The sequence below is a fragment of the Cyprinus carpio genome, chromosome B9 (assembly GCF_018340385.1).
Source record: "Cyprinus carpio isolate SPL01 chromosome B9, ASM1834038v1, whole genome shotgun sequence".
NCBI classification, from domain to species: Eukaryota; Metazoa; Chordata; class Actinopteri; order Cypriniformes; family Cyprinidae; genus Cyprinus; species Cyprinus carpio.
In genome coordinates this window covers 31,315,594-31,443,093 of record NC_056605.1, presented here as the reverse complement: position 1 = coordinate 31,443,093, position 127,500 = coordinate 31,315,594, and the positions used below count along the sequence as shown (strand labels likewise).

General features: G+C 34.2%; 5 protein-coding genes across 5 annotated transcripts in view; 1 reads left to right on the top strand and 4 right to left on the bottom strand.

Annotated features, from left to right (window-relative positions):
- Window positions 1-15,711: 15,711 nt before the first annotated feature.
- LOC109113719 (thymosin beta 4 X-linked) lies at window positions 15,712-16,963 on the bottom strand. Its single transcript, XM_019126538.2, has 3 exons — window positions 16,807-16,963; window positions 15,948-16,060; window positions 15,712-15,860 (listed from the first exon to the last, which is right to left on the bottom strand). The coding sequence occupies exons 2-3, from the start codon at window positions 16,045-16,047 to the stop codon at window positions 15,826-15,828; spliced, it is 135 nt and encodes a 44-aa protein (XP_018982083.1). The 5' UTR covers window positions 16,048-16,060; window positions 16,807-16,963; the 3' UTR covers window positions 15,712-15,825.
- Window positions 16,964-18,572: 1,609 nt separating this feature from the next.
- Window positions 18,573-24,945, bottom strand: LOC109045015 (toll-like receptor 8). The gene is made up of 3 exons (XM_042731920.1): window positions 24,032-24,945; window positions 20,996-23,590; window positions 18,573-19,338 (listed from the first exon to the last, which is right to left on the bottom strand). Exons 1-3 carry the CDS (start codon window positions 24,032-24,034, stop codon window positions 18,889-18,891), a joined length of 3,048 nt encoding a protein of 1,015 aa, XP_042587854.1. The 5' UTR covers window positions 24,035-24,945; the 3' UTR covers window positions 18,573-18,888.
- Window positions 24,946-27,607: 2,662 nt separating this feature from the next.
- tlr7 (toll-like receptor 7) lies at window positions 27,608-32,296 on the bottom strand. Its single transcript, XM_019126535.2, has 2 exons — window positions 31,637-32,296; window positions 27,608-30,900 (listed from the first exon to the last, which is right to left on the bottom strand). Exons 1-2 carry the CDS (start codon window positions 31,643-31,645, stop codon window positions 27,760-27,762), a joined length of 3,150 nt encoding a protein of 1,049 aa, XP_018982080.2. The 5' UTR covers window positions 31,646-32,296; the 3' UTR covers window positions 27,608-27,759.
- A 112-nt stretch (window positions 32,297-32,408) lies between these two features.
- Window positions 32,409-83,018, bottom strand: LOC109045016 (FERM and PDZ domain-containing protein 4-like). Its single transcript, XM_042731919.1, is given in 18 exon segments — window positions 32,409-33,916; window positions 36,610-37,680; window positions 37,988-38,959; window positions 39,308-39,428; window positions 41,225-41,407; window positions 42,342-42,431; window positions 43,404-43,530; window positions 44,659-44,795; window positions 47,093-47,212; window positions 47,297-47,428; window positions 47,987-48,094; window positions 48,661-48,765; window positions 49,995-50,040; window positions 50,292-50,394; window positions 50,920-50,958; window positions 50,961-51,070; window positions 64,909-65,028; window positions 82,620-83,018. Coding segments are annotated over 18 exon segments (3,630 nt in total). The 5' UTR covers window positions 82,661-83,018; the 3' UTR covers window positions 32,409-33,911.
- Window positions 83,019-106,858: 23,840 nt separating this feature from the next.
- The window catches only part of LOC109113712 (rho GTPase-activating protein 6-like), a 30,561-nt gene continuing 9,919 nt past the window's right edge, over window positions 106,859-127,500 (top strand). Inside the window, exons 1-5 of the mRNA XM_042731918.1 lie at window positions 106,859-107,559; window positions 122,311-122,470; window positions 122,602-122,670; window positions 125,575-125,831; window positions 127,163-127,358. Of these exons, the coding sequence (XP_042587852.1) occupies window positions 107,131-107,559; window positions 122,311-122,470; window positions 122,602-122,670; window positions 125,575-125,831; window positions 127,163-127,358 (1,111 nt within the window). The 5' untranslated portion in view covers window positions 106,859-107,130. The remainder of the gene's footprint in view (window positions 107,560-122,310; window positions 122,471-122,601; window positions 122,671-125,574; window positions 125,832-127,162; window positions 127,359-127,500) is intronic.

Below are 127,500 nucleotides of genomic sequence, written 5' to 3'. Positions count from 1 at the left end.
CTCGGGCTCCTCCACCACCTGCTCTGCTGCCGTTGGTGGGCCCCCGGGAGTTGTCAGCCCTTCCTCCACCATGGCTCCTCCCTCCATCAGCCCCACCGTGGGTCATCATCTTGGATGTGGCCTGGGTCCCATCTGGGGCCGCATGCTCCAAGTCAGCTCCTGTCGTCACCCTGGCTCCTCCCTATTTCTGATCCACCCTGGCTCCTTCCGTTTCCCCCTTGGGTCCTCCATCCGTCATAACCTCCCTGGACTCTGTCTGCTGGCCCCCTCCCAGGTGTCTGTCCTCCTCCTGAGCCTCCTTCCAGTTCCCACCCGTCTTTCCCTCTGTTGGTTCTACAGTGCAAGGACGCACTTTGCATTTTCGGTGGGGGTGTTTGATGTGTTTGGAATTTTGTGTTTTATTTTTTGGTTTTTGTTTTCTATGTTTTATCCTTTTTCTAGTTTATGTGTCATTTTTTGGTTTTTGGTTTTTATTTTTTATTTTTCTCTTAATTAGTCATTCTGTTGACCTGGGTTCCTTGCAATTCCCTTGTTATCCTGTGCATTTAACTTCCAGTCTGTGCGTTCCTCCTTTGTCGGGTCTACCAGTTGTGTATGTGTGGATTTACCCTGTGTGTTGGATTTATTAAATGACAGTTTTGTTTATCCAAGGCTCCTTCGTTCCTTCCGGCAGCATATTGTGACACAAGCATTGTATTATGGGCATAGAATATGCATTATATTATGGGTGTATATATTATGCTTATTACATGCATTATATTATAGGCATATAATATGCATTATATTGTTAGCATATAACATGTATTACATTGTGTATGCATAACATGCAATATATTATGGGCATATATTTTGCAAATATATTATGAGTGTATATATTATGCATATAACAAGCATTATATTATGGGCACATAAGATGCATTGTATTATGATCGTATAATATGCATTATATTATGGGTGTACATATGCATATAACAAGCCTTATATTATGGGCACATAACATGCATTATATTATGAGCGTATAATATGCATTTTATTATGGGTGTATATATTATGCATATAACATGCATAATATCATGGGCATATAACATGCATTACATTATGAGCATGCTAGAGCTCGTAATATATGCTCATAATATAATATACATTGTAAAAATATAATTTTAAATGGAAAAAGTAACCATTTCATGTCCAAATGTGTAAAAAAATATAAGTAATAGAGCACATGCATTACTGAAATTGGTTAAAATGTGTTGCTGTTAATGCATGATAATATCATCCATATTCATATGAAAGAGATCATAAGGGAGGTGTTGATGATTACATGAAAGTGTGTTTATTGGCATATAATTCACAGATCTCAAGGTTCCCGTCACCCCACTAGCAGATTTAAATGTAAGACACATAACACTTGATTATGTGTTCAGCCATGAATAAAAGGTCACATCAAGAATGATAACTATAATGAAAACTATATTAGCATCCGCATCACTGGACCTTAATGATTTGTTAATTATAAGTGTGCACTTCAGTTTTGTTGTCTGTTGCTTTAAATAATCGTGCTCTCTAATGTCGGATGGATGTTTTAATTCTTCATCAGCTGGAAAAAAAATTCTGCTGCATCATGCTATTCTCTTATCGCTATCGATAATTAATATTTTATTATTTCTTTTTTTCTGATATCATATTAATTTTAGTTAAGTTTTAGGCATTTTAGTTTTTTGTTGTTGTTTTTTTAATAATTCCATTATTATTTTTAGTAATTGTTATTGTATGATTTTTGTTTGTTAGTTATTTTAATACATCTCATTAAACTAAATAAAAATAAGATATGTTGCCTTGGCAACTAGATGAATAAAAATAAGTTTCATTTTTATTTTTTTACATTTAAATTAACAAAAATGAATGGGCCTCAGAATTTCAGAATTCATCTGATTTTTGGGGAATATAAAGTCTCTTCATCTTAATCAGCTCCTGATGTTCAATAGATCAACAAGAACTCAGACTAAAGCCTTCAAACAACCTTTAAACTTTAAGTCTTTCTAAACCTTGAGGAAATTCTTTAGTAACGTCAGTGCTGATGTGTGGCTAAAGCTAAAGCAGAACTGCGTCTGTTTGCACAAACTAAAGTTCCTCTTTGTCTTCAGCCTGTTTTTTTTTTTTTTCTCACATAATGTGATAAATCTAAGTGCTCTTCACATACTTTAATTCTGTCTCTGTCTTTCCACGTGAGAATATTCAATCCTCCAGAACTCTTGGAGCAAGAGATGATTGTGTGTGCGACTCTGGTACGAGAGCAACATTCCTCAGCTGGAAAAAAAAAAAAAGAAAGAAAAAAACGATAATGCTAGCCGACTTTTTTTTTTTTCATCCCCTAATATGGTGAAAGGCCCACACTGCAGTGAGATCATCAGCGTCAGCGCTCTGGAGTGAGGAATTCTGGGGGGAAATGTGTGACGTTTCTCTGAAAACAAACCCATTTCAGTCTTTTACCAAAGATAAATATGACAAAAGCCGCAGCACCTCCCTTATTTATGCCCTTATAGGGGACTGATTTTCACGTTTTAGCACTAATTGAATGGGAATGTTATGGATTTCTGTGGAATAAATTTAAATCAATGGTGCTGAGAGGATCAGGCTTTTATTGGCATTAGATGGAAGCAAGACCAGATTCAATCACACAAATATGTTTGTGTTTGTCTCATTGCACTGCATCCGCATTAGGCCTATTGTTCTGTATAAAACATGTTTCATGCACTTGAATGCATTCACAGAGCCATAAAATGAATATCTATCGATTGATCTACACACACACACACACACACACACACACACACACACACACAGGTTAACTTGAACTGAAATAAAAATTAATAAAAATAACAACTACAAAGATATATTAAATAAAAAACAGCAACTAATGAACATGGCAAAACCACACAACTTAATTACTAAAACTTTAACTAAAATTAAAATATCATAAAACAGACAGAACTTTGTTTATGTATGTATGTATATATATACAAAGACGTTAGATAAATAAAAAAAAAATGAATAAACATGGCAAAACCACATTAATTAATTACTAAAATGTTAATTAAACATTTAAAAAAAATTGAAAACTAAAGATCAAAATCTAACAAAGGTATAATAACACTGATTTACATATCAGGATTTGTAGTCTGACATATTCAACAAGAAAAAGGTTATTTGACAAGAAAAAAAAGTAGGGAATCATTAACATGTCAATAAAACAGTGTTTAACATACCAGAATGGAGCAATTTGATTGGATGAGAGGATCTAAAAATAATTGGAATTCATGACATCAGCTGAAAGCAAAAGCTATTTCAGAGTCAGATATCATGGTGAAAGATTGTGTAGACAAACTATGTTTAATTTGGAATACCGTGCACCAATGAGACACGCAAACTAAGACTGTGAATATGGGTTGATTTTGTTTTCTTGTTGACTTTAAAAGCAGCTCCATTAGTCTTTGTCAGATCTGCACAGAACCAGCGGCCAACAATTGAGCCACTCATCATTCATAACACTCTACATGACCCTTGTGTGTTCATTTATTCAATATTTTGATAATGATTTAAGTTTCCAATAAAAAGTGAAGTACTATATGTTAAATTTTACACATTTTGCATCGTTAAAAATCTTTGAAACCAGTGCAAGAAATGCGACAAAAGTCTGCAGGTTCTGTGTTTTTTTTTTTGTTTTTGTGAAAGTGGAGAATTAAATGACGTGTTACTGAACACCGCCCTTCAGTCCCTTCACAATTCTCTGGTAAACATGTTGTTCTTAAAGCCGTCAATTCATGCTTCACTGGCATGAACGAATCCTTTCCCTCTCTTCAGTGTTATGAATGGGTTTTGATTTCAGAATAAATCCAGGCGTCATTTGACTCTGCCATTTCTGTTTACAACCAAAATATTAGATCAATAATACGGTGACCAGTTTCACAAGGTGTGTCTTTTCTCATGTGAACCAATATTTATAAGGTATATATTTATACAGATCTATTTATGAAGAGTTTAGATGCAAAAGGCTCCAAGTGCTGTCTGAAATTTTCTTCTAAAGTGAGCAATTTTATCAGGCTCCTATATTTGTGTTCAGTTATTTCACTTTAATTGCATAGAAAAGGACATATACATTGACCATAAAGTGAACTTGCATATGTGTGTGTGTGTGTGTTGCAGATACAAGATGATTGCAGATTATTTGCAGTGTACTTAATTGTATAGAAGCACATTTGTAGAGCACTTTAAATCTTAAGTTTTTTTAAAACTATATAATGTAATGTAACATTAAGAATATACAAGGCCACTTAAGAGCACTTAAAGAGAGACACTTTTCTTAAAACACAAGTGCACTTTGTAAAAAGAAGAAGTGCTTTGAAGTATTTTGTCTCGTTTTAAAGAAGTACATTTATTTTTGATGTGCTGACTAACATACTAAAGCACATGTTCTTGATTATAATTTATCTTGATCATGTTATTTAATATTGCATGCAAAATTAATATTTTTAAAGTCCTGAATTGCAACTTCATTACGAATTACAATTGCAATTACAAATAGATTTAAATACATGACATACACATTTTAATAGAATTTAATAAAATATTTTAGTTAATGATAGATGTTTGCTAATATTCAGCAGTATGCTTGTTTCAAAGACAATACAGAGGTTAATTATGAATTTACATATAATAATGTGCTTAAGTCCTACTTAAGTGTCTCAAGAAAGCACTCAAAACTAATTGCATTTAATATAAATTTAAACTATGATGCATTTTAATATATTGTAAATAACATACAGTAAACTGTGCAAAAACATTACATTCAATTTACACTTAAGTATATTCTTTTAAATTATATTATAAGTACTATTTTTTAAAAGTATGTTAATTTCTTGCAGGTACTTGCTCTCTGTCTTTCAGCAAATTAGCTTTCAAATCACTTTGAATGTGGCTCATCCAAACAGAATTTAGATTCAGTTTATAAAGTTATTTTTATCTGCTGTGATCAGACTGGAAAATATCACAGTGAGCTTAAAGTATGCATATGATAAGCCAAAGCTTTCATCTCATAATGTGAACTCTGACACACACATCCCTTTTGAGTAACTCATAGTGTCATACAATAGCATTGAACAGTCATTTGATTTCTTAATTGTTTTTGCTTCATTATACCATAACACTAGCTGAACATTATGTATTATGGTATGAAAAGGTCTCTTTAAAACTGCAAAAGGTTGCAATGATTTTCCAAGGAATGGCATTGCTGTGGAATGATGATTGAATTTTAATCTGGAGAATATGGACACGACTGTTTGGCTGGAAAGATAAAAAAAAGTGGTCTATTGCATAAGCAACAACTTGACCGGCTGCTGTTGTGAAATGCCCAGAGATTTAGGTCAGTACCTCAGAACAAGGTACTTTTGTGGTCTGAATGCAAGCGTTATTCATTCAGCTGTCATGAGGCTAAAACAAAACATTACAAACAAAGAAATAGCTTTCTAAGGATATTTTGGCCTTTGGCCTGTATGAGGGGTGTGGATGCTAACAGACAAGGGTGTAGGTTTGATTTTGGTCTTTGGATTGTTTGACTACTCAAAAGAGAATATAGCAAAATATAACTTAATTTTTTTTCCTGCTACCTAAATTTCACAATCATAAACAAAAATCTGTCTCTAAACCTCTCTTTTCTTAATTGAAAGTTGATCTAGACAAGTACAAAGAAACTATCCAAAGCTCTGTTAATCCTAAAGCAGTGCAAAACTGCATCTCTATATTCATGCATGTCCTCTTAAGGTGAAAAAACAAAAAACATGGTAGGTAAGGTAACCACATGATTTTGCTACATTAACCACAATGTAACCATGGTATTTGTATTAGAACTATGATTATAAAAAAAAAAAAAAAAAAAAAAAAAAAAAAAAACCCTTACTACACTGGTTAATTTTCTTAAGGGATTTGTATTTGTGTATTCTTTATTTATGTTTTTTTTCTTTGTTTTGTCTTTATAACTGTAGGCCTACTGCCTTAATGGTTTGATGTTTTACTGTTTAATACAACAAATAAATCAGAAAAAAAAAAGATTTTTTTGCGTTACATGCTCCGAAGTTCCGATCTGAATCAAATGATTTGTGATCCAATTGGAGCGCTTCGAAACAGTGACTCATTTAGCAATGCAATGATTTAACTGATTCAGAGTTTCCAAAAACTCCATTTCACCCATCAGTACACATGCTTTTTAAATTCATTACAAGCGATGCTCAAATTCAAAAACGAAAGTGAATCGCTGGAACTGAATAATCGCATAAATGACTCAAAACACTGCATTAATATGACGAGCTGCAGCTCAAAATACATGTTAGATAGAAACAACGTGTGTTATGATGTGTTATGAAATTTTATATTTTTTGGGTGAACTATTCCATTAAAGGAAGATTTTCAAGAATGCGATCTTTAGAATGTTAGAATGTAGCAATGACAATGTAACCAGCAGTGATGACATCATCATAAAATTTGCAACATGATTCTTTTTTCCTTGCATATACAGCTGTCATGACACTTTGTTGATTCTTGTGTGCAATCATAGATTTAAATTAAAAAAAGACACGATATCACGTTTTATTCTTATCCCAAACAAGATGTGATATGAGTGTGATTCATATGCTACATACTTTACATACACTACCAGTCCAAAAATTGTGAACAGTAAGAACGATCCAATAGAAAGATCCAAAGATCAGCATTTATCTGAAAAAAAAAACTTTGTAACATTATACATATAATGGGGGGGTGGCATTTATCTGAATTTTTTTTTTTTTTCAGATAAATGCTGTTCTTCTGAACTTTCTATCCACCAAAGAAACCTGAACAAATTCTACTCAGCTGTTTTCAACATAATAATAATAATAAATGTTTTTTGAGCAGAAAATATTTGAATGACTTTCTGAAGGATCATGTGACTGGAGTAATGATGCTAAAAATTCAGCTTTGAAATCACAGGAATAAATTACATTTTAAAATATATTCAAATAGAAAACAGTTATTTTAAATAGTAAAAAATATTTCACAATATTACTGATTTTGCTGTATTTTGTAACAAATAAATGCAGGCTTGGTGAGCAGAAGAGAATTCTTTAAAAAACATTAAAAATCTTACTGTTCAAAAAATTTTGACTGGTATATAAATGCCAGGGCCGATATTTTGTCCCAGTCCAGCCCTGTGTGCAATGACAAACAGTAAGATGTTAGTAAGTTTAAGGTCATGGAAGAGCTGTGGACTGGCTTGAGCCGAAGGCAAAGATATTTCCACATGTTTTGGGTTATTTTTAGAGCTTGTGAGAGACAAAGATATTTCACATGATGAGTTGAACGCTATCAGTTCTTTTGCTCAGGGCTTTATTATCAGTTTTCCCATGAATATGTTCTGGAAGAAGGACCATACCATCAGAAGTCTTTCCCCTGAAGAATTCACGACCAGATGTGAAGTGTGGTTTCATTTACTGTAGCTGTGCAGGAGTTTCTTTTGTCAGGAACTGATGCACAACCACTGCTACTAAAATAACGCATGTGTGAAATCACAAAAAAGCAACACTGTAGCAGAACAAGAACACTGTTTTCTGGAATTGAAGAGGTTGTGGTTAATTTATAATGACATTTAAAAGTGAGTCTATTTTTTTAAGACTCCATTGGGTCTATGGAATATTCTTTATTGATTTTTGTTTATTAATATTTCATATTACTGAGTAGACTTCTGAGCAAGCAATTTAAGTTCCAGGAAAATAAACAAACATCCTTTTGATTTGGTTGTTTGTCTCTGTTTACACTTTTCTCCAAGTCTCCATCCTGTTAAGTTTTATATAAATAATGCAGATACAGCTCAGATACAGTAAGATAACTGATTGACCAGAAAACCTTTTTTAAAAAGACTTACTATGCTTAATGTTACCTAAAAATGCATTGGAAAACCAAAATCGGAAACAAGAAAAGCAGCCATTTGTAGATGACATAAAAAGTGAACTTACATGTTAATTTCAGCTGGCCGAAGTCCATTTGAGTTAATAGAGCGCAGCGGCGACGCCCACTTTTCAGAAGTCCTGGGTCACATTCACTTTCTCCAGAGCGATTTCAGAAAACTCTCTAATAAAGAGCTCTGATCCATTAAACCGAAGCAGTGAATCACAGAAAAATCACAATATTGCAAATGTTTGATTTTAAAAAGTCTATGAAAATCAGGAAAAGAAAAAAAGGTAACACTTTACTATAAGGTGTCCTTGTTACACGTTACATGTACTTACTATTATAATAACAAATTATGCATAATTACATGCAAGTAACCCAGAGCCAAACCCTAATCCTAAACCTAACCATACAGTACATGTACAGAAGTTAATTAATATTACGCAATACTTAAATGTATAATTAAACTGTCACAAGGATACCTTTAAAATAAAGTGTAACCAAAATAAATAAATAAATAAATTAAGAGGAAATTAAACAAAACATTTTAAATATATTGCATTAAACTGATAAGACAATGTGTACTCTCATTAATGTACAGTAATACACTTGAAATAAAGAGGATCGTTCAATTAGGGGGAAGTCATGGCCTAGTGGTTAGAGAGTTTAACTCCTAACCCTAAGGTTGTGGGTTTGAGTCTCGGGCCAATACCACGACTGAGGTGCCCTTGAGCAAGGCACCGAACCCCCAACTGCTCCCCGGGTACCGCAGCATAAATGATACCCACTGCTCCGGGTGTGTGTTCACGGTGTGTGTGTGTTTACTGCTGTGTGTGTGCACTTTGGATGGGTTAAATGCAGAGCACCAATTCTGAGTATGGGTCACCATTGTCACTTTCACTTTTCACTTTCTGGCCGACTACAGTGGAACCTCCTTTCTTGGCCCTCATTTTAGAAACCTGAGTGTTTGTATCTCAATGTGAGCACATGCTGTTCTTCCTGTATTTCATACTGAATGTTATCTGGATTTTGGCTATACTTATTCAGCAAAGACGCATTAAACTGATCAAAAGTGGCAGAAAAAGACATTTATAATGTTTTTTATAAATAAAATTCAATTTCCAATAAGTGCTGTTCTTTTGTACTTTCTATTGATTTAAAAATTCCTGAAAAAATAAAATACATGACAGTTTCCACAAAAATATTGTGCAGCACAACTGTTCTCAACACTGATAATAATCATAAATGTTTCAGCAAATCAGCATATTAGAGTGATTTCTGAAGATCATGTGATACTGAAGACTGGAGTAATGATGCTGAAAATTCAGAAATAAATTGTATTTGACATTTTAATCACACAGAAAACAAATATCCACATAATATTTGCAATTTTTATAGTATTATTGATCAAATAAATGCAGCCTTCATGAAAAAAAAAAAAACGTACCAACCTCAAACTTCAGAATGGTAGTGCATGTGATTATATATGAATATAAATGATTCATATATGAATAAACATCAAGTTCTGATAGACTTTGATCGTGTACTTTCTAGTTCAGTGTGGACAGTCATTGTTACACTAATTAACTATATAACAAGGCAAAAAATCATTATGATTAATAATATTAATAAATAGAGCTATTTATTGAACATTAGTATATTCCATCAATATTTAATTGTTAAAACATCCGAATTTTACATGAAATGTCACTTACGGAATGGTCACATTTACTGTTGCTCAGAGAAATGTAGTCATTTCTACATTCAGGAAAATTTCGACAAATTTCAGCACGCAGATTGACTGAAATTGAAAGTGACTGCAATGTGTGAGCTGTGCTTCTTGACAATAGACAATGGAACTTTTTGGCAGCGAAACTGCGCTGAAATGTTGCTAATGTAAGCGTACCTTTAGTCAGTGATGAGCTCAACACAGTATTATCTGAGTGCATCTGCCTGCTCTTACAGCAGCAGCCGTCACAACACTGGCAGATGGCAGCTCAGCACTCACGGCCAAAACTGCTCACAATCACTGCTCAGTGTGCTTGACAACACACACACACACACACACACACACACACACACACACACACACACACACACACAGCTCAGCGTGCCTGGCATTAGCTTTCCTCTGCTGACACATTTGTTCAAAATCACACACACACTTTATAAAATCTAGTGAGCTGCCTTGTTGACTAATGCCTACATAGGGAGCTACCTTCAAAAGGGAGCATCCTAACTGATGAAGAATATCATACAAGTGGCCAGTTCTCTTTTGAAATATGTTGAGAATATGCTTATGATGCCTGAAATGTTCCCTAGCTAGACAGCTCACTAGGTTTTGGAACGAATCCCTTATAACAGTACTACTAGCCTACTGTATATACAGCAACCCCTCTCTTTCAGGGCAAGTACATGTAATTTACTGAATACAGTCAGAGTATGTAAGGAACAATAACAGTGACTGTTGTGTGTTTTTGGCACATGCAAACACACTCAAACGCCAACACACACATTTCTTTCAGTTAGTTCTATTTCTATGGACCGTCTGCTGGTGTGAAAGAACAGATTCATTCTTTGCCAACCAAAGACGTTCATATCTAAATCAGCTTTAAAATCCCTGAGAATGAGCCTTCACCATTTACCAATAGAATTTGGATGATTTTTATAGACTTGCTGACAATTAAATGCATAAATAAATTTCTATATGTCCAGCCTCTGGCACTCAGATGATTGAATGATTATAAAAGCATTGATTTTAATTCAAAGGTGGGTTAGCATGCTTTAAATCTGCAGCACTACTAACAGTAGAGAAGAAACACAACATGAGAACAGCAGTGAACTACAGGAGGCCAGAGACTGTCTATTTTAACTAGTTTCCTCTCAGGTGCGGCTATTGTTACCAGCTGTGTGAAAACACAACAATATTTAAACCCCCCTGTGCATGAACGTGAACAAACCTACAGAAATAATGGTGGATGACTATTGGTTAATGACAATATCACTTCAAAGATAACTCTAAGTTTTAATTTCATAAAATTTAAATTATTTTTAAATTATTATTATTGTTAAGGGGTATAACTTTATTAGTTGATTGGTTGGCTGAGAAGAAGTATAAGTATGTATTTTTGTTTTGGATTAAAAGAGGTCACGCTTAAACACCCAAGCAAGCACCTAACCCCAGAAACACCTACAAATATTCTAGAAACTACCTAGAATATACCCCAAACCACATAACAACATCCTGGTAACCACCCAGAAAACTGTAGTAACAACTAAAATGCCCAAGCAACCATCTACCCAGCAACTGCATAACAATAGAAACCACCAAATAAGACCTAGTAAGCAATGCCTACAAACATCCTAGAAAGGACCTAGAAAACCTAGCAACCAACTTGCAAACTGTAGCGACCACATAGCAACACCCTAGAAACCACCTAGAAAAACCTAGCAAGCCACCGTCTACAGATGCCCCAATGAACATCTCAACCACTTGTAAACGCCCCAAAAAACACTGAATTTTTGTGGCAGTGTTTTTATGCATAAGCTTCTAGAGAAAATGTAGAAATGTAATTTGTTGTTGCTGGTAAAGTGTTTAATCAAGCAGCACCAAACTAGAATTCAAACTGTTTATTTGAGCGGCATGTTTGAACCCAATATAAGCTACTGAATGAAAAAATAAAGTTTATATCTCACAATTTTTATTTGTATTTTTATTTTTTTCAGAATTGGGAGATATAAACATGCAATTGCAAAAATAAAAATAAAAATAAAGTTGGAATTGAGATATAAACTTGCAATTGACATTCTTTTCTTCTTTTTTTTTCACACAATTCGGACTTTTTTTCTTCAGAATTGCATAATAAAAACTTGCAATCGCAAGTTATGAAGTCAGAATTGTGGGATATGAACTCACAATTCTGACTTCTCGCAAATGAGTTTATATCTCGCAATTTTGACTTTCTCATGACTTTTTTCCTCGCAATTCAGAATTTTTCTCACAATTGCAAGTTTACATCTCAGTTCTTTTTTCTCACAATTCTGACATTTTTTCTCACCACTGTGAGTTTATCTCTTAATTCTGTTTTTTGTTTCCTGTATGCCATCTAAAAAATACTTTCAGTGCTGTCAAAAAGCTGCAGATGTCTGATAGCCTCTTCACAATGAAACAGCTGACAGAAAAGGCCTAAAACATTGTGCAAGCCATAGCATAGCCATCATTTGTAATGCTTCAGACCTGTATGTTTCTCCCAGTCATGTTTGCTCAGCAAGTTAGCATTAAAAATTAACAGCGACCAGCTAACCAGTATTTTAATGTTGACCAGTGGTGGATCTTGCTTCAGGAAGTTGCAAACAATGTTGAAATCATACAAACCGAAGCAAACATCATCACTAAACAACTTAATGGTAGCGTCTAGATGTTATCAGTAGCACTTTGGCTACAGAATCCTACAACGGGAGATCAGGAAAAAGAAAAGAAGAGAAAGAGGAAGAGGAATTTGTTTATGTATTATGAAGCACATAAAGTCCTGTTTGTTGATATCATAAATGCTTGCAAAAGGGCAAGTACAAGAGTTATAATCAGTGTCTGTTATCATAAACACAAGCTAAAAATAAACCATAAGCATTTAGAACTACATACGTGAAAAGTCCCCTAGATGTTGATATGTCCAACAAGATATGTATGTATTTCTATCATATTATCACTTTTTTTCATGCCATACTGATGTAGAACAAACTCAGTAGGCCTTAGCTAGATGTAGTTCAGCTCTTTTGTGTTTTACTGATGGAGGTAAAAGTGTCCAAAGGCAAACTGAAGGAACATCTGGTGGATCTGGTAATTCTGGACCTGGCAGATTAAAACACCATTAACAGCTCCAGATTAGTGCTTATCCACTTTAAATGGGGTTTAATGAAGCTCATGCTGCTTGAACAGACTTGCAGGAATATTTACAGTTTGCTGCAACTTTATGCTCAGTTTGAATGGTAGTTCAACTGTAAGCTTAATTATACAACGTGGAGGATACACTGATACAATGTAAACTGATTTAAAAACAATTAAATCTGTGTATCACTTATAAAGACTGAATCCCTTTTAAAAATGTCAAAATTCACATTTCATACCAAATCAAAAAACAAAACAAAAAAACAAAACAAAATAGAAATTATAGAAATGAAAATGTAAAAAAAATTTGATAAATAGACTTTAAAAAAAGACAAAGTACATTTTGCAAAAGGAAAAAAACGCTATTTTGAAGACTGTTAGAATTTGATTGCATTATGACCGTTATTTATACAACTGAGACAAAATAACTAAAACATTAATTATGAGAATAAAGCACATCTTCACATCAAATCCCCATTATTATAATGCAATTAATGCAATTTATTAATGCGATTTATAATTCTCAATTGTGATTCTTGTTAGACTCGCTGTACAATTATTTTAAGGCAGTATAAAATTCTATATTTTAAATTAAATATGTAATTGCACATCAGTGCCAACTAATGTTCTCAACTGCCACATGTGACTTTAAATTATATATTTAAATTATTATTCATTAGAAACAATTTCTTGTTTTTGGCAACAACAAAAAAGGGGGGGGGGTATAGGGTTAACAGTCATAAGAAAAAAATGTAAATTAAATTACTCTTATTATTCATTGAATAATTTATTTTTTAGCAGACTGAGCAAAAAAAAAAAAAAAAAAAAAATAATTCTAAAAATATCCCATGGAGTGATGTTAAAGGAGAACACAGAACGCCTTAGCATCCACATAGAAAAAAACCCTAGAAATGCCTACAAACATCCTAGAAGCCACTTAAATATAACTCCGCAACAATATAGCAACACCCTAGTAACCACCCAGCCATGGAGTGATGTTGAAGGAGGGACCACACAGAACGCCTTAGCATCCACATAGTAATGTTTTTTTAATTAACTTAATTTAAACTTTAATTTTTAAACAGCTCCTATGTCAGATTAATTTATTTCTTGTTCTTGTCAGTTTTGTGAAATTCACCCCAACAGTCACTTAAATATAAATCAGAATTAATGTTAATCATTTAAACCTCAAGAGTTGAACCTAATTATTTAGTTCAGGTAGGCAGGTAACGAGTTATAAAAGTTAGCTACATGAATGTAAATAAATACAAGAGATTATACTTCATATTGTGCAGTGGTTGAAGTGTTTTTGCGCTCAATCTTTTACAACATGCAATGATCTTCAGAAAACCTCTCCAAATATAATGAAAGTGTTTGTGTTCAGGGAAGCGTACTGATCTGGCCATTATCAGCAGTCCCAGAGTTCAGCAGATATTGCGTCTGTCCTTGACGACTATTGACCGAGTCCTGGCATGTGCTGAAACAGAGTCGCTCCGGGGCTCTTTTATGGGTCAGATGAAGTCACAACATGCCAGTGTGGGTCAATAGTGGCCAACATTCACTCATCAGATAAGAGATCTTACAAAGATTTGATTAAAACAATGATAAGACTGAGCTGCAGGAAGGGTTTGAGATTGTCTTTGTTAATTATTTAGGCATTTATGGAATCTAACTCGGTTTGTTTTGCTTAAAATGCTGTTAAGTTAAAATGCTGTACTTTTATGTGCAGATGAACTTCTGAACTTCCCACAGAAACAAACAAACAAAGAAATTAGAAATATATATATATATGTATATATATATTTTTTTTTTTTTTCATAGATATAAAACCTTAAAATTGCACATTTGTAATTTCAAGGCCTGGAAAACACAAAATAATTCATTAAATTCATTAAAAAAGGCAACTACTCTTAGTTAATGCATTTTTTTCTGGTCATGCTCAGCTCTAAAATATAGAATTGGCAAAAAATTTAGTTTGTTTTGTCATCTAAAATATAAAAGTGGTGTAATTGTCCTTGTATTCCTGAAACCTGAACATTTTACATATGTATTTTTCAAATCGATAAATCACAAAAAATAACAAAAAAAAAAAGGGGCAATTATTCCTAGTTAATGTACATTTCTCTGGTCATGCTCAGCTGTCTAGAAATTATTTTAGGATATATGAATAATTTAATATAATAATTTAAAAGCACGCAATAATTAATAAAAAAGTAAAATATTCTTAGTTAATGTACATTTATCTAGTCATGCTCAGAACTTAAATATATAACAGGTTAGAATCTTTTATTTATTTATTTATTTAATAGCAAAAAATACCTATTTCTATTAATTTCTCTGTTTTTAAAAATCCTCATCTAGTAATTACACAAACAAATTTATAAAATTAGTTGAATTCCTTAAAGCGATAAGCCGGCACGGCTGAAAGCGAGAAGCACAGAACAAACATTTAAAAAGATGTCCATCTGAATATTACAGATTTTTATTTGCATTACAAAACAAAAAATTGTGCATTCCAAGACGTCAACATACAAAAAAAAAAAAAAAAAAAAAAAAAAAAAAAAAAAAAAAAAAAACACTGCATGACTTTAAAGCATTTGAGCAAGTCAACCAAGATCACAAGGGATGTTACAAGAGCGAGTCTCTGTTACGTGTCACTCAAACTCTTAGCCCCGCCCCCTCGCCACTTCTCAAAGCAGTGAAACTGGTGAAGCTTCACGCCAGGCTCCGCCTCCTCCTCCTCCATATCAACAAACTTCATGAGAATATCAGTGGTGCGGTTTACAAAAAGAGGAGTACGTGGGCACAGAAACACAGGGCTTGTACGGACGTCTGCTTTTTTTGGGCTGTCCAATCACAATGCGACTTAGGTCATATATTTCCGTTAAAAGTTAAACAGCGAGAAGACGTGAAAAAGAAGGCAATGTGGAATGTACAGTGCATAGAAGTGTGCCGGGCGAGTTTCATGATGAACCCGCCTGCTTCTCCTGTTCGATGGCTGAAAGACAAGAGCAGAGCGTTATTTGTTAGCCTCGGGTTTCACTGTTTCATGTGCACGCCTCAAAAAAGGTGTGAGAAACCGTACTTTCTTTAGACGGCAAAGGATTCTTCTCCTGAGTTTCTGTTTTCTTCAGCTTGGTTTTGTCAAAGCTGGTCACCTCCTCGAGATTTGGCTTGTCAGACATGTTTGCAGAGGGTCTGGAATCAAATAACAGGAAATGGCTTGCTGTTAATGATGACACACACACAAAGAGACAAATGCACGCAGACACAAGGCCTTATGACTAACACAGAGACACCCAACATTAATATTCATATTAGTGCACAGCCAATATGAGCTTTTCCAACCCTTTGTTTCCCTAATCTGTAGTATTTGGTATCCTAATGTAGCAAAATACACTTAAACGTGCATTCCAGAGAAAAGAAATAAATGCAGGAAAGAACAAAGGTAAAGTCTTGCTGTAAAAACTGCTCACAGCAAAGGCTGGTGTTGCATCACAGTCTTGAGTATTTGGTATGTAACCACCGCCCTTTCCTGCTCATTCTCGCTCCTATTTCACTTCATATCAACATTTCTATCTGTAAAAAAAATCTTTTAGCTTTTGCAACGATCTGAGCATATTTCAAACTCACATTTATGCAATAGTTCCCATTTTGGTGCATTGAATAAAAACTAATCAAACACAAAGAAACCTCTTCGATTGTCTCTGTTAGACATATGCTAAGAATCACATTTTACATACAATATATTTAAATGTTGTCACGTCCCCTGGTCGTGATTGTAAAACGGATGCATTTATGTTGTGATGCATTTCGCCAATTATGCATAAGAGCGAAACCAGTTTATATAAATGCGTTCGGATTGAAATTATAGACCGTAATCTAAAATACAAGGAACGATTTATTCGTGCATTCTAAGAGCAAAAAGCGCTTGTCGTGCTCACCAGAGTTTGTGGTAGTCGAAGTGGGTTATTCTCCAGCAGATGCAGCAGTGGGAGGAAAAGCGCAGAATCAATGCATTTATACGCAGGGATATGCAAATCACGTGACTGACGTCACCGGCCCGTTAGATGCATCCTTACTTCGCGGAGTCCTTATAAATATTATAAACCCGCCAACTAGGTAATAAGAATAAAGATTTTAGTTAAGAAACATTGGAAACATGCATGTATTTGAGAATTTAGGCAGTGAGAAAACAGACTGAAGTGAACGCCCTCTGAGAGCAACGCTGCTGTTGGGCGACAGCGACATCTGGTGGACATGTAGAATACAACCACAACATCTTTAAATAAATATATAATCATAAAATTGTTATTTTTCACCGGAACAATCGCAGGAAAGGTTTTTACGATTATTTTTCTGTTGAATAAAATTCAAGTACAAACATTTATGGCATACTTCTACTATAATAAATATGTTGACAAAGCAAGAAACGTGTTTCTGGCTCACAAGATCACAAACAAATGTATTATCACATTTTATTTTATTTTTCTTTTGGGGGGTATTTACCCAATAAAGTCAGTTCAACAAGACCAGATACAGCAAAGACTGAGCTGTAAATTGATTATTTTGTGGAACTACCGCAAAACTCCTACTTTTTGTCTGGTGAACACTAACAAGGCTAAACACTCAAAATGAATGAACGAATGAAGCATATTGTTTTTTTGTCAAGTAGGCCCATGCACAAGACATGCATAAAAGAAACCGTATTTTAGCTGGCATGGGAGGAAAGCTGATCTACACTGTAACAGGAAGTGTGTGCTAGCAGACTGTTTAGAGACATTTGAGCAGTTCCTTGCCAAACTTGCTGTGCCTTTTCATCAGGTTATGATGAAAATAGGAAACAGATGGTCCTTGCTAAATCTTTCTTTGCATCTCTTTTACGGAGTGTGTGTTTGCAAAGAGAAACAATGAAGTTTGAATTGGATGTTTTTAATTATTTGTTTTAATAATTAGAATTTACATTTTTCAAGATGATATTCTACCTTAAAAAAATGAAAATGAGTAGGCTTTAAAATACAACAGACTAATTAAAATATCAGTGACCGAGTGAAGGATTCATCTTGTAAACTTGTACTGCTTCTTTTCACTTTCATTTTCAAATCCATACATTTTGCTTTATATTATATATATATATATATATATATTTTTTTTTCATATATATATATATATATATACTTTTCATCATTTTTTGAAGAAAAATATGAAACAGATGGACCTTGTCAAAAGGTCAAAATACAACAAACTAATTAAAACATTAGTGAGAGTGAAGGATTATTCTTGTAGTCATGATACAGGTCCTTTCCATCTGAAATACGTCCACCAATTTTACAATAAAAAAAAAAAAGTTGGCATGAAAATTTCCAGCACTTTTTCACCATTTTATGATGAAAAATACGAAAACGGGTGCTGCTTGTTGCTCTTGCTTGTTTGTGCAAAGGGAAATTATATAGTTTGTAATGGACTTGATTTCACAAGATTTTACAGGTGAGTTTGTTTCAGATTAACCAAAAAAAAAACAAAAAAAAAAAAAAAAATCTATATACATAAAGAAATGAGTAAAAGAAAAAGTTTTGACTGAATGTGAAATATTTTTTTTTCAACAGAATACATTAAAATTATATATATATATATATATATATATATATATATATATATATATATATATATATATATATATATATATAAATGTATATATATTTATATTCTCTCTGTATATTGCTTTTTAGCTCTTAGTCTGAGAATTGTACTTTATTTTTTCTAACTTAAACAAAAAACAAACTATTAGTATTCTTTTATATTAAAAGTGCACACACACACACACACACACACACTGGTGCACGTTTGTTTACTTTTGTTCTGTTTTCACTTTATAGGCTACAGAAATCTAAAACAATTTCATCCAGATTGGTGCTTTCTGAACTGAATCTATGCAATACAAAAATTGCCTCAGGGCTCTGTTTCTGTGACTAACACGGCGTTCATTTTGTTGCTGTAGCTCAAACCAGTTTTATGCATAGTTCCTTCTACTTAGTGGTGAAATATCTGCTGTAGAGGTCGCTGTACATGGCCTGGTTGTCCACTCGGATGGCGTTCCGCAGCGACTGCCAGAACCAGGCTTCGGCGGACGGTGAGTGCGGCCACTCGAGAATGCTGCGCCCGCAGAGCCGCCTGCGCAGCCGCAGAAAGTGCGAGTGCTGCAACACGGGCTCCAGCAGCAGCAGCACGATCACGTCCTCGTTATCCTCCAGAAGCCTCTGGTGCGCCAGGAACACGGCCAGCTTAAAGGAGCCACTGTTCACGTAGCGCTCGGTCAGGACGAAGACGGTTTTGCGGCTGTGCTGGATGCTCTGCGTCAGACTGTCCAGAACGGGAGAACCGGGAATCCAGTCCCGTTCCTCCAGGCATATGGGCAGGAATCGCTCGCCTTGCTCCTCCAGCTGCACTCGCAGGTGATTGAGCACCCAGTCAGACACCTGCAACATCCACACTCATTGAACTGAACTGAATCTGGCTGAAGAACCACACTGTTGTGTTCTGTAGAGCTGCTCATAGCTGGACTGGACTTTTTTTTATGATTGATGAACTTCACATACTTATTGAACTGAACTGAATCAACACTGAGCTGAATAATGACTCCCAGCTTACAAAATATGTTCTAAAAACATTTTGATAACATTTCTATAAGAACTTTATTTCTGAATGTTCTCAGACATTTTTGAATGATTTTAAAAACGTTTTTCTTGTTTATGCAAAGGTTAGCAAAAACATTAAGGGAATGTTCCACTGTATCATTTAAAAAAACATTATTGGAACGCTACTTTTTGAATGTTGTTCATTTTGAAAAGTAGTAAATAGTAGAGTAAAAAAAAAAAAAACCTTTGACGAACAACCTACGACAACATTCCATGAAAGATGCATGAATAATTTGAGAACGTTATTAAAGAGCAGATAACTGTGAATGAACATCATAAGAACATTTTAAAATGTTCTAGGAATGTTTCAATAACATTAACATTATGAAAATATTATTTATGAATGTTCAAAGATGTCCAGATTTTAAATGTTTTAAAAACGTTTTTTTTTTTCTTGGTTTTGCAAATATTATTAAATTCATTATTAAATTAGCAACATTTGAATGTTCAGAAACAATAGCATTTGAAAATCATTAGATGAATGTCCAACTTGTACGTTTAAAAATACATTGAAATATTGTTTTAGAAAGAACATTTTAAGGAACATTTTTAAAGACCAGATAACTGCGAACAAATGTTATATTAATATTACTGGAAGAACGTTTGTTCATAAGTTTGAGAGATCCTTGCCAGACTGGTCTTAAGAACATTTCTAGTTAGCGGTGATTGTCTACTTAGAGCTTTTTCCCAAAAATATGTTTTAAGAACATTTTACATCCAAGAAAGTTGTGAAAACCTTATTTCTGGATGTTTTCTGAATGTTCAAAACATCCAGTTTTAGTTTTTTTTGTGAACATTAAAGAAACATTCCATTGTATTACTTCACAAACATTATGAGAATGTTACTTTTTGAATGTTGAACATTTTGAAAAATAGTTGGTAAAGTTGTTTTAAATGTTTTAATATTCTAACATTTAGCTACTGTTACCATTAAGTTATGAAAATGCTATATCTGAATGTTCTCTAAACATTCAAAATACCCAGCTTTCTTTCTTTCTTTCTTTCTTTCTTTCTTTCTTTCTTTCTTTCTTTCTTTCTTTATGTTATCATTAAGGGAGCATTTCATATTATAATTTCATAAACATTATGGGAACATTACTTTTGAATGTTTTCTGGTCATTCTGAAACAATATTAACATTTCAAATATGTTAGACGAACATCCAACTAAAACGTTTCAGGAAAACATTCCATGAACAACGTATAAATAACATTTTTGTACGAACGTTTTGAGAACATTATTAAAGATCAGATGATTCTGAATGAACATTCCGTCAAGGTTACTGGGATTTATCAATTTAGAATTAACTTTACTACACTTTTAATGGGTGTATTTTTTTTTGTAATTTTGATATTTTGATTCTGTTGTTTTTCCTGTTTATTATGTGCTTTGAAACTATCTGTTTTATGTAAATGCAAAATAAATAAAGGTGACTTGACCTGTGTGTCCTTGGTGTCGTAGGTGATGAAGGCGTCATAGATGCAGCTGTCAGAGCTCAGTTGCTGATACCCAGTAAATCTGGCTTTCAAATAGTAGAACAAGTAGGAAATGTCCCAGTAGAAAAGGTGCATTGCGACAGCCACAAATGTGCTGCATATAATGCAAAAAGTGGAGAAGAAGTACGCCAGAAACGCCAACTGGTCATCGTTGCATTCTGTAATATCAAATTCTATCACTGCTTTACCTTCCCTCTCCTCAGGCATGGCACATGTCACACCAGTCACCAATTTGGGGATCTTCACTTTAGTCTTGCGAATCCACAGAACAAATTCGAACAGGTTGCATGTGCAGTGGAAAGGGTTGTTGTTGAGCCACAGCGTCTTTAGGTAAAACTCAGTTTCAGCTGGAAACGTGGACTGGTTGATTGTTATGATCTGGTTGTGACTGAGATCAAGCCTCTCTAGGTTTACCGCTCCCTGAAGGAATCCACTGGAAAGCTCGGATATTTTGTTGTGCCACAGATCAAGGAACACTAAAGAAGGAACGTCGCTTGACAAGTTACTAGATATTTTTAGGATGTAGTTGTGACTTAAAATGAGCTCTCGTAGATGAGTGAATTGTCTCAACATGTCCCAATTAACGCTTCTCAGTCTATTTTTGCTTAATCCCAACTTTTGAATGCTTTTGGGAAGATATTTATAAATCTCTAAAGGGATGTTCCTAATGTCATTATGGGATATGTCAAGATAGGTCACATTGGTCAAGTCTTCGAATAGCCTATCGTAGGTTCCGTCTTTCAACCTCCACATCTTGCCGAGTTTATTGTGCTGGAATTGCAGCTCTTGAAGAGACTTGCTTGACATGGTTTTGGTGGTTAAGGTATAGATGCTGTTGTAGCTCATATTTAACACTTTCAAGGAGGGCAAATATTTGAGAAAGTTCAAATTGAGGGTCACACCTTCCACAGTGAAGTAATGGGAGTTGTCACTAAGATCTAGCACCTCGAGACTCTGTAACTCTCGGAAAGCGTAATCGTATGCCAGGTCAATTCTGTTGAAGGACAAGTCCAGATATTTGAGGTCTGGGAGCGATGTGAATTCAGATCCATTCGGAGCTGTGGCAAAGCCATTTCCTGAGAGATTGAGGCAAGATATATTCCCGTATGGCTGAAACTGTTCAGGAGTAATTAAGAACAGGTTATTTCGGCTGAGATCTAACACGCGCCCGGTGGCAGAGCACTCTGGTTTTACAAGATCTTTTGGAAGGCTGAAAGAATTCCCTTTAGGATAAGGTTCTGACATCGAGGGCATCATGAATGAAGATTTTAAACCAACGCCTGCATCTTTACGCAACTCCGGGTAAAGTCTGTTTTCCGAAAGATAGATTAGTTTCACATGTTGAAATTTTTCAAATATTTCCGCTTTTGCATGGATAATGAAGTTTATTCCTACATCCAACACCGACAGATTTCGTAAACCAAATAGAGAGCTGAAGGTCTCTTCTTGGATTTCTTGAAAAACCAAACCACGAAGGTGCAGCGTCCTCAGCGACGTTAAGTTTGCAAAGCTGGGTGATATTGTAACCGTGGTGGGGTAAATCTTGAGAGCGTAGTTAAACGAGAGATCGAGTTTTGTCAGCAGTGGCAGATTATTCAAGAAAATCTTATCTTGAACAGCACTGAACAAGTAATTATACGACAGGTAGAGTTCCTCAAGCTTTGAGATGTTTGCGAACCAAGTAGGATTGATTTTCCTGATTGAATTTCCAGCAAGGTCCAGAATCCGCAGCTTTCCGAGGCCAGCAAAGGCTCGTGGATGAATTTCAATGGAAACATTTTTACATGGAATGCATGGAAATGGAGCAGTATAACACCGTGGACAGTTCCCTTGGATATTTAGACTTATCAGATTGTTGAGTCCTCGGAAATCATGCTTTCCGATGTACGATATTCTGTTTGAAGCAAGCTCAAGTTTCATCAATGAGAACGGTAAGCCTTTGGGGACTTGAGTTAAGTTGTTAAAAGACAAAGTAAGGTTTTTCAACTTGGTCAGGACAGAAAAACTTCCGTCTTCTATATGATAATAACTTGAGCAAGGATTCCAGTAGTAGCAGTTTCTCGAAAGGTAAATGAGTGACAGATTTTGCACATGCCTGAAGGATGTTGAGTTTAACCGGGTGATCTTGTTCTCAATCAGCGTTAGTTCTTGCAGATTCTTTGGAATATCTTTTGGTACGTCCTTTAGTCCGATCCCGTTGAGCTCCAGTTTACGTAGCTTGGTCATATTCGAAAACACCCCGGTGCCAACAAGAACCTTATCTTTTTTATTCAGCCAGTTCAGATTTAGATTGGTCAGATTTGCCAGGTCTTGGAAGTTTTCTGCTGTAACGTTCTCAATCTTGTTCTCAGATATATCAAGATCAGTTGTATTTGGTAAGAACTTTGGCACCATTTTGAGTCCACGTCCATGGCAGTCAACCACAACCGTCATTGTGGTTACATTGTCATATATATCACAGGGTTGAATCTTCAGACTCACTGTGTCCATTTGACACAGGGTTAGTGTCATAATGAGCCAGAGGTCTAATTTTATCACCTGTCGGATATGAAACACAGAGCTGTTATACGGTGTTGACCAATAAGACAAACTGTGACAAAAACATTTTAGCATGTTAAAATAATGCATTCTAATGTGGATGACATGCAATTGTCTTTAACCATGAACAGCACATAAAAAAGTCTAAGAGTAAGACGTTGAGTTTCAAGTGAAACTGAGCAATTTTTAGAAAATTCAGAAAGAAAAAAAGAAAGGTAATTTTGGTGAACTATACCAAAATTATTAAGGCAATGCATTTTTATGTGCATGACATGCATTTGTCTTCGTAACCTGAACGCCGTATGCAAAAGACTATAAAAGCCATTAACCTGCAACCAAACTCATCTCTTTAACAGTCAATTATATAATGATACATAACAATGAATAACCAAAGGAAAGAGAAATAATAGCTCATTAATGTAATGAAGTGCACTTCCTTACCATGGTAGCAGTGTCTATGTAATGTCCCGGTGCAAGCTATGCAATGCATAGACCCAAAATAAGTGGTGTCTGGAAATGCGCACACAGTTGCATTTAGAAAACAGGAAGTTTTGGTTTAACAGTTGAAGATTATTTTAACACTAACAGCTCTGAATGCTGCTTTTGATCGGCACCTGGCAGTCCAATGACTAATATAAATCGTTCAGTTTCTGTCTAATGCTGTTTGTTTGATGTTTTTTTCATTAGTCACATCTAACTGGTGGCTGTGTGGATCAGTGCAGCCACAAAGATGAAAGTGGTTTCGTCAGTTGCCAGTAGAAGTGAGGAAGTTCTGCACATTGTTCCTTCTTCTCAGGAACGTAATGGCACAGATCACATGCACATTTACAAATGTTACAGGGGCTCTCTCTAGAAATTAAGAGGTCTTTGTATATTCCCAAATCATAATTTATTTTCGAGACATAATCCCAATTATTTTAACATCAGGTTTATACTCAGCTTGCTTTAATATTTATCTGTGGTTCAAAGTATATAGAAACATTATTTTAAAGGTGAAGTGTTTTTTTTTTCAGTGGTAAGAACAGTTTCCCATATCAAGAATCTTTATATGCCACTGAAATGTGCAGAGTCACTATAAGTCAACCATTTGCAGTTTTATTTCCTTATAAAAATGAAACACTGACATTGTGGTAACTGTAAAGCTGTTTGTTTGAGTGTTATTTTTAGCAGTTCTGTTTGGTGACACTACTACCACAGAAATTACACACTTAAAACTTGAAATTTAATAAACAGTGTTTTTCTAAAGTTATTGATTTGGGCAGAATGACAAATTGTCTATTTGCATACTCTCTGCGAAATGGAACTAGTATTATAGCATATAAAATGCATGTTATATAAATGTTATAATGGGGATTTGCACAATTATGATGACAGAAATTTGGTAACACTTAAAGCCTTCACACATAATGCATCATAAAAGTTTTCATAACGTACATTGTAATGAATTATATCTTGTCTTGATCAAAGTTAAAATGCATTATAATATTTGCAGAATCCTTGTTACATTTGAAATTGGTCAAATGTCTCAATGCATTATACTTTCTAAAGGTGTAACAATGAATACTGTATATAAGCATTCCTAGGTTTTAAAACTGCTTGCAACAATTTATGGGATTATTCAGTGCATTATAGGGTGCACTAAAAAGCTAAATTAATGCATTAAAATTATTTAATATTAATTATATTTTAAGTCAATAAGTAAATTCTTATTATTTACGGCACTGTATATATATATATATATATATATATATATATATATATATATATATATATATATATATATATATATATATATATATATATATATATATATATTTTTTTTTTTTTTACCTTCATTAATACATGTACATATATTCTCTGTATGTTTTTGTGACATGATAGAGGTGAATGTAGTTTACCCAAAGATTAAGGCTACTTATGTATATTTTTATATGAATATACAGTTTTGTTTCGTTACCACATATTTAAGGCAATGACACACTGCTGTGGTTTTCTCTTTTAATCACTTTCATACCGGTCCCACGAGGTGCCTGAATAACACGTCTTTGTAAACCAGGAAAAAGCAGATGCCTCGCAACATTTAATTTTGGTCAAAATGACTGTAAGGATTTACAGTAAGCATAAAATTACTTAAATTAGCATAAAACTGTTACTACATAAAACCTGTGAATCAGGGTTTTTATAGTTCACTAAAACCATTAAAAAAATAAACTGGTAAAATAAACAAACAGAAATGAAGTAAAATATTTAAAAACTTTCATATTTAAAAAGCTTAATTAAAAATGTTATAATTAAGCTATTGTGTTTTAGAAATATTTTACAAGCTTAATTAAAAGCTTTTTTTTCCTTTTCATTTAGTTTATGATACTAAAATTGTACTAAACTAAAATTGAAATGTATAAAAACTATAGAGACATGTTTAAAAAACAAATGTCAAAAACAGAAAATTAAAAGCCAACTCAAAGTATTAGTAGAATATAATAGTTATTGCAATAATAATGTAAAAAAACACATTTGGATCCCACTGTTGTATCAAATTATCCACCAATCTCAAAGTTACCTTTTCTATCAAAGGTTTTAGAGAAGGTGGCTTTTAATCCGTTACATACTTTTTTTGCTACAGAATGACATTTTTTAAATTTTCCAGTCCGGCTTTACTGCTCACCATAGTACTGAGTTGGCTTTGATCAGGGTTTTAAGTGATTTATTGACTGCAGTTGACTCAGGGTCCTCAGCAGTCTTGTTTTATTAGATCTTAGCGCCGCATTCAATCCTACTGACCATGAGATTTTACTCTCACGGCTTGAGAAGGTGGTGGTAATCCATGGTATAGTGCTTAAAGTCCTTTCTTTCAAACAAATCTTTTTCTGTAAATTTTGGTCAAGATTATTCACAACCTGTTTCTTTACTTTGTGGGGTTCCACAGGGGTCAATTCTCGGCCCAATTCTGTTTTCTTTGTATATGTTACCCCTTGGATAAAATTTTCGAATCTCATTTCACTTCTATGCAGATGACATGCAAGTGTTTCTTCCTTTGCAAAATAATCTTAAAAAGCAAATAGAAGCTTTGCGGGATTTAAATGTTTAAAATCTGAATAAAGACAAAACTGAAGTTGTGTGGTTTGGAGCTCCAAATAATTTATATGATTTGAGCAGTTTAGCCCCTTTTTGTAAATCAGCAGTGCGAAATTTAGGAGTTCTTTTTGATAGTGATCTCAAGTTTGAGCAACATATTTATTCTGTGGTTAGGTCTTGTTTTTATCACTTGAGATTAATAGCCAAGGTGAAACCATTTTTGTCCATGCGTGATTTGGAAAAAATAATTCATGTCTTTGTATTCACAAGCTTACTGCAACTCATTATATGTTGGCCTAAATAAATCATTGCTTAAGTGCTTACAACTGTTCCAAAATGCTGCAGTGATGCTTTTGACAGGTTCTCGTAAGAGAGACCATATTACTTCTGTTCTGAGTTCTTTACAATGGTTAACCTAACCCTATAGAATTAATTTTAAAATTTAGTTTTTTTGTCTATAAATCATTGAATAGTAGAGCTCCACTGTACTTGGTGGAACTGATTGAGAAATATGAGCCAAAATGGTCTGACCAGCTGACCTTAATGATTCCTAGAACTAAACGGCGAAGTGGAGATCAAGCTTTTGAACTGATTGAGAAATATGAGCCAAAATGGTCTCTAAGGTCAGCAGCTCCCACATTAAGTGTTTTTAAATACAAGCTTAAAGAGCTTAATTTCCTTGCATTAGCATTTAATGGGGTATAGAGATTTCTCTGTATATTGAAATTGTGGATCGTGTTTTTATATTGAAATTGTGGAGTTTATTTCGTTATGTTTTTTTTATTATGTGTTTACTTACTGTACAGCACTTTGGTCAATGGTCTGTTGTGTAAAAGTGCTCAATAAATAAAAGAAAAAGAGAAAGGAAAGAAAGAAAGAATAATAAAACACTGCTATATGTATAATGATAATAATAACAGTAAAATTATTATGGTCATAAAATCTGCAAAATCTGTAAATTTTAATTGAAGCAAAATGTGTTACACTGCAGGACTGCAAGTCAACTTTCCAAATATGTGTCAACTACCCAAGAAGCTTTCAAATGCAAAAATGCAGCTTTAAAGCATCAAATGCATCCATGGAGTGTGTCCCAATCACAGAGTTTCCTGGAAGAGTTTGTTGTATTGCTGACTCCCAGTTGCCATGACACTTCTGAGACTAAACCAGAAGTACCTCTGTGCTTGAGGGTTCCTTGGCCACTCGAGAACTGATTTTTTATACAACCTCTTTCTCAGTCTGAGGTACTTGGAATGACAAGGCATTTTCTCCAAGAATATCAGTACAATAACATCATTCCTTTCATCCATGAGTCGCTGGTGGGCCAAATAAAACGCTGTCCTGAAGCTGCCGCTCCTGATGTATCGACCGGTCAGAATGAAAACAGTGCGTTTACTCAACTGTATGCTTTGGGAAAGGTTTTCAATAAGGGGACATCCAGGAACCCAATCCCGCTCTTCCAAACAGAGTTGCATCCTCGGGTCGCCCTTGTCTTCCAGGTGAACGCGAAGCTCTTGCATGACCCACTCGTGAACGGCTGGATCAGTCGTATCGTAGACAACAAAGGCATCATAGACGGTGCTGTTGGAGGAAAGCCGACGGTATCCCTTGAGTTTGGCCAAGCAGAAGTGGTAGATGTACCAAACATCCCAAAGAAAGAGATGGCTGGAGATGGTGAGTGTGAGGATGCTAAGAATCACAGAGGTCAGTAAAATGCAGAGGATGATGGATAGGGAATTGTGCTGGCAGGCCTGGATGTTGAGGAAAATCACACTTTGACCTTTTTGGGCACTTGGTGAAGCACAGGTGACGTCCATTGCAAGGCGTGGGATGTTCACGGACGTCCGGTTAATCCATCGGACAAACCACGTGGCATTGCAGGAGCACACAAACCGGTTGTTGTTCAAGTATAGGGTCTGCAGCTGGTCTATAACATTTCCTGGGAAACTTGACTCATCGATGAACTGGATGCGATTGTAACTGAGATCCAGGACCTTGAGGCTGAATGCATCCTTGAGAAAATTGGGAGTCAGTTTTACAATGTTGTTCTTGTGTAGAACCAGAGTTTGGATTGATTTTGTATAGTTAGACAAGCATTCAGGAACATCAGTCAAGTGATTCCCACTGAGGTCTAACAGTTTTAGGTTTTTAAGGTTCACAAGGCCCTCCCAATGAAATGACTTTAACTGGTTGTTAGTAATGTACAGGTCTGTGAGGGTGTCTGGAAGACCTTCAAAAACTTCTAGTGGGATGAAGTTCAGGTTGTTGCGAGAGATATCAAGAGACTTCAAGGCCAAAAGTTTCTTAAAGTAGTTGGCATACCTTGTGTCTCCATCTCTCCACAACATATCAAGACGGTTGCCTTTAAACTCCAAATGCTCCAGAGAAAAACTCTCCATTTCTGTGTTGGTAGATGTCGAGATTTGATTATCATTCAGGATTAATTTGCTCAGCTTACCCAGGTTCTTTGTAAAATTCAGCATGTGAGTCAAACCCTCAGCCACAAAGTAATGGCTGTTACGGCTGATATCCAGAACCACCAGGCTGCTCAGTTCCTGAAATGCTGAAGAGAACATCAAATCCAGTCGATTGTCTGAGAAGTCTAGATATTGTAAATTCTTCAACTGTACAAACTCAGAACCGTTCAAACTCTGGCTCATGGCATTCCCAGAGAGATTCAGACAACTCAGCTCATCAAGATCCAAAAATCTAGAATGAAGGAAAAATATGTTATTCCTACTAATATCCAATGTTTTTCCAAAGGAACTACATTCGTTGTTGAAAGGACTTGAAATCCAGAGTTCCTTGTCTTTGTATTTGCAGCTGCGTGCATATTCGTCATAAAGGAAATAGTGCATATCCTTCACTTCTCCATTGTGGTACTGTGCACCTTGCGACATTGGAGAACTATAATGGCTTTCTCTGTGGTTAGAAAGCAAAGTTTCTCCTTGAGAAGGCATTGAGATTTTGTTGTCAGACAAGTTGATGATTTTGAAGTTTTTCAGGTTCCTCAGGATGCTGAGATGTGCTATCTTTATGAAGTTTGTGCCGAGATCAATGAGCTCCAGTTTGTTCAATTTAGCCAACGGTTGGATGTCTTCCTGCTTGAGTTCTTGAAACACATACCCTCTGATTCTTAGGACCTTCAGCGATTTAAGGTGACGGAATGATCTTGAAAGGTTGAGGGATGTAGGATACACCTGGAGCTCGTAATTGAAAGACAGATCCAACTCTTCTAGATTAGGCAACAATGAAGGAAAGGAGGTGCATGTTATCTCCTTAGCCAAAAAGTTGCTGGAGAGGTCTAGAAGACCAAGTTGAGTCAGATTTTGAAACCACTCTGAAGGTATGTGCGTTAAAGAATTACTATGAAGACGAAGAGTCTTTAGGTTCTTCAGGGTCTTGAAGGAGTTTGGATGTATCTGAAGGGGAGCATTATTTGGGCATGGAACGCATGGAAAAGGTGCATTATAACAACGTGGACAATTCCCACTCAAGTCCAGTATCTCCAGCTCCGTCAGGTTGTGAAAGTCCATCTCTGTTATTGTCTGAATATTGTTGTTGTACAGGTACAGCTCTTTGAGGCTGGATGGTAGTTGGTGGGGGATGTAAGACAAGTTGTTAGACTTCAGAGAAAGCAAAGTCATCTTGTCAAGCTGCACAAATGCATCTTTTTCGATATAATATGATGTGTTGCATGGGTTCCGGAAGTAGCAGTTCTGGCCGAGATACAGTGTTTGGATATTCGTCAGTTCTGTCAGATTTTCCTTAAGGATTGAATAAATACTATTGACCTCGAGACTCAGAAGCACTATGTTGGGAGGCAGGCCCTTGGGTATGCTGGATAGCTGGTTACCATCCAAATAAAGCGACTTGAGGTTCTTTAGCTTCCAGAAGGTGCCGTTGTCAATCATCAAGCTCTGGGTGCAGACGCGGTCTTTGGGTCCGACCTTGATTGGTACACAGTTGCAGCGCAAGTCGATCTCAGTGATGTTCTGCAGTTTGTGAAACGAATCGTTCGTAATATGGGGTATGTGGTTGATTGTTAGGGTCAGGTTGGTGGTATTCGTTGGGATTCCCAAAGGAATTTCAATTAGTTCTCGTTCAGTGCAGTTGACGGTGACCTCGCTCCCATTACTAGCCAGAGAAACGTCACACTTCAGACTTTTGGGGTACCATTCGGCTGCATCCAGCAAAGAAATTAGACCCGCAAAGATGATGAATGTCTTCTCTGTCATCTAAAAGAGGAAGATAGTGTGTAATAAAATGTAGAATAATGATAAAACAATAGACTCAGTCTACATACAGTAGTATTCACAAGTCATTCACAAACTTATGCACTCTCAGAAAAAAAAGGCAAATAGCTGTCACTGGGGAGGCACCTTTTCAAAAATACATTTGTGTCTTATATACCCCTAAATTGTGCATATTTGTACCTAAATGGTACACATTGCATTTTGAAAGGTACCATAAGCATGTATGAAGGAAGGTTTTTTTTTTTTTTTTTTTGTTTTTTTTTGAGAGCTGTAGCAATGGATAATGATTATGATTATATTAAGAGCTCCATCTGTGTTAAATTACATTTAGCTGGATTCAGATTTATGGCATCAACTTGATAAATGACTAAATGGTTTTTGCCCACCGATCTTTACATAACCCTGTTTAACACATTTTACATGTTTACAGTAACTCAATTACATATATTTCCCCCCAAATCAGTGCACAAAATGTAAAAATAAATAAATAAATAAATAGATTTTAGTTAAGCTGATATTTCTGGCATGGTTTTAAATATATGAAAATAACAAACATTTTCAAACATTCAGGAAATAAACTAACATTTTATGAATATATAAGTTGCATGCTAAGAAAAATGCACTTGTTGTAACTACCTCAGAGCATCTTTGTTTTGAGACATAATGACTATATGAGAGAGCGGAATACTGTAAATGAAAAAAACATTCAATTACTCACCATCTTCATCAGACCTGGGGTTCTCTTTTGACATTTGTGACTTGTTGTTCGGTACTTTTGCTGGTTTGTCAAGTTGCACACCCTGTGCTACTTGAAGAACAGGTGTCACTGACCAATGTTAAACCACAAAAAAAATTACAATCAAAAGTGAGAGTGGGTATATTTAAACGTAACTTCCCCTCGCAAACAAAGTTTTTCTGAATCTTTTTCCTTGTAATTCTGCAAAGTGTTTATATTACCAAATTTCTACCTATCAGCATTGTTATCTTACATTTTTTATGATGTATAATTAATGAATTATATGTTATTAGAACAATATTGTCACTGAAACACCACCATAAAGAGGAACAACATTACTTTCATCCTTTATCTCAAGGGAACACGTTTCTGCACTAGAGATTAAGCAAAACAATGTCAGGGGTTTGCTCAAGTTCTGCTATGATTTCCTCATAAATGAAAGCAAAACCAGAAAAAGGGCAGCACTTCAATTTTGAAATGATTAAAAATATTCTCTCCGTCCAACACGGCAGTTGCTTCTTCAGCACTCAAATAGGGGAAGACAAATTAGAGAAAAGAAAGAGGAAGAGTATTTCAAACAATGTAATTCACATGCTATTTATAAACGAATTACTGGCATAAGACAGGAAATAAAATGACTCACTAAGAAAAGAAAGACAGCATGAGATCACAGTTTTCAAGTTGAAATATTTAATGAAGATGATTCAAATAAACTACATTACGATTATTATTTAAAGTCAGCATGAAATCAGAATGGACCTATTTACTTAAATTTATTTCCTGGTCTTACTGTGAACAATTCTTAAGTGCTTGTTATTCTAAATAAATAATAAAAAACAAAAATGTGGTAACTTATTCCACCTCAAAAACGATTTATCAGCCACTCTCTCCAGCAAATCATGGATAAAATACTGTTCTACACTTTTCTTGAAGACATTACACTGGGAAATACAGCAGATGACAGTAGTTAAAATGGATTGAGAAAGATGCTTAACGTTGACTTTAAATTGTTTAAGTAAATGTATGCATTAGCCAGTCAAATAAGAACAGCAAATGAAACAGTGCAAGTTGAGAACAGAATTACAGTTTACAGGTCATATAGTGGCTTAAATTGATCTTATTTTTGAATGTGAAGCTCTTCTGGTATAAAGACTAAAATAAACACATGGAACAAAATGGATGTATCTATCAGGTGCTGTGATATATATTGGCTTTTAAAAATTCTATGTATTGTAGAATACTTCCTTTCCATTTTACATATTACACAAAATATATACAAGCACTGTTATCACAGTGGATCGCATTGGCCGGATTATCTTGATTTTCATGACAAACGTACAATATGCATGATATCATATGGCTTTGGCTAAATTAAAGCAGTGATTTTCAACATATGGCCATTGCTGCAACCAAATAACAGCGTACTGAATGCAAATGTAGTATAGCTTTGGTCATCAAAATAACTTTCCAAAGCCTCCACGCAAAGTAAATAAAGTGATTTACAGAATTGCTCCAACTAGCGCTTCGAAATGTCCTTTTGCTGCTTAAATATCCTCAGAGCATAAAAGCCCCGCACATGCAGTCTTAGAGAATGTGGCTAAAAGAGACATTAAGTGACCAGTGCAAGAATTTCTCAGAGCAATGCACATTTCTTATGCCTGGATTGTGTGTCGTCCAAAGGAATCAGGAGATGGACTTGCCTTTTTCCAATGCTTGTTGTCTTAAACATGTTTTCTGTGCGTCAAACCATCTGCCATTCGCTTCCATTTCAGAAGATTAAAGTCAACAAGAAATCAAAATGTTATCCCATTTACTTTCTTAATGCACATTTGTGTCATTCCAACTCCTTCCCTCCAACCATTCTGGCACAAAATGCCTACTTTTCACAATCCAGTTCTGGCGGATCCAATATGTCACATTATGGAAGCCAAATGGGTTTTGAGTTTCATGTTGACTTTGGGAATGACAGTGTTGTATAATCAGCTCTTTCAAGAGTTGATTGGGTGATTACAACCAGTTTCCATAAAAAGTGTCAATGCTCCCTGAGCCAATAGTTGTCTTATTAAGATTTCTTTTCTGCCTCCCTGAGGCAACCAGAGCGGGGGTCATTTGAGGCCAAGTGCAAGAATAAACAGGGAAGCATTCAAGACCTCCGATCACCTCTGGTTTGGCACATAGGATACTGTGCTATGGATGAATATGGACATATCGTGAGAGAAGACGACGATTCTTCCATTTTATCTCCATCTGCAGCATGCTACACTGGGGGAGGAAAAAGAGAGGGATAAATTAGTCGGCCAGTATTCTGTCTCATAATTTCATGCTTCTGGATATCTGAAATCCCCTTTAAAGTTCCTGCTCATCCTGATTCGGCATGATAAGGTAATGACTGAAATGAATGACGTCAATGATAAGCCTGGGCAGGATACTTTGGAAATGTTCTACACAAGGCATAATGTTCCAAATCAGGATATTCTAATAGCATCCTAAAACATAAAATCTGCAAATTAGTAATTCCTGGTTTGAAGGTGAAGTGATCCATGTCTGTGCCACTAATGGTACTGTATAGAATTGCAATCTGCCTTTTTTTTTTTAGCAGAATTACAGCACACACTGACTCTAAAGCATGAATATTTTCACTTTTAATCAATATTAAACCTCAATTAAATTCATTTGCACAGCTATTTTCACAACACAAAACACTGCACCCTTAAATGTAGCTACTTTTCAATATTGTACTAAAAGTAAACAAAGTATTGTTGATTACTTTTTTTTTAATGTTGTGGAGGGGGGTGTTTTTTTGTTAACATTATTGTTGGGTGTATTTTTTTTTGACAGATGAGTAAATGATAATTTTACTTTTTGCTGAAATACCCTTTAAATTGCAGTTTATCTACTTTAAGTTAAATGACAACGCTTATAAATAGTATTGACCTCCCCTTGGACTTTTTCATTGTTGTTGATTTACTGCATTGAATCAAAGTACAAAATCTGGTCAACAGAAAAAAAAGTGAAAATACATCTCTACGTAAGTAATCTATAATAATTAGCATAAGTATTCATCCCCTTTTATAACAGGTTGCCATAAGTATTCACCCCCTTTTAATGAAATGTCAGAATTCATCACTGGTGCAACCTTTTTATTGTACGTCACATAACTAGTTTAATAGTTTTTGTGTACTCAAGGACATTCAGTTGATTGTAGCATAAATGAGTCAGCACTGTGGAAGACCATGCAGAAAAAACAACAACAACAAAAAAAAAAAACACATGCAGCTCTATGAAACAGTAATTGAAAAACACCAGGCAGGGATTTCCATGTCATTGAGCGTCCATTGGAGTAGCCGTTAAATCAATAATTAAGAAATGGGGAAAATACGACACAGCAGTAAATGCCTCAAGAGCAGGGCGTCCTCAAATGGTGCGTCATCGTGCAAGGAGGAGACGGATGAGGGAGGACACCAAGAGACCAATGTTACAAGCTCCAGACTCTGCAAATAGCAACTGCTGCTGCCGCTGAAAAGAAGCTTCTGTTAAAAAACGTCATGCAATATTTTGGATACAGATATGCCAGAAGACTAATCTATCCGACTAAACAACATTTTAATGAATAATCAAAAAATACACCATCTCCACAGTGAATGTGAAGGTTTTGAGGCTGGAGAGCCAAATGAATGGAGCAAAATATAGGAGTCAGCAAGACACCTGAAACTCAAGGAAGACCCACAGCGAGACCCCAAGCATAAATCCAAAGATACAAAGGAATGTCTTCAAAACAACAACATTTATGTCCTTTAGTGGTCAAGAGTTTAGGGGCCAGTTGCACCATCTGGGTGCAAGTCACAGCTTACCCTAGTTTTAACAAAGGAGTACTAAGTTACAACTTACTAAATGTTTTTCCCTTGCACCTTTTAATTTAGTTGAAACAACCATTCATAAACAATATTTAGGGAAGCCTCCAACCAGGAGTAACGGTTGGAATAAAATATCAGATTGATAAGCTGTTGTTTTACCTGACAAACTTCAATCCTTTAGACATACAGTACAGTATATGATAACATTGACATTCAGACATTGACATTTAGACTTGTTTACATTTCAAGAGAGAAAACATTATTTGAATAAATCTCTTTTTAATGGCTCTTCATCACAAACCTGATCTACAAAAAATACTGTAATTTGTGCCTTTTTGTATAAGTGTTTATTTTTTTATTCTTATTAATTTCAAGTAAAGTTTAATGATTAAGTAGTATCATATTTCAGTGGAAATTTATTTTTACCATTTTTATCACTGAGAATCATATTATTCCATATGCATTACTTTAAGGAGAGCTGACCACCTACTAGCTATGTTCTGCCTCTGTAAAAAATTAAAATGGTGCAAACAAAGTATAGGCTTTGTTACAAACTAACTAGTAGTTACTAAGGCTCTAATGTGGAATATACATTTCAATTTAAGAAAGAACCTAAAACAGCTGGTGTAACTTGACCTAGACCTGACCTTAGAGAATTAATGTTGCATGGCCTTCATGTAACCTGACTGAGCCTAAGCATTTCTGATAAGATGATTGGCGGGAAAAACATCTTCATGCAAATTTGAAGTTAAACTGTGAACTACACTGTAACACAGACTCAAGGTTAAACTACTAAATCCTGACATTTACTGGGTGGGGGGTGAATACTTACGCAAATAATTGTTTAATAACTGTAATGCATGTTTACATAGAAATAGGTTTCACTTTGATATGAAAGGATATTGTTTTAGTTGATCAAAACCCAAATAAAAACCTGATTCCATGTTGTAGAAAAATGCTGCTGACCAACAATGTGAGTCTCTAACTCCACATGGACAAGCTTTGCAGTTTCTACATAGCAAAAATGAACAGATGGATAACGATGCCATTAGGTTAGTTAAATATCACATTTGACAAGTTAAACTTTCAAGCTTGCAGTACCTGTAGTTTCTCTGATCTTGGGCAATCTTTGGCATCCCTCTCGGCCTGACTCTTGGCCAGCCTGTCCGTGGTTCTTCCGTGAAAATGTTCCATCTACTTTCTGATTTGTATATCCGAGACCTTTCATAGAGGACTCTCCATGCAGATGGACACTATCCACCGTGCACAGGGGAGAGTCCATTGGCGTCACGCAGCTACTGCTTCCCGTACTGCAGCCGGCATCGATGGACGAACACTGGGAACTCTGCAGGGAATGAATTCCCTCGTTCTGTAAAGACGACATCCTTTTGGACAAGTGGTACTCGTATAACCGTGTCACTTCTTGTTCGGAAGAAGCTGCTTTGCTCTGTTGATGTTCATTCCGGGCTCGTTCAGTCATAAATTGTTCTTTGGCGGGGGAACTTGTGTTCAAGTCCATCGAGTCCTTCAAACTGGCTTTTTGCGTTACCCTGTCTGCATGCAATGGCCCAACATCGCCAACCACCTCAGAGTAAATGTGCTCTTCAGATTTATTATTCAGAATCATATGCAATCTTTGATTGCTTTCTTGAAACGCATAAGACATCCTCTCCAAGTCAAAGGGACCTGAACGCTGGGAATCTCGTCCACTGAAATTGTTGTACATTCCAACAAGATCCTCTGATTCTGTGATGTTCATCTGACGGGCTTCCGCTTGGGCACTCAATTTCATCCCACCATCTTGCTCCTCGATCTTCCCCTGCGACATTCCCATCACCATGTCCCTGTGCATTTTGTTGAAGTAGTCCGTCAACGACTTGGTTTCCATTGTTTCTGGCTCCATCTCAAAGTGGTCCGAACAGAGATTGGCAACCGCGGCGGACTGGGAGTCATCTAGAGACACCCGGACCTCACACGGCACCAACCGAAACTCAGTCTCCTCTTCGGCTAGAGTTTGGTACCCTTCGGCTGTGGCTACTAACATTTTCAGAGAGTTTTCAGAGAGTTTCTGAGCTGCGGCCAGCTCTGAGCTCTCCGTCATTTCAGACGAATTTGTCTCATTCCCAGAATCAGAAGATGACTCGGGGCTAAAGGACCGAGATATTTCTACACCTGTGTGTCACAAAGAGACAAACATTTTAGCCATCACACCATACACACGTATACTTTAAAATAGTTTATTTGTACAAAACGTTGAAGGTTATGAAATGCAACAAATAAGAACATAAATAATGAAATACATGAACAAAAATGAACCACAAATCATAATTAGATCACAATTACATTTCTAATAAAACAAATGCACACGGAATACATGGGGTTTGCATTGAAGACAATGGAATACGGAGAAACAAAACCAAAATAAAGGAATGGCTGGACAGTCAACGTCAATGAATAAACGTTACAATAGTGTAAGAACCTGAACTATTGTCCGATTGTGGATGAGACTGTTCCTCAGAGGCCGCCAAGGCCTCCAGAGCTTGTAGTGTGGAGACAACGGCGTCATTGAACACTTCCTCGGTCCCACTGGCCACTTGCGTCGGAACCGAATCGATCAGCGACACAGGAATGTCGTTTTTTAAGCCTTTTCGCTCTTGGTGATCATCTTCATCCGAACTATCCCTAAACCCTGGCGGCGGAGCGGCTATCGCCAAGTTTAGAGACTGCAACAGGTCATCACTATCCTCCTCGTCATCACCCTCTGGTGGCGGCGGAAGTGAAGTGAGGTCAATAATGTCATCGCTAGATTCTGAGAGTGATAGGAGAGAGTTCGCCTTGTCCTTTATCTCCCCCATCATCATCATCATCATGTCTTCCTCACAACTAATGTCATCGTCGTCCTCTGCGTCATCTGTAGTCTCTGCGTAGCAGATATCACGCAGCAAAGGCTCCTCGATGCCTTCAGTCGTACCAAAAATCTTAGCGTCGCCATAGACCATGTGGGAACCATACTGGAAGCCATCGACCTCCAGTGATGCTTCCAGCGGCTTGTAGTCTTTCTGTTGCGCATACATGTACCGGTGCTCCTCCAGCACTTCTGGGATGTCCTCCATCAGTCTTTGGTATCCCAAGTTCTGAGGGTTCACAGAGTCCAGCGGAGGATCGCCGAATATAAAGGACACCTTGGCGCTTCTGGGCGACTCTTGAGGTTTGCCTTTTGGGACACTGAAGTAGGGCTGAGGATGCATGTGGCTTGCTCTGCTCGCCCGCTCAGCTTTCTCGTCCGCATACATGCGATGTTGCAACTGGTGCATTTCGGAGACAGTGGGGGAAATTTCAAACTCTCTTCGCCCACAGATGGCGTATTCAGGGTGGGGCTCATCACATGCACTGCAGGAACCGTAATTCCAGTCGATTGCTTGGTAGTTGTGCTTGACCCTCAAGTCTTGTCCTTAGGCGTAAACAAAAAAAAGTAGAAGACGCAAATATTAGCATGTTATTAAAGTATCAGATTCACAACAAAACTATTTAAATAAGGTGATTCTTAAACTTTTTGATTCAAATTACCCCCATGGTCCAATGTAATATTCCAAATATTGGCCAAAAATATTCCATTATATTTGCCAAAATATATCTGTCTGTAAATGACAAAGCTGGTTGTTTTCAAACTCTTAATTAACAAAAAACGGAAGTGTTGATGAAGTATAATAAGTTAATTTACCACTGCCTTAATAAATAAATAATATTTCAAGCTGACAAATGAATTATTATATTGTTTAGTTCATGTACATGCTCTTACCTGCAGTGTTGTTTGCCATGTTGAAGATGGACCTCCGTGAATCGACCAGCAGCCTGTAATAACCAGCAGTCAAACACGCCAGGTTCATAGCGTCACTGGATTCCATTATAAGTGTGATGGGCTACAAAAATAAATATTTTGCAGAAGAAATGCATAAATAATCAGTAAATACAGCAGTAAGCTATGGGAGGTTGTGCAGTTTAAATGATTTTAGTGGAACTAAAACTTAGTGGAGGTAAATTTACAGTAACAAATGTTCTTGAGCAACTTATTGCTCTTAAAGGGATACGCCACCCCAAAATGAAAATTTTGTAATTAATCCCTTACTCCCATGTTGTTTCATCACTGTATGCTGTGTATACTCTTCTGTATCATCCGCGTCACAAGGATGATACAGAAGAGCATACGCAGCATACGGTGATATGGAGAGACACAAAGGAGACTGTTGACAAAGGAACTGTTGAATAAAGTCGTTATTTTTGTTTTCTTTGCTTACAAAAATCATTCTCGTCGCTTCATAACGTTACGGTTGAACCACTGATGGCAGGACAATAGTTCTATTCTAACAATGTCTTTCATACTTTTCTGGACCTTGACACTGTTATTTATTTGGCAGTCTATGGGACAGTCACAGGCCTCCCTGTTTTCATCCAAAATATCCTAAATTGTGTTCCGAAGATGAACAAAGCTTTTACAGGTTTGGAATGACATGGGGGTAAGTGATTAATGACAATTTTCATTTTGGGGTGGAGTATCCCAGTAAAAAAATAAAAATAAATAAAAAATACGTAGCCTCTGCTAAAGCTGTTTTTCAATAAATAGTTACATTCATTACTATTAACAGTTTTTAGTTCACGCTTGCAAAGCAATGTTGCAAACTTAATGTACTGCATGTATTGACATATGTTTTAGAAAATGAAGCATGCATATGTCAGTAACTATGAATTATTAATTCATATTCTCTTTATAAGCACTGGATGAAAGGGATGTTGAACAATGTGTTATATACAACTGGTGTAATGCATGTGGTAAACAGTCAGCAAATAGTATTTATCAATAATTTATTAATAATCAAAACAATCTGCTAGGTAATACAGTTCGTTATCTGTTTTACCAAATGAAACGTGCAAATGTCAGTAACTGTCAATTATTAATTCATGTTATCATAATAAGCATTGGATAAAAAGGATGTTGAATTGTTCTTTATATTGTATACAATTGGTGAAATGCATGTGGTAAATGGTCAATACATAGTTTTCATTTATCAATAATTTATATTTTAAATATGCATTTACTGACTTAACTATCTGTTTTATAAAATGAAGCATTCAAATGTCTGTAAATATAAATGATTAATTCACATTTTCACAATAAGCTTTAAATAAAAGGCATGTTGAATTGTTATGTGTCTTTAATATTGTATACAACTGTTGTTTTATATTTTCTATTCCATTTATTTATGGGTTTATAAAATGAAGCATGTAAGTGTCTGTAACTATGAATTATTAATTCATATTTTCAATATAAGCATTGGATAAAGGGATGTTGAATTGTTATGTGTCATTAACACTACAGTAATACATGTGGTAAATAGTGAATAAATAGTTCAAATTTATCAATATTAAGTCAAAATAATCTGCCATGCAATATTGATTTAGTTCACACACGCAAAGTAACAAATTTTACATATTGCATACTGACTTAACGGTTTTATAAAGTGACGCATGTAATTGTAAATATGAATTATTAATTCATGATTTTATTATCACAACAAGGTGAAAGGGATTCGGAATAAAAGGTAAGTCGTCCTCCATACTGTTATGCAATTCAGCTGTGGTAATGCACTCAAAATGTTTTATTGGGAAAATATTGAAACAAATGCTTTCTGCGAACAAATTATTTTTTTCTCCATTGCACCTTAACATCCAGTACATGAAGCTCCACTCGCACGTTTCTTTCGTCCTCCGTGTACATTTCAATGCGGTTGACGTGGCTGAAGTCGGCCAGCAGCGCCACCAGGTTGGTTTTGGTGTTGATGACGTGACTAATGCCGTAGCGCGGCCCCACCAGCAGCGTCACCTCCGTGTGTTTCTCTCCTTGCTGTCAGATCACAAATACAGCGAGTTGACTACAGCGGCTTCAAATGCCTTCAGCTAATGTACTAGAACTATACATTTTCATTATTACTTTGGATTTTATAATAGAGGGGAGTATATGTAAATGTGAATTCTATAATGTTTGCAGTGCTCAGTAAAAAATATTTATCCTTGATCTATCAACTCAAAATATGGCAAATAGCATATGTATTTTTTAACAAAATAAAATCATTAGAAATAACGTTCTCTTTACTGAACAGGAATAGCAGCAAAACTTAAAATAAATGTAAAAAGATACAAAAATCTATATAGAAATCATATGAAAAATATTACTAGAAAATGAAAATACTGTGGAATAATTTTTTATTTGTTTAGAATTAAATTTTTAACAAGAAAATCTTTATAAATCATTAGAAATAGAAATGTATCTTTACTAAACAAAATAATAGAACTGCAAAATGAAAAAACAAAAATCATGACCTCACATGCTAGAAAATAAAAAGTGTTAATGATTATTAATTTGTTTATAATGTTATTTAACAAAAAAAATAGAAATCAAGTTCCCTTTTCAAAATAGAACAGCATAATTAAAAAAAGTTCACGTTAAATGAAAATATAGTGTGAATCTTTGATTTGTTTAGTTTTATATTTAACAAAAATAAAATTATTAGAAATCATATTTATTACAAAACAGAAATAACAGCAAAACTTAAAACATACTTATGCTAGAAACTATTTTCTAAGAAACTATTTTCTTTACATTTAAAAATAAATTTAATTGAAAACATTTAAAATATTTTTTCTTAAAATAAAAAGCAGCAAAACTAGAAAAAAAAAAACTTCATATTTATTCTGAAATACACCTGACGCTCTGGATCTGCATTGAAAGCCTCAGCTGCTGTTGTGATGACTCTGTGAATGTGTGTCTGTGCACTTACGACCAGCGTGGACTTGAACACTTGTCCTCCGTACAGCCTGAGATCACTCAGATATTTCAGGTAGTGGACCTTCGCCTGCAGCGCCGTCAGCTTCAACACACAGCACAAATCCCGGCAGAATTAGGGAACAGAAAGTGTAAATCACAGAAACAGAGCACTCTTTCTTCTTCTTTTTGAATATGTACCTCTGGGAAAAACAAGTTCAACTAGGTTTATTTGCAAAGACAGACTATGCTCACAAGATGCTTTATCGAAATACAAAAGCGCAATGCACCATAACATAAAATACAATGCAGTACATTATATCTGATTGTTTACGACATTTTAATGTAATTTAATATCTGCTTATATCTCATACACACACATATACAGTGTATATATATATATATATATATATATATATTTTAGCATATTCAGTATGATACTGTATATAAGCAGATATAAATATAATTATAAATAACATGCATAAACATACATTAGAACTAACTTGTTATAGCTGAATATATTATAAGAATATAAATATATACACACATGTAAAAACAAATATTTTCTAAATATATAATGTATGGGTGTGTGTGTGTATTAAATATACACCAGTACACACGTTATGCAAACAAAAACTTATTTTGGATGCGATTAATTGCGATTAATCGTTTGACAGCACTAATAGCATAGAATATCTATGCTTGTACAAGTGATATATATATATATATATATATATATATATATATATATATATATATATATATATATATATATATATATATATATATATATATATATATATATAAATAAATAAAAATATACTATTTATATATTTAACTATAAGGTCTATTGATATATGTTTGTATATGCCAAAAACGTTTAAATAAATTGTAAATAAATAGTGTTATATTCAACAACATACAGTATTATTCTTTGCTGTGATAGCTCATGAAATTTGACTGGTGCTGCTGTTGTGAAAAATCCTAAACCGTGAAAAATCTTTTTTCAAAGGCAGCTGAAAAGATGAATTTTAATTCCACTTTTCATATGTACATCAAGCTGTGTAAGTTTCTTCACCTTTTTGCCAGGAGGCACCAGGTTCTGGTTGGTTTTCAGGATGTGTGTGAGCGCTTTCTTGATGTTCTTCTCTTTCATGCTGGACAGAACCGCTGGAGGCAGAAACTGCGCCAGACCCCACTCCTTTCTATAAAGACACGGCGTGAAACAAGAGCTTTCACGCTGAATTCAAACGCTCTTCGCAACAGTCAAACGCCTTTCATCTTTTCTTCTCATTTAAAGGAACCGCCACCAGAAACTTTTCACTCGCCCTCATGCAGATCAGATCTTTGGTGAAACACAAATTAAGGTTAGGAAAACATTTGAGCTTCTGCTGTCCATATAATGTGAAAAATATTTATAAATGAAAAAATAAAATAAAGTTTTAAAATAAAGATTACTGGAGTGCATTTTTTCAAGAAAATTCAATCAGTCTTTTGTGTACTTCAGAATTTCACATCTAATTCAGTGTTACTTGCCTTTTTTATTCTTTGTGGACTTTACTAGCAATTTCTGGGTGAAAAACTTTTTTTTTTTAGTGTACAGCAAAGGTTTCTCTACATAAAAGACCAAAAAGCCTGAGAAAAACAGTCATGTATCTTCTGTTTTAATTTACATTTTCATTAAATTTTATTAGTTTTTATAATTTTTTGTTTGTTTTTGTAATTTTGTTTTAATATTTTTTTTCTTTTAGTTTTTAATTTTCTTTCTTAGTTTAATATTTTTATTATTTCAGCTCTAGTTATTTTAGCACATCAAGTTAAATTAAATTAAAATAAGAAATATTCAACTAGCTGAATTATATATATATATATGTATTTATATATTTTATTTATATTTATATTTTATTTATTTTAATTTTTAGTTTATTTAGTTTTATGTACAAAAACATTTAGAATTTTCATTTTAGTTAACTATAATAACCCTGACTATGTTCCAAGTCTACTTGAATGAAGTTATATGATTTAATGAAATTTAATCTTTAACAAATTTTAAGTGCTTGAGAAGTAAAGTAAATTTCTGTAATGCCTGTTTGTGCATATGGACTACTTTCATTTTTTTCCTTTAGAGAGTTTGACATTCACTGCGCAGAAAAAAAATCAGCATGAAGACTAAATTAAGTTTTTTTGTGTTCCACAGGGACAAAAAAAAAAGGAAAAGAAAATCAACTCCATACAAGTTTGGAACCACATGAAGACAAGTATAAAACCAATTTTAACAGTTGTCTGTACTACTCCTTTAATTGTGAGCATAGACATAAATGTTGAACACTCACTCGATGTATTTCAGCGAGACTTTCTGCGTTTGTTTGGTGCTGAGCGTCAGGATGTACATCTGAAGAGCAGCCAGGCGAAGCGCAGTGTCATATTTGAGCTCAGAGCCGAAACGCTCCTGCACCACATCCTTACAGCTCTGCATTCCGACGAGCATAGAACCAGAATTAATACACAGTGTGCTTTAGCAGACATAACCTTTCTCTCAGACATGACATACTGAAAGGAACAGTTCAGCCAAAAATGAAAGTCTGCTGAAGATTCATTCAACTTTAGGATGAGTTTGTTTCTTCTTCAGATTTGGAGACTTGTTCACCAATGGATGCTCTGCAGTGAATGGGTGCCGTCAGAATGAGATTCCGAACAGCTGATAAAAACATCACAATAATCCACAAGTAATCCACACCACTCCAGTCCATCAGTTAACATCTGGAGAAGACACAAGCTGAAACAAATCCATCATTAAGATGTTTAACTAAAATATGATTCCATAATCCATAATAACACCTCCTCCAGTGAAAAAGTGTTTTGAATCAGGAGAGAAATCTGCACAGATCAAGCGGCGTTAACAAGCCAAAACAGCTCTAAACAAATATGTTTTGTTGTGAAAGACAACAGGAGATGGACTTTTTCACTGGAGGAAGGGTTATTATGGATTATCCACTTGATGATGGATTTGTTTCTTATAAACAGGCAGAATTTTTTTTCTCTTCTCAAGATGTTGAAGGGATAGTTAATCCAAAAATGAAAATTCTGTCATTAATTACTCACCCTCATGTCGTTCCACACCCATAAGACCTTCTTTCATCTTCAGATAACAAATTAAGATATTTTGATGCATTCTGAGAGCTCTCTGACCCTCCCATAAACGGCAAGGATCCTTACACGATTGAGGCTCAGAAACGTACTGTAACAAGGAGATCCTTAAAATAATCTGTGTGACATCAGTGGTTCAACCGTAATTTTATGAAGCTATGAGAATATATTCTAAAATATATTTTTTGCGTGCAAAAAAAAAACTGATGGACTGGAGTGGTGTGAATAATAATGACTTTATTCAACAATTCTGCTGACACAGAATAGCATACATTGTTTATGTACGCTGATACTCTATGGAACAAAGAATATATTAATTTGTGTTCTCCAGCTAGGCACAGTCCAGTAAAAGGTCTGTAAGAGTGATTTTGAACCTCTTTGGGATGGCACCACAAGGCACCGTTCACTTGCAGAACAAAAGCTTTTGGCTTATTTATTGTCTGTGAAGCTTAACTGTTCATCAATCACAACTCCTAGGTTTCTGGCTGTCCTGGAAGGAGTTATGGTTGATGAGCCCAGCTGCATAGAGCAGTTGTGATGAAACGATGGGTTTGCTGGAACCACAAGCAGTTCTGTCTTAGTAAGGTTGAGCTGAAGGTGATGGTCCTTCATCCAGCTAGAAATGTCACTCAGTCAGGCTGCAATGCGAGCAGCTACCGTCAGATCATCTGGTTGGAATGAGGAGTAGAGTTGAGTGTCATCAGCATAGCAGAGATGAAAAAAGCCATGCTTCTGAATGACAGATCCTAGTGACGTCATGTAGATGGAGAAGAGAAGTGGTCCAAGCACTGAGCCTTGAGGAACCCCAATAGCAAGAAGTTGTGACTTAGAAACCTCACCCCTCCAAGACCCCCTGAAGGACCTATCTGAGAGGTAGAACTTAAACCACAGGAGTGCGGTTCTAGAGATGCCCATCTTTCTGAGGGTGGACAGGAGAATCTGGTGATTAACTGTGTCAAAAGCAGCAGACAGATCCATCAAGATGAGTACTGAGGATTTGGAAGCTTCTCTTGCCAGTCGCAGGGCTTCAGTAACCGAGAGCAGGGCAGTCTAAGTTGTGGATTATTGTGATGTTTTTATCAGCTGTTTGGACTCATATTCTGACGGCACCCATTCACTGCAGAGCATCCATTGGTGAGACACTGATGCAATGCTAAATTTCTCCAAATCTGATGAAGAAACAAACTCTACATCTTGGATAGCATGTGAGTGAGTATATTTTCAGCATGTTTTCATTTTCGGGTGAACTGTTCCTTGAATATTAATCCCAAAGAACATTTTGCTTCACTGTTTATACTGCATTAACGCCAACTATATTGTTAACAATATATACTTTTAAAGCGATACATCTTTCCTTACTATTTACAGATGCAATTTTACATGCATATGCTGATTATTTTGTATTACACTGCATCTTCTAATTGCACAAACACTGGATGAAGTGACTGAAGAACAAACATGTGGAATCTAAACCTGATTAACAAACAAACTTTGAAAGAAATTCATTACAGGTTTCTGATATATCAGGCTGAAAAATATGGAGTTTTTTCTGAGGAAGAGAATGAGAAAAGACTGAAAACTAACACCCATAAACTGAGCTGAACGTCACAGACATGTTACCTGAACGTAGAGGTAATCGAATGCAACAGCGTCTCTCCTGAGAAGATCCACCGGATCTTTTGGAAGGAAACTTAGGCGGAAAAAGCACTTCATCTTATGTGAGCCCGGCCTTTGGGTCACCTAAAAAATGATCAACGAAATCATCATCAAATTTCTCTGTACTCTATCTATTCTCTCATCATATTTAACTGCTTGTAAACAAACCTGCGTTAGCATCTCCTGCTCATGCAGAATCATAAGCTTTGTTGCAGATCCTTCCATCTTGTGCTCCAGCATCAAAGAGAAGTGCTCAATGCTTTTAATAGACAGCTTCTCTTGCAGGGTCTGAATAACATCCTTTCAAACAGAAGAACATCTGTTATTCATGTTCAGCACTGCCAACACATGACATAGTGCTAACGTCATTAGAAATGTTTTTTAAATATTTGTGAAATATTTTTACAATTTAAAACAGCTGTTTTCTATGTGAATATCTGTTAAAATGTAATTTATGTCTGTGATCAAAGCTGAATTTTCAGCATCATTACTCCAGTCTTCAGTGTCACATGATCTTCAGAAATCATTCTATTAAGCTGATTTGCTCAAGAAACATTTCTGATTATTATCATATTATATTGAAAATGTTGTGATGACCACTATTTTTGTGGAAACTGTGGTGAAATTTATTTTTCAGAATTCACAGAAGAATTAAAAAGTTCAAAAGAACAGCATTTATTTGAAATAGAAATCTTTTGTAACATTAAAAATGTCAACAATAGCATTAATTTCTTTTACAAATACATTTTGCTTGCTACAATAATATTTTATTGCACCATATTTAATGTATGCACGACAGTTATTTTTGCTGATATGGTGCATCAGCAGTAATTTGTAAATACTGCAATGCTGAAATACCTTAATGGAGGTGTTGCAGTCAAACTTAAAGGACTTTGTTTGTCCGTTTTCCAGATACACCTTCAAGACGTTTGGCATGAAGAGCAGAGAATTATCCTTCACAGACTCCTGCGGATGAAAACACTCCGTCATGTTTCTAATATCTCTGAGCTGCATGAATAACACAACTAAAGTGGCTTTTATCTGCTCGCTGATCTGTCAGTGAGTCACATCCCTGTGATGATATCAGCATAAAACACATGCGGCTGCATATTTTTAATCATTAACCACTTGTTGTGCCACTAATTAAGACATACAGTATGAATGAACACTGATTTATGTAACGTGCGTCTTCATAATTTTTCATCACAATGCAATAATTTGCTCCAGAGCTAAAATCACTTTCCGGCTGACGACATCAATCCTCTTATTCTAATCACAGGACTCTATTCTGGTGCATAACGTCCACTTTTCACAATCCAATCAATCTCAGATGATTATAATCAAAACCCTACAGTGCTTCTCACTGAATATTCGGTTTGTTTCTCTCAGAGATGTCAGTATGTAAGTAAAATGGGTTGCAAATGACAATTTGGATCTTTAAACTTAAAAAAAAAAAACATTAAAACAACTGTAAATACTGTGATATAGCCCATGACATGCTTTTTAAGCAAAACATGTCATTTTTCACTTACAGGTACTTGTCCGTTAATAATGACTTCTTCAGCAAAGCGCACTTTGACCGGATTGGATTTCAACTTGGCCTTTTTAGCTGCACTGATGAAGGCAGATTTGGGCGACTGGATGGGAATAACAGAGGAACAAAAGCAGAAATATTACTGAATATCAATGCTATCAAGTCATTATCTTCTGCCTAAGAGCTGAGCCAGAAACTAATAAGCAGATCCAGATGGAATCCGCAGCAGGGTTATTAACATCAACTAAAACCGTAAAAAATAAATCCTTTTGTTCCTTGAAATTATATACATGTTAAAATTAGGTGGAACACTTTGAAAACAAATTAAGGAACACTTTGAAAACAAATCAGATCTCAATGGGGAAAAATATCATGCTGGATATCTATACAGCTATGAACTTGGTAATGTGTTAGGAATGAAATGATGCCACATCATTTGCTGAAAAAAATAAAATAAATAAAATCTACCTACAGAGGGCTGAATTCAAAGACTCCCCCGAAAATCAAAATGGAAAATGATGCAGCAGGCTAGTCCATTTTGCTGAAATTTCTTTGCAGCAACTCAAAATGGTACTCAGTAGTTTGTATGGCCCCCATGTGGTTGTATGCTCCTAATGAGACAAAGGATGGCTTCCTGGGGTATTTCCTACCAGATCTGCACCAGGGCATCACTGAACTCCTGGACTTTCTGAGGTACATTTTTTATACTAATATATATATATATATATATATATATATATATATATATATATATATATATATATATATATATATATATATATATATATACATATATATATATACATATATATATATATATATATATATATATATATATATACATACACACACACATACAAAATACAAAAATACACAAAACTAAACAAAAGTGGTGCCTTGGCAAATAACTGAAATAAATTATGTGTACAAACTAAAATAATTAAAACTAATACATACAAATTAATAAAAACTATAAAAACATTTTATTTTTAAACTAATGAAAGGTGACAAAATCACAACAAAACCAAAAATTGGTGCCTTGGCAACTAGCTACAGTAAAATAGGAGAAAACCTAAGCAAAATTACTAAAACTAGGTAAAATGAAAGTAAAAACATAAAATATAAAAATAAACAAATTCAACACATCAACAAAAATATAGTATAGTATAGTGTAGTATACAGTAGTGTAGTATGGTATATCACTGATAATAAAACAACATAAAATAACTAAAAGTAACACTGATCTGCAAATGTTTTATTAATGTTTTCTGCATTGAGTTTGTGGACTTCTGCAGAATTTAACCTCAAATTACAGTCAATATGAAGACTTACAGGATACGGCTGCACCACAGTCAGGATGATGGACTCCTTACAACTTCTGCCAAAAATAATGGAAAAAAGACAATAAGAATATGACATTCTCTAGATGGAATCGGGGATTGTTAGCAAAACCCTGATCTAATACAATGACAGACATCTGACTCGGGTATTCATACTCATTTTGGGAGCACAGTATATACGGTTATTGTAGACAGAAACTGCTGGTCTGTCAGCATGTAATGACTTCAGCTGAAAAACACATGTAGTTGATGAAGAGCGACACAGTAACTGGTTGATGGAGTTCAGTACCTGACCAGGTCAATGACTCGTTCCCGTGCAGCCGAACTCACGGCCTCCTCATTTATCATCACTATCTCATCTCCTGGGATCAGCTTTCCTTCTGAAGGCCCTCCTGCACATTCATCACAAACACACATCACATTTGTGTATATTATACTGTATGCATTTTTCTAAAACAACGAACAGGATGCACCGTGATAATGCACTTTTTATTTGGCCATTATGTTTTCTATCATGATCCTTTCTTGTTTTACACACTATAGATCAATAGTTTTGGGGTAAGGGTCAGAGGCATTAATCCTTTTATTCAGCAAGGATGCATTAAATTGGTCAAAAGTGACAATATTTCTGAAGGATCATGCGACACTGAAGACTGGGGTAATGATGCTAAAAATTCAGCTTGATCACAGCAATAAATTACATTTAACATATATTCATATAGGAAACAGCTATTTTAAACTCTAAAAATATTTCAACATTTTTTTTTTTTACTCTGTGACTGTTAAAATAAATGCAGCTTTGGCGAGCAGAAGAGACTTATGCTTCCTGACTAGTTTCTTAGTCACACTCATGTTGTATGAAATGACTCAATTGTATGAATACATGCAGAAAAACCAGTCTTGGTTAGCTGGGATACCTGGAGTAACCGATCGTTCCTCTAGTTGTTTGTCGCTGAGCGAAAGAAGAGCACCGGGTCACGTCTCATTTCCACCTTTCGCGGTGCAGGAGGGACGAACTTATCCACATCAACACGCACTTCCTCCAAAGAACTTGACTGTGAGAGGTGACTGAAAGACAGAGGCGGATAAAGATCAAATTAGTTCAATGTTAACATGAACACAAAACTGACTGCTTAAACCCAGTATAGCCTGACATACAAAACAGCAGTCAATAAAATATAATTTTTGAAATGGAATGTTTTACTTTCTGTTCTCTCTCTATAGAGTTTGTGTGTGTATTTTTGTTGAGTATCATTATTTGATCCACACTATAGATGTGGTGTTCAACACTATAGATCATGACATACTAATAGATTAATTACAAAACTATACAGGCATTCAGAGACAGGCTTTAAGATGATTTAGATCCTACCTGCACGACCATTGCTGCTTTATTTTTTAAATGGGGAATCATCTCAATTAACGGCATTAAAGTATGGCGTGCCACAAGGATCGGTCTTAGGGCCTCTGTTATTTTCAATAAATGTGTTACCCATTGGTAATTTTATCAGAAAATATGGAATTAGTATTTAGTGTATGGAGTGTCGGTATTATGGGTATTTCAACAAGACAATCAGGCTTTTATGGCTCACCTAGTCTGACATTGTGAGAATATGGAGGAAAACATTTATTCAGAGACTCAAACTGAACAAAAATATGCAATTTAGTGCAGATGCTGATATTTATATGAATTTTTTTTTATTAAATTCTGATGTATTCAATGTAAATCAAAGAGATCTTTATGACAGTATAGCAGCTACTTGGATACAATGATATAGGCCTAAATCAGTCATCACTATATATACACTATGTTCAAAACATAATGCAATGCAATCCGATGATGATTGACAGATTTGCGACTCACTGATTTTTCTAAAAAATAATTAATGGAGAATCAAGTAAAGCCGAGCTGCTTCAGTCCAGTAGATAATTGGTGTTGATAATTTAGAGGCCTTAGAAATTGACTTATGATACAGCATGTAAGATACAGTATGCAGAAAGCTTGCAGTTTCCATCTTTATATACTTGTTTTCCTCAGGTGTCCAGATTACACAGCTCTGATTGACCTCTTTCAGAACAGCAACATGTGAGATGTGAGGTTTGGCATTCTCCATTAAGACACAACACAGTGGAACTAAACCTAATAAAAGCTGTGGAAATGATCGGCCTACACGGCAACATCTATGCTGCGGCTGTCACAGTTCTCAAAGCTCCTGGGAACCATAATTTAGTGGGAGGCGAACAATGACTTTCTAGTACAAAAGGTTGATGGGAAAAAGTGCTACAAGTGAAGAAACTGCTGCAAATGTTGATGACCCAGTTACACACTGTAATCATTCAAAACTGTTGGCTGGTACAATTGAGTCACCACACTCTTCAACATTTCACGTCATCTAAGAAGAGAAGAACGGAATGCAAAGGCACAGACTTTACTCGAAAAAAGGGGAGATGGTGTATGAACGCTCTCATATTTCTAAGTACGACTGAATGATACATTGAAACAAAATTGATTGTGACAGTCATATCACAAACTGATGCGACGGTCATAACATGAAGGCTGTGACTTTATTAAATAAGCGTGTACCATATCGTGAGCTGCAAGTGTGTAAATAAACAAAGTGCCACGCTTCACTCTCAAACATGCAGTGCATATATGCATTTGAGGCAAACCGCCAAAATAAAAGCTTGGTTTTAGGAATGCACCTAAATGAAAATTCTTGGCAGAAACAGAACAAAATGAAACACTGGGCCAAAGGCCGAATTCCGAACATGTTTTTTCCACATTCGGTGCATCCCTACATGGTTTAATGTGAATAAAAATGAAGGAAGAATGAAGAAATTAAGACATAATTATTAGCATCATAATTTTACAATTTAAAAATAAATAAATAAATATTAAGTACAATAGTATTATTACAGAAATTGTATTTTAAAATTCATATTTTATTTAATTGTACAAATTTTTTAATATTTTAATCATACTTTTTTAAACATACAGTACATTAGCAATGTTGAAATATATCTTATTTTATGTTTAATAGCAGTAAAAAACATGTTTTAGTCAATTTTTTTTTTTCATTTTACAATACTTTAGTATTGCTGCAATATATTTCTTATTTTAATTAAATACAGTGTGAATCGTATTTTAGTCATATTGATTTTTCTTTTACAGTACATTAGTATTAATGCAATATATTTCTTATTTTTATATTTTTAATAATGGTAAAACATGATATTTTGTAGTCAAAAACAGTGGGAATATGTATAATATTTATTAATTTAGCCTTTAATTCATGTTTGAATGATTTCAGGAGGACATTCATTTTTGCTTATACATAGCAGAAGCAATCCCAGTTAATTAATTAGTGCACATGTTTTGTATTGTTTATGAATAATAGCAATAAAGCTTGTCTGGAAACACTATGCATTGGTTTATAAGATGCATACTTGTACAAAACTACATTTCCGAACATCTTCTGCAGGTGCATGTAAAGTAAAACACAAAGCATGATTTACACACCTAATGTATGTCTTTACCTCTTCATTTTCTTGCATCAGTGCTAAAAAAGCTTCCCGTCATGGTCTGTCTCTGAACAAAACACAGCCTTACGTGGAGCTCAGTGTCCCATTATCTGTATTTTATCACTCAGCATAAGATTTGATTGTGGATTTAATAGCATTATGTTTCCACGTTCCGCTCAGGTAACCAGCAAATGGCCTTTACATCACATCCTCTTGCGTTTCACTAATCTAATCGCCGCTAGTTTCTCAGCTATTGCTCACTCTTTATATCATCTGGCATTTGTTGGTCTGTGAAGCGTTAGCTCTGTGCACGTCGTTAGCTAATTAAGGTAGTTGGATGGAGTGGGCTGGGGGGGGGGGCGAGTAATTGTCGTAATTTTTTAAAGATGTTCGAGAGGGGCTGCGATTGGTTTTTATTGATGTTTGAGGGTGTGGGGGGGGTCATGTGTGCACTGCACGAGATGATACTCAATGCAGCTACAACAAATCTGTAAAAGGCCATTACTTCATGAACAGGTGTTTGTTTAATAAATCTAGGATGGTGCAACACTAAGATCAAGGACTCAGTTCCCAAAGAAATGCATGTACTGATGAAAAGCAGTGGGCGATATGACCAAAATCTTTTACTCAAGTCAAGCAAGTCTTTGCAAAATAGCTGATACACACACACACACACACACACACACACACACATACACACACACACACACACACACACACACACACACCTGATATTCTGTATTAATTCAACAAGTTGCAACATATAAAGCAAGACACTATAGGTGAAAATGATATGGTTTAAAAGTTTAAAGTTTAAAAGTTTGAAATGGTTAAAAAATACAAATAGATGTCATCATATTTTGACCAATTTGACCAAAGTAAATTAAGACAAATGTATAAACATCCACATATATAAACAGCTACTAAAAATTACAAAAAGCATGCAACAAATTTTCAAAATGAAAATGGATAAAAAAATAAAATAAAAAAAAACATCTCAATACTAAAATAACACTGCAAATTAGACTATTTATGCAGTGATTTGCATAAATCTCAACACTGGACAAAGCACGTTCAAATTTCTTGTTTGATTGTTGACATAGAATTAAAGTTTTTTTAAAGAGAAAACTTTAAATTTCTCTTTTTATGTCTCTATAAATCAGAAAACACTGTAATTAAAAATTTTTTTTTACCATGTTTTTAAGAATAAAATGTTTCATAAATTAGTCTGAACGATACAGAAACAAACCCCTCAGTAAAGGTCCTCAGAATATAGATAGAAATAAAACTGTAAATTCTGGTTTATGGCTTTATGTAACCGGCCTCAAAGAATCTACAGGTGCAAATAGATAAAGTGCAATAAAATAAACACATAAATGTGTATTCTGGAAGTTTTTTTTTTTCCTCCACTAGTCTTGACATCATCTTGACTCGTTTGGGATGCACCCGGCTCTGTATTTTTGACATTACTTCATGTTTACTCATCTGTCTCATATGTAAGTGAATGTAAGCAGAACAAATTGACATTTCTACCATTGCAAAGTAAACTGTCACACCATCCAGCCATGATAAAGATATACCTCAAACGCACTGTAAATCTCTCTGGATAAATGCATCCAACAAATACATGCATATTAAACGCATTCATGCAGCAACGATCAAATTATCCAGGTTAATGCTGGATGATGGCAGTGAGGCGAGAGCTGAGATAAAAATATGAATGGGATTTGTGCCATGCAAAGCCCTGCGAAAAACATATGGGATGCAGGAAATGCATCGCCTTGACTTCAGCCACGAGCAGCTGCTATAGATGGCCGGCGTCCCAAAGTCTTGAGTGCTGCGGACACTGATGACCAGCGTAAAGTGTGCGAAAGGGCCTATGCTTTAAAATGGTGTTTCATGTTGATAAAATCATCAACAGGTGACTGAATAGCTGGGATAATATTTTATATTAAAACTAAGAGGAAAACTTTAATGAAAAACAAAATTACTTCAATTAAATGAAACAAAAATAAATACAAAAATAAAGTAACCTGGCCTGTGTTTGTGTGACGTCTCAGATAGCAAATGTTAAATTAACATGGAAGCAATGTATCTTGTTTAAAACTGTTGTTTATTTGCACAAATAAATTAAATAATTTTGATGGTTGCACTTAAATTGTACATGGTGTCATGCAATAGCTTCTTTACACATTAAGCACTCAGATGAAGGTTGAGCAAAACATGAGTATAATTCCAAACTAAAACCTAAGCTAAAATGTAAAATGCGTCCATGAAATGAAAACTAAAACCAAAATATTCATGCAATGGACTAGAATTAAACTGAAATTGAAAGTATTAAAATAAAATGATTATAATTAGCAATAAAATCAGGTGAATTACATGAACAAACCCTCAGTAAAAACCTACAGAATATACACATGAATACAGTTCAGTTTTGATGTATGTAATTGCTGTTGAAGTAGAGAAAAAGCTCTTTTTTGAGAAAACAGCCTTTAAAATATGTATTGCAGTTGAAATCTACAGTGCATATACAAAGAGATAAAGTGCAATAAAATAAACACTTAAATGTGTATTATGGATGTTTTCTGTCTACTTAGAAGACATGTTATGGAAGCAAAATAATCCAAAATTGACTGGTTTTGCCAGTAGTGTCTTGCCTTAAACAACATCTTATAAATAATCCAAAAAAATCCATAGCTCCAACTGACTAAAATTAAACTGTGCTTGAAAGCTTTGAAATAAAATGACTATGAAAACTACAGTATTATAAACTTGTTGAATGGGCAGCTGAACAACTCAGATCAGATGTACTGTTGTTTCTACCTGTTTGACGGTGTGAATAGAGCACTAATGATCTGTGGTGATGATTATTATTAGTGATTTCTCTGACTGTCATCTGATTTGATGCAGCGATGATGACTCACGTCATTATTCTGTCTTATTCAACTGACTCATCTGAAATATTCACAAGACAAAAGACACACAAATCACACGTCCCTCGCAGGAAGTGAACGACAGCAGAACAAAAGAGCACATCATGACTAAATGCCAAAGCAAACATGCAAAACTCAATCTGAACGCTGCTGAGAAATGACTTTATTAACCGGCAGGGAGCAAATCTGATCAGGTGCGAGAGCTCGATGATTGCATTACATGAATTATTCCGGTCAAAAGCTCACGCTAAATGCTTCTGGTTAATGGAGTCTCTGTGAAGGTGGACATTACAGCATCTCATCTTACCTGACCAATCAAATTAAGCAGGTGAGGTGACTGCGAGACGCTCTTACAGCTCTTTGAGCAGTCTATCGGCTATATAACCAGCACCTTAACTCCTATAAAACCTCATTTGAAACATAAGCAGCGATCCTGTGCATTACAGGAACTGACTGAAGCACACGTGAAACCCGATGCATAATTGATATCAATGCAGTTATTGTTAGTTAGAGCCAAGTTAGTAAGAGTAACACTTACAGCCTTTATATTTTTTTTATATTATATAATATATATATATATTATATATATATATATATATATATATATATATATATATAAAAAATGCATTACAAAAGTATTTCAATGAATTAATGCAGTTTATAATGCATTGTGTGATCTTGCAAAAAAAAAAAAAAAAAAAAAAAAACACTGTATCCGGAGTTATAATACTTATCTATTCACTGTTACAACTAGAAAGTGCAATGCATTAAAACGCATGACAAACAGCTGATCTCCAAATATTATAATGCATTTTTGCTTTGGTTACAATTATTTAAGAAAAGATGCATTACAATACATTATGAATACTTCTATAATGCTTTATACATAAAGGCTTCAAGTAAAGTGTTACCCAAAACTCCAAAATAAAATGGCTTGTGCAAAAAAGCATTATTTCTAAGTATATTAAAATATTTTTTTTAAATGTTTATATAATTTTTATTATATTATTATTGTTTTTATTTTCCTTTCATGCAAAAATAATAATAAAAAAGTAAACAAAAATATTAATATTCTTCAAAGGCATGTTGTTTTTAATTATTTTTTATTTTTCCCCTCTTCTTGTGACAGGCAGTGAGCCAAAAATCAACTGATCATGGGTTAAAAGTAAATACTGCATAATACCCAACTATTTTAAAATTGATTACATTTTTTACATTTGCAGATAATTAAAAATTTAAATAAATTTTTAAAAACTTTAGTTATTTAAGTTAAATTTACTTATTGTTTGTTCACATTGAAATGCGATAAATAAACTTTTTTTGTTGTTGTTTTATACTTATTCCCTTCCTCTTGTAATATGGCATGGTGGAGCAAATGAAAAGGTCATCACAGGTGAGCTCTGGCCTGCAGCCACTGGTTTGTGCATCACTACACACCTTTCTGAGTACTTTCTGTTGATGTGTTAAAACGCTGCCAACATAGCAGCCTACAAGGTTTTGGAGTGAAGCCCGTGTGTCTCTTATGTAAACTGTGGTGTGTTTATTTGTGTTAAATGATAGCAGGAACCAATGCACAGCCATTTCATTTCCATTTTCAAATCGCTATCGACTCGAACAGGGTTTGAAAAATGTCCTACTTTACAAAGACTCCAGAATACGTAAGCGCTCTAATTTCTCTCTATACTCTAATTATAAATGGTCCGCTGCACTAATAGAGAAGGATTGCAAGATTTAAAGGAGGCGCTGATCCAGTTGGCCCAGATCTGATCTCTCTTGTTACAAAACACTAGAAACAAGGGCCAGAATCAGCAAGTCATCTCACTATACTTTAAATTAGATTTTGACATACAGAATTTTGTGTCTATGAAAAATGAAGACTTAAGTTTGTTTTTGCATGCTGAAATGGTTAATTGCACAAAATGTGGCTGGCTGGCTGGCTTACATAATGAAAATAAATTTGATGTAGGATTCGATTTTCATTTAGAAATTGAAAATTACATTGGATTAAATGTGAATTTTTGAAATTGAAAAACTATCCAAAAAATCCTTATTTACAACTTAGAACAAGAATAAACTGCATTGAAAACCAGATTTAATAGCAACTGTCTAATATCCGACTAAGAAGACTAATAACTTACAAACTCGTGACACAAAATTGCATGTCACAAAAATGCTGGAGTTTGTGTGGGATCTCAGAGAACAAACATTATATAAACTTAGGAGCAATGTATCTTGTGGCATTGGAAAAAAAAAAAAAAACTTTGCTTTTATGCATAAGCAAAGAATATTTTGAGATTGCACTGAGAATGGAAACAGCATCATGCACAATTCGTTTTAAATCTTTATAATCAGCATTTAACTAACTGCTTAACTATAATTACCAAACGGTGTATAAAAAAAAGCATTGTTACAGATGACTAAAGCTGAACTGAAATTGAAAATGAAGAAGTTGAATAATTATGATGTGAAATTGAAAATGATATTTTAGTTGTTATTATTATATTAGTTATAGTTTTATAATGTAATTTATCTGCATAAAGACATTAATAATTTAAAAAAAAAAAAAAAAAAAAAAAAAAAAAAAAAAACAAAAAAAAAAAAACAACACAATTAGTGCAAAACTCTCAACTGCATGTCACAGAAATCCTGCTTAAAACAGTTTGTGCATTTCGTGTGAGATCTCAGATAACAAATGTTAGATCAACAGACGCAATGCAACTTGTGGCAAAAAAAAAAAAAAAAAAAAAAAAATGCATATATGCAAAAGTTAAGAAACATTTTAATGATTGCACTGAAAATGCAATGTGTCATGCAAAATTCATTTCAGACCTAAATTCAGAAAATGAACTGATTGCTTAACTATAAATCACAAACTTAAACCTACACTAAAATACATATTTTGAAATATATAGATGAAATTTAAACTGATTGAAAGTGAAATTCCACTGCTGCAAATGAGCAATGACCATCAAACTGAATGGAAAGTGTAGATATGATTTATTATTGTTCCTTTACTATATTTTTGCTGATCATAATCATTTTGTTAAAAAATAAAACTATAATAGCTGATAAAAAAAAAGAAGCTTTAATGATAAATGTCAAACAGACTGATTAAAAACAGACTGAAATAGTATTCTTCAACAAATACTGGCATAATATTTATTTATGAATTGAAAAACACATTTTTGGGACCACATTCAAAGGCAAATATAAAATATCAGACTTAAGACACTAACAAGCAAAACACTTTTTAACATAAAAAGCAATGCATCTTGTGCCATTGAGAGAGAAAAAAAAAAAGTGATTAAATCCAAAATACAATATTTTGAAGACTGCACTGAAAATGAAAATCTTAAGAACCCTTAAGAGCCCATTTTTTTTTTCCAGCCCTTAACTGAAAGTACAGTCTTAAGCTTAAAGGAATACTTCATCCCAAAATGAAAATTGTGTCATTAATCTCTTACCCCCCCCCGGAACTTGACAGTGTTATTTATTTGGCAGTCTATGGGACAGTCACAGGCCTCCAGGTTTTCATCCAAAATATCTTAAATTGTTTTCCGAAGACGTAAGGAGCTTTTACGGGTTTGGAACAACATGGGGGTAAGTGAATAATGACAACATTTTCATTTTGGGGTGGAGTATCCCTTTAAGCCAAAATATGTAAAAATAAATAAATGAAAAAAAAAAAAAATCAAATGGAGATCTATAAACAAACAATAACCAAAAGAACAATCCATAACTGCAAATGACTAAATCTGAACTAAAATTTAAAGCATTAAAAGGAATTATGATCAGCAAAACAATACTATAAATATCAGTCTAAGGAGAATCAGATTTAATGGTGCAAAACCCTCAGCTGCATGTCACAGAAAGTGCTGCTGTGATTTGTGTCCACGTGACTCAGACGGCGGTCACACGAATCCTCAGCTCACCCACACTCTGTCTGTCAGCACAGACTGCAGATCACTCAGCGCTCGGAGCTCAGCTTCGATTCACAGATCAGACGCTCAAACACAGCTTCAGCCGCTCTTCATCACTCATTCATCTCGTCTCGTCTCGTCCAAGCCTCGGAAAGCCCCGAGCACAAACACTTGCCCTGAACAGCAGATTTTTTCTTTTTCTTTATTTTGAAGATGTTGCTTCTATTTTAAGACTAAGAGCCAGCGAGCAAAGAGCAATTCGACCAATCGCAGCCCGACTGAGAAAACGAAAACATGCTGCTCAAAACACCAACACAACATCATATCAGCAGTGGAAAACTGGGCTTTCTTGAAGGATTGTCCACTTTATTCAGGCTAAAACCAATCGCAGCCCGACTGAGAAAACGAAAAATATCTGCAGTAAAGTGGCGCTCCTCAAAGAAATCCCATCATCTTTATCACACAGACCAAATGCAATCAAAACTCAAAAATCAAATTTCAAATCAGTTTTTATGCTGTACCTCAAAAAGTAAATAAATAAATAAATGTTTCCCATCAACCTCTTTTAATGCTTATATATATATTTATATATATATATATATATATAATAAATATATATACGATATATATACATATTAATTATAGTATATATATAGTTTAACTTATAACAAAATTAAGTTTGTTTTAACTTGATAACTACAACTTACATTTTTTAACATTTAGATTTTATAAAAAATTAAGAAAAATGAAAATGAAAAATAATTACTAAATGATTAAAAAAAAAAAAAACTTAATTGTATCTCAATGTTCCTTAACACTTAACACTAAAACTTTAATTGTATCTCAATGTTCCTTAAATAACACTTGTACAAGATCAGATTGTAGGCTTATTAGGATTATTTAACATATACCATTTTCAATAATAAATATATTTATTTTTATACTTGAGCCATGAAAGTACACTTAAACCATGCTTAAAATGTCTAAAGACTGCATTAAATAACTTATCAAAAACAATTTTAGCATCTATAACCTAGTGAAAATTAAATATATTAAAATGTATTTAAAATAGATTTATTTCATGCGAAGTATACTACAAATACATCTAAATATATATTTAATAAAAATACCCTGCAATTGTTCTTTTAGTATACAAAACTGGTATATTCTGGTATGGTATTTGATTATTTGGATTGGAATAATTTTGTTTTTTGTTTAATTTAATTTTGTTGTGTTGGTGTTGTGTTGAAGTTAAAGTTATGTTTTATTTTATTATTTTGCTGTGGTGGAGTTGTTGTATTGCAAGTTAGGTACACTTTCAATATTATGTTCGTAAAGACCGATGTTATTTAAAGATCACACAATCCTCATCAAGAGTGACATCAAGCTTAATATTAAGAAATGTGCATTGTGCACAAGCAGTACTCCAAATAATGTTTATACATAATTTTTATATCAGTAAGTCTCAAGCGATATGTCAGTAAACTTGTTAATAGACTTTAACTATACTCAGTATAAAATAAAGGCATTTTAAATCTAAAATTTGTTTTACTAGGGTACGTATTATCAAACATAAGACCAAAAGTAATAATAATTCAGAGCAACGGGCATGTTTATTCCTATTCTGAAAAAGAAAAGAAAAAGAAAACATTTCTTTTACAAAAACACATTTAATTTGCTATTCCCATATGTGTTTCCCATCAGCCCCTCTTAAAGCTAAAACATCTGATGAATGAAAATCTTCAAAGGAAAATACAATGCCTCTGATATGATTCTGATATCGTTAAAATTGGTAGAGGTTAGGTGTTGCATCTGATATGGTAAAAAAATAACTTCCTTTAGGGCAAGTCATGCTTTCCTCTAAAAAAATAAAAAATAAAAAAATAAAAAAAAGTATTTTTGATACAGCGTGTACTAGAAATACACTTAACCTATACTTAATGTCTGAAAACAAAAAAAATAATATACTTAAGAATAGATGATAATATCATAATATATGGAATAAAAGCAATTGTCATTTATTTTAAAGGATGCACACTTTAAGCAAAAAAATTTATAAATGAAGTTTCATTGGCTTGAAATGATAAAACAACAGATCCAAAATGAAGACGATTTGAACTTGAGATATTTTGTATGTAATGCAGTGACATTTTAAAGTGAGAATTTTTTTTTAATGCACACAATTAAATGCTAAACAGCAATGAACTAGTTATCATGGTAAATAACACAACACCAGTTTTCATTTGCACCAGGCATTACATAAACAATGAATCTCTTTATCAACCGTTGTGCAACTAAACTGTCAGATCCAGCCATGCTAGAGCCCTTAATAGTGTGCCACCCTAAGACATTCACTGCACCCGTTCAGCATTTCCTGGAAGCATCACATGCCGCAGTAAGCAAACACAGATCTGGCACATATCCGATGAATATTTAAAAAACAGTAACTTCTTTATGGTTCGAGTCAACATTAAGAAAAGTCTTCCATACGGACATGAAAGCATAAATTATTACACACCTGAGTATGAAGCTGCATCTCAGCCAGAGAAGCAGACAGACCGGACGGGAAGCTCCTGCTCACAATATCCCGCATCCGATGTGCATGTGCCCAACGCTGTGTTCGATTCTTACATAAGTGGCCCTCATGTGTGACAAACCCCGCCCTCGGTTGACGAGGCGGCTAATTAGAAATCAACAAAATAAGCTGCTTTCACAGCATGAATGGCAACATGAGGACCAGAGGAACATTTAATGCATACTGGGTGTTCATAGGATGCAGCCTTGCGTCGAAATGATCTTACAGATCATATAATAATAGTATAGTGTAGATGTAGATATTATAGATAATGACTAACCTCAGGATGCTCCAGTCACTCTAATAAACAAACACAACATTTAAATTGGATAAAAGTTTGCTTTCTTTGACTTCCATCCTAAACAAATCTCAAAATGAAAACGAAAGCATTGCCTATATGTAATATTATCGATTAAAAAAACTGAAAATAAATACATAAACAAACAACAGTGTTCTTATTAACTAAAGCAATTTAGAAAAACTAAAAATTGTTTCCAGGAAATGAAATAAAATGAAACAAATATTAGATGAAAAACAAATGAAAACTATAAATACTGCATTGGCAAGTAACTGAGATGAATAAGTACTAAAATTAAAACAGAAATTAATAAATTAAAGCTATCAGAATCAAAAACTAATAACAATGGCAAAGGCACATAATAAAATTGCTAAAAATTAAACTAAAATTAAAATAATAACTGAAAATATAAAAATAAAATAAAATTATCAATATATATATATTGATGTTTATATATAAAGTGTTTCTGTAACAAGCGCAAGGTTGGGGTTTCGATCCCCGGACACACATGATAGGTAAAAATTGATAGCCTGAATGCACTGTAAGTCGCTTTGGATAAAAGCGTCTGCTAAATGCATAAATTTAATTTAATATATATTAACCATCATACCCACTGACTTTTTTGTGTTTGTTTTCCCCTCCCTGTGCTCCTTGTCCTAGTTTTTCCCCATTATCCAGTTCCTCCCTTGTCTATTGATTGCAGGTGTTTCTCACTGAGTTCCTCGTTTAGCTCCCTATTTAAGTCCTGTGTTTTCCTGAGTTCTTCGTCCAGTCTTATACGTCAGCCCGATGGCCTATGTGTGTATTTCCCTGGTTTGGTTTACTAGCTACTGTCCACACGAACACCGTTATTTTTAAAACCGCAGCTTTTTCTATGAGGTTTGGGCATTCGTCCACACACAAACACAGTACCAGGTCACTGAAACCAACATTTTTGAAAACTCCTGCCAGGGCGAAGTTTTTTTTTTGGCTTGTGACATCAGAGCTTGCGCAGTGCTCTCTGCCAACTGGAAACTTTTTCAGGCTTCTGATTGGCCAACATGGCTTTCCGGTTGAGATTATATATATATGTGTATGTGTATGGCTGGTATTGGTAAAGTGGCTAACCAAAAACATTTTTAAATGGCACTTGATGCCCAAAAGGTTGCCAAACCCTGTTCTAGTGCATGTAAACTCAGATCAGCAAGATCAATACTAAATGCACTAGATGGATTATAATAACGCATCACTAACATAGTACTTTTAAAGGCAGAGGTAATCCATCTATATTCCTATAGACAGAAAAAGCCAAAGTGTGTCCTTGTCGCTCCAATCGAAGCAGCTGTGGACTCACTTAGCCTCCTCGCATCTCATTTATTTCACGTCAGTATAGCGGAAAGAAAAAAAAGTAGCATTTGTATCTTTTACCGGTTCGTCACTTCAGAAGGCTGAAGAACGTTTCTGCATGCAGATGTGCTGCGTGAAGTTTTGCTCGAGTCTTAAGAAGATCAAAGCCGCTGTCGCTCTCGAACTCGCGCGGAGTCACCGTGTGCAGTGCGGCGAGGAGGACGGAATCAGTATTCAGGACGCGCGGACGGAGGGAACGTGACAGGTTACGCCAGGAAGCATCGACAGTTATCTGCATCAGGGAGAAGGCTGAATGCAAACACACTCACTTGATGTAGCAGTCGCGGGTCTCTCTAGAGGACGACATCTCCCAGCCATTGGAGGGTCCCTGTGTGGACGGCCAACTCCCGGCGGCCTGCGGCGGACAGCAGGAGGACTTGATCCTCTGACTACAAGTCAAACACAAGACCACAGGGGTCAGGAGAAGATGACACAGACATTGAGCATGTTTACATGCACACCAGTAAGCTGATAACTCACAAATATCAGCTTATTAAAAGAACCAGTTTTCCCCGTTAACATGCACATCAGTAACCTGTCAACACAAGTAAGCTGCGTTTACATGACTTTATTAATAAATCAGGTTATTTCCCTGTAGTGACGTCAAAATCTAGTCATTTGTGTATCTAACTCTGATTATTCCATATGTTTGTCAGTTGGGATAAATAAAGCTTGCAACATGAAATTTACAGCTCACATCATCCTCTCATGAAGTCATATAGCAGCGTTTTGACTGAACCACTTCTACTTCTGCTGCATGAGATGAGAACACTTATTTTCTGAGTCATGAAAGTGTCTTTTTTGATATATTTCCTTCTTCCTTTACTGCAAAACTTTTGCTCTGTCTAGATGCACTTAAATCTGCACTAACGATGCGTTCCTGTTAGGTTGTTGTGAACACTTATTTTGACAAAGCGGGTTATTCAATAAGCCCGCAAAACAGAGTAAGAGGCAAAAAAAAAAACCTACCTGTGTCGACCGGGGTTATTGCCATTTTACATCCAATAAACGAAAATGGGGTTAAACCTCACGTGCGGTTTTCGGATTATTAAGATCGGCAAAAAAAAAAAAAAAAAGGAGAAACCGTGTTTACACTGTGCTTCATACAACACGCTCCATCTCAAAGCAGCTTCACAGTAATAAACGGGAAAATAACAGTGAGAATGTGGCAAAATTCATTTGTTTCAGTTCAGTTCAGTAACTGTCAATGCTGCAAAATTCAATCAATTTGACAAATTTAATGCAGTTTTAAAATAGCTCTACTATATTATCATTTGGCTTAATTCAGTTCAAAAGTTGATTTAATTCAGTTAAATAAACGTCAATGAATTGAATTTTTCATAATTGAATTTTGCAACAGTTTTAAAGCAGCTCTACAGAAAGTGTCAATATTCATCTTAATTCAGTTCAAAAGTTAATTCAATTCAGTTCAATAACGGTGTAAATGTTGCAAAAAAAATTATTAAACAAATACATACTGTACTAGCATCATTCCGCTTAACATAACTCAAATGATGATTCAGTTCAGTTCAAAAAAATAGTGTCAATGTTGTAAAAATTAATCAATTATGAAATGAATTAACCATATTGCCGTTCAACTCATTTCAGTTCAATGTTAATTCAATTCAATTGAATAACTGTCAATGTTGCAAAATTCAATCAATTATGAAACGCATTCCCAATATTGTCATTACTCAGTTCAGTTCAATATTGATTCAATTCAGTTCAATAAAAGTGTTAATGTTACAAAGTTCATCACTTATGAATTAAATTCAGCTCTACTAAAGACAATAGTGCCAGTATTCATCTTAATTCAGTTCAAAGTTGATTCGATCCTGTTCAATAAGTGTCAATGTTGCAAAATGAATCAAATATAAAACAAATATGATTCAGATTCAAAACAGCTATTCAGCTTAATTCAGTTCAATAAAAGTGTAGATGTTGCAAAATTCATCAATCATGAAACTAATTCACAATATTTTCATTATTCAGCTCAGTTCAATGTTAATTTAATTCAGTTAAAGTACAGTGTTAATGTTCCAAAGTTTAATTATGAAATAAATTCAATTTCAGGTCTACAGAAGACAGTAGTCAGTTGTACTGTAAAATAAAATTGTTTACCATGCAGCCCTACTCCCCACTATATTGAATATTGCTGAATCCATTTACTTTTGAATACTGAATGCAAAAAATAATAGCACATATATGGAGTTTTTTGCCTTAGACTGTGGGCTTTTTTCTCCTTTTCTCCTAAAGCTGCAGAATATCAACCGCTAACAGCCTGGACTTCATTTGTGACAGTGATTTAATTACATTTATTATGTAATGCAATCATCCAAGCCTCAAGATTGTCATGCTTCAGTCTTGTACGCTAAGAGCCGTGAAATTTATCTAATGCTGAACTGCCGGCAGATTCCTTAGAAAGCCTGATATCCAGTGGGCCGCTTGATCAAAGCCGTGTCAGACTGAGCTTCACATCATATAACAGATCACTGAATGCACACATGACTCACTGTATCAGTGTGGAGCTCAAGGGCAACATTTACACTAAAGTGCAGCAAAGATAGTTACAGAATCCAAACACCCACCTGAAGTCAAACAGAAATACAGAGGATCCATTGAAGCAAAACTGCTCCTTAGAATAAAAGCACTGGCCGCATGATTTAAGCCTTTAAAATAACATTTTAAATTATATATAGAAGGTTTATTATTATTGGTACAATTTTAGCTTTATATGTTTATTACTTACTCATGTAATTATTGATGCAATTGATGTCATTTTTATGAATCAGTGTTGATACATTATATATAGTAACTTACAAAATAAACACACTCATTATCATCAAAAAGTTGAACAATATCAACTATAGTTTTTCAGCAAGGTTTTAAAAAAAAAATAGTTTTATATTTTTTACTAAATGTAATGCAATGAATTTTTGATTAATGCAACCTAATCAATAGATACATTTTTCATTTTAAATATTTGATTACTTGCTCAATAGTTTTATATTTTTTACAATAAATATATATATCCATTTTATATATATTTGATATACTTGCTATTATATACATATACATATATATACATACATATATAATATATATATATAAATATAATATCTAATATCTATATATATCTATATATATATCTATCTCTATATATATATATATATATATATATATATATATATATATATATATCTATATCTATATATATATATATATATCTATATATATATTATATATATATATATATATATATATATATATATATATATATATATATATATATATAATAAAAAATACTCTGCATGTCATCAAAAAGCTGAAAAATATCAGCCATTTTTTCCTCAGTTATGCAACCCGGGCCTACTTAAAACCTGAAAGCAATTTTTTTTTTTTAAATCGATTTTATATAATGATATCAGAAAAAAACAGCAGGATGCAGACAGGAACATGATCTTAAATGAGCTGCAGTCTGTCAGAGAAACCTAGTAACTGAATTACAGTAATAAAATTCAAATGCTTAAAATGCCAAAGACGTCTTCCTCAACTGATGCGCACATTCAAGGGGAAAACCTTTCGGCCGTCTGAACCTCCTCATAGGATGAATGACAAAATGCACTTTTAGAAGCTTTTCTGACTCATAACGAGGTTCTTTGCATTTATTATTTAAACACACCTCCTGTAAGGAGCAACCGCACCATGATTATGTGCATTAGTCATGCAAGAAAGCACTGAAAACTCAACCTGGTTCATAATAAATGAACATTCAACCTACTGTTTTCTCAATATAGTCCTATATGCAGCAAAGTGTGTAATTTATTTATTGTTATTACATACAAAAATAAACGTCAAAATAGATTATATATAAAAATGTATATTTGAAATATGTTATTAAATGTATTTAAAAATCAAAACATTAAAATTATACAAAAATACTATATATATATATATATATATAGATATATATATATATATATCTATCTATATTATATATATAATATATATCAGTATAAGTATAGTAGTTTATTTATATAGTATTGTCACAGGCAACGTTTCATTTATGCACAGTATTATTCTGAAAACAAAATTATTCAGCAGCAAAAAAGCAGAGCCAGCTAATTGTGGAATGGATTTAAAACACAAGTAAAATGCATGACTATCTTACTGGAGCTGCAAGCATTATTATCAAAATTATACCATTTTATCTTTGATTTAAACAACACTTCAATATACAGTACAACTATAATGAGGTAAAACAAATAAACAAGCGTAAAAGGCTTGAAAGGCTTTTTTTTTTGTTTGTTGTGTTTTTTTTGTAATCCTACTGGTAGGTATTATTTATATCATATTGTGGATTTTTTAATGTGAATTTTATGTGTAGAGTTTTTGTATCTCACAGTCTGACCTGAACACCAGCAGTTCCTGTGAAGCCTATTTTTAGGACCATTTTATTTTTACAAAGCTGGTGTGACATGTCTTGAGATGCGAATTAAAAAAACAACCAAAAACAAAGCTACTGTATGACTTGGAAAATCATGCATGGGTTGTATGGGCTACCACTATTATATTTTCCTTTGTATGGAAAATACATTCTGTTGTTCTTTTCTTTGCAGAAAAAATAAAAATAAAAAAAAAAACGGTTTGGAATGACATGAGGTTGAGTAAATGGAAAATAATTTCTGAGTTTTTAAAAAAAATAATTTATGGGTTTAGTATTACCTGATTTGATGAGGAGTTAAAAACATGACCAAAATACTGATTTTCAAATCAGGAATATGCATAAAATAATGTCATGTCTGAAAACAGTTAATTGATTAAATAGTTAAAGGGTTACTCCATCCCTAAATGAAAATTGTGTCATTAATCACTTACCCCCATGTCGTTCCAAACCCGTAAAAGCTTTGTTTGTCTTCAGAACACAATTTAAGATATTTTGGATGAAAACAGGGAAGCTTGTAACTGTCCCATAGACTGCCAAATAAAATACACTGTCAAGGTCCAGGAAAGTATGAAAGACATCGTCAGAATACTCCATCTATCATCAGTGATTCAACCGTAACGTTATGAAGCGACGAGAATACTTTTTGTACACGAAGACGTGACAAAGACACTTTGTAGACGTGATTAAGCAGAAGGAAGCATGTGTTGCATACAGCACAGACATTAAAACAGATGAAAAGTTTTTAATAAGCAACAGATACTGAGGTGAAGTCATCACTTTCATCTTTAGAAAGCAAACAAAGCAGTCAACTCACAACGTCAAACACCGGGTCTTCAGCACAGAACGACAGACGATCAAAACACTCGTCCATGTTCTCCAGCAGCAGCTTCATTAACTCTGTTTTCTCACCGATGGCTCGTCTTTAACTCCGTTTCATGATGGGTAACCGAACCGGACGGAGAAACACAAGCTACTCAGAGAGCCAGGCATCAATAAATGATCACCACACCGTCGCACACTAGTGAGGGAACATCAGCTGCACAATTCATGAAGAGCACTAGGCAGCACAAGTGTTCAAATACCGTGGATTATTCATGTTTGAAGGCGGCGTATGTTACAGTTTACTGTATACATGTATGAAACTCGTGACGCTTATGAGGTGAAAAATGCATTGAGATTAAAAATAATTCAAACATCATGACTGAAGTAGTGATTATCCTCGGCATACAGTGATTATATCAAGCTAGATAGATGTGCATAGCTGTCAGTGGCGGGACTGCTTTGCATTTGCATTGTAAAAAGCAACGTGAAAACATTTAAAAGAGTAAAAGAGGAAGATTTTAAGACAAAGCGTGATGGACATTTCAAACACATTTATTATGAATCTAATCTGAATTCAAACTTTCTGCATCAGGGTTATTACAGTTAATTTAAACTAAAACTATAAAAAATTATTCAAATAGGTAAACTAAATAAATAAATACAATTATAATTGCATATATAATTTTGTATAAAGTATAATTAAAATTGAAATTTTATTTTCGGTAAGTTGCCAAGGAATCATTTCTCATTTTCACTTTGTTTAAATTGGTGTACAAAGATAACTAAAACTAAAAAAATAGAAACTATATAGGCATAGTTAAAAAAAAATACAAATAAATTAAAATATAAAAATAAAAGCTAACAAACTAAAATTTTGAACTAAAATTAAGATTAAATCAGGAAACAAAAATCATTCAAATTATTAATAAAAAAAAACAGTAACATCGATTGGAACTAGTTGAGGGTATTTTATTTATTTATTTATTTTTTTTACAGTCTTATTCATTTGTTAGCAATAATCTGATATTTTATTTTGTGACCATCACTAATTCAATCAAGTGATTTATTTTAATGGATTATCCAAAACTATAATGTAATCAAATATATGAAGCAGCATATAGCTTTATTAAAAACTGTTAAAAAAAAAAAAAAAACTACTTAAAAGAAAATTAGAAATTCTGCCCTTGCAACTATCAAAAATAACTTTAAATACTAAAAGGACTAAATATGTAATAAAAATGAATTAAAGAAATAGAATGACAAAATGACAAAAGCACATACAATTACTAAAACAAACTAAAATGAAAACTGGAAATTAAAAAATAAAAGCTAATTAAAAAAAATTAACAAATGCTATAATACTAGTATATAATTAATACTAAGACTGATGTGAAACATGTGGCCATGTGGTTACTGTGGTAAATCATTTCTGTCATTTCCTTCAACTGATGACCTTATGAATTTTATCATACAGATATATTTCACAATCCTTCTAGTTTAACAGCAGAGTGAAAGTCATTCCTTTGCTGATCGTCTTCAGGATTCACAGCACTGGAATTAGGCTACTCATAATATGTAAATGAAGGTAAAGCGGGGTCTGTTGCCATGGCAGCACAAGCCTCTGTCTGTCTGAGAGCAGAACGACAATCAAACGAATATCTAGTAATTAGTAGCCTGCCGTCTCTCCTGCAGCAGTGTGAATCCCACGGAGAAACTGTCCAGTGAACAACAGGGATTCACTCTCTGACCGACGGGATCCTCCCAAATCAAGCCAAAGCTCAACTAGCTGCTCATCATTTCACGATCAACAGAAAAACTAGTCCAACTACTAACAAACGTAGCTTCAACAAGGCAACATCTTCATAAATATCTGATGATATTAAGATAATAAGATAATATCCTCTTCACAATCACAAGTATTTATCTGGTACAAAAACACTGAAGTTCTCAGTTAAACAAACTGTTCATTAAATGGAATAAAAAATAAAAAAAACCCTCATTAATATAACCAAACTTAAAATAACGAAGCATACATCAGCATTTAAGAATATGTAATGTTTAGAATATATAATATTTAGATACTTAATTGCACTACACAAAAGAATATGTAAAATTAAGTATTGTTTAACTCTCTGAATCATTTTGAAAGAATCATTCAAATGAACCGATTCACTTAAATGAATCAAATATAAAAAAAAAAAAAAAAACAAGATTTTAATTACACAAGAGTTTTTCTTTTTTTTTTTTTAAAGATTGTTTTACTGTTTTTGCAAAAAGTTACTTCTGCTCACCAAGGCTGCATTTATTTGATGAAAAATATAGTAATGATGTGAAATAAAATCATTTTATTCATCAAGGACACGTTAAATTGATCAAATACAGTAATGACGTGAAATAAAATCATTTTATTCATCAAGAGACTCCTACAAAAGACTTCACTTTCAAATAAATGCTGTTCTTTTGAACTTTCTATTCATCTGTGAATCCTGAAAAATATTGTGCAGCACGACGATTAGAATGATTTCTGAAGATCATGTGACACTGAAGACTGGAGTAATGATGCTGAAAATTCAGCTGCGCATCACAGGAATAAATTACAGTTTACAATATATTCACACAGAAAACTGTTTTTTAAATTGCAATAATATTTTACAATTTTCACAGTATTTTGGAGCAAGTAAATGCAGCCTTGCTGAGCAGAAGAGACTTCTTTCAAAAACATACTTATTCCAAACTTTAGGAATTATTTCAATATATTACTTTTTTAAATATTTATTGTGTGTTGTATTAATTAATGTTATATAATAATGCTGCATGTTGCAAAAGAAAATGACGAGAAGCAGTGAAACTGCATTTTTGTTCCCATTATTTTAGCTAAAACGCACATCAAAATTCCCTCAAACATACACTGTGTTCGTTTGCAGACAGATATCGATTTTCAGCAGACGGCGGTAACGACTAGAGGCTGGTGTGGTTGACAGAATGCCAATATACTTTTACATAATATAATTATAGCATACACTGACAAGATTTTCTATTACCACAATATTTACACAAAAAAAGCCTTGAAAACTCTCCTCCTTTACACTTAAGCCATTATTACACAGTCAGCTGTAAAACAGTCTCCTCCTGGACAATAACGCCATTATACAAGCATAAATGTTTAATATCTTAGCCTGTGTCTGGCTGTAATTACTTCATCTTTTTGTTTGGTCGCTGAAGAGCCGCACAGAAGTAGGATTCCAGCACATGAAGCTGATCGTTCATGTATGCGCAGCATCAATAATTCAGTCCAGCGCAGGAACTCATGTTCCTCCAGTCACACACACACACACACACACACACACACACACACACACACACACGTCTCCTCCTATTCAACTAGGATACGTGTGCAAGTTGTGGAAAGCATTAGTGAGCATAGACTGAACAGACCCACACATTTGGGTGAATAAATCAAAAGTAGGGCTTCAGATTGTGATATGGACTAGTGTTAGTGAATATTAAACTGCAAAAGACTGCTATTGAAATATGAAGTCTGAACACAAGAACTTCATCTCCACAGCTGCTCTCAGAGTCAGCTCACTTATTATAATATTTAAAATATATATATACACATTTATCATCAGATATACATACACAGATGATCTTTACTACACCCTGCCAAAATAAAAGTTTCGGTTTACTTGAAGAAATTATGACAAAATGTATTACTATTGTACAGTAGAACGTAATTCTCAAAGTAATATTACTACAATTATTACAAAATGTCTTACTATTTACATTAAAAGAATTCTGAAAAAAAAATTATCAGTTTTAATTTTAACAGTAAACCAGCAAAAAATTCTAAATAAATAAATAAATAAATAAATATAATATATATAAAAATATATATAAAAATATATATATATATAAAATTACATTTTCATTTGATTTGATTTTAAAAGATTAATTAAGTCTTAATGGTTAATATGACAATAATACATTTGTATTAAATCAAATGTAGAAAAATTACAGACAACTTTTTTTTTGATAAAAATATTTTTAGGAGCTTATTATATAAACTATAAGCTTATTATATAAATTATAACTAAAATTTTATGAATTGATTAATCATGCTTCTGTAATTAAACCATTGAATGTTTAATTACAAAAATGAAAGCTGAAAATACATAATTTGGGGAAAATAAACCTTCTCAGGGGCCTAAAATGTAATTTTTGTTAAACTTAATAAATTGCTGTTAAATTCTATAAGCTTCATGATAAATTGGAATTAAACTTAAAATAAATAAATTGATGTTAAATTATATAAGTTTTGAAAAAAAAAAAAAAAAAAAACTAAAGAGACAATTTCTTAAAATGTAAAATATTTTATAGAGCTGTATTATTGTTACTTTTCATAAATTGTTAACATTTTATGAATTAAATTGATGAGACGTGCTTAAAATGGAAAACATGGAATTTGAGAGAAAATATAAAATGATCTAATGGTCGAAAGCATTGTCAGCCGGTAGATAACATTTATACTGTGGATTACAGCACATTTTTAAAATGAGACAAGAATAAAACTATAGTCTTCTCAAAAAACAGCCTCCCAAACTGGCACTTACAGTACAGACAGATTAGTTCAATGTAATGACAGCGATTTAGCCGTCGTGTCGCTCGAGACCCGATATCAGTAAAACCAGCACTAGCTTGTAGTAACTCATTTAGAAAAGCAACGCAAAGCAGAGGCATATTATAAAGCAGCATGCAGGCGGGATGATGTAACCGACAGACAGATGAAAAAACAAAACAAAATCACAGCTCCATCTCAGACAGAGATGATCGTCTGGGGAAATGACTCTGTGCTGCTACCGCAAATGGGTTGTTGTCAGGTAATATGCAGCTCCGCTTCAAGAACACTTCACAGTCGCGTCTGGAGACTAGTGTACTTCACTCAAGTGCTAATGATACCCAACCGTCAGGGACGACCACACCACTGAAACACGGATGAAAATAGCTTCAACTTAAAAATAAATGATATGAAAAGGTCATGCATACAATTTTATTTAAAAGTTTGGAAAAACATTTAATGGTAGAAAATTAATAGTTCATGGCTTTAATTATTTATAATCCATGCAAAACTTTCTATGTGGCATGGAAAGATTGAAGTGGCTCATATATATTGGTTCTAGTCCAAAAGCAACCTACATAGGCAGCTACCTTCTAAGGGAGCATCTGAATTAAAATACAGCCTCATTTGTGAGGGTTTAGAACACTACACTTGCAGAAATTGAAACACAAAGCACTTTTTCTCAAGGGCACCAAAGACTTTGTTTCTAAAAGTCACATGCACATAATCTAGTTTTAAAATCAAATTTACTGTGGAATGTGGAATGAAATCGAAAAAAAATTTAAAATAAAAGTAGAGATTAATTAGTGTTTAGTGATTATGTTGAGCTATTATTAGTGTCGGTGGAGTGTCTGGTGAAAACACTCATCTTAAATCTGAACAAATATATTGCATATGAATTTCTATATACGATTTGTTTCTATCAGGTGTTGTTGTAAATATATATATAACTGTAATAAAATCTTGTTTTCATGACAGATTGATTCTATATATATATATATATATATATATATATATATATATATATATATATATATATATATATATAATATATATATATACTATATACTATGCTACATACATATATATATATATATATACACACACACGTTCGAATTAATGTTAATTTAATTAACCACTGGTTTTAATAATAAATTTGTATTAAATAAAACACAGAATGCAGAAAAATTACAACAGAATTCATGAATAAATAAGTGTCAAAGGCACCATTTTTGTATTTTTGTATAAATGTTAATAATTTGACACTTAATTATTTGATTAGCAATCCTTTTTATTATTAAAAATTAATTAAACCATTAAAACAATATACAGAAAAAATACAACACAATTTAATTATTTGATTAGCAATCCTTTTTATTATTAAAAATTAATTAAACCATTAAAACAATAAAAATTTTAATCATTTTTTATAAATTATTTTGATTCAAGTAATTTTTATCTGCTTTTTTTTATTTCCTTGTGCTTGTCACAATGCATTCTGGGACTGTCTTTTTTCATTAAGCACACGTGTAACGCTGCCTTTTTGTTTGTTTGTTTTTTTTTGCCTAAAATGAGGTATAATTATGCAGCCTACTATTTGGAACAGCCTTCATGTCTGAAACAAGTCCATGATGCCTTAAAATGATGCCTACATAGGCAGCACACTATGTTTGGAACAGTGCAACTAACACTTTCTAAACTAATCTATTTAAGACTTTAAAGCTTAATGAATTTAACTGCAACATCATACTTTTATCATATTGTGTACTGTCTTAGGTCTAAAACACTTGCAATGCAAGTATCAGTACAGCTGCTCCAACTACACAAGTGGAATTTCACACACACTACGTTTGCATCCAAAGTTGTGAAAAATTGGAATATAGCATAAAACATTTATGAAAAATTGAATATTGCATAAAACGGGCAAAAAAAATGGTGTAGTGGTTATTGTTTAATAGTGTAAAGTTTGATTATAGAATATTGCATTTATGAAAAATTGAATATTGCATGAAATGGTTGATATACAAAAGGCAGCGTGTTGTAAAAACATCTAGCAGACAGTCGGATAAAATACTGACACTTTCCAACATTGCATAAATTTTGACATTTGTGGAAAAGAGATTGTCTAATTATGCAATATTTTGACCCTCACATGTACAACCATGAGATTCACGTTGGATTTTATGCATATATTCCAAGGAGACCTGTTTAACCCCTCTTCCAGATTTGTTCTTTTCAGAAAAGAAAGAATGCTCCTGCCACTTTGATAAACTGGTTCAAGTAAATGGATCAGTAATTTATTCATATGTAAATGTATTCCATCACTTAGTTGTAGTTTTTTTTAAATACTCTTGAATAGCTTAAGGGTTTTCATGTTTCTACGCATTCTGCCTCGTTTCTGAGCGCATTTTATCATGTACATTGGTTAGGAATCTGCATACCCTTAGCGGGAAAGTTCTCGATGCTTGATAAGATAACATATGATTATGAATGGGATCAAAACAATGCAACACCCAGACATTTGGTCAAGACACATAGGTGTGGGCCCCAAAATCAATTTTGCTTTTTAAAAGCTTTTTGCCTATAGGTGGACGGCTTTTAAAGCTTTTATCATGCTATTGCCATTTTCTGAAAGCTATGTCCACGATGAAAGAACAACCAAATTCAAACAAACGCAACACTTTAACTCGTTTGAGAGTTTCGTGTTTAAGCTAATCATTGTGCGTGTCTGTTCTGTGCACTTGCAACTCCGTTTCTTGCCATTCCCAAGATGACTTCAACACTTGTCCGCCAATAAAGTCATTGTGGTCACGCACACAATAACGTAACCTCCAGACGCTTCATTAATCTGAACACTTTTAACATTGAGCATGGGAAAATCTATTGTGGCTGCTTGAGCTCTATGCAAATATTCTTTGGATTTCCCATTTCCATCACTCTCTGCCTAACCGGCACATCAACTTGTTCCCTTTGTGTTCGATTACAATGAACGTGAAGGAGTATCTTGTGTTTGTGCTTCGTTAATGACTTAACACGGTGCTAATTAATGTGTTTTCTATATGGAAAAAAACAGATTTGATGTAAAAACGCTCGTTCAGTGAATCGCAGCCGCAGCAGGCAAACAAATGCTTTAAAATCTCATTCCCTTTGACAATTGGAACGCCAGGACAAGAGCATAACACATCTGCATTAAAATTGCACAGCCAAAAACTGATTTCCAAAACCTGTTTCTTTTTCCACTGTTCTTATAAACTGTTCAGTACAGATATTCTGTAAATGCACAGCATGTGTGCAGGTGGGCCTCATTGAGCGCAGAAACCATCAAAGTTTAAGAAAGTATTTTTTATGCGAGATATCCCAAATTTAACATGTCGAACAAGCTATTGCCACAGAAAAATTACAACGCACCTAGATTTTGCTAAACTGTTCTGTGCACTTGCACGGTTCTTCTTCTCGATTTCTGCCAAAATAAAGCCGAAATAATTCAATCTGACACCTTTAAGACCATTAATTCGGACTTTGCTGCACTATCCTTTTAATGACACCTTCAGAAAGCAGGCATCAGCAAAACCATGCATCTTTTCATTCTCAATTTATTAAAAAAAAAAAAATTTGTGTTTGGAAAAAACGAACGTTTTTAGGTCCATTTTTGCTGACTAAAGTTATGATGAACAACTGCGTGATGAAAAAAAGTACATTTTAAGCCACAAGGCACTATTTTAATGACTCAACAATTTTCTTTTTTTAAAAAAAAAAAAAAAGGCTGACAAAATGATAAAACCCAAAAAGTACTAGCACAGTCTAAATTTTTTTTTTTTTTTTCTGAGACAATGAACAAGAAACTAAATATGATAAAACCCAAAATTTTTATTTTTCACTGGAATAATTTTATAATTTTTTTTTTTTAATTATTTTTAAGAAATATTAACTATATTAAATATATTTTTATTTAAAATAAAATAACTAAATTTTAAAATTAAAACTATATATTTAAAAAAATAAATAGCTTAATAAAACAAATGACAAACAACAAAACAACTTTATGGAAAATAAAAACAACATTAAGTCCATATGACATGTGCACTACATCTTCTGAAGTCAATCAAATATTTTTGGCAAGATAATTAGTGAATAATGACTAAAATATCAGCATATGGGTTTGGAACAACATGACGATGACAATTTTCAGTTTTGGAAACAACTTTCCTTTTAACAGCTTGCATGCATTCCATTTTATAAAATCTTCTAGTCTCAGTGATCAGGTGAGCAAGTGTTACCCAAATGATTTCCGTTTTAAAGATGTTAAGATGAAAACATGCAGCACAAGATCCACAGACATCAGTCTTGTTGTTGTTGGTCAGGGCTGTATCTGCTCCTCCTGCGTACTCTAATCTAGACTCTATTCTCAGCACCGCTTCACTTCAGCAGAGACGCATGAATTAAAGATGATGCTTTCATAACTCTCCAAAAGTGCTGCTTTTCATGCACTGTCTCAGAAATAAGGAGGAGGGGTTTTTTAACTTTTGAGCATATTTTCAAAGTTGTTAAACAGCCTGATCTGCGGCTGGAAGCTTTTACTCTGGAAAATACAATCAAGCATTTGCCCTTTGGTGATATTGTCAATTTAATGAATTTAGTTGATTATGTTAATTTAGTCCCCCGAGTCTGCTTTTTTTCTCTCTCTTTTGTTCGCAGCAGATTAGGACTGCAGCAGATTACAGTTCATAAGAACAAGATCAGCAGGATGGCTTATAGTAATATAATAATAATTATACTATATTATATTTTATTTTATTGTATAGTTAAATTTTTTTTTTTTGTTTTGTTTTGATTTTTTCATTTTTTTTTTTTTTTTTCATTTTCATTTTAAGTAATTTTGTTGCATCATTTTTTTTAATTTTAGCTTTAGTTTTTTTTAGTATTTCAAGAAAATAAATGAAATGTAGTGTCTATTTACACTAAGTGCAAAGAGCCCACCTTGTTGGCAGATGCTATTTACACTAACTCCGCCCACCAACGTGTGATTGAGGTGCTTTTTGACGTGATATTGACCCGAGTTCGAATCCCGCATTTTGCCAAACTTTTTTCTTCTTTTACGAATCTCATTAAAATGGAAAGGCATTTATTATTAAAATAAGAAATATCGCAATAGTATTTTTACGTGATACTGACGAGTTCGAATCCCGCATTATAGCATCTATATATATATATAGTATCTATAATATATATATATATATAAATATATTTGCTTATTTTATTGATACAGTCACAAAATTTTGGCCAAATTGTGCAGCCCTACACACAAGCACAGCAAACCAGGATTACAAAAAAAAAAAAAAAAAAAAAAAGGTGTAGATAAAACCCTATATTTAAACCACACTAAAAATATATATATATATATATATATATATAAAATTCCTCAAATTGTAGCAGCTCTAAAGGAAAATCCTCAAATTGTTAGCTCCTAAAGGAAAATCATACTCGAAAAAAAAAAAAAATTCCCATGTTTTCCATATATGTACGCCGAGTGTATATTCCTCAATTTCCCATAGTGTATATTCCTCAATTTCCCATCTTGATAAAATAAAAAAAATCTAATTGCAATGACTTGGTTCGGAATGACTGGAAAGTAAATGGAGAGTAAATAATGACAGAATTTCCATTTTTACAAACTCTGCTTATTAAAACATTAAACCATAAAAGGGTTCTCTGCAGAATTTGAACATTTTGCGAAACATTTCAACATGAACATAAACTATGTCCCATGCATCACAAACCATCAGCCGTTCCATTTAAACTTCCACCACAGACACATCTTGGTTAAATATCCTCACAAACTCACATCAGTCCACAACAAGCAGGCCATTCACACAAACACAATCGCTCTTTCACATACAAAGCAAACGCAGAGCTGCAGCATAAAATAAAGAGCTCTTCTATACATTTATAATCTGTTTAATACAGTGTGATTATTTTGGAGAATAAACAGGCTTTCATTACGAGCACTGGATGGTGGCGATGATGCCAGCGAGATCCAGGGGCCAATCCTTTAGGAGGATTAGCTGGGATAAAATCAAGAAAAATCAAACAAGCCAAACAGGTTATGGAGTTGAGAGTCACAGGATGAAATAAGCTTAACCGGACAGCACTGCGCATGCACACGGCTTATATGTTACGCCACTGTATGCATGGACACAAATTAAATCACAAAACACCATTCTCATCAGCAACCTGGGCATGGGCTTTATAATGACCCACAGCAATATACACAGAGTAGAGCGGCTTATGTCTTCATATATAATACAATTACAGAGAGAAAGCTACACAAAAATGATTGAAATAATGTGATTTCATTTACTATAGCAATATATGCTGTGTGTTATTTTTTTTGTATAAGTGAATAATAAATGGATAAGAGTTACAATAGGCCTACTTGTGTTTCATCAATATATTTTGTCTACTGTTGCCACGGTAACCTCTAAATCTACAAATCTGCTTAATCAATGGATAATGTATACATTTCTGTTCTTTTAAAAATACTGAATTTATAAAAATACTATGTAAAAAAAATAGTAGCAAACTATAAATATTTATTCCTAATTAGAAATGTGCACATTACATTAAAGCTTTAATTTATATATAATATTTATTTAAATACTATGTAAAAAAAATAGTAGCAAACTATAAATATTATATAATATATATATATAGATATGATATAAAAATTATTTTGAATTAATAAATTATATTTTTTTTAAATATATAAATATACATATATATATATGTGAATAGCTTAAACAATAATACTTTATATAAATATATTAGTGTATACATACTATAAAATATTTTCTATAAAAACGTTAATGCCCTGGCAGTGGGAAATAGCTTTGGTTTTATATTAAATTTGATTACATTAATGTAATAAGTTGAGATTTACAAGAAATATTTTAACTGCAAAGGAACACTGCTGTAAAAAAGCACATTATTTGTTTAAAGTGTTTGCAAACCAAATGTTATTGCACTTTTGTTCATATAGCAGTACTTTTAAATGAAAAAGTGCACAATACACTACTTTTGAATTCATTATTGAATTTTGTGCATAATGTGATAAATCGTAATTAAATCACAGAAAATCATGCGAATATTCGCGATAAAAATTAATCGTTGCCCAGCACATATAGGTATGCTAAATAAAAATAAATATGTACGAATAAATGAATAGATGAATAAATTACATATAAATAACTGCTGAATGTTTATATTTATATAATATAGTTTGCCAACTGTTGCTACAGTAATTTCCAAATCTACAAATGTGCTTAATCAATGGATAAAGCAAATTTAAAATACTGAATTTATATTAAATACTATGTAAAAAAAAACTGTTTATAAATAAAATATGCATATTAAATTAATATATTTTTAAATACTTAATTTATATTTAATATTAATTTTATTAAAATTGTTTTTTGTACATATAAATTTTCATTTAAATGTTTTTTATTAGAATAAATATTATGTAGCCTATAAAAATAAAAATAGCAACATAAATATTTATTTAAAAAAATAAATTTTTATTTGTAAATATATATTGTGTATTTTTTAATTAGAATGGATATTTTATATATTTAAATATATATATTTATATATATATTTATTTATGTATATGTATATATATATATATTTTAGGTAAATGATATATTTGAAAAGCCTACATTTCAGAGAATATAGTTTGTTGCTACAGCAACCTCCAAATCTACTGCTTAGTCAAAGGAAAACGCGCAGATTTGGAGCACTGCACTGTGAAGTGATTGACTGTTTCTGGAGCTTCCAGATGCAACATTCAGCATTATTCCTCAGTAAAAACGCGTTTGTGGACTTTGAAGTTTTTGTCTGTTTTTGGTGATTAAAGATGAGAGGTTAGGAGTTGTTAGTAGGTAAGAGAGGAGAGGAGAGGAGAGGAGATGCGACAGCGGCGTTATCATCAGTTCCCCTGACATCACTGCTGCATGTCTCCATACCGCTGACAATCACTCCATGCGTTATGAACACGTGAAGAAAGTGAACTGGTGTGAATGACTGCGTCTCAGACTCACCCTGCTAGTTTGGGTATCCTGACGAAGCTGAACACGTCCATGATTCGGATCGCCTCCGAACTCACTTCGATTCCATTCCGCGAACGTCTCGGTGTGAATCGTTTACAAAATGAACGCGTCGGAGGTTTCCTCAAGTCCGCGCAAGGGTCTCCTGCATGGCTGCGCGTTTGCGTGAAACCCGATCCGCGTTCCCCTCAGATTTACATCATCCTCCGCGGCTCGAGATGCCCTCGGCCAACTTTATTCAATTCCCCATCGCGGAGGAAACCGATGGAGGAGAGGCTGAGCGGAGGAGGAGAATCTCAGCCGATAGATGCTCCATCTAATCTCAGATGTCCATTTATAATGAATGATCTCGCGACGCGTGCAAAGGTCAGCGTCATCGCGCGACGCGAGACTGGAGGGGAATGGAGAAGCGCGTGGGTGTTCCGTGGAGGAGGAGGAGGAAGATAGAGATGATGAGGAGGAGGAGCAAATAATGCGAGGAGAGAGGAGAAAGTTATTAGATGAGCAAAGAGAGAATAAACACCTGTGCGCGCACGTTCTAATCTCTAAATGCGTCAAGGTGAGAAACACACACAAACGCCCAAAAAATTGGGTTTAACCAATTGGCGTGAGTTTGGGGCGGGGCTATTTGTTAGCGTGGCCAATGGCAAGCGGATTGTTTGTGAAACCTTTTAGAAACCTGGCTTAAGTTTTGCAAATTTCCTTTGGTGACCAGGGGCCCGTTCTTCATACGTCGTTTATTAAATCCGAGATGATATTCATATTCAATGTAATTAGCAATTCATTTAATTTTATATTTAAACAGATTTGTTACGTGACAGCATTAATTAAAGTTTTTTAAGAGTCAAGATCATGTCTCCTGCACTCCATCAAACCACTCCCATAATATCTGTCATCACTAATGCACGACTCTACATTATCTGTATAGCATCTGTGTATAGCCTTCTACACACTGCACGATTTTAATAATCCTATAAGATCATTGCTGGTCACACTGTGCGACATGGATCTAATACACATGGGTACGACAGGCATCCAGACCAGGGATCTCCAACCCTGCTCCTGGAGAGCTACTGTCCTGCAGATTTCAGCTCCAACCCCAATCAAACACACCTGAAGCAGCTAATCCAGGTGTTCAGGGCTACTTGATAATTACAGACAGGTTTGTTGGAGCAGGGTTGGAACTGAAGTCTGCAGGATGGTAGCTCTCCAGGAGCAGGGTTGGAGATCACTGGTCTAGACTGTAGGCTACGATGATGACTATTGACTCGTAGGCTACGACGCACGTTTCTATAGAATAATAAAACGTCATTAGCATGCACTAGTGCTAAACAAAAAGAGTATAATGAATCACATTTTTTGGCAGAAGTAGGAGTGGCGAAAGTTGAAGGAATAAGAGCTTGGGGTAAGCAGTTTTATGTTTTAGAGTCATGTCACACTTTTACTGGTTGTTCAGTAAACGTGGGTCGTAACTGCAAACACACTGTGCGATGATCATGCTGAATTTCTGACACTGCCAGAAAATTATTGTAGGCTATCTTTGGTCGCAAGACTGTGACAATGGCCTGTATATGTTAAATGAAACAAGAAATAACAAAGTGAAAAAAGAACTGTAAATTATTTTAAAGCCTATTGTTTGAATAATTTGTAACTATTTGTACTTGTTTATGGACATGATTTTCTTATTGCTTTCCCTATTTTATTATTTTTTTATTGTCTTTGTTTATTATTATATTTGTTTTGATACAATTTATGTATTTGCCCTTGTATGTTCGTCGTTCTAAAAATTGCAATAAGAACGTAAACAATAGCGCTCAACTGTCACGATGCTACTGCTGCTGCTATGGGGAAGGAGCGAGGAGCAAAGGAGTGAGGAGACATAGTGGAATCCGTGAAGAAAGTCTTATGCTACTGCTGCTGCTATGGGCTCATCCCTATACCCTAATCCCTTCAAAGGGTTTACCCTCCAGAGTGAGAACTTCAAAGGGTTGAAGGGTGTAGGGGACCAAACAACAGTTTCTTGAAGTGCCCTTCTGCATCCTCATCACGTGAACACACGGAGGCACGTCATCATGCAAAGAATCTGCGCAAAGGATCATGGGAGCCGGAAGTGTCCATCAGTTGTACCTTTCGAAATCCTTCATTCTGAAGGGCCCTTTGAAGTGGCCAGTTTTGAGCACTTCGGTTTGGAATGACCCTTCAGTATGGCGGCCATGATTGTTTTCACTCCGAAGTGCCCTTCGGAGGGCGATATATCCCGTTTGGAATGTACAGAATTTTCTCCATTATATGACTTGTATGAAGTATTTCCTGTATTTGGCCCAAGTGTTCAAGTGAGAATGAAGACCACAAGTGTGGGTCAAACAATTCATTACCTGATGGGACACACTTATAGTGTTGTAAAAATGCAAGCTTTATTTTTAATTTAAATTAAATAGCACTCTATTCATATTGAAATGTTAATTATTTTTTCTTTTTTTCCTTTTTTTTTCTCCATTTCTGTACCCTGATGGAGTTTGGGTTGCTTGCCACTGTCACATTGGGCTTGCTTAGTAAGGGTTTAAAAAATACTAAATATTCAGTAATGTTATCAATTTGATGGTACTGACAATATCAGATGAGAATAAATTTTAAATGAATTGAGCTGAATAATTAAACTGTCTTCTGTAGAACTACTTTTTTTTAACTGAATCAAATTCCTTTCATAACTGACAAATTTTGAAACATCAATAATTTTATTGAACTGAATTTAATCAACATCCAGATGTTTTAGATTGATTACGTTTGTGTTCATTGTTTTTTTATATGTTTATGGATTGATTTTATTTATTTATTTAGTAACTTTGGATTTTTGAATTTATGTGAATAAACGATTAACTGGAGTGAGCTAACACTATTACAGAAAATCAGCTACTTCTACTTCAACTTTACTTCTACTAAATGATGAATAAAAATGCATGAGGTGTTTTTGCTTTATATTTGTATTCCAATTTATGAAGGTGCTGTAAATTTAATCGTTATTCTTGTAACATATTCATATTTTTTACATATATAGAAGGTATTTTAAGTGGAAATGAAAAAAAATTGTCCTAACCCTAATCAAAAGGAGATTTAGCACTGAAAATGTGTTTTTTATGTGGAAATGAAAAAAATTGTCCTAACCCTAATCAAAAGGAGTCATATTCACTAACATTGTTAATAATCTAAATGTGAATCAGAGTATTAGATGGAATCAGAAAGTGGGATGAAAGTCATTGAGGAAACATTATATAATGTGTCATAAAGCAACAGTTGAGTATTAAAATTCCAGTGTGGGGAAATTATACCTTTTAAGCGACGAAGTATGCCATGATGGAAACCTTCATTTCCACTTGTAGAAGTGATGAAAAATGACTCTGCAGGTAGAAATGACTGTGCATTGGCCTTCAGCTCAAATCATTACTACATGTGCACACAAATACACACATGCAAACAAAGGCTGCTTAGAAGTCAGTGTGATGTTGCCTCTTTGTGGTGTGTTAACAATATAATTTCTAAGAAATAAAAATATTTAATTTCCAGACTAGATACATTAATTTATAATGTATATATCTAGTTCATTAATGAACTGAAAAAAATTAGGTCTTTGAAGTTATTATAAGAATAAATAAGCTATGAAATTGACATTAGTCATGTGTTACTCCAGTCAGGATAGTGCAAAAATCTGCAATTTCAGTTTTAGCAACATAAGATATATTCAAGTTCAACCTCCAGCTCAAATTTCTCTGACAGCAATAAGAAAAACACTCATACATTTCATATTCTGATTATATAAAGTTGCAGAACACGCATTTGTGTGCATTGGGCTACTGTGTGTGGATTGTGTATTCATTGAGTATTTTTTTTTTCTTTATTGTAATGCATGTGCCACACCTTTCTGATTATGTTTGGCTGCTAATACATCACTGATGTCCCACATGGGATTACTAAAACATCTGTCTGTCTGCCTTTGCTGTGAACTCCAGCACAAAGACTCTGTATTGGTGTTCAAATGAGTTGTTGTTGTTGTTTAAGGCAAAACACCCCATGTAAAAGAGGTTTAAAAATATAATTAATAGATATTACCATGATATATGAACAAACCCCTCTATAAAAACCTTCAGAATATAGAGAGGAATAAAACTGTAAATGCTGCTGAAGTAGAGAAAATAAATAATTAGAAGTGTATTTTGTGTTTTCACTTTCCACTATATAGTCTGAAGAAAAATATGTCGTGGAAGCAAAAATTTCAGTTGTGGAGTAAAAATAGAGTAAAAATGTCTGTTGTGTCTTGTCTTAATGCTGAAATTAATCATGCTTAAGTCATATTTATTTGTACCCAAACAAAAAGTTTATGTGAAGCATTCATATAGTTTTTGATTTTTAAGTTTATGTATAGGTAAACATTTATATATACAGTAGTATATTTATAGTCAAAATCTGTCAGTAGGTTAGTTGTGTATAGGTTTATACTGTTTTGTTTCATTGTTGTATGTCTGTATTTATGTAGCACCTTTGTGAGGCACAACATTTCGTTCCACTGTATGTCCACACATGTAGCGGAATGACAATAAAGCTCAACTTGAACTTGAACACTGTCTCATTACAGTAGTGGAAAGCCAAGAAAATGTGTCAAAATATGTAGGTCACCATAAGCTAAAGATTTTCAGACATCCATCACAACACACAGTCACACAGAGCTCAGGATATACTGTAAATGTGCGTCGGTCAGACGTCAAATAGGAACGTTTGGGAATATTAAGGTCACACTCTGGACTCTCCCCTAAAACCAAAAGCTGCTGATTTCATTCATTTACCAACTTGGACTCTTTAAATCCATCCCAGCTTAATTCAGCAAGCACTTGATGGGATGTGTTTGATGTACTGAAGAAACTCTCAAGTAAGCTAGAAGACGTGGAGGGAAAATCTCTCCAGGGATTCAGGTTAGTGCTTAACTTGACAGACAGCTCAGTATTTTAGAGCTCAAATAATGAAGTAATTGTTGCTTGTATTTGAACTAGAAGTCAAATTGACATATCTAACTATCCCCAGTTTCCACATTTTATAATAAAAGTAAAGTGATGTCTGGTAATTATGCGGTGAGCAAAACAACTGGCACGAATGAAAACTTTCATATTTGATGAACACTTTTGTTTTCACAAAATTAAAACTTGTATTAGAGCTTAAAGTTTATCAACATACATGAATGAGGCACATCCTGGGATGCTTTTAAACACTACTGAACATCTGCGATGAGCACAAGATGATGCTTTTACTTCACCTCTGTTACGACTCATTCATTTCAAACTATTAATTTAATTTAAATTTTGTGGAAAAAAATTCAGAAGCAGGCACACTTTATTTTTGTCTGCAAAACTGCATCTAGGCTCAAAGATTTTAAAGATCTTGAGAATCAATTTCAGTGTCGAAACAAGAACAGGCAAATTGTCCCTTAATTATCGTTACCATAATAATGCACATTATTTGAATGTCTAAAAATTATATATATACATTAAGCACAAAACTGTATTTTCTTGCTTCATTTGATTTTGTTTTGAAAACCAATATAGACATCTCAAGATAATCTTTCTTATAGCAATAGAGTATGTGTGTGGATTTCAGAAAGATCAAATGATTGCTCATGCTCAAGTTAAAGTACGCTCTTTAAACACACATTATCAGTCAATGTAATGCATTTATGCATAACACCCGAGAGAGGTACGCAAAAGGGAATCATTTTTATCACTCAAAGTGCCAACTAACCTGTCAATTAAATAACCAGTTTCCCAGCCAAAGAATGCCCTGCATTGATCTGCACTAAATATAACGACAGATCAGTACTGAACTAGACACACTGTTCACATATTTGTCAGATTAAATATTTAGCGCTCTCCTGTTTTGGGCAGTTAAAGTTATTAGTTGAATCTCTTATACAATCTATTATGGTTTGAAACAGAGAGAAATTATGTGGTTCTCTATAAAATGTACTTGATTTGCGGTTTCCTTCATAACAGGAATTTCTCTAAATTAATGTAATGCCACATTTTTCCTCTCTGGGTTTCACTATTATAAGTGACCTGGCAAACAAGGTTTCTGCAGGTTTATGAAGGTCAGTTTAAAACTTTTTAAAGAACTTTAAAGAAGACCATAAAGAAAAAGAGCTGTATTAACAACAGTTTGAACAACTTCATAAAGTTGTTCAAAAGTTTTTTGAAAATACAATTCCATTACTTCTTAATTCATTTTACAAAAACACTAAACTAGACTATGGAAATTTAAAAAAGAACAAGTATCTGACTTTGAGGTATATGTGTTATATCTTTAATGCTTTATCTTTTTTATGCAGTGCATGCAACATTTAATACCATGATTTCATGAATTTAAGACTTTCTGCTCTGATTTAAGCTCTTAATTTGTACTAGACTTTTAAGGACCTGCCGAAACTTTATATTGGTTAATTTCTTTAAAATTTAGTTTAAAACTGTCCAAAATCACAGACTTTCACTAGAAAGGAAGACAAAGCTTGTCTAATAACATGGCAGACACAACAGACGCTGATTTGTGAGCATCATTTTTAAGCAGAGATTAGCAATGCGGGTGAGTTACAGAGAAATGGTTTCTCAGAAAAACTTTACTTGACTCTGCACGTTAAATGGGATAAGACAAGAAGGAATTATACACATTAGCAATTATATAAGAAAAAGCAAACAAAATGAAGGCGTAAAATTGTCACATGGGCCAAAGACAAGCATTCACATTCCTCTGCTGACTATCAAAACACCCGACAACAGCGGCGCTCAACCGGTGGAGCTCAGAGAAAAACTAGGCAAACAAAAAAATACAACTAACTGAACAATCATGACCAAACAAACTGACCTCCAATATACATTTACATTAATTCAGCACATGCTTTTATCCAAAGCAACTTACAAATGAGGAATGCGACAAGCAATTCATCTTCATCTTGTTGATGTCAAAAGTTGTGCATCTAATCAAACTCTAACGCATTCTGGCAAAAATTCATCAGAATTAGAGTGATGTCAACTTGAACAGTTTGTGTTTCACCCTCATTCTCAAAAACATCAACAAAACTATACAAGATGAAAGAAAAATGCACTGTAAAAATGAATTGCTGTGTCTTTGTAACTGCAATTTATAAGTGAAAATTGTCTCTATACCTTTTTTTTTTTTAAATCAGTGTACAACACACAAATAACATCTAATATGGATACACTTAATGGGAATAAACATGGTTTATCAATGTGTTTTGTGCTGTGAGCATGAAAACATAAAAATTTAGAACCTAAAGGTCATTCATTTTAACAAATTCATGGTAATATTAATTACTTTCAATGATTGTTTTCAATGAAAGTTAATATTATTATTTTTATTTTATTTGTTGTTTTTTGAAAATGTTTATATTAATTATTACTTAAAAATAGCAAAACTTTACAAATAATTACTAAGAAATGGCAACACAGTAACACCTTGAATCAGGGTTGCCAGATCTGTAAAACAAAACCAGCCCAATTGCTCATCAAAACTAGCTCAATCATGTTTTTTCCCCACAGTTGGAAGCTATTGACAGTGGTCCCCTTCATCTTAAGATAATTTCTGGAAAACCACTTTAACCTGTGGACTCCAAAATCAACAGTATAAAAATAGCCAAATTCCTTGGAAAAGACGCAGACTTGGCAACCCTTCAGGGAATTTTAAAAATTTTAAGTATAAATCATTTTTTTCTTGTAAAACATATCCTACTTCGATAATCTTAAAAACTGAAGAAAAAAAATGTTACAGTGTCAATTAACTATTTTGATTCTTATGGAAAATCTGAATAGTGAAGAAGAAAAATAAAATCAACCACCACTGATGAAACGCATGCATTATTGAGTTGATTTTTAACTAAAACTGCCAAAGCCTTTAAAAGCCAAGCATGCAAAATGCATGAAATCTGCTGTAAACTTCCCAGTGCAGTAGACACAGAAAAGCATCTGTGTGATAAAAGCTTGAAGGAGAGTCACTGAACTTACTGAATGACAGTAAAAACATCGAGTTCTTCACTGGGCTCGGCGTCTTCAGCAGCCCGCGCTTTGTTTTGCTGTCCCTTTGGCATACTTTATGCTTTTAGCAAATCCTTCTAGTGACTTCCCTGTGTCTTATGGTGAAATCTTAACATCTGAGCCAGCCTGGATAAACCGACAAACTAACTCCTCGCTCACTGTGTGCCCCGGTCTGGGTGTGTGAGGGACGAGCCCTGAGGCGGAGAGAGAGAGAGAGAGAGACTCAATAATGAAACACCATCACATTACGGGCCAATGCATCAGTAAGCCACAGGGATCAATGCTTCCAGCTGCCGTCTGATTGGCTCTGGTTGTGAGTGGAGAGAGAGAGAGAGAAAGGACAGATAGTGCCAGCAGTAGAAACAGCAGCGGTTCGATATTAGAGTCCCACACCAAACACATCAGCAGACACTGTATTACAGAAATGAGCCACTCCAGGACGCACTACAGTGATTTTAGTGCAGGTCAAATGGACACAAGCTTCAGTGACTGATTGCTTTTATGAGATTGCAATATTATGAAAACACCAATATTAAATGAACAGATAATTGGACACGGAACACAGGGCTGACATTACTCCCCCCTTCCGGAAGGCACATCCACACGCCCCACAACATCCAATGGGGAGGGTGGTGGTGGGTGCTCTGGAGGCCCCTCAGGACAGACACGGGACAACAGGCCTCCATAGCGGTACCCATTCTGGGACCCATGGCAGAGCAGACAGTTCAGGAGGCCATGGCGGGACAAGGTACAACAGGCCTCCAGAGCGGTACCCATTCTGGGACCCATGGCAGAGCAGACAGTGCCACGTGGGCCGACTCTATTAAGTGGGATTGACTTGGGTGGGCTTTACTTGGGATGGATGTGGTTGGGCTGTACGTGGGAATGAATCGGGAACTGTGGCTCTCCTTGGGCTTGACTTGGGAACTGGATGTGTCCTTTGTTTGGATGGAGGGCCTGGAGCTCTCTCGGCTAAACTGGAGCCCTCCTCCTTGGGCTGGACGTGGGAACGAACTTGGAGCCCTCTCCCTTCTTGGGATGGAGCCCTCTGTGGCTAAACTGGGCCCTTCTTGGGATGGACGTGGGAACTAGAGCCCTCCCTGGGCTAGATTTGGTGGGGGGATGGATCTCTGTGCTAAGGTCTTGAATTGGAGACTGTGGGACTGTATGTGTTTAAGTGTGTGATTTGGGGGTCTGTATGGGTTTAAATTGTGGACTGTGGGTTTGGATGTATCTGTGTCATGGGTTGGAGCTGGTGCTTGACTGTGGAACCACCGGTGGGCTTGACTTCGGAACGGCAAGCGGGCTTGAGAATGCCGTGGCAGGCTGGCTTGAGAAGGCAGGGGGCGGCGGCCTTGAATGAGGAATGGCCAGCGGGCTAGACAACAGGCTGGTTCTGGCTCGGGGCTGGACACTCTCCAGACAATGGAGGATCCCTTCCCTCCAGCTTAGTCCCTTGGTGTCTGGGAGGAACACGGGGCGATGGTAGTTGACCCTGTACCAGAACAGATAGTTGGTGGTGGCGTCCTCTAATGGCGTCACCGCGGCGAACCCACAGAACTCCCAGGCATACTCGACGAAGGGGAGATCCCTACAGGCTAGGGCAATGAAGTGTGTGGCAGTTTCCATGCCGTGGGGAGAAACACACAGGAAATCAAAAGACTATTCAAAAAACGAAAACAAAACAGGGAGAAGGGGCGCCGCTTACTTTCTGTTTTGGTCCGTTATTCTGTCACACTTCGCTACTGTGAGGAGCACGGAGTGAGGAACAAGGAGACATGGAGTAAACTTAACTAACAGACTTTAATAATATCCAAGGAACCAGGAAATCACATGTAGCGGGGAAAGACGACATTCAATAACAGACGAAGAACTAAGAACAGGAAACACTTTAAATACACATGACATAACGAGGGGATGACGAGAAACACCTGGGAGCAACAAACATAAAGAACATGAGAGAATGCTTGATTAATGATTAACTTAACCAATGATTAACTTGAAACCTAAAATAACTAAAACTTTAACTTAACCAATGATTAACTTATATTAATAATCAATAAAAAATATAATAAAATAAAGCAATATATTTCCAATAATGACATCAGTAATAATAATAATAATAAATATAGCTAAATTAATATATTATTAATCAATATATTTTATATTATGATATAGCAATATATTTCCAATAAAAGTTTTTGCTTGTAATATAAGCGTGTATGCTGTGTATATTTATTATGTATATATAAGGAACACATGCATGTATACATTTAAAAAAATATGTTATGTTTAATATTAAATATTTTTATATATATAAAATATAAGAATATAAATATATAAATAATACATGTAAATATTTTCAAAATATTTACTGTATGTGTATGTATTTATATATACATAATAAATATACACAGTTACAATACATATAGTATGTAAACAAAAACTTTTATTTTGGATGCGATTAATCGCGATTAATTAACAGCACTAAAATAAATTACAGGTAAAAATACAACTAAAAATGATTGCTTACTCAACATATAAAGTTTCCTATACTAATATTCATGGGAAATATTAAACATTTAAAATGACAACACCATAAAACAACTGTTGACATGATATGAATATATTTGATATTAATCATTACATAACTATTTATTGAACACTGGTGTGTTTCTCATATTGCAGTTGCCACTATTTTATAAGAGCATTAAGTCATGTGAGGACAAGCTTTAAAGTGATTTTACCATGAGAAAGTAAATAAATATAAGTGAAAATCTCTTGGCTTCATGTCTCACTGTGGTAAAATCACAGTAATTATTTCTGATGTTGTTGTTTTGTATTGTATATGCCACTGATTATGTAAGCCAAATGCACTCATTTCAATGTTTTAATCTGCCGCACTGTCCATTTGTATTCAGTAATGAAGCGTGAAATATGCATAATGTGACCTTTCTGTCATTTCTGCCACAGGGACAAGAAAATATGCATATGCAATATATAAACTGAAGACAAAATATATAAGTAAAATGATAAATGTGTTCTGTGGATGTGAGAAGACGCAGGCCGCTGCACTGATTTGATCCGCAGGGCTTGGGCGCTGCAGATTACGATTATGCTGTGGATTCCTCATGCGTGAAGCCAATGAAGTCTTCCATTAGTTATGAAGTTAAATGTGTACAGTACAGCGGCATTCTGGGAGTGTGGAGAGTGAGATTATGTAAGTATGAACAGCTCTCAGGCCGTCTCAAGCAGCTGAACAAATAAAGCTCCTCATGCAACATTCATCAGTTTACATAACTAAATGGTGAAGATTATTATTTTCATTCGGTATGCAATATTCTGATGTATTTTGGCATATTGTTTGGTAAAATAACAATGTTGAGCGGATGTTCTAGACAGAAAAATGGTAACATTTAAGTTAAGTGGTTTTATTAAAATAAAAAAATAATAATAATTTAGTGAATCAACCTTAATACATTAATTTAAACGAAAAACATTTTTTTATTGGTAAAATCAGGTAAAAATTGCACTTGCAGGTTACCACTTAGTAAACATGCAAAGTTGGGGCAAGTCGTCACATGTGTATAACAGTATATGTTGCACTCTTTTGATCATTGCTTAAATTAAAATGCATACAAATCACATTTGAAAATTGTTGATAAGGATTAAATAAGTGTGCTTTAATGACAAGTGAATTGTGACAACTTACCCCATATATTGTTACAACATACCTAAGCCATTGGGACATGTTGTCACAAAAAGTTGACCTTTTTTCATTTACATTTACATTTACATTTACATTTAATCATTTAGCCGATGCTTTTATCCAAAGTGACTTACAAATGAGAACAATAGAAGCAATCAGACCAGCGAGAGAACAACAACAGTATACAAGTGCTATGACACGTCTCAGTTAGTCTAGTACAGAACTCAGAGCAAGGTTTTTTTGTTTGTTTGTTTGTTTTTTTCTTCCCGAGAATAGGATAGACAATAAAAGAAAAGAAAAGTACAGTAACAGTGGAAATATTTTTGTATTCAAGACTTTATAAAGAAAATGTAAAGATTTATAATTTAAAAGACTTACTTTTTACTAATTGTAAAGCTAAAACAATAAAACATTTGTTGTTGTTGCTGTTGTTAGTTGGAGTACAATAAACATTAATTGAAATGAAGTTTTATTTTTTAATTCAACTAGTTCTCATTTTGTTTTTTTATTTTTTACATTATAACATGATTTTTAAATATCTAAAGTCCTAATAAAAATAGTAAAAAAAAAAAATATGTAGAGAAAATTAAAATAAAAATGACAAAAAAAGAAATACTAAAGCTTTAACCAAAATTAAAATAAAAACAGAATATATAAAAGTAAAAACTAAAACTACTAATAAAAAATTATAAAACCATCTTTTTTATATTGAAATAATTATGATATATAATTATAACATGTTGACAGACAAAACATGATTACCAAAACAAAACTAAGACAGGGAGTTATGACTCAGAATTCTGATTGCTTTTGAAATTGACTGGCAACAATTAATAGCCTACATTAAAAAAATGTCAAAGTTGTAAATAAACGAAATATTATTGGAGTATGTTTTACAAGAAAATATTATGTCAGTTTTTCATCCTTACTGTGCTCATAATCTGTCAACTCATATTTTCATATCGTATTGACACTTTCACCTCATAAATTTATGGAAGTAAAACCTCAAAGAGCTTTTAGAGTCAGTCAGATAAAAATAACATGATTATCTCCTCCTGTGAAATGAATATTTAACATGAAGCCATCCAGTCATGTGGCATGACACAAGCCCCGGGCCATGAAGAACAGCATGACGAGCTCTGGCCTGCTTTTCCATCACACACGCACACACACACACTCACTCAAACACACTCACACACACACACTCACACACACACACACACACACACACACACACACACACACACACACACTCACACACACACACACACACACACACACACACACACACACACACACACACACACACACACACACACACACACACACACACACACACACACACACACACACACACACACACACACACACACACACGCACACACAGTCACACACACAAAACACACACACACGCACACAACACACATACACACACTCAAACACCACACTCACACACACACACACACCATGCACTCACTCAAACACACACATGCACGCTCAAGCTACAGACACACACACACACACACACACACACACACACACACACACACACACACACACACACACACACACACACACACACACACACACACACTCACTACACATACACACTGCATCATGCTGCACTCACAGCATAGCACTACGGCTGTATCCCGGAGTAAAGGCTGCAGGCAAGACTACGGTGTATCCCGGAGTTATCTCACTGTATGACACACTCTGATCAATACATGGAATATTCAGAGATGCAGTGGCTTACAGATGCAGCCAGAGAGCATGTCTGACCGCAGATCTAATGCATCTTCAATCAGATCAGTTCAACTCTAATTTTTATTTAGTTAAACTATTATATAAACTATTATTATTTTTATTATTATTATTAGTCAATTTGATTGGGTCAAAATAAAACAATTACAAAAATTATTATTATTATTATTATTATTATTATCACTATTATTATTTTTATTATTAGATCATTTGATGGGTCTTAATAAAACACAACATTTTATTAATTCATTTGCATGTCATTTAATCATTCACTGACGTCAACATGCAAACCTGTCGTTACATTATTACTGATTTAGTTAACATTTATTTTATTTCAGTTTAAGAAAATGGGTGTTTATGGTTTGAATTAACTATACAACAACAAGCGAGATTGTAAATAACATAGTGTATATCATGTTTTACAGTAGTTGTTTTTTTCAACTGCTTACACACAAAATCTTTTCTTGTCACACAATTTCTGAAAGCTGACACTCAAACACCAGGAGCACACACCAAATCTGCAAAACCATACACTTTCAATTTCATAAAACACTCTGGTAACACCTCACTTTAGGGTCTCTTAATTAGTTGCTTATTAGCATGCATATTACTAGAATATTAGCCATTTATTAGTACTATTTAAGCACATATTAATGCCGCCTTCTACATGAGCTTATTCTACATCCCTAATCCTCCCAATACCTAAACTTAACAACTACCTTACTAACTATTAATTTTTTTTTTTTTTTTTTTTTATTGAGGGGAAAAGTCATAGTTAATAGTGAATAAGTGTTCCCTATATCTAAAGTGTTACCAATATTTTTTTTTTTTTTTTTGGAAAACACAACACACAATTCTCTATGTAACACACAAGAATCTAACATAAATTAATATAATGGCAAAGGTGTTTGCAAATTTTCGCTTTTAAAATGTGTTTGTGATATTTTGAATGTGGTGCTTCATTGTGCAGAAGATGAGAGGCATTTTGCATTTTGTGCGTGCAATTCTTGGATTTGTGTTAAAAATGTAAAAAAAAAAAAAAAAAAAAAAAAAAGATGCAGAGTTTTGAAATTGTGTGTAACCAGTTAAAAAAGACTGTAAAGGTTTGCGCTGCTCCAGTTTGAGAATTTCCCATGACTGAGCTCTGAAAATGTCTTATGTCATCAGTGTCACGCTGTAGTGCTGTTATGTCATAATGTGCAGAATAGGAATCCTTACAAAGCATCAACAAGCGCAGCTGCTCTCCTCAGCGGTTGCCATGGTTTCAGAAGCTCGCGCTCGTGATGCTGTGGCGCAGCTGTTTGGCCGAGGCTCTGAGCGTTACGTAAACTCGTAGTGAAGAGCTGGAGTATCCCGTTACTCTATCGATCGCACGCACACGGCTCTCATTGGCCTGCAGGAGCACGGGGAATATTGGGTTCAGAGTATCTGGCAATTATCTGAAATGTGGGAGAAAAAATCAATATGCTCACAGAAAGCCGGTAAGGTCACACACTTAAAATGCACAAACCGTCTTCCACAGCCGAGTGGAAAAGCAAATCTCTGAAATCCTTCCCATCGCTTACAGACACTGACAGCGCCACATAAACTGAAGTCTGCATTTCTCTTTTGTTAAAGCCTTTTTCCAGCAAAGCTTCATGACATTACCTTCGTGTAATACTAAATAAAGAGTGGGTTCAGGAGAATGAAGGCAGGTTGTGAATGAAGAAAACAACAAAGCACTGGTGTGTAATCAGAAATCTTCAACATCAACAACTACAACTAAACGGCTTCTTGCATGATTTGGTGGATATTTGTAAACATTAATAATATTTTTAAGTTAAACTGTCATAGACCACTCACAGTTTCACACTGCAGACAAAAAGTCATAATTTTGTCATTTTATGTAATAAAAAGTCATAATCGTGACATCATCAGTCAAAATTATGACATCTGACATAAAGATTCATTACTGTAACATGAAAAGTTTAAATTATTGCATACAATGTCAGAATTACGACATGAAAAATAAAATTATGACAAAAGTCCTAAAAATGTTGAAATTATGACAAAAGTCAACATCATAAAATAAAAAGGTGAGATTATGAAGTCAGAATTAAGACAAAAAGTATTAAATATGGCATAAAAAGTCTAAATTATGATATTAAATGTTAAAACTACAACAAAAACTTGTACCTATGGCAAAACACACATAATTCTGACATAAAGTTGAAATCATGACAAACTAAATCAAAATTATGGCATGAAAAGTCAACATTATGTCATAAAAAGTCAGTATTAGGACATTAAAAATTATGACAAAAAGCCCAAATTATGATATAAAATTCAAAACTGACATAACGTTGATACTGGAGAGGTCAAGAAAATGACAAAAAGTTACAAATAAAGACAGAAAGTTAACATTATTACATAAAAAGGTCAACATTCTGATATGAAAAGATGAAATTATGAAATAAAAAGTTGACTTTTTTTTTTTTTCCTTTTATATATCACAATGTTAACTTCTTGTCATAACAATGACAAACTAAATCAAATTATCAATTATGATAAAAGGTTGAAATAATTAAAAATTAAGTCAGAATTACAACACTTTTGTGCCAAAAATATAATTCACCAAAGCGTTAATATTTTCTTATGTGGCAGAGATGGGCTTCCAGAAACATGATCGCAGGATGAGTCATCAGTATTTTTGCTCCATTTACCCAAAATGGAATGACAATCATTTTTTAATGTGCATACAGTATCTGCTCAAAAATGATTTTGTCAATTTTTAGTCACAGTCGCATGCAAATGAGCTCCATTCTGGGTTTGTGGGTTACACTGTCATTCAACATCAAATATGAAGCGTTATGTCTCACCTACTGTATCAGTGAGCGTCTCTGTGTGTGTGTGTCAGTGCATGTTAGAGCTGGATTAAACACACTCATCGAGTGTGAGGTGGGAAGAGTACCAATCACAGCCCTCGGATCTCACACCTTCAAGACGCCAAGGAATGCAATCTCCTGAGCCTGTCAACAGCTCAGAGAGACTGGAGTGAACAAAAGCATCCTTTACCTCATTACTGAAATGAATAGTCCTCTAAAAAATAACAAAATTGTCATTTTCTATTGAGTTCATGCATGCATGCTTTCTGTGAAGGAGAATATGTCAGGAATCCTCATGTACTGTATGCATGATCTTTTTCATAAGCATTAAAAATCAGAGTACTGCCATACTAAACATTGAAATGTTACATCTCGAAGCAACTGCACACTTGCATGACTGCTGATGCAATGCATTGCATTTGCTTTTGTGCATAAACATGCAAAACAAGCCATTGTCAAGAAAACCTGGTGCATTAGAATAATGACCAATAAAACAAATATAATTGAGTGCACCAGCTGGGGAATAAGAAGTTCCTAAGCGTGAGTCATTTCATGGAGTCATTAAGAATCCACTTCACAGCGATGATTCACAGAAAGCACTTTTGATAACCCACAGCAGATGAAGATACTTCTTACCGTAAGCACTACTGTGTTTATTATTTCTGAATTCTCTAAGTGAGCTGTGATGCAATTCACAAATCGCAAGAGATATTAGAAAATATCTCTGTTATGAGTCAGAACCACGGTCCGTGCATCTGTTTGTGTTGCAGTTCAAACCATTTTAAGGCATTGTAAACACGCAAAGGCTTTTTTGGAAAAATTTTAAGGCAGCATCACGTGTAGCCTTCAAGGAGAAGCCAATCCCAGAATGCATTGCATAACAAAGATTTCCCTACAAAACGTTGTTTAGATACTCCACTAGAGGGCGAATAAAGCGTGCAATAAATAAAGAAGTGCATTTGTGTCACTTGCCTGCATTAAACTGGCTGAATGCATTACATATAAATGGAAATGCAATAAATTTTCCAGACATATTAGTTTTAGAGTATAATGTATTTGGAGCTGAGCGGTATATGGGAGAGCGTCCGCATCACATTGTGATTCTGTGAAGGCAAACTGCAGTCCTCCATTGGAAAGGTCATTGCTTTTTTCATCAACCAGCAGAAAAAGAAGGACTTTTATATTCGTCATTATTGCTTCGTGCTGCTGAAAACCCACCGTAAAGGTGAAGTGTGTCATTTCCACGTCATTTTTTTTTTTTTTTTTTTTTTTGAGACAGGAGTCGTGACTGTCAGGATATTTCACACAGTCACTACAATAAATAAATAAATAAAGGTTATTGTTGCTTACGGAAAAATAACAAGTTAAGTTCTGCACAGGTCAACACAAATCAGTATGTCTACATTTTTATGTGGTTTTAACCATGAACAACTTTTTGTCATAAAAAGTCATAATTATGAGATAAAAAGTCAATATTATGGCATAGAAAGATATAACTTTGACAAAAAGTCGAAATTATCACATAAGAAGAAATTATGACATTAAGAATTATGAAATAAATGTAGAAATATGATATATTGTACTAAGAATTATTACATAATAAGAATTATGGCATAACTTTAAATTATGACAAAAATTATCAATTACAACATAAGTAGAAATTATTAAATAAGAATGATAACAAAATCAGAATTATGAAATAAAAAATGTTAATTATGACAAAAAATTGAGCTCATCTCTATTATTAAAAATTAACAAAATAATCTTTTAGCAGATATGATCATTGAACAAGGACAGGAGCTGACACTGTCTCTGTGTGTGTGTATGTGTATGTGTATGTGTGTGTGTGTGTGTGTGTGTGTGTGTGTGTGTGTGTGTGTGTGTGTGTGTGTGTCTGTGTGTGTGTCTTCCACTGGTGGCCTTATAAATCTCAGTACAGTTAAAATCACTGCAACACACACACACACTGCACATCACTGGGATCTTTATGAGAGCTCAGAAACACTCACATCTTAACAGCTACCCCCACAAACACACCCAGAAAAGCACCAATCATTCAACTCTTTTTGAAAGAGTCACATTTGAGTGAATTAATTACTGAAATGCTAATTCTTTGTGGGAAGTTCTTCGAGGACAGTGGCTCTCAACCAGGGTTATTATTGTTAACTAGAGCTAAACTAAAATCATAAAAAAAGTTTGATACTTGAAATATAACAAACTTTAATTGAAAATAAAATAATATAAATGTTAAATCTAAAAATAAATAAATAAAAATAAAATCTATGACATACTGTACTAAGAATTATGACATAATTTTTAATTATGACAAACAGCAGAAATTTTGACAAAAAGTCAACAATGACATTAAAAAGTCAAAATTATGACAGTCATAATTCTAATATGTGTCAAAACTGACATAAAAAAAGTCATAAATATGACATGGTGGAAATTATGAAATTGAGTTATCAATATTTTTGCTCTAAGGGAAAGACTGTCCTTGTTCAATGATCATATCTGCTAAAAGATTATTTTGTTAATTTTTAATAATAGAGATGAGCTCAAAGTGAACACATTTTTTTTTGGGGGGGGGGGGGGGTTGGTAATGCTGTCCATTCAAGAGCTTTATGTTTCACATTCTTAATAACTGCTTCATGATGATGAAAACCTAGCTTAAAGGTGAAGTGAGTTGTTTCCACATCATTTATTTGAGACCGAGTTGTGACTGTCTTTACATTTCACACAGAACGTCGAAATGATGACATGGAAAGTTGAAATTATGATAAGAAATGACAAAATGATGACAAAGAAAGTCAAAATTATAACATTAAAGGTCACAACTATAACAAAAAGTTGAAAACATTACATAAAAAGCCAACATCAAGACATTAAAAGTCAGAATTATGACATAAAAAGTAATAAAATAATCGAAATTATTACTTTGTCAGAATTATTAAATATGGAGTTGGAATTATGATGTTCAAAAGTGAAATTATGACATAAAATGGCAAAATTATGACATGAAAAGTAAACAGTATAACATAAAAACTTGATACTCCATTTATAATATAAAAAGTTATAAAGACATAAGTCAACATTGATAAAAAGTTATTAAAACTATGACATACAAACATTATGACATACTAAACAGAAATTATGACAGAAATCATGAAAGATCTAATTGTTAACATTAGTGAAAATGAACTAACAATGAAACATACAGTACTTCTAAAGCTTTCACAGTATTATTCTCACTCAGTGTTCATTTCAGCATTTACTAAAATATTAATGAAAACAATAATTGTCTGTGTTGATATCATTTAATGGACCTGAGTGAATATGAACAGCTGTATTTTTATGAACTAACATTAACAAAGATGAATAATTACTGTAACATGGACGTATTTAAAGTATGCCAGGTTCACTCTGTTATTTTTGTTTTGACAGCAGCAGGAGCAAATGACACGCTTCACTTTCTAAATACAGTGTAACAGCGCAGACTACTGCGTAACACTGGAACTGCGCTGTATTCCCAGAACTCAACACTCACGCAGTGCTCCTCAGTGAAAGTCGTGACATTTGCCAAGTATGGTAACCCATACTTGGAATCGGTGCTCTGCATTTAACCCATCCAAGTGCACACACACAGCAGTGCACACACACACACACCCGGAGCAGTGGGGAGCTATATCCAGCGCTTCAGCCATGGGTATTGAGGGTGCAAGAGAGCGCTGTTCATTCACTCCCCACCAACCTACAACTCCTGCCAGCACCAAGACTCGAACCTGTGACCTTCTAGTTACAAGTCCAATTCTCTAACCATTAGCCTCAAGTCACTGATGCAGAGTGAATCTGTCAAGTGAACAAAGGCTGGCAGTGACACACTGATGGGGTTAGTCATTGGTTTTGTGCAGGCCAGTCTTCAGGTGTGTCAGTGAGTGGAAAGAGCTGACACTGTCTCTCTCTCTGTGTGTGTGTGTGTGTGTCTTCCACTGGTGGCCTTATAAATCTCAGTACAGTTAAAACCACTGCAACACACACACACACACTGCACATCACTGGCATCTTTATGAGAGCTCAGAAACACTCACATCTTAACAACTACCCCCACAAACACATCCAGAAAAGCACCAGTCATTCATCTCTTTTTGAAAGAGTCACAATTGAGTGAATTAATTACTGAAATGCTATTTCTTTGTGGGAAGTTCTTCAAGGACAGTGGCTCTCAACCAGTGTTGTTATTATTAACTAGAGCTAAACTAAAATCATAAAAAAAGTTTGATACTTGAAATATAACAAACTTTAATTGAAAATAAAATAATATAAATGTTAAATCTAAAAATAAATAAATAAAAATGAAACCTACAGTATTCTTATTTTATTTCTGCTAGTTGTTGTGGCAATATTTAGTTTAACCTGATAACAAAATAACTGAAACTAAAAATCATTAAAAACTATAGATAATGTAAAAATGTCAAAATACAACAAAATTAGTCAAACTTTACCTAAATTAAAATAAAAACGGAAAATCTTAAAATAAAAACTATTTCAAAATATCAATAAAAATTAAAATGGTACCTCAATGATATAACAATAACACTGTTCTCAACTAATTTAAGGAAAAATTCTAACTAATCAGAATTTGAACATGAAAAGCAAAGTAATTTTCCAGACAAAATAAGAATGCTGGCTTGACAAATGTTGAGAAAGTTAATTTTTTTTTTAAAATTTTTATGATGGCTTGACAAAGTAAAAAAATGTTTAAAAATCTTAAAAAAGAAGAATCTTTACAAATCTTAAAAAAGAAGAATCTTTATGGTATTTAATAAAATAACATTTGTTGAATTCACTCAAAAAATAATGAATTACCCTTGATTGATTTTTTAACCACAATTTAATTGATTTAATTCAAATTCATTAATTTGTTTAATTTATTCACTTCAAGTCAGTTTCATTAGATTATCATACTTAAGCAGTATTAAGTGTAAATTAACTTTATTAGGTTTGTCAAACTAAATCTTATTTTGTCACTCCAATGGATTTACTAAGGTTTATTTATTTAATTCGTTTAATTTTGTTGGTGCTACTTTACTATTTACTATTATTTAATCAATTATCTAATCTTGACATTTGTAGTTTTATCAAAATTGTGAATGTTTTGGTTGCATATGCTCCCAAAATATAATCTGTGTGACCTCAAAATATATTTGGGAGCATTTGTGCAAGTGCAAATAACTGCTTTCATTTCTCTATGAAACGTTCACTAGTTTCTGCATATGTGCCTGCTGTGAGCTCAAACTTTATCTTTACATTCTGAACTTTAATTCAGATTTTAGATTGGTTGATATTATTAGAATGTTTACTATTCAAACATTCTTTTAAACGTCTTTTGTGTCTCACAGAACAACAAAATGCATTCAGATTCGGAACAAAACAAAAACACATGTACATTTTCAGTCTGAATGTTACAGGCTATTCAATGGTGCTTCTACAAGCAATAACTGAGCTCTAATCTTAACTCCATTGGTATCAAAGTATTACTATTGTATATAAAAGACAGATAAAAGATGTTTCTTATACATCCATCTTTACTGTATGGAGACCTTCTGACATGCTCTCGGTTACACCCTTATTTGTTTACATTCACAGACCTTAAACGAGGTCTTTGGAGATCCTTTTTCCTGTGCTAAAATGAGATAATAACCCCATGTCGGGAAGCTCTGGGGGTATCATGTAAACTCTGGAATAATATATTGCAGATCTAATCCAAAGTCTTGTCTCTTTGGGGAGATTTAATGGCTTTTATTTTGTCTTTGGAGTTTTTAACCTCTATTTTCTTCTTCTTTGTCTTCCCCAGCAGTCACATCCATCCTATCTCCCCATTGTGAAGACTGTTCTGAGCTTTTATGAACTCATGCAGTGTTATGATATTCAAATTAAGATGGATTGTTCTATTCTGTAGGGGGAAAATGGTTTATATATATGTGTGTGTGCACAGCCCTTGGGGACTGATTTCTGTCATGCTGTGAGTATAAATTAAGCAGCGTTTGGGTGTGGAAGTGACGAATTGTGACCAAAGCGTATATTTTCTGAAACTGAACTCTCTGGAGACCATTGTACTGTTGCAGTGAACAAGCAAAGCAGTCAACATTACTCTGTTAGAGAGTTGCAGGCTGGAAATAATTCAAAAGAACTGGCTCCGTTTCCATTCACGAGTTGGAAGTTCAAATGGAATGACAAGAATAAGAATTACTCAAGCAATTCAACAGACAAAAAACGTGAGACATGCTCATGTTTTTGTTTTAACCTTTTGTTTTATATTTACATGTAACGAATGCAAGTAAAATTAATAAAATAGCTCCAAACAATGCAACATTTATTTTCTTAATCAAGTTTGAATTTGGCTCTGCACAGTAAAATGTTTAGACACCTCTGGTCTTACACAACAACAAAATATAAAACATATTAGTTATGTTTCTTGTAAGCTACTTCAAGCTGTTTGACTTTTTGAAGGCTTTGGGTAACTACGAGAATTATGGGAAGTGTAGTCCCAGTCCTAGTCTCTTACACACACACACATACACACACACACACACACACACACACACACACACACACACACACACACACACACACACACACACACACACACACACACACACACACACACACACACATACAGTTGAGGTCAAAAGTTTACATCCCCCTTTCAGAATCTGCAAAATGTTAATTATTTTACCAAAATAAGAGAGATCATACAAAATGCATGTTATTGTTTATTTAGTTCTGACCTGAATAAGATAAACTCTTAAAAATAAAGGTGCTTTTTGTCTAAATGGTTCCATAAAGAACCTTCAACATCTGTAGAACCTTTCTGTTTCACAAAAGCTTCTCTGTGGTGGAGGAAGGTTCTTCAGATTATAAAAAGGTATAAAAGAGATGGTTCTTTAAGAACCTTTGACTGAATGGTTCTGTGTGGAACCAAAAATGGTTTTCTATGGCATCGCTGCAACGAACCTTTTAAGCACCTTTATTTTTAAGAGTGTATTTCACACTTTTTGAATTTAAAGATCAGGGTAAATTTAACTTATTTTGTCTTCTAGGAAACATGTAACTATCTTCCGTAGCCTCTGAAGGGCAGTTCTAAATGAAAAAAATATAATATTTAGGCAAAATAAGAAAAATGTACCCAACTCCATTCTGTTTAGAAGTTTTCATTGACTGCAAAGGATGCTCAAAGTATTTATGATTATATTTTTTATTATGATTTTATTTATGATTATATTTATTTGTCCAATTACATCTGAGCCCCTGAAAATGGTTATAAAAATGGGTCTGTCGCAGCTTTAATTATGTCGCGAAGGGGGAGGGGCGATCAGACTCCACCTATTGACAAAAAACCTTATAAAATTCATACACTTCATGGTTGAGTACATAAGCACATAGTGTATAGTGCGTCATTTGGGACGCAGAAGAGTCAGTGCGCGTAGAAATTGCGTTCCATAGTAACAGGCTGCTCCAGCACTTCAATTAAATTAAGATCATTATTAACAAATAAAACAAATCTTAAATATTTTCATTATTTATCCATTTAATATATGTTTAAATAGGCTACTACACATATTTTACAAATATATTTGTTTCAGAAATCTATAGATATAGATATAGACGCTGGGCAAACTGAGCGAGACGTGCCAAGGCAATTTGAATTCTAATTCTTTTAGATTCCATTGAAAGTTACTACGTAATTAAAACCTATAACTAAAACATCAAGCAATATGAGAAGTGTCAGGGTTTGCCTCAGAGTGAGTTTCTCAGACACACTGAAGCAGGGCGGAGGAAGAGGGTGGGATCCTTCACAGAGATGTAGTTGAGAAACTTTACTCACGAGCTTTTTGGCTTGAAATGTAGAAACATCCCCGCTGACAAATACAGCAGAGATGGATAAGAGAATGTAATTAGTTTTTAAAACACACTTTCGCTGTTTCCATTAAACAGCGGATGAGAGAGCAACATCAGCAGCTGTTGAGTCAGTCGCGTTCACATGGGGTTTGTGTTTGGGGCGTCAGTCTGTGTCTCATATCGCAGGGATGTCCGCGCAAGGCTTGCTAAACAGCGTCTTCTCATGTTCCTCATCGGGCTCTAAAACCCTCGCAAAGAGGAAACTGCAGCAGACTCGCAGTTTGGATTCTGCGCTGCTCAGAAACAGCGCGACGCTTGGAGACGCCAGCGGTCATCGGTCATCCACAGCTGGATTCACTAACAGCCGAAGCGCCTCAGAAAGCCTCGCTGCCGACCCCAGACTCAAACCGCGTCTCTCCACGTCGAGTTTGTCCACATCTTCAGACGCTTCGTCGATCTCCAGTCTTCATTTTGACTACAGAAGCGGCAAACGCAACGCGCCCAGGGATTTATCTCTACACCTCTCTGCTTCAAGCAACATCTTCTCACCGAGAAAGTGGCTTCAGAGAAAGTTGCCTCATTCGGATGCTGTTACGCACAATATCTGTAAATCTGAGGTAAGATGATAAAACATACAAACTACACTGAAGATGTCAAACTAAAATGAATGTTTAGTTGACACGGATGCTGTTTGGCGTCATTCTCTTGAACGGATTTTGAACAGAAGTTTGCAGATGTCAAAGTAAATGATAAATCGTGAGGCTTGTCTGGTCAGGCCATCCAGGTTGTTCTGTCTTTTCTCGAGTATGAGTTTTTCATGCATTGTTGATAAATGCACATAAAACTTCATGATAGATTAAATATATTACTAAAGCAAGAGAAGGGTTTTTTTGTCTTTCTGTTTTTATATTTTTTATTTTTCATGACTTTTAATCAACTGTATGCCTGTTGTAGTTCATTTTAAATTGTCATGTTTTTTTTTTTTCAAATATATAGCCTTGTAATTAATATGAGCTTGAATGAAAACTTCACAGTAATTTTATTGCAGTTTAAAGACTGCATATGGGCAGTTTTAACCAGGCAGCTCTTTTATATCTTTAAAGTTAATAAGTAGCATTGGATCTTCATTAACTGAGTCTTGGCAGTATATCATGCCTGATCACATGCATAATCATGACAAAGCATGCATCCAAGTTTCAGCACTGAGATTGACACCTTATGGTAATTTCTGGATCACCATACCATAAACTCCTATTCAAAATATTTGGAATGACTAAGTTGATGTTCAGTCATTTATCAAGTGTTTTGTCCTGAGGAACTTCACAATCATTTATCCTGCAGGAGCCAGCACTACTGCAATGCCAAGTTTCAAAAGTAAGCTTGCATAGAAACTAGAGCTGAAATAAAATGCACAAATAGAGAAAAGCAAGAACAAAAACAATTTATGGACAATTAGGGGAAATTTTCTTGAATGTTGTGACGGTGTCAGCAGATCAAACGGAGGTGTGATGTTTGATCCACCACAGAACAACAGAGACAGTGAAGGTTCTGGAAAGCAATTTTTTTTCTTTTTTGCTTTGATGGAACCACCAAGTGACCCTTGCTTACTGACCATATATAGAGTATGGAAAGAAATATAGACCTGTAGGAGTGTGTTGAGGTAGGAATGCGCTGTTCCAGTGACAGGCTGACGTCAAAGCCTTGAATTTAATACAGTCGGCTGAAGATAACCAGTGGAGTGAGACCAAGAAGCCTGCGACATTGACTCTGTTTGGTTGATTGAAGATCAGACACGCAGAGAGTGTGGACCGAAGGATCTAGTGGCTCAGCTCGTCGAAGGCAGCAGACAGCGCTGGTAGGATGAAGACAGATGACTTAGCGTGACTCTTGCCAGCCTCAGGGATTCAGCAGCAGACAGCAGGGAAGTCTTCATGGAATGTCCGCTTTCCTCCACTGCAGAATCCAATACAGATATAAAATACTAACCCTAAAGACAACTGAAGATATTGAACTCATTCGGCGGTTTAGCTGCTGATCCTGACTTTAATAAATGCATTATCCTCAAACCATTGAACTTTACACTAAATTCCACTAAGGAAAAAATGTAGAAAAATGACAATAAGTGCACAATAGTATGAGGAAAATAGGAGGCCCAAATGGATGTGTATTGTTGCTGTCATTTTCAACTGATTGAAAAATTGCATTTGCATGCTTTAATGACAAAATAATGTGCAATTGAGTGAATGGGACTTTCTAAAGTGCAACCTGTTGTCAAGATGTGTTAAATGTTCAGGGTAAATTAAAGTGGCATTAATCTCACACATGTCTGAATTGCCAGGAAATACCGAGGTGTTGTGAAAGTGCTTGTTTTTTGAAGTAGCTTTGCAAAGATCAGTAATGGGATCTAATGAAATTGCATTATTAAAGCATCTACGATTAGAGACAAATCAACAAACACCTCTTTATAGTTAATGCATGCTTCTTTTTTTTTTTTTATCAAACTGTGGCCATAGTACAATATTAAGAAACCAAAACACCAAATTAGTAGATGTTTGTGTTGGGCAGCCCAAAGGGGAGCTCTCTTTGTAACAGTTACCTAACCTCTCAGGAATCTGGAGTTTATAAAGCTCCTCCTATAAAGCAGTTCAGCTGTGTCTTTTAGAGCACTGCTCTTCTATTATTCGGACAATCAAACTGACAGGCAGCAAAAGGCAGACTTTTTGTTTTTGCCACATTTAACTCAAATGCATGCATTTTTTTGTACAGGAGGTTTGAAACCACATTGCAAAATGGCAATAAGTCCTAAATATTGGATTTGTAAACCAATAAAGTCTGGAATCTCATAAATTCATATTTTCTCTTATGTGCATTGCAATGTATGCTTTGATTTATCTTAAGCAGCCACAATGGCTCATTTGCACAGACGACACACATCTTAAAGTAGTAGACTGCAAGACACGACAGTATTACGTGTGTATCTTTGCTTCCCTTTGGCCTCTTTGCCTGTTGCAGACTGTTTCAGAGAATCTGTTGCAGTAACAAGCTTAACAATGTTTAGATCTCGAGGCAATGTGCGCTGATATACAGTATCTCACTAAAATACAGCCACGTTCAACTTTTATTGGGTTGCTTTTAAATAAATTCCCATTTTTGGTCAAATTGCATTTAGCTGTGCTCCTGTGCAATGCTTAAATTTAGACTTGGCTTAAAATATTAGCTGTTGTGTTAAATGTTTTGTTGAGAAATAGTTTTTTTTTTTTTTTCTGTTTTTGTGGAATAACGAAACATGAAAAGAACAATGAAAATGGCATGTTCTTTCACTATTTTCTGTTTTGCTGAATAGCAGAACACTCATATTCATTGAAAACAATTAAACTGAATGAGCTTTTTGTCAGTAGGCCCACATTGTTGTTTTATAGTCCCGTATACTTTGTGTCGCAAATAGCTTGTCTGCAGTAAGTCTTTGTACTGTGCTAGAAGAAAGAGCGCTGCGTAGTTCTTCAGCGAAGTGACATCTGGTTTACATGAAGTCTGCCTCAGCTTCTATTTCTCACAGCAGAGCAGCATGACCTGATCTTTGGCAGAGCTACCCATGCAAATAGTTCTTCCCACTGGAGACTGTCAACTGAGTACAACAGCACATTGGGGTCTTTTTAAGGTCTTCTTTCATGTTCAACAGTTTCGTGAATCTTCAAGCTTGCAGTGGTCTTTATTACCGATAAAACGAACATGCACTTTTGAGTGCCAATGGGGAGTCTCTTGGGAATGTCTAAAATTAGGCAATATTCAAAGTCAACAAGTTCCTGGCCTTATTTTGCTTTTTTTCCCCCTCCTTGAATATCCTGTTTCCCTTAGAAATGCGTGTGTTTTGTTGTTGTTGTTGTTTGTTTGTTTTGACAGGTTGCTGTGATTCAACACTATTGAGTGTAGATACTGTAGCACGATCTTTGCAGAATACGTGGTTCGTTCACAGACCAGTGAATGTAGGGCATGTTCATGAAGTCTGACTCACCTTAAGCTGTTTTTAGTTGGAGCAGAGCCAGCTAAGAGACCATGAGTGGTTAGATGTTTTGCTAAGATGGTTTAGATTATTGCATCTCCTCCAGACAAGTACAGTTGCAACATGTGATAAACATCTCCGATCCCCAAAGTCATGCATCTGATTTTCCAGAATGATGAGTGGAAAAAGCTCGTCCTCTGAGGTCGGACCTTTTTAAACTTTATTTTCTAGCTACATTAAAGCAATTGCAACATCAGTATCAGCATAACCTTTAACCTTTTTTATATTCTGCCTGCCAATCATCTCAGTGTATTGCTGCGCGCACACACGTATGTGCAGCACATGTTCATGTTCAGGGGCGACGTGCAGATTTGTGGCCCTGTTTACACCTAGTGTTGAAGGAACAGTTCACCCAAAAATGAAAATGTGCTCACCCTCAGGCCATCCAAGATGTGGATGAGTTTTTCTTCCAAACAGATGAGTTTGGACTCTCATTCTGACGGCACCCATTCACTGCAGAGGATACATTGCTGAGAAAGTGATGCAATGCTACATTTCTCCAAATCTGATAAAGAAACAAACTCCTCTACATCTTGGATGGCCTGAGGATGAGCACATTTTCAGCTAATTTTATTTTTGGGTGAACTATTCCATTAAAATGCTTGCCTAAATGGTCAAAGTTTGTCTGATTGAGATCCAGTTTACCTCGGCTGGTAGACTTCATAAATACACCATTTTTTTTCTTGATTGTCGAGACATTTAAAAGTAGACAAGTTTTCTGATGAAAGTAATAAATACATACTAATTGAATTTAATTTGATTATACAGTAGTAGATGTTTCTCAAATTCCTTTTAGAGGGTAAAGTGACTTATTTTGTCCTCTAAAGATGCCTGTATGGTTTGGGAAAAACAGAGGTATGATTTGAAAAATGACTTTTTCTTATAAGAAGTCCAACGCTTTTCCTAATAGTTTTTTTATATATATATAAAAAAAATCAAGATTATGATTGCACAAATAACTTAATCGTGCAAATAGATGATTGCAGCATTTCATTTATGTCTGCTAGTCAGATCTTTTGTTTGTTTGTTTTTTTGCAACACAGCAATTGATCATCTTAAGGGACGTGTCTGTTTTTGCACACGTTTGCAATGATGAATCAGATGCATTAGTCTACAGGCCTATGAATGACAGCTGTTCCTATAATGAGTGCATGAGTCACAAATTTATGTTCTGTGTTTCACTTCTGCTCGCGGTTGCACATGGTCACATCTTTGCGACAACTTTTGCATGGACAAGCATCACTCACTTTTGTTTTTGCGAAGTGTTGTGTTTGTATGACACGCTATATGAGTTTTTTCAGCTTCATGTATCAGCTGGATCCATTGTTAACAGCTTCAACAATGCTGTACAGCCAACAAAAGAAGTTTGTTTGAATCTTGAATTTTTCCCACTCCAGTTTCCTTTCGAATCCGGTTGGAAAGAGTTGAAATAAGGGAGAGGAAGATGTTTTTCCGTTGTCAGGCAGCTACTGTTTGACTTTCATGTGCTCTTCTGTGAGGGTGCGTCCTGACTGACTCAGTGATTAATGTAGTGATGTTGAAACCCAGAATGTGGTACTTCCTGTTTCTTTGTGCCAGTCGGGGGTTTGACTCGGGGAACAAGATAAAGTGCTATTTAATGCTCTTACATCATCACAGCTATTAAATAGGATTGTTCAAGAGATTCCTGTGAACAGTTGAACTCTTTTGTACCTTTGTATCTTTTGTTAGTATTGTTTGGTTAAAGAGTCAGAAGAATTGGAGAAACAAATTGGCTCAGTTTCAGTTCAAGAGTATGAATTTGAAGTGGACTGACCAAGTTCCTTTGGATCTTCAATTTGGAATTTGAGTGACAAAAAGAGGAATTTTAGTTACAAAAATTGAAACATTTTAGTATGACACAAATAAAATGTGCAACAGATTGGAATGTCTTAGTTTGAAGGTTTTTACATTTTGTAAACCGTTTTTAGAGATCTATATTTCAAATAAATGCTGTTCTTTCAAACTTTCTATTCATACAATTCAAGTTTATTTGTATAGCGCTTTTTACGATACAAATCATTGCAAAGCAACTTTACAGAAAATTAAGTTTCTACAATATTTAGTAGTAGCTTATCAGTGGTGACTGTCAGTTTATGTGTATATGGCAGAAATGTTGTAAAGACGTATTCATCTGTTTTCAAAATTATTAATAATCCGATATGTTTCTGAAATGTTAATGATGCTGAAAATTCAGCTTTAATCACATAAATTAAATTTTAAGTTATTTACATACAAAACAGATACTTTAAATTTGTAAGAAATTCTTAATTTCTCAGTGTTGTACTGTATAATCTGAATGGACAATGACTCGTGAAACTTTTTTTTATTTTTTTTTTGTATAGCACTTGTCATTATGTACCTTTCATTCCAAAGCAGTTATACAAACAATAGTGCCTCACAAAGCATGTGTCCACTTGTTTTACTTTGTCATTCTGAAGGAAAAGACACATAGAAAGTGACACACCCAGAGCACTCACTTTCTACCCTTCAGTGTCTCAGTAGCTGGAAGTGATAAGTCTGTGAAAGAGTTCTCTGGGAGAGATTTCATTTGACATTTCCTAGCCATTGGTACGACAGAGAGTCGCAGAGAATTTTTTTAAATTAATTTGTTTATTTAATTTTTTTGTCAGTTTACAATAAAAAGATACACAAATGAGTCAATAATTGACATGCAATAATCTTGAGATCTCCAATGTTTGGTTGCAGACTTTGGTTTCTTGGGAAATCTGAGTAGTTGGAAAGGTTTCTTAGTGAAAATACATGAGATTAACCAGGTGAAAAAGTCTCCATTTGCGCTCCATCTCATCGCTGTTGAGAAGAAACTAAGATTTTGAGATCTCACTCGTGTTTTTTCTTTCTTATGGGAAGCTGACTCCCATGATGCTTTGGCTCAAGCGTAGCATGAAGGCGACATTAAGAAAGAAAGCAGCACTGTTTGTTTTTCCAAAGAAGCCCCCAAATCCCCAAGCTCTTATTTCTTATCAAAACGAAAGCGGCTAAACTGATCCAGAGTGAGGAAAAACCACAGGAAAACTGAGTTTTCTCATGTCTCAGGAAAACTCTTTGTTCACTATCTGCATTTCAGTTGGTATATTTTTAGATCAGCATTTATATTTGTAGGATGACATGATTTGGGGAAAATTTTTAATGTTATTTTTCTGATAAAGATTGTGATTTAAAATCTGATAAAAAAATAATAATAATAATTATATATATATCAATATGGGTATGAAATAATAATAATAATAATTCTTTAATTTTTTTTATTATTACTACTAGATAAAAATAGAAAAAAAAGATTAAATAAAAACTAAAAAGAAATATTACCATTGTAATATTTCACTACAAAATAAAAATATATATAAATAATTGTATTTTACAACTTTGAAATTACAGTAATAATATTTATGGCTTATTTTAATTTTCAAACATTAATCAATTGAACTTTTTAACTATTCCAACCTTTGCAATCAGATAATTGCACTAAGTTATATCATGATTTTTTTTTTTATTAACTGTGAAGCTCTTTGTATTTGTAAATAAACTTTGCACATTTTTTGTATGTTTTGACAGAATTGATAAAACTGTACATGTTGACAGTATTTAGAAGTCACACAGAACTGAGTGAAAACATTATAATGTCAACATGTTAAATAAATGTGTTAAATACATGTAATGCTGTTAAATATTTAATTATTCTAATTTATTCAAATATTAGATTAATAGTTTTCATTGCATTTCTGAGAACCTCAAAGGATGTGTAAACATCTGTATGTACATTTTTAAATCCATAAACGCATTTAGAAGCTGTTCATCAAAATAAATGTATGTGTGTTAAGCACATGTTATGATTGAATATGATGAATACTAATGAGATCGCGTTGGGGAAATCGTCATGGAGGATAGATGTGCGGCGAGCAGCTGGGCCTGAAATTACCATCAGACACAAATGTGATGCTTATTTGATGATTCTCAAGTATCTCTTGTTAGACAGCTGTCCAGATGAAACTGTTGCTCACCTTTCATGCTGATGAGCGAGGCTTTCATTTCTGGTAAGTGTGCAGTCGTCGAGTGGCACTACAGCACCAAAGGATGACGCGACTCGTGTTTGCACTTTTCTCTTAATATCAGTTAAATTATTTTTTTAAACTTTACTAAATAAGCCTCCTGCTCATTTTTTTTCATTTTTCTTACCTGTGCTATTGTATATTGTGTTGTTGAGGCCTTGGATGTTAATGACTGCAGTACATTTCATATGAGGTTCTTTGCCTTGTCTTGATATTGATATTTTATTATAAAATTCTAGAAATGCTGCACTATATATACACTGCCGTTAAAAGTTTTTAAGTGCTTTTGAAAGAAGTCTCTTCTGCTCACCAAGGCTGCACTTATTTGATCAAAAATACAGTAGGTTTTTTTTTAAGTTTTCATATGAATATATTTCAAAATGTAATTTATTCCTGTGATCAAATCTGTATTTTCAGCATCATTACTCCAGTCTTCAGTGTCACATGATCCTTCAGAAATCATTATAATATGCTGAATTGCTGCTCAAGGAGCATTTCTGCTTATTATGCTGCTTCATATTTTCGTGTATGTAATATATTTTAATATATGTAATTATTTTCAAGAATGTTTTATGATTTGAACGTTCAAAAGAACAGAATTTATTTGAAATAAAAATCTTTTAAATAAATGCTGTTCTTTTAACTTTCTGTGTTCCAAATGAACAGATATACATATGCTCTATAGTGCACACTATGTAGGGACCTTGTGATTTGGAATGCAGCTTATGTGAAGCCAGGCTGATTTAATTCCACATCTGTGCACAAGCGTTATCTTGTACGCTGATATTTCAGAGAGCTCGTCCGATGTCTGGAAGAGCAGAGATTTTATGTCAGAGAATGATGAAGTGCAGGTGTTAGCGGGTGTGTAGTGTAGTACTTAAGAAAGAATGCCATATTTAATGTTCTGATGTAATTTTTCATTCATATAACATGAGTCAGATGAACTTTCTCTGTGCAGAATTGACCACAATGATGCAACACCTCTAAATATCTGTTGTATTTTGTGTACAAGGCTTTCACATTGTGAAACACTATCCAGGCATGGCATCAAGATATTTGTAGTTCGCTTTATAGGTTGCACAATGCAAGGCCCGTATAGAAATGATTTGTGGAGTCTGGAAGGACTCAACTGGGTTGCACACAGATCTGAACACCTTTGATCTGAACCATCATCACTCAGCGTCAATGCCTGACCTTAAACCCCTGCATCCATGATCCAACATCTAATGGAAAGTCTTTCCAAGAGAGTGGAAGCTGCTATAGCTGCAATGTTTTTTTTTTGTGATTTTTTTGTTATTTGTTGTTCAAATGTTGTGCATGGTGAGGATGCATTTGAAATTAAGTGTTCAACAAATGTGCAACATGGTGGGGGCAAAAAAAAAAAAAAAAAAAAAAAACGAGATGAGATGGGTGGATTTGTTTTTGTGTGTTTTTAATTTGTGCATTTTTGTGTGGTGCATTATAAATGTTGTAAATAATTATAACCGAATTTAAAATGCATATTGTTAATTGCGTATTGATAAGTATTTTAATGTATTAACTGTGGTTACAATTATACAATTATAAGGTGCATTACAAGGCATAATAAATTCATTAAAACTACTTTTATAATGCATTATACATAAAGGCTTTAAGTAAAGTGTTAAAAATTTTATTTCAATGCATTTGCTCTCTTGCAAAACTTTGCTTTCACCTGAGAAACATTAGCAAACATTAGAAGAACCTTTCCGTTCGCATGCAAAACTTTTGGGATGGAAATATAATGAGTTGAGCGGTAAAACTATGCTTTTGCAAGGGAACACAAAGTTTCTTAGTGAAACAATAATTTTGCGCAAAAAACGCAAATGTTACGCATGCAAATGCAAAGTTAGTTTTTCATGACAACACAATACTTTTGCGAGAATGAACACAAAGTTTCTCAGTGTAAAGCAATACTTTTGCGAGAGCAAACAAAATTTCTTAGCAGAACATAAAATTTCTTAGTGCAATGCAATACTTTTGTGAAAGCGAACACAAAGTTCATTTACAGGGCGCAATAATTTTCAATATCTTTAAAAGCAAACACAAAGTTACTTTTGTGAAAGAACATAAATGTTTCGCAAGCAAATGCTAAGTTAGTTTCTCATGGGAAGGGAACGCAATACTTTTATAAGAAGAAACAAAAAGTTTCTTAGTGGAACGCGAAATTTATTAGCGAAATGCAATACTTTTGTGAAAGAACCCAAATGTTTCACTAACAAATGCAAAGATACTTTCCTCTGGGAGCCCAATACTTTTGCAGGAACAAATGCAAAGTTTCTTAGCGAAACAATACTTTTGTGAGAGTGAACACAATGTTTCTTAGTGGAATGCAAACTTTCTTTGGGGAATGCAATACTTTTGCAAGAATGATCGCAGTTTCTTAGTGGAACGCAATGCTTTTGTGAAAGAACACAAATGTTTTGCAAGCAAACATAAAGTTTCTCTGGGAAATGCAACGTTTTTGCAGGAACAAATGCAAAGTAAAGTAAATGCAACATTTCTTAACGAAAAATACAAAAGTTTCGCAAGCTAATGCTAAGTTAGTTTCTCATGGGAAGTGAACGCAATACTTTTACAAAAAGGAACACAAAGTTTCTTAGTGGAACACAAAATGCAATACTTTTGTGAAAGAATGCAAATGTTTCACTAACAAATGCAAAGTTACTTTCCTTTGGGAATCTAGTACTTTTGCAGAAACAAATGCAAAGTTTGTTAGCAGAACACAAAAGCGAACACAAAGAGTAAATGCAACGTTTCTTAGCGAAAAACACAAATGTTTTGCAAGCAAATGCAACGTTTTTTGAGGAAACGCAATACTTTTGCGAAAGAACACAAATGTTTTACGAGCGAATGGAAAATTTCTTAGGGAACACAATACCTTTGCAAGAGAAAGTAAAAACATTTAAAAATTTTTCCATCACCATTAAGCGACTCCATCAAGTAGTCTATCATATATCAGTAGAAAAAAATGAACAATTAAAAATATGATTGTTTTATTGATCACATTTTGAGTGGATGCAGCTAATGTCTTTGCTCCTGCACATCAGTGTGTGATCTGGGTTATTATGCAAGCAGATGAGGAACTGCTAGTGTTTGGACTGAGTGTTGACCTTCTGCAGCTGGGAAGGAAATGCTCGGTGAATGTTTGACTTGTGCTGTTAGGCATGCATGTGGTCCTGTTATCCAAGTTTATGAGAATGGCTTGAGCAGAAAAGTGGAATAAAAAAAGTGCGGTTGCACATCACATATACTACACAATGACCCATAATAGAAGGTATTTACTTTATGATAAAAGGAGAGAGCTGCAGTAGAAGAGCAAATGATCAAAATTCAGCTTCCCACACAAATAATCACATGACTTAAGACGTGCAACCTAATGCATGTGTCATATGGACTACCGTTTTGATTTTCATTTCTGACGCTCAGTCATAATGAACAGTTGCATTAAAAAAAGGCTTCTTCAAGAGAAATGTGTTCTAGGAAGAAAATAGCTGCATGAATAACTAACGTTTTTAAAGGAATAGATCATGCATGAATGTCATGAAGTTCACCTGTAATTGTTGGAAAGGCCCTAGAAATGGGTCAGTATTTTTCATTGTTGTTGGACTGTAAGCCTCTTTGGATCTGGACTCATATGACAGTTTCCACTTCAACATGGATCAAAGAAAGCATAATCTGGTCGAGGCAGATTTATGGGCTGGTTAATCAGAGGTCGTGAGTATCTGCCGGCACAGTCTGTTTCCTTCCTAACCGCTCATTAGGGCTGGACCATACAGATAAAAAAAAGAGTGTGTGTGTGTGTGTATGTGTGTGTGTGTGTGTGTGTGTGTGTATGTGTGTGCGATTTCTAAATATGAGTGTGTTCCGGAAGCCACACATTCTGCATGTACATTTATTTTTATTTGCATAGACGCTCAGACATGTAATATTAATGAACTTACAGCATCTAAAACACAATTTATTTAGGAATTTTGAATTCATTAGTTCTACTGTATTTATGATCCATGAAAGCATGTTTTCATTCACATGTATTTAACGCAATTGACTAATTTCCTTCATTTAAAATGAGAATGTTTCATTCTGTTCTGTACACTGTAAACCCGACTAAGTTGGCAAAACTCAAAAAACATTTGAGGCCAACAGTAAGAAATTCAAAGTTGTAAGTAAGCGGACCTGGCAGATTTTATACACATACTTGTTAATTGCTCTGAAATTAAAATAACTAAATTGAAATTAAACTAACTCATACATTTAACTTGACATTATGTAATTTCAACTAATTAAATTAGTAAATACTGAAATATTTTTAGAAGTGGAAACTTAATTTAACTAGCTAATTCAGTTAAATCCTAACTGGCTAATTAGTAACACAATGCCTTGATTAGCATAGCAATGCCTGAATATAGAGCGATATCGAACAATTATTTTACATAGCAAAAAACTAAACCCCCACTTAACATTAAAGGGATACTCCACCCCAAAATCACAATTGTGTCATTTATCACTTACCCCCATGTCGTTCCAAACCCATAAAATCTCTGTTCGTCTTCTGAACACAATTTAAGATATTTTGGATGAAAACCGGGAGGCTTGTGACTGTCCCATAGACTGCCAAATAAATAACAGTGTCAAGGTCCAGAAAAGGTGTGAAAGTCGTCATTAGAATACTCCATCTGCCATCAGACATGCAATCTGGGTTACATGAAGCGCCCGGAACACTTTTTGTAAGCGAAGAAAACAAAAATAACGACTTTATTCAACAATTCCTTTGCCAGCGGTCTCCTCTGTGTCTCTCCATAGCACCATATGCTGTGTATGCTCTTCTGTGTCAGGGGGTGGAGTAACCCTTTAAACTTGCACAAAAGAAACATTATATAACACATAGCATTTACTTTCCTTTCGAGTGCAATGGCAAAACATAAAGTGAAATACAAATCCCCAGCTCAGTTTTAGTTAATTTAATTAAAAGAAACAAAACAAAACAATGAAACAAGAAGAGATTATTAAGTTGTGTCAGTTTTGTGAACTCTAATGAAAAATAAAGTTCTAAATACTCATTAAAGTTAATTTGTTTATTATGAAAAGTTAACTTGTTTGTTTAATCTGTTTTATCAAAATTTTTATTTTTTTAAATGATATACTTAAATAATAAGTTAAAATATTTTTTTTAATTATTTTTATTATTTATTATTAGCACTATGATTTAATTTAAATGTAGTAGTAAAACAGTAAAAAACCCATAGTTTAAATAATAATTAAAACGTTTTGCGTTTCTTTTTACTTATTTCAGATTTTTTTTCCCTTTTGTAAGCTGTAAATACATAATAATGTTAATGTGTTAGTATTTATCCTATATATCTACACACTACTACTACTACAACTAATACAAATGCTAGTATTAAAAATGGTTATTTTAATTATTTATTTAAATAAATATTCAATAATATTTATATTATTTATATACTAATTACTTTAAAATATTATACTAAATATACTATTATACTAATCATTTCAAATGGTCATTATAGCTATAACTGACTTATAAGTAGTAAAATATAGTAAAATTAAATTATATACAAGTAGTAAAATATAGTAAAATTAAATTATATACAAGTAGTAAAATATAGTAAAAACTATAGTTAAAATAATCAAGGCATGCTTTCATAATGAAGAGGTTAATATTGAGTATGGTCCTGCCAGATGGATTTTATTACACAACACCGGTTGTTAAATATTTGTGAAAATCACTAATTTGTTGTCTTCAAACGTGTAATCTGATCTAACTCACTCTGAGACTCCTGGCTAAATTTACTTGAGTGATCATTCCCAGAAAGCCCTAAAAGGCAAAGAGGAGTAAAAGCAAACCAACAGAACACGAGCGTCTGCCAGAGTCTGGGTTCGATTTCTCAAGTCCGAGGAGATTAGGATGATCAGCGAATGTCGGTGTAGATGCCAGGAATTCTCCAGTGCTTGTCACTGCATGTTCTGGGCTTATTCTGAGGGTGTATAGAGACACTGTGTGTGTATTTACTGTATCTGTCCAAACATCACAATATAAAGCCAGCAGAGCACAAGAGCAGGATTACAGGAGCTGAACTCCATTCATTCTCCATTGAGAAACCTGACATGAGCTCAGAGGCTGCTTTAGAAAACACAAGTCAAGCCTATGATTTCATATTTGAAATATTTGAAATCCTATTTGTTTACCAAACTATCTACAATCCTGAAATGAGATGCACCAATGAGAAACATTCTCAGCATGCTTATGCATGGAATAATTCCACGTTTCTTAGATGTTTTGGAAAGAATACTCTTCTGCTCGCCAAGGCTTATTTTATCAAAAATACAGTAAGAATTGTGAAATATTATTATCTAATTTATCTTTGAATATATAGTAAAATGTAATTTATTCCTGTGATAATTATATTTTCAAATAAAAATTATTTCATGTCATCAGTATCACATGATCTTCAGAAATCATTCTAATATGCTGATTTTGCTGCTCAAGAATCATTTCTGATTATTATCAATGCTGAGAAATGTTGTGCTGCACAATATTTTTGTGGAAACCGTGATGCATTTTATTTTTCAGGATTCACTGATGAATAGAAAGTTCAAAAGAACAGCATTTATTTGAGATAGAAATCTTTTGTAACATTATAAATGTTATAAATAAAATTATAAATCTGATCAATTCAATGCACCAGTGTTAGGTAAAAGTATTATTATTATTATTATTTTAATTAATGCTTTCTTAAGACTTTTGAATTGTAGTGTGTCATGGTTTCCACAAAAATATTGGGTAGCAAAACCCATCAGCATATAAAATGATCAGCATATAAGAATGATTTCTGAATGATCATGTGACCCTTAAGACTGGAGTAATGATGCTGAAAATACAGCTTTTATCACAGGAATAAATTACATTTTAAAATATATTCACATAGAAAACAGCTATTTTAAATTTAAATAATATAACACTTTTTATTGTATTTTTGATTTTAAAAAATGCAGACTTGTTGAGCAGAAGAGACTTATTTCAAAAACATAAAAAAAAAAGAAAAAAACTTTTCAAAAACCACACTTTTGACCAGCAATGTATATTTTTTATGTATTGTAATATTTTGTTGATGCTGCTGGCTGCTGCTCCTTTATTAAAGAATTTCTCTGTCTATGTGTCTATTTTGCGTCGTTCATAGGGAGATTTCACCTGTAAGAAAACAGCCGGTCATAATTTCCACATGCAGTCGGTTTCCATTCAGAGTCTGTCAGAGCTGGAGAGAGTCCGGCTGCAGGAAGTCGCTCTGGTCAGACTGATGAAAGACTTCGATTTGGGATGCCAGATCACCATCCCCAAAGGTACACAGAGACTCACATTTAAAAAAGAAAAATAAGAGACGTCTTGAAGTGTCACTGGTTTGATTGTCTTAAAAGTTTTGTAGTTATTTTCTGCTCTGTTTCTGATGTTTTGTATGCAATGTCTTTTCCAGATGGTCAGAAGCGGAAAAAGTCACTCAGGAGGAAGCTGGATTCTTTATCGAAGGAAAAGAGAGACAAAGGTATGCATTTGGTTTTTAGATATTTGTCATCCTGCACATCGAGAAGTTAAAGCTGCAAGCTGACCACTAGAAATAAAGGTCAAAGCTGATTTCTTCGATTAGATATGTCTGCTTTTGTGTGACGAATTAAACATCTTTATGAGATCTAGAAATGCTTTAAGGCTATAAAAGCTATTAAATATCATAAATGGTGTAAATACAGTATAGTAAAGAGATGTGTGTCAGATCCGCATCATGTTCAGCAGCACATCAGAGTGATACTGACCTTTAGTTATAAAAAAAAAGATGCCATTATACAAATATTAAAAATATACTGTCTTTATGTTGGTTCTACATTAATTTGAAGATTGCATGTGAAATTATTGCATTGTAAAAGTATTTTTGCTAAGAGTATTTAACTTTAATGTGAGGTAGGATTAATCACAATTAATCGCAATTAATTTAAGAAAAAAAAATGTGCGATTATTTAGTTGTTGTTTTTTTTTTATCGATTGACAGCACTAATTCTAACATGTTGTAGATGGTTGTAAATTTTATTTGTTTGTAGACTTTTCAAAATAAGAGTCCTAGTGTATTTCAGGCGTTTAAATTTAAAAGTCCTGCATTATACATAAATTTTTTTACATTTCTTATTTTTATTATTTGTTATTTTCAATATAGAGAAGTATCAGAGCATTAATCATTATATTGCCTTTCTTTAAACACATTATTATTATATCAACAGCAATGCATTGATGTATTGGTATATAAACCAATTTCAGTACGCATATAGAATAAAACATGCAGGCCTTAATAAAGGTCCTTAATTGATCTTAAAAACTCTGTAGATAAACTAAAACTAAAGACATAAAAATTGGTACTTGAAATAAATGTTTACTGAAATAAAATAAAATATAATAAAAAATTTTTTTTTTATTTCAGCTAGTTTCCAAGGCAACATTTTAAATTTTCATTTATTTTAACTTGTTCTAAAATAACTAACACTGAAAACGATATAGACATATAACAACAAAAATTATAAATGACAAAAACACATTAAAATTAATAAAAGTTTAAATGAAATGAACACGAATGCAGAAAAGACAAAAATAAAGTCTAATTCAAAATATTAGCAAAACTAATTAACAATACAAAAATTACACTGTTAGCCATAGACAAATATATCTATAGTTATTTGACCTATTTTAAGAATATAAGCACTTTGTCCACTTGGTGAATAATAAACCATTTTACATTTACATTAATGCATTTAGCAGATGTCTTAATCCAAAGCGAATAGAAAAGCATAATCGATTCCTCACAGTAATCATATTTATTTTTTAATTGAATTTTAAGTAAATATTATAATCAGATGTTCATTTATGCACTTCACATTTGCTAACATGTTCCAAATATCATCTGATCTGTCCGTCTGAACAAAGAGTCACATGATCAGTGGCGCTCATTTACTCCCGTTTGATTAGTCACATAGAAATAGAGCACAATCTGCTTTTACACTATATCTTCATATTTAGATCCTAAAACATTTATTTATAGGTTTAAATGAAGAACCAAATATTTGAGATGTTCACAGTGCTCTCATACTAGATCTCCTATAGCTCCACTATGATATTAATATATAGTGCTTTGACCCAGAATGCAGCGTTATGGCAGTGATCCGCCTGAGCAGCTGCGCAGTAATGTGTGCTGGAATGCAGACACTCCCGCTGCGCTCCGACGGTCCTGAGAAATAACAACAACAGTCCGAGACGCTCCGCGCTCGCTCCCATTATTTGTGTTGCAGATCAGACCTCCGACGACTCACAGCGGACGCATTCCTTTCACGTTTACATTAAACCACTTCTGTGTTTGAAGGTGTGAGATGATCAGTGTGGAATTCCACAATACAAAAATATTTGTATATGGCACGTTTTATTACTTTATATATTAAGTAATATGAAATAAGCAGGAGTGTCTGTGTGATACTGCTTAATGAATTTGGCAGGTTTGTATTTATTTATAAGCATCAAACGTATCTATATCCTTTTTTTAATTAAATTTTATTTTATTTTATTTTATTTTATTTTTTTTTTTTTTTTTTTTTCAATTTATATTTTATTTTATTTTATTTTATTTTATTTTATTTTATTTTGTTAAATTATTGAACTATCAATTTAAAATCCCATGGGGAATTCATGTAAATATTTTAGTTCAAAGGCATTCGGCCGATAAAAAGTTTGGGTTATCCTTGATTACAGAACCTGGACTAAATCTTTGCAGAAAAAAGCACTGGAGAAATCACGTGAAAAGCAGGGTTATTGTAGTCTAAATAACTAAAACTAAAACTGAAGCTAAAATTAAAACCATAAAAAATATTATATACAGTATACTAATAATTATTATAAATTAATAGCAGTAATTATAACTGCTAATAATTATTATCAACATCTGAGGACCTTGAACATCTGAATGTGTCATGAAATGATTGATATATTAAGACATACAAAAAGTTTGGGAATCCTTAATATTACGATTTTATTTTATTTTATATTATATTTTTGTTTTGTTTTGTTTGCTTATTTTTTTACATCTAGTCTCCCTGGTATTTTATGTTAACATTTCAATAACGAGGCTAAATAAATAAACACAAATAAATATTAACAATTATTTTATTTTAGATTATTTTATTCAATTTTACTTTTGCATTTATTTTTGAAATAAAGCCAAAATAAAATATGTTTTCATTCGTATTTAATCTCATCTTTATTTTTTGTGTCGTTGAAACATTTAAATATTTAATATTTTTAAATATAAACTTAAAAACCCCAGGTTGACTTAATGTAAATATTTTAGATTCAAAGGCATTTGGTCTTTGTGAAATCCTGGATTGGAGAAGCAGTAAATATGCATATCTTTCTCTCTCAGAGTCTGATTCTCAGGCGTTCGGCGTGCCGCTCTCGCAGGTGATTGTGAACGACCGGCGTCACAAGCAGCTGCAGGAGGAGCAGGAGGAGCAGCGGAGTCCTGCAGACCGAGTCTCTTCACTCCTGCACCTGACGGGCCGCAGATCCACCAACAAGGAGCTTTCCAGCAGTAACTCATCCCTCAGCTCGTCCTCCGAGACGCCCAACGAGGGCACGACACCCGGCACACCGGAGACGGCGCTGCGCTCACGCAGACGGGTAGAGTATCACTTCAACACTTTACTGCTGCTTTTTCTAACACTTTACAGTGAGGTCCCATTTGTTACGTAGTAAATGCATAACTAACATTAACTAAATAATGAGCAATGCATCTGTTGCTGTATATAATTATAGTCTATAATTATATTATATAATTAATACAACTATTCATCATTCGTTTATGTTAGCTTAAGTAAATGTTGAAATGGTCATTAAAGTGCCCCTATTATGGATTTTTGAAAATGAGCTTTCATGCAGTGTGTAACACAGCTCTAAGAGATTGAAAGCATCCTGCAAAGTTTTAAATCTGAAAGTGCACTGTGTATGAAGTTATTGTTGCTCAAAAGAAAGAGTCGACTCTGAATCAGTGAAACGAGTCGCTTTTAAAACTAATCATTTCTCACATGAGAATTAAACTTTTAGTTGCTATTTCTGTGTAAACTGTTGTTTAATGCTGTTTGAGACCCAAAAATGGTGCCACTTATCATTAGACCTCACATTAAAGAATCAATAATTCATTAAGTAGAAATCTATGAATATCTGTGGTGGATATGTGGGTGTGTAGAATTAATTTTTTGTAATTAAATTGTTTTTGTTGGAAATGTTGTGTTGGAAATAAGCAATTGTTTCCATAGTTTGTTTATGACAATCAGGGATGATAATGATTTATTGCATACTGAAAATATATTTGCTTTCATTTTGTTGGAGATATTAAGTAATGCTATTAATAATGCCAGTGTTGGGGAGTGACATTACATTACATGTATTTAAATTATGTACTTTAATTGCAAAATAAATGTAATTGTGATCAGTTACTTATGTGTAATTAAATTACAGTTACTTATGAAAATGTTAACGATTACAAAGCGGGTTGCATCTGATTTTTTATTCACAGACACACACACATACAGGTTTATTTGATTTCTTTCATAAATAGCATTGACTGCCCAAAAATATGAGACAGCAATGTTTCAGGAGTTCAGGACACAGAACAGGACACATGCTTATTCGATAACTGTTTTATTTCCTATTTCGGTTTATGGCATGTGCTTAATATTTTTAAGATTAACTGTTTTTCTTCTCCACTGCATTGTTAGATGTACATGTGTCATACTGTAAGGTTAACCCTACCTATTGAAATAGTAACACTACTTATTACATTTAATTACATTACATTTTAAATAGGGTAACTTGTAATCTGTAACCTATTTCACTTCCAAAGTAACCTTCCCAGCACTGAATAATGCAATGGTTTTAATAGACTTCGAACTGTATTTCTTAGCCAAAAATGCTGACAGAAGTGTCTATATTTGTGTGTTTGACCGCTGCAGGGCGGCATGTCTGTGGACTGCATCACTGATCTGGACGACAGTCACTCTCGTCTGCTGGAGGCTCTTCAGCTCTCCATGCCTGTGGAGTCACACAGCGAGAAGAAGAAGACGAGCGATGCCAAGCTCAGCCTGAACCCCATCTACAGACAGGTGCCGCGCGTGCTGGACAGCTGCTGCCAACACCTGCAGAAGTATGGTCAGTGCCACCTCAATCCATACGTCTTTTAAGGAGCCCCTTAAATCAAAATCATGGTTTTGAGGTCACATCTGTCGGTGTGAGGTCGTCTTTATGGTTCGATAAGCCCCGCCCCAACTTCCTGTCTCAATAGAAAACATCA

Coding starts and splice junctions, on each gene's coding strand:
- LOC109113719 (XM_019126538.2), bottom strand. CDS start 16,047: ATGTCTGACAAGCCAAATCTCGAGGAGGTGACCAGCTTTGACAAAACC. Junction 15,861..15,947: donor TCCTTTGCCGTCTAAAGAAA/GTACGGTTTCTC, acceptor CTTGTCTTTCAG/CCATCGAACAGGAGAAGCAG.
- LOC109045015 (XM_042731920.1), bottom strand. Junction 19,339..20,995: donor ACGACACCAAGGACACACAG/GTCAAGTCACCT, acceptor TGGATGTTGCAG/GTGTCTGACTGGGTGCTCAA.